General features: G+C 42.3%; 2 protein-coding genes across 3 annotated transcripts; one reads left to right on the plus strand and one right to left on the minus strand.

Moving 5' to 3' along the window:
- Positions 1-30071: 30071 nt before the first annotated feature.
- INPP5J (inositol polyphosphate-5-phosphatase J) lies at positions 30072-80310 on the plus strand. Of its 2 annotated transcripts, XR_016305834.1 has the most exons (14): positions 30072-30328; positions 38415-38962; positions 44822-44929; positions 45043-45151; positions 55850-55966; positions 62413-62588; positions 68762-68873; positions 71588-71697; positions 71787-71985; positions 74800-74937; positions 75015-75101; positions 75199-75303; positions 77189-78531; positions 78634-80310. XR_016305834.1 is itself a non-coding variant. In XM_089652206.1 (13 exons), the coding sequence occupies exons 1-13, from the start codon at positions 30272-30274 to the stop codon at positions 77672-77674; spliced, it is 2352 nt and encodes a 783-aa protein (XP_089508332.1). In that variant the 5' UTR covers positions 30072-30271; the 3' UTR covers positions 77675-80310. The 2 variants fall into 2 exon arrangements, 1 of the variants encoding a protein (XP_089508332.1); XM_089652206.1 differs by having other exon boundaries at positions 77189-80310.
- A 602-nt stretch (positions 80311-80912) lies between these two features.
- On the minus strand, positions 80913-96120 carry PLA2G3 (phospholipase A2 group III). Its single transcript, XM_089652207.1, has 4 exons — positions 95777-96120; positions 92666-92798; positions 84801-84935; positions 80913-84719 (listed from the first exon to the last, which is right to left on the minus strand). The coding sequence occupies exons 1-4, from the start codon at positions 95934-95936 to the stop codon at positions 84233-84235; spliced, it is 915 nt and encodes a 304-aa protein (XP_089508333.1). The 5' UTR covers positions 95937-96120; the 3' UTR covers positions 80913-84232.
- Positions 96121-135971: the final 39851 nt, after the last annotated feature.

A 135971-nucleotide genomic window follows, 5' to 3' on the forward strand; every position in this document is an offset into this window, starting at 1 on the left:
TGTCAGATGCTATAAAGATCATCAATCGGCTAGCCCTTCATCAATTAGAGACTGATTAAGTGGTGGGGCATCCTACAAACTATTTTACTCCGTTTCAATGGAAAGACATGAAAGAAAACTCATAGCGTAATTCTGCTAAAAAACATTTATTGATAGATGGTAATAAACTCACATAAAAAAAATGAAAGCATGCCAAACATCCACAGTAACCACGACAGTTATCGGTGTATCACATAAAGTGAGCGTCTCACCCAATGCTCCTCGCTGCTCGCGAGCGATACGTCACTTCCAGCGGGGAATGTGAGGTGGATATACATCGTGTGGCCATTCTGATGCATTTCGTCGCCTGACTTTATCAAAGGCTTCTTATGCATCAGAGTCGGGATGCACGACGGGCTGCACTCCTGATGAAGTCACATGATATGACGTAATGCGAAGGGTGATGTCAGGCCGCAAACCGGAAGTGCACGTGCCGCCATTTTGGATATGGGATTTCTGCACACTTCTTACAGCTAACACTGTATAGTGAGTTTTAACCCTGTATTGTCCCAGGAGGACACATTTTAATGTGAGTTTTACTAGATTAAATTAAATAAAGGCTGTTTTGAGTGGCAATATTACACTATATTGAGCATTTTTTGCACATGGATGTGGAGCAATCTGGAGATGTTTAAAAGTTCTGGCTAACGGTGGTGAAGATCTATGTACCAGTATACCCTCCCGGGTTAAAGGGGAAAGCGCAGTTTGACCTGTTATTACGTGTCAAACCTGGAGGTGAGCACAATAGAGTGTTGGAAGTGGATGAGCACTAAGGGGTGACACAGGAGCACCATACATGTGTATACAATAGTGTGTTACACTGGTCTATTTGAAGTACAGCAGATTTAAAGGGACGGTTCACTATTTTTTGAGACCACTTATAGTTGGTGTATTTGGATCACGATTTATGGGATATATACCACAAAAGTCCACATGCTGATATTCAATATTTAGATGGACAGTTCACTATTAAGGATAATTTATTTGTTATTTATGTGCACAATTCATTTAGAGCACCTGTTATGTGCAGTTTATGTATGTATTGATTAGAGGTTTGGTATAGCACACATTGATTTTCACAAGCACAGTCTTTTGTTTATTGTTAGCAGTATATTTTGTATATATATTGTTGCACTGCATTTTTCCATTTATTTATTTATGCTGTTTTAGAATTAGCTGTTATTTTATGCACCTATTTTCTTGTTGCTTTACTGTGCCTACATTTGATCTCAATTTATGAAAATATCAGTTCATTCTAAACTGTGTGTGATTAAAAAAAAATCTATATCTAAATCTAAATTATATGGTTGCACCCAGAGAGTTCTTCTGGCCAGAAGTCTAAGGTGGTGTCAGCAGGGGTTGGGATTCCAAAGCGGGCTCAGGAAAGACAGTGAACCTGAAAATTACTCAGTGGCCCTGAAGGGGATAGTGCTACAAAAGGGTAAAGAGTTTTGGGCAGAAGAGATAATACATAGGGGTTGATTTACTGAAGGCAAATAGACTGTTCACTTTGCAAGGAAATGTTCCCCAGAGCTTGGTGAAATGTGGAGAAATTTCACTTTGCAAAGAATACCCAAACACATGCACGCAAAAAAAAAAAAAAAAAATGTTTGCTTGTAGAGAATTAGATGATGGAAGTCAGCCTATTTGTCTTCAGCCAATACTCTGCCTCCTAATAATTGCTTAAAACCAAGCCCTAGTTGCTATTGCTGTCTGTGACCACACTGGGGAGAGTTAACCACTTGAGTACCAGCCTCTAATACCCCTCCATTAGCAGGCCATTTTCCAAATTTCTGTATTGTGATATGACTGAAAATTACTTGGTCATGCAACTCTGTACCTAAATTAATTGTATAACATTTTTCGCACAGAGCTTTATTTTTGTGGTATTTATCCACATTTTTATCAAATAACGGAAAAAGAATAAAAGTTAATATGCTGATTCCTCTACTTTTTGTTATAAAACATATCAAACATTATTGCCAGGATGGTACAAAATACCCAAAATGACCTCTTTTTGAAAAGTAGACACCCTAAAGCAGTGGTTCTCAACCTTTCTAATGCCGCGACCCCTTAATACAGTTCCTCATGTTGTGGTGACCCCCAACCATAAAATTATTTTCATTGCTACTTCATAACTGTAATTTTGCAGTGGGAGGAGTAGTGCCATGTCATTGGTGTCAGTGGAAGGAGTAGTGCCCCATCACTGATGTCAGTGGGATGAATAGTGCCCCATTGTTGGTATCAGTGGGAGGAATAGTGCCCCATCGTTGGTATCAGTGGGAGGAATAGTGCCCCATCACTGATGTCAGTGGGATGAATAGTGCCCCATCACTGGTGTCAGTGGGAGGAATAGTGCCCCATCACTGGTGTCAGCGGGAGGAATAGTGCCCCATCGTTGGTGTCAGTGGGAGGAATAGTGCCCCATCGTTGGTGTCAGTGGGAGGAATAGTGCCCCATCGTTGGTGTCAGTGGGAGGAATAGTGCCCCATCGTTGGTGTCAGTGGGAGGAATAGTGCCCCATCGTTGGTATCAGTGGGAGGAATAGTGCCCCATCGTTGGTGTCAGTGGGAGGAATAGTGCCCCATCGTTGGAGTCAGTGGGAGGAATAGTGCCCCATCATTGGTGTCAGTGGGAGGAATAGTGCCCCATCATTGGTGTCAGTGGGGGGAGTAGTGCCCCATCATTGGTGTCAGTGGGGGGAGTAGTGCCCCATCATTGGTGTCAGTGGGGGGAGTAGTGCTCCATCACTGGTGTCAGTGGGAGGAATAGTGCCACATCATTGGTGTCAGTGGGAGGAATAGTGCCCCATCATTGGTGTCAGTGGGGGGAGTAGTGCCCCATCATTGGTGTCAGTGGGGGGAGTAGTGCCCCATCATTGGTGTCAGTGGGAGGAATAGTGCCCCATCACTGGTGTCAGTGGGGGGAGTAGTGCCCCATCACTGGTGTCAGTGGGAGTAGTGCCCCATCACTGGTGTCAGTGGGAGGAATAGTGCCACATCATTGGTGTCAGTGGGAGGAATAGTGCCCCATCATTGGTGTCAGTGGAGGGAGTAGTGCCCCATCATTGGTGTCAGTGGGGGAGTAGTGCCCCATCATTGGTGTCAGTGGGAGGAATAGTGCCCCATCACTGGTGTCAGTGGGGGGAGTAGTGCCCCATCACTGGTGTCAGTGGGAGTAGTGCCCCATCACTGGTGTCAGTGGGAGGAATAGTGCCACATCATTGGTGTCAGTGGGAGGAATAGTGCCCCATCATTGGTGTCAGTGGGAGGAATAGTGCCCCATCATTGATGTCAGTGTGGTGGAGGGAGAATAGTGCCCCATCATTGGGGTCAGGGGGGGGGGAATAGTGCCCCATCGTTGGTGTCAGTGGGGGGAGGAATAGTGTATGAAAGGCTTTAATAGATTGAGAGATATATATAATTTATGATCCATGTGATCAATATGTATATCGGTAAATAATATTCAGCCTCTCCCTCATTGTTGACTCCAGCCGTCTGTTTTCTTTTAATTTTATTAAGACCAGCAGCTGTGCTAAGTATTTAGCCTCCCCCCCCTTGTTCTTTCCCATTAGAATAATTGCAGGTCATCCTCTTTTGCATAAATGGGTGGGTTCTTACCCACTATAATAGGATATTGAAATGCAGTTATCTCATTGGTCCTGACGAAGCTGAGTGAGATACGCCCATCGGCGAAACGCGTTGACGTCATACGTCAGTTACGTCACTTCCGGTCATGCGCACTAGGTGGAACGCACGCTGGTCCATGAGGAGGAAGCCATCTTCACATGCCATGAGGCAAGTGTGAGCAGCACAAGCGCCAAGAGGGGGCTGGAGCCCGCGGTATATCGGTGGATGTCAGCGGTGGCTCCCTGGTCTCTGTGGCCGTGTATGGCAATACCCATGAAGGACATTTCTTTTATTCTCATTTTCCACAGCACAGGTGGTGAGTGGATTGTTGCGGGACATTAGATATATGATCCTCTGTGATCTATATGATCTATATATCTTACTGAGTGTAAGCTCTGTCAGTGACTTCCCACATTATTTGTTTTACTACAGGATGGGGACATCATGGTGCTTTATGTAGGACACAAGATATAACACCATATATATTTCTACAAGCAGAAGATACCTTGGGATATGTCTTGTTGTTTTTTCTACAAAAGGTGGTGTGTAGTCCACAAATAGTGGTGAAGACACCATTTCAAGCAGAATGTTGCTATTTGCATCTTTTCTCCCATCCTGGGAATAACTGGGGCTTATTTTCATTCAAAAGCTCTGAGATACAGCTGTTCATATTACAGATGAATGGGCCCCAACCACGTGTGCTGGCACAGGAATGCATTGTATCATATATTGGACATTTATGTCTTTTTCCATACAGGCCCTAGGCCTATTGTTCTCTTCTTTACGCTTTTTGTGCTGCTGCCTTGCATACATGTGATATATACATATATCCATAGTATAATTTTTGGATTCCCTTATTGGGATTCACCAGAGTGATATTGTCATTTATTATATATTCAATATTATGGTATACTTATGGTACAATTTTTGGATACACCTCCCCATGGAAGTGTTCACCTATGTGCTTGCGCTGCAGAGGTATTAGACTCTTGAAGTCATTCTTTCTGTTGCACATGCATTTAGACCGGTCTTGATGTCATTTTATATGGTTTTAGGTCTGTGTGTTATTGTCTCATACTGAGGTGATGGTAAACCAGGGCATACGCCCATATGTCATATCTATATGTGTAATAAAGCATAATTTTTGGAAATTTTCTGAGTGTCACGTTCTATTCATTATGTAGCCGCTTTTCTGTGAATCTCTTTTCACAAACCCCTCTTTTTTGAACCCCATCGTTGGTGTCAGTGGGGGGAGGAATAGTGCCCCATCGTTGGTGTCAGTGGGGGGAGGAATAGTGCCCCATCGTTGGTGTCAGTGGGGGGAGGAATACTGCCCCATCGTTGTTGTCAGTGGGGGGAGGAAAAGGGCCCCATCGTTGGTGTCAGTGGGGGGAGGAATAGTGCCCCATCGTTGGTGTCAGCGGGGGGAGGAATAGTGCCCCATCGTTGGTGTCAGTGGGGGGAGGAATAGTGCCACATCGTTGGTGTCAGTGGGGGGAGGAATAGTGCCCCATCGTTGGTGTCAGTTGGGGGAGGAATAGTGCCCCATCGTTGGTGTCAGTGGGGGGAGGAATAGTGCCCCATCGTTGGTGTCAGTGGGGGGAGGAATAGTGCCCCATCGTTGGTGTCAGTGGGGGGAGGAATAGTGCCCCATCGTTGGTGTCAGCGGGGGGGAGGAATAGTGCCCCATCGTTGGTGTCAGCGGGGGGGAGGAATAGTGCCCCATCGTTGGTGTCAGTGGGGGGAGGAATAGTGCCACATCGTTGGTGTCAGTGGGGGGAGGAATAGTGCCCCATCGTTGGTGTCAGTGGGGGGAGGAATAGTGCCCCATCGTTGGTATTAGTGACACAAATGATGGGGCACTATTCCTCCCACTGACACCAATGATACTTACTTTGCTGAACCCTGCTCCAGCCTGGGCTCGCTCTCTCACTTACCTGTCAGCTGTCTTCCTTCTCTGGCCGCTCTCCTCTTCACTCGCTCCGGCACCTCCCTCGGTCTTCTTTGATGTACGCGCGCTGCCGCTCGGCTCCTCCTCTCCAAGCTCCACCTCCTCGCCGGTGATTGGCCGCCTGTGTGCCTCTCCTGAGCTACAGTTCCGGTGGCCAATGAGCGGCGAGGAGGCGGAGCTGCTGAGCGATCCCGGAGGTGTGGCCAGGTGACAGGAGCAGCGTATCATCCCGCCCACACATCGCCGGAGACAGCAGCGGTGTCTCGGTTCCTAAGACCATCGGAAATATGTGTTTTCCGATGGTCTTAGGCGACCCCTGGGAAATGGTCGTTCGACCCCCAAAGGGGTCGCGACCCCCAGGTTGAGAACCGCTGCCCTAAAGGGATCTAATATTTTGCCATCATTTTTTGTAAATGAAGAAACATGCTGATTTTGAGGGGATTAAAACATGGTTTGGTAATGGTGCTCTAGAGCAGCCTTTTTCAACCAGGGTGCCTTCGGGGGTTCTCATCAGCGGTGCCTTGGCAAAATGCCTAAAATCTGCCCCACACTGGTCAGAACACATTGGCGGTTGATCAAGCCTGCCTATTTTTGTTACACAGGTCCAAGACGTAGGTTTTTATTGTGTAGCATTACAACATTGGGCACATGCAGGCCAGCCACTGGCATCCCAACAGCCAGTGCACAGAATCCTTAATTGCCCTTACCCTGCCCCTCTCACAGTCAGCACTTGGGTCACATTAGGTTCCTGAGGAAGAGAAACCAAGGGAGAAGAGAAATGCTAGAATACTATGGACCAGAGTGCAAAGGTACACTGATCACCCATAGCATTATGATCACTGACAGATAAAGTGAATAACATTGATTATCCTATTACACTGGCAGGTGGGTGGGATATATTAGGTAGCTAATGAATGGATAAAATGTCCCAGAAGTTCATCTGTTAAAAGCAGAAAAAATGGGCAAGCATGAGGATTTATGTGACTTCTATAAGGGCCAAATTATAATGGCTAGATGACTTGGTCAGAGCATCTCTACACCTGAGCTCTTGTGGGATGTTCCCGGTCTGCAGTGAATCCAAAGAACAGAGGTATACTGCTCAGGCAAACAATCCAGATCAATCAAAGACAGGTGCAAGCTATGGCTCGCCACCATGCACGATGCAACACGAAGAAGGGTCAGCCACACACCTGAGGATTGATGAATATAGTGTATATTTATTGATCCATAGGACGCACAAAACAGCAGGACATGAATACAGGACCTGTTAATGCATTCCACACGATCTCGTGCTATATAATAATGTGGAAAGGACCTACCAAAGGTGGTCCAATGAAGGAAAATAAGTGAGAGGGTCATGGGCAGCAAATGCTCATTGATGCCAACCTATGTAATCCATCCATGGCTTGTTGTGTGTGTTAGCAGGTGCAGTTAGCCAGTATGGTACTAGGTGGCTTTGTCTCAAATAGTGTGGTAACTGGAAATTATGGTGTTAGGCCCCTTTTATAAAAAACTTTCCTCTTGTGATATAATGAGTTGAGTTAGTGACTATATAGATGTCAGGATGGGAGGAGCCGTAGACAGTTGGAGCATAGAAGCCAAACACCTCGCAGCCATGCTGATGTAGTCAACTACTGCCAAAGACCCTTAACAGGGCTGAAGCCCTGGGTGATGTAGTTCAACACCCAGTAGGACCAGCTGTAGTCACCCTGACTCCGTTATGGTCTGAAGTGGACTATGAGCAGGATGTAAAAGGCCTTTGTATAGGACATACAGAGAGACTGGAATACCACAGAAAAGCACCTTGTTAATCTTCGCAACATAAGTAGAATGCTGTGGATCTAGCATACAGGGAAATTGGTCTCAACACTGTTGTCTCCAAAGGAGATAGATAATTCAAAGTGAAGTTGGCTTACAAATTTGTGTTGGTGTTCTAACCAGGGGCGGACTGACCATTTGGAAACTCGGGCACTGCCCCAGGGCCCGGGGTCAGTAGGGGCCCCATGAGATGCCCCTGGTACCTTTTTCATAGGCTTTTTGAGTTTGGGCAAGGACACAGGGGCCCCATGATCCCCTATTGCCTGGGGGCCCCATGAGTTGTCAGTCCGCCCCTGGTTCTAACCCTAACGACTGCTACAGAATGTCTGCTCCTGTGTATGGCATTTGGCACTGAAGAGTTCTGCCAGTATGTCAATGTGATGGTAGTTGTCATTGCCATCTTTGAAAAGTACCAGTAGAGTGCAGAAAGTTAAATAGTGTGGATATTCCTTTATCCTTTAATATAAAGGCCTAAGGCCAGGGATGTTGTGAGCAGCCCAGGAGTTGGCCACAATATGGTGAAGGCTTTCATCATTACAAGCATTGGTTTCTTGTTCAAGAAGAAGCTGGTTGGGGGCTTTAGAAATATGGTGCCAACACACAGCCAATCTTATTCCCCCTCACATGTGAGTTGCTCACCTGGGGAGGAGATGACACCAGGATGCATTTTTGGATGAAGGCCAGCCAGGAGATGCAGTGTGATGCTTTGGGCAATGTTTTGCTGAGAAACCATGAGTCCTGCCATTCACGTGGATGTTACTTTGAAATTTATGCCTTGATGGGTCAGAGCTGTTTTTGCCAGCAAAAGGGAGACCTATTCAATATATGGTTGGTGGTCATAATGTTATGGCCGATTCTAATGTTGGGTGTCCTACGTATGTAGATGTAGTTGCATAGGCGTGATATTCCACTACTACATTTGTAAAACCCGCTATAAATACATTGAAAAATGCATTAAATATCCATTTAAAAAAATGTTTTTTTTGCACATAGTCGTCTATATAACAATTGGCTTCCAACAATCTGGGATTTCAGCGCTTGGATATCTTGTAGCTATTACAGTAAAGTGACAGACTTCATGGAGACTTCGCAGTACACAGAATTGCTGATCTAACATCATTTATGAAGCTGCAGCAGCACATTTAGAAGATTACTGCACGCATTGTCTCAGAGTCAGCTGCACTCATTGGCTATCTTGATGCAGGGAAAAGAAGGTAAAGTGGTTCCCCAGGATCAAGCGGGATGGCGTTTTGTGAGTACATCATGGAACACCTGCAAGTATGCAATGCAGAAGACAGATGTATGGCATACCTTCTCAGGGTAAAAGAACAGGTTTTGTCTTTGATAAGAGAAGGCAGCTATGAAAATCCTAATATAAGTGAGGTGAAAGATTGTAGACCATATCTGCCAAGAAAGGAGTTTAAAATTTATGATGGGCAAATATCAGATTGGGGCACATGTTCCCAGGTAAGCATTGTGGCTGCTAGCAGAGTTAACCACTTGCCCTTCGGAAGATTTACCCTCCATGACCAGGACATGTTTATACATATAGCGCTGAGCTACTTTAACTGACACAAATTAAATTTACATTATTTATATCAACAAATAGAGCTTTCTTTTGGTGGTATTTGATCACCACTGGGTTTTTTATTTTTTGCACTATAAACAAAAAACGACCGAAATTTAAGGAAAAAAAAAACAATATTTTTTACTTTTTGATATAAAACATATCCAATAAAAAAAAATAAAATGTCTTCATAAATTTAGGCCAAAAGGTATTCTGCTAATTATTTGGTAAAAAAAAATCCCAATAAGTGTATATTAATTGGTTTGCATAGATACTGGAATATGTTTTTTTTGGGGGGGTGATCAGCGACTTATAGTGGGACTGTACTAGGGGATATGCTGGTTTGTGCAGAGAATAAAGGTACCAGCAAATAATTGGAAATGATGACATGTACGTGTGACCCCCCTGCAGATACTTACTAAATTGTAGTAATTAGAATATCACTCTACTATTGCTATTATACATATCTCTATCCTAAAAACAATCTTTTTTTTTTGTATTTAGGATAATTTTTGTTGTATACGAAGATTGCTTTCATTGCCGTTTCTCCTTCCCGGTTATTTTCATATTTCTGATCATGCACAGTCTTGGTCACTTAATTTTATACAGATGAATACTACACTGACTGAACGTAAATTGTTAATTTGGTTATCATACGAGAAAAAACTTAGTCCTTGTCCCTTCAGATAAATGTGCATGAACTGTCATAATCGGCTCGAAAACTGTACTATCAGATTATTGGATGATTGCTCCAAAAGTGGTATTTTTCATCTGATATTCTCATCATGTGTATGAGGCTTTAAGTTAATTTACTAAAGCCAAATGTTTTCACTTCGCTAGAGCATTTTCCCCCAGCTTAGTAAATGAGGTGAAGCTATGAATAGATTATTGGATGATCACACAAAATGTTTTATTTTTCTTCCGATTTCCTCACCAATGTGTTCTAGGCATAAGGATTCGTGGTCACAGATTTTTACAGGACGTTGTTATACCTAAGTAAAATTTCCCAGTGCAAACTTACGCCCAGGGAGCCACACATGCAAAATAATTCTTTGCATCAGCATTTACCCGAGAATGTGTGTCTGATGTATTTTCTGAACACAAAACATCTGCATTTGGAAAATACATTGGACATCCATGTGTGGGTAAACGCTAATGTAAAGAAAGCGTGTGTCTTACTTGCCACGTTTGGGGTGCCAATACCAAAAAAAGGGCATTGTAAGGGCCACATGCATTTTTTGTGCGTTTCATAAAAGCATGCAAAAGCGTGCAATTTTGCACGCATTCATGAAATAAATCCGTGAGAATGCAGGGTAGTGCTACCCCCTTGAGAGCCGCTGGCTTTGGGTCCCCCTTATCCCTGCACAGCCAGGCAACATGCATTTTCCAACTTCTATTCAGAGTCAGTAACCAGTCCTTGGGCTTGTTTTTGTTGTTTTATTTGGGGGTAAACAACTTGGATAGGGTCTAGGGGTATATGGGATGCCCAACTTGCCTTGAAACCAATACTCTGAGAAGAAACGTCCTAAATTTTCTACAAAAATGTAGGTTCCTGGACTTTCTACTCCTTCTGGATTGGCATCAGTCTCCTAACAGATCACAGCCTCTGTGAGGAACACTTGGTCCCCTCTAAGTGAACCTCTTCAGACCCCAGCTAGAAACTGCCCATCCACCTGGCTATCTTTGAAGGGTATCCCGGAGCAAGAGATTCTGGAACAGACGTGAAGCACTGTCCCAGGGATAACTGGTTGTGTATAGCACCTAGCACTCTCTTCTGTAGGCCACGAGGGTGTAGAGGTACTCACACTGTCCTTGTGTCCAGTAGCTTTGGATAAACTGCTTTCAGGCTGTCCGATAGACTGGTTTCCTTCCAGGCTAACAAGCTGTCCTTCTTCAGTGGACTGCAAGGCAGTGGAGCTCCATCTGTCAATTTCTTTCTCCCATCCTTCCAACCTCCAGCCTGGAGACAGTTCCCTTCTAAATATGCAGATCAGCACTTTCTGGCCTCCATCTACTAGTTTCTAGACTCTTATCCAAGAACTAGAGGGATGTATTAGAGGCCTAATCTGTAGAGCCCTCCAGCCTGACTGCACATTGAACCCAGGCTTCTAACAAGACTCCAACTACACTACACAAGAGGGTGCTACAGAAGTTTGAGTGGGGATAGAATAAATGGGATAGCAGCTGCAGATCATTTTTTATTCAGCCTGTCTCTATTGATCTGGATATTAACCCCTTTACCTCCCATACCCTGCATATCTGTACAATAACTCCTTCATCTCTGTCCTGCCACTGTGTGTGAGCTTCGTCTCCTCCTACCTATACAATAATGTATCTAGTGCACAATGTTTTAGCCCCCTTAATACCAGCACATTTCTTCATTTACAAAAAATTATGTCAAAAAAATTAGATATTCAGGATTTTTAACCCCAAAGAGGGGTCATTTTGGGGTTTTTCACATAGTCCTGGCAAGTAAGAAAACCAGTGGTCATTAAGTACCAGCAAAAGAAAGCTCTGAACAAAAAGTGATGAGAGATGGCCATACACTGATATATATATATATATATATATATATATATATATATATAGTTGTGTGCAAAATGATAGCAGTGTGTTGAAAAAAGTGAATAAAGTTCAAAATCCTTCTAATAGCTTTTATCTCCATACACACAAATGCATTGGGAACACTACACATTCTATTCCAAATCAAAACATGAAGAAACATATATCAAATTTGTGTTGTTCCTCCAAAAAAAATTGAAGAAAAGTGAATATTAGACTGTTCAAAAAAATAGCAGTGTTTGTATTCTTTACAAACTCAAACATTCACTATATAAACTGAAAAATGTTTGAAGATTTTGCTTTCCTTTGAATCACTTCATTAATATTTAGTTGTATAAGCACTGTTTCTGAGAACTGCTGTACATCTGTGTTGCATGGAGTCAACCAACTTCTGGCACCTGTGAACAGGTATTCCAGCCCAGGATGATTGGACTACATTCCACAGTTCTTCTCTATTTCTTGGTTTTGCCTCAGAAACTGCATTTTTGATGTCACCCCACAAGTTTTCTATTGGATTAAGATCCGGGCATTGGGCTGGCCACTCCATAACGTCAATCTTGTTGGTCTGGAACCAAGATGTTGCACGTTTACTGGTGTGTTTGGGGTCGTTGTCTTGTTGGAACACCCATTTCAAGGGCATTTCCTCTTCAGCATAAGGCAGCATGACCTCTTCAAGTATTCTGATGTATTCAAACTGATCCATGATCCCTGGTATGCGATAAATAGGCCCAACGCTGTAGTATGAGAAACATCCCCATATCATGATGCTTGCGCAACCATGCTTCACTGTCTTCACAGTGTACTGTGGCTTGAATTCAGTGTTTGGGGGTCGTCTGACAAACTGTCTCCGGCCACTAGACCCAAAAAGAACAATCTTACTTTCATCAGTCCACAAAATGTTGCGCCATTTCTCTTTAGGCCAGTCAATGTGCTCTTTGGCAAATTGTAACCTCTTCAGCACACGTCTTTTTTTCAAAAGTGGGACTTTGCGGGGGCTTCTTGCAGATAGCTTGGCTTCACATAGGCATCTTCTAATTGTAACAGTACTCACAGGTAACTTTACACCTTCTTTGATCTTCCTGGAGCTGATTGTTGGCTGAGTCCTTGGCATTTTGGCTATTCTTCTGTCCATTCGAATGGTAGTTTTTCACTTTCTTCCACGTCTTTCAGGTTTTGATTGCCATTTCAAAGCATTTGTGATCATTTTAGCTGAGCAGCCTATCATTTTCTGTACTTCTTTATATATTTTCCCCTCTCCAATCATCTTTTTAATCAAGGTACGCTGTTCTTCTGAACAATGTCTGGAACGACCCATTTTCCTCAGAATTTCAGAGAGAAATGCACTGTAACCAGCATGTACACCATTTGCTGCCTTCCTTCCTTAAATAAGGGCAATTATTGCCACCTGTTATTCAAAAAATGAATAACCTCACTAATAGAACTCCACACTGCTATTATTTTGAACATGCCCCTTTCAATTCGTAATTCAATGACACAGAATCAGCAGCATGCATGTCATGACTGTTGGGTCTGTTGGATTTCTATTACTCTACTACACCTGCTAGTAAATTATTTGCCATGTAGAAATATCATTTCTACCAAAAACAGTGATTGATCAGGTTAGTGATGTCTGACTGCTATTATTTTTAACACAACTGTATATATATGTATATATATACTCTGAATTTGGAACTTGGTTGGGGTAGAGGAGGTACTGGGCTACTCTGGAATTTAGAACAAAAGTTGGAGGGCGCCCTCTCCTAGCAACTAGTCCTCCTTGAAAAACTTGAAAATACCCTTAGCAACAGCTCTTGGGAATTGGGCCACACTAGGCACCAAAGGATGGTCCCAGGCCAAGCAAACCTCAGTCTTAGTGCACCAGGGGTTAACAAACAGCATTTGCCCAAATTTCAGGTCTGTACTCACAAGTCATTGGGTGCTGGGTTGCCTCTTTCAGCCTCAGGCAAACAGCTAGGTAGTGGACTTCCCCAGACTGGATCCTAGGTGAAATACCCCTTCTAACTTGCAGTGTGTCCAAAGATAGGGCCCCAGCCTTAAAGTGTTACTAAACTCAGGACTCTGCATTCACTATATCTGGTCTCCCACAGTACACACAACATGGAAATGCAATTATTGTAGTAAATATAAACTGCTAAATTCCTTTTGTCACAGAGTGCCTGCTCCTCTTCAAACCCCCCCCCCCCCCCAGGCCAGACCCCACAGTCAGGACTCCTGCTGCTGTCCCTAGAAAGCTGACCGCTGTGAGGGCCCAGGCCTGCTGATCGCTGCTGTCCCTGGAAAGCTGACCGCTGTGAGGGCCCCTGTCTCAAGCTGACCTCTGCTGTCCCTGGAAAGTTGACCGCTGTGAGGGCCGCTGACCGCTGCTGTCCCTGGAAAGCTGACCGCTGTGAGGGCCCCTGTCTCAAGCTGGCCGCTGTGAGGGCCGCTGACCGCTGCTGTCCCTGGAGAGCTGACCGCTGTGAGAGCCCCTGTCTCAAGCTGGCCGCTGTGAGGCCTGCTGACCGCTTTTGTCCATGGAAAGCTGACTGTTGTGAGGGTCCCTGTCCACTGACCGCTGTGAGTGTGCCTACAAGCTGCCTGCTGCTGAGTGTCTGCAAGCCACCTCCCATGAGTGTCCCTACAAGCCGCCTGCTGCTGAGTATCTGAAAGCCTCCTCCCGTGAGTGTCCCTACAAGCCGCCTGCTGCTGAGTCTCTGCAAGCCTCCTCCCGTGAGTGTCCCTACAAGCCGCCTGCTGCTGAGTGTCTGCAAGCCTCCTCCCGTGAGTGTCCCTAGAAGCCATGAACTGCCCCTATTGTGTGCTCAGATTACCCTAGAAGCCATGAACTGCACCTATTGTGTGCTCAGATTACCCCGGCCATGAACTGCAGCCAAGGTCCCGTTGAGTCCCCGTGAGCCTGCTGTTGTCCCTAGAGAGCTGTGTGGGAGCTGTGCTGAGGTCAGACCCCGCAGCCAAGGTCCCGTTGAGTCCCCGTGAGCCTGCTGTTGTCCCTAGAGAGCTGTGTGGGAGCTGTGCTGAGGTCAGACCCCACAGCCAAGGTCCCGCTGAGTCCCCGTGAGCCTGATGTTGTCTCTAGAGAGCTGTGTGGGAGCTGTGCTGAGGTCAGACCCCACAGCCAAAGTCCCGCTGAGTCCCCGTGAGCCTGGTGTTGTCCCTAGAGAGCTGTGTGGGAGTCGTGCTGAGGTCAGATCCCACAGCCAAGGTCCCGCTGAGTCCCTGTGAGCCTGGTGTTGTCCCTAGAGAGCTGTGTGGGAGCTGTGCTGAGGTCAGACCCAACAGCCAAGGTCCTGTTGAGTCCCCGTGAGCCTGCTGTTGTCCCTAGAGAGCTGTGTGGGAGCTGTGCTGAGGTCAGACCCCACAGCCAAGGTCCCGCTGAGTCCCCGTGAGCCCGATGTTGTCCCTAGAGAGCTGTGTGGGAGTTGTGTTGAGGTCAGATCCCACAGCCAAGGTCCCGCTGAGTCCCCGTGAGCCTGATGTTGTCCCTAGAGAGCTGTGTGGGAGTCATGCTGAGGTCAGATCCCACAGCCAAGGTCCCGCTGAGTCCCTGTGAGCCTGGTGTTGTCCCTAGAGAGCTGTGTGGGAGCTGTGCTGAGGTCAGACCCAACAGCCAAGGTCCTGTTGAGTCCCCGTGAGCCTGCTGTTGTCCCTAGAGAGCTGTGTGGGAGCTGTGCTGAGGTCAGACCCCACAGCCAAGGTCCCGCTGAGTCCCCGTGAGCCCGATGTTGTCCCTAGAGAGCTGTGTGGGAGTTGTGTTGAGGTCAGATCCCACAGCCAAGGTCCCGCTGAGTCCCCGTGAGCCTGATGTTGTCCCTAGAGAGCTGTGTGGGAGCTGTGCTGAGGTCAGATCCCACAGCCAAAGTCCCGCTGAGTCCCCTTGAGCCTGCTGTTGTCCCTAGAAAGCTGTGTGGGAGTTGTGCTGAGGTCAGATCCCACAGCCAAGGTCCTGCTGAGTCCCCGTGAGCCTGCTTACCGTGAGTGTCCCTACAAGCTGCATGTTGCGGATTGCCATGAACTGCCCTGATTGAGTGCCTTCCATAGTTCAATAAAGCTTTGTGTGTTTACCATCTTCTTTGTGTGTTCTGTCCTGCCTACACTTCCGTCACACCTTTTCTCATCATGAGTTAGCGCAGTCTTGTAACTTCTATCAATGTCCAGCAGAGCACTGGTAAAAGCTTGTAGGAGGAGTTTTCATTCTCCCCTAATTGTCCTATGAGGCTGCATGACCTGTGACCCTCTGTCTGAACAGCGCTGATTGGCCCTGTACTGATCACATGCACTCTCCCAAGAAAAAAAAACTCTCTAGCAATACACACCAAACTGAGCATGTGCAGCTTGCCCCCTAAGCTCTGTTCTATCAGAAGATGGATTGGGGGCAGTGAAAGAAGGGGAGGATCAGAGAAGACAGCATCAAACTTACTTTTTACACAATACAGAGGATTAACCCCTCAGGTTCCATAGTGAGTATAACAAGCATGCTTTACTGCATATATAGACTGAATTTACTGTTGTGGGTTTAGTAACACTTTAAGGAAGCTGGGGACCTTGCTGAACTCCTGGTAAACGTGCAGAGTAGGGATGGGTGCTTCTGCTGGACCACAACCCCAGATTGCAGCAGCCCTAGACTATTTGTGTACTCTCTAGCTTCCTTCTGAGCACGCCATCTCAGGGATTGGGTATGCAACCTGTGGGACCCTGATCAACCCAAAGCAAATAACCTCCGCTTCACTGATTACAGAGGAGTACAGCAAACACTAAATTTTCCTACAGCCTAGCACCTACCTAGGACAATGCTACATGAAAAGGCTAAAACCTCTGCCAGTTTTTTTACCATATGTGGGGTTGATTCATTAAATGCAAATAGACTGTGCACTTAGCAAGTGCAATTACACCCTGTAAGTGCAGTTGCTCCAGAGCTTAGTAAATGAGTTGAAGCTTTACTTTGCAAAGAATACCCAATCACGTGCAGGAAAAATAAATAAAGAAGCATTTTTGCTGACAGAACAGCCCTCTGGAACTTGTATTTCTGAACAGCAGGACTTGTTATTTATGGCTCAATTCATGGTTAGAACTCTTAAATGGAACCTTGCACTAATTCTTTACCATCCATCAAGGACGTGTTAAATCTTCGCCTTTTCCTTCACTATCTTTGATGTGACCACCCTAAGGAACTACCATCCACCCGTTGACGCAACTTCACATCAGTTGGACTCCACCAAGCGCGCAAAAAGACATTATAGAACTTTTATAGGGGATAATGCTAATTATAACTGAGAATTCTCTTTATTTCACATCTAAACCTTGTCATCAAGCCCTGACGACTCACAGTGCGCTTTTTTGTTATTGATAGTCATTCCTGCACACTGGGGATTCAACAGTTCCCTCACATTGGAGGCAGTGGATTATTTCTGAGAGCAGGCCTGCTAATAGTCACTGTTGCTTCATTGTGAATGTCATTACCTTTGCTCACAATTGCCAAGAGTGATCATACTTGCTGTCTATATCAGTGTTATTTTGTTATTCTTGACTCACTTACCTCCAATTCCAATAAAAAAATTCAGTTTGGTATATACTACTCTGTGTGTGATTCATTTGGGTCACCGGAGCACGGTGCTGTCAGCAGAAATTGGGCTTTCAATGAGAGGTCCGGATTGACAGGGAACCCAAAAATGATTAAGCAACCATTAACCACTTCCCATCCGGCCCATGTAGATAAATGGCCGGACGGGAGCACCCCGCATCTATTGCCTGTGCATGCTCCCTGGAAGAGCGCGGCACCGCGATCGGTGCCCTCTGTGTCCAAATACAGATCGCTGTACAGGACTTCTGTGTGAGGTCCCGATTTATGTGATCACCGATTGGCCAATCAATGATCACATGATTAGTAGTAAACAAGATGTCACTTCCTGACATCATTGCTTACTACAGTACTTGTGAAATCTGTGAATGATCACAGAGGTCACATGGTGCAAGGCTATTCACAACAGCCTTGTACCATGTGACAAGCTGTGACCAATCACAGCTCTCACAGTATTTCTCAATGGCTGCAGGAATGCAGCCAGAGAGGAAGAGAAATGATTGCTTTTACAGCCTTTATGGGTGTAAAAGCAATCAGTGTAAAAAAAAAGAAAAAAAATCTTCATCACCCCCCACAAGTAGTACAGTGTCACTATGGTGACACTGTACTGCTAGGGTGACAGTATGTAAAAAAAACAAAACAAAACATAAATATAAAAAAAAAAAAAAAATTTAAAACATTTTTTGAAAAATTATAATTTTTGGTTGTACACTAATTTGGGTTATTTTTTTTTTACTAAAAATATAGATGAATACATTTTGGCCAAGATTTATTAAGAAAGACTATTTATTTGCAAAATTTTATAAGAAAAACACTTTTTTTTTCAAATTTTTGGACTATTTAATTTATATAGCAAAAAAATAAAAATCCCAGTGGTGAATAAATACCACCAAAATAATTTTTTTTCTGTCTCAAAAACAAATGCTGAAAAATTCATATAGGTACAACGTTGCATGACCAGGAAGGGGGTGAAAGTGTCCGGACTTGATTACTAGATGAACTATTCTACAACTTGAATAACCTAGTAGCACAATAACCTGATATTAGTCTACAGCAGAGGGTTCATGTTTTAAGAAGGAAGCAGCCAGTATTTATTGTTTTTTTGTAATATATCTTCTTAGAACACTGGCCTGATGTTGGCAGGTATAATTTGCAGCTAATGCTGGCTACTAGGAATATTCTATAACCAGCAGCTGCTTGGCAACCAGCTACTTGTTTCTAATTTTTCCACTAGAATTAATACCATGGTAAGCTAAGGACATATTTTGACCTATTTTCTACATGGTTTCCCTGGATCACATGCCTGTACCAAGACAGAGTGTGCTCTATATAAATCTGCTCTGATGAGCCCATCACAGCTGCTTTATAAGCAGGGAATCTCTAAAATGGATGGGCAGTCTGATAAACAAATCTGCATTAAACTGCTTAAAACATGTACTGATTAAAGGGATAGTTCACCTTTACCATAAACCACCTATACAGATAAGGGGTGTCTGTAGATAAAAACAAACTGTGCAGCTCTGACTAAAGTTGAATAATACCCTTACTATAGATGTAGGCCATTTACATCCCTCATGACCTGACTGGAATACCCTTAGGACATTGCTAAGTGAGGCCTAGTCTATACTGCTCACCTCCTCCATCACAGGAGTGAGCTCTTAGATGCTGAGCTCAGAGCTACTACATCATGGGAGAGAAAAATCATGTGAGGGGGTCTGAATCAGAGAAAAAGCTCACTCCTGTGATGGTGGGGATGAGCAGTAATGACTAGGCCTCATTTAGCAACGTCCTGGAAGTACTTAGCAACCGCCTGGGAGTATTCCAGTCAGGCTTCAAGAGGTACTGCACATAAATGTCCAACACCTATAGCAAGGACAATATTCAACTTTAGTCAGACACAGAGTATTTTTTTTATCCACAGACGACCCTTACCTGCATAGGCAGTTCTTTGGTAAAGGTGAACAATCGCTTTCATTTGGTCGTAAATGGTAATGGATATCTCCTGATTTGTTATTGTCAAAGGAAAACTGTCCCAAGATAGTAAGAAAAAAATCATTTTTTTTAATTTAGCTATATATTTCTTGCTACTGCTATAACCTACCACCAAAGAACGACTCAAAATAAATTCTTCTGCTCCTGACGATCACAGTGATACCACATATGTGTATGTTAGTTGTTGTTTGAACCCATAGTACAGCTCAGAAACAATATTGTGCATTTTTCTTTTTATCCTACCTACACTGACACTAACTGACACTGATACTAATCTAAGAAATAAAAAAAAATATACTGACCCACTGACCTTTTACCCTGATCTCGACTCAAACAATAACCCTGGCACTGACCTAGATCAAACCTTAATCTAGGTATTTTTAAAATGATTTTTTTTATATTATTTTAATTATAATTAATTAATTTATTTATTTATTTTTACACATTGTTGTCTTTTTTTTCTCTCTCTGCAAGGAGAGAGAGATACAATGTATCTCTCTGATCCATTCAGAGAGAGAAAACACCTGGAATCGGGGGTCCCGATTGTTAGTACGGAATCCGGGGCTCTCAGTGAGACCCCTGTCTCTGTGCTGGGAGCGCACCACGTGGTGCTCTCCCAGCACAAAGACAAATATGCAAATATATGGCCTCACAGAAAAAAACCCAGTTCAGTGGGCCCACATTTTTGCATATGCTCGATGCCAAGAGGTTAAAGCAGTAAAAACTCAAAAGCAAACATTTATTATATTGTAGCTTACCAATTCTTACATGTGATGGCTGCGTTAGTTTTTTTTTTAGGCTTTCTTTCTTCTTTTTTCATCTGGTGATCCAGCCAGTCTGTTTTTGAAGAAGCTCTCTACTGGCAGGGGTGCCTTCAATGATCAGCTTTTATTTATTCATGTAAAACCTTTATCCAAAAAGGAAACAACTGTTTTGTGTAACTGATTATAAAGTATTAGCTAGAGTTTGTCTTCAATTTCTGTATTTAAATCTGCTAGTACAGTTAACTCTATCCTTCCCTCCAGACTGACAGTACTGCTGTCCAAAGGTGCCCCCTGTGCTCCGTCATCCAGAGTGGAGGCACTCTAATACAGGAGGTGTGTTGCTGTCCAGATCGCCAGGTGAAAACAGCTGGAAAAAAGCCTAAGAAAAGAAATAAATGCAGCCACCGCATCTAATTATTGGTAAGCTGCAATATATTATATATTGTTTAAAATGTCCATTTAATAAGCATCTCACAATTTGTTTTATAGAAAATGGAGGTTCTATATACAGTATTGTGCTGATAAAGCTGCCAAAATCAGGCACAGACTCAGCTGTACAGTCTACAGTGCAATCTCTGGGAAGAAGATCTCCTACTCAAAACATTTACACCAAAAGAAAGTATAAAAATAAAAATGCACACAAAGCATTTTAAAAGCCAGACTGGACTTTTGGTTTTAATCAGCTAAATGCATTCCAGGTGCATCAAAATCCAATATCTACAACAGTCTTACAGTTCATTTTCTTTAGAGTAGAAAAGCCTGTCTCCTGCCAGCATATTGCAAAGCAGCGGTCCCTCTACAGAGGTCAGACACGCCACCTGCTGATTCTGAATTTTCCAATGAAGATGATTAATCTGACTTAGCTCAGCTGAGTCATAAGCAAACACATTCATCTGATTACCTGGCATATTTCAGAATACAGAAAAGGCTCCACACACTGGGTGTTTAATAATGATGGTAGCATTAGCTGTGTAAAGTCACATTCAAAATGCAAGTTTTTCAGCGCTTTTTAGCATTTTTTGCATCAGTTTTAGCTGCATTTTGCAGCGTTTTTCTGCATTTGCAGTTTTTAGCGATTTTAGTGTTTTTTTTACCCCCCCAAAATATTTTTTTTTATTAAAAAAATCCCAAAACGCCAGTTTGCCGCGTCTTGCAGCGTTTTACCGCATTTATCAGCGTTAGAGTGCTTTCACAGCTAAAAAACTTCTCTAGAAACCCACTAGTTCTGGGGGGTTTTCCCAGCCAAAAAACACTGATTACTGCCTATGTGTGCATGGACACAGGATAACATGCTGGGGAGTTTACTGGCTGTAGAAAAAATGCCAAGAGCCAAAAACAGCTGCTGTAAAAACATCCAGTCTGCATGAGGACTTAAAGTGGTGTGCTAGCATTTGTTACACTTTTAATGCAGTCGTTTTTGCATTTCATTTCTAAACTTTGATTTGATTTTAAAGAAGTGTAACTAAAGGCAAAACTTTTTTTTTTCAGTTTTGGATATAATGGAGAGGGATTAGAACACTTGTCAGTCTTTTATTTCTGTCTGTGTCCCTGTTAGGAAGATTTACCTTCTCTATTTGTTCTGTTTACCATTATATTTAAAAAATGAAAGAAAATCCAAAATTTTGGGTTGTCTCCAAAACAGCAATAGAGGAGAAATCTTCCAGTGGGGACAATAGTTCTTGTGACACAACCAGGGATTTCCACACTTTGAAGGGATTTCCACTCATGTCCTGTTTTGGCTATAGGACAAGAAGTAAAGGGAAATCTCCCCAATTGGGACAATTGCAAAAAAAAGCTGACAGATGTTTTAATCCTATTTTACACTATTTAGAATGAAAATGGCTTTTAGTTCTACTTTAGAGGAACTGAAAATAAAATAAATGAACTCTGTATCCATAAAATACTTTTCTATAGTTATTCATCAAATGAGAGGGCGCTGTTACCTGGATTTCATGGGGAGAAGGTTGCTCAACTGTATACATTTTCAGATTTAACCGCTTTCCTGCCGCTCTATTGCAGAAATACTGCTAAAGGACGGCAGGGCTGTGCAATATCACGTATATATACGTGACTTTTCATTCCCGGGTAGGGGGCACGTGCCCTACCCACGCCACCACTGGCGGCCTGAGCTGTCGATCACTGGGTTCTGGTTGGTGATTCCTCTCCGCCACCCAGATGTCAGTATCACTGACGGGGGAGAGGTCTGTATGTAAGCAATACAAATCTCTTCTTTGTCAGCTCCTGCACACTTATTTGTAGTGCTCTGCATAGCAGACCCATACAAAGCAGCGTGCTTACAGAGTAAAGCACACACACAGCACACAGTAAAACACACACACACACACAGCACAGTTAACCCTTTGATCGCCCCAAATGTTAACCCCTTCCTGCCCAGTGTCATAAGTACAGTGTCAGTGCACTGATCACTGTATTACTGTCACTGGGGATGTCAGTGACAGTTAGTCAGTTCCCCCACCAGTGATAGAATGCCTGCTGCAGTCTCGCTATAAGTCACTGATTGCCACCATTACTAGTATAAAAAAAAAAACAATTCCAGTATATATAATGCCATATACAAACGCTACAACTTTCACGTAAACCAATTAATTTACATGTATTAGGATTTTTTAGCAAAGACCTGTAGCAGAATATATTTTGGCCTAAATTTATGACGAAATTTGATTTTTTAAAAACTTTTTTACTGGACATGTTTAATAGGAAAAAAGTCAAAAATATATTTTTTTCTCAAAATTGGCGGTCTTTTTTTGTTTATAGCTAAAAAAATAAAAACCGCACAGGTGATCAAATACCACCAAAAGAAAACTTCATTCGTGGGAAAAAAAGGACGTAAATTTAATTTGGGTGCAGCATTGCATGACTGCACAATTGTCAGTTAAAGTAACACACCCTATCACAAAAAATGGCCTGGTCAGGAAGGGGGGTAAATCCTCTGGAGGGCAAGTGGTGACCCATGTCATCTTTTTGTCTGTTCCATCTAACAGTATTGGGCATAGTGACTGTTATAAGCCCTTTAGTCTCCCGCTCTCATGTCACAGCACTCTTCACACACACACACCAGATGGAGGAGGGGATGGTGCCAATAGCAGTGGCACAGCAAAATTAATTTAATATTTGCAGTATGCAATGAAATAGTACTAATAGCTGTACCTATTGCCCGGGCGCCCCATGAGTTGTCAGTCCGGCCCTGCTCCTCACCTTCCAAAAACATGCTGGTAGGTTAATTGGATCCTGTCTAAATTGGTCCAAGTATGTGTATGTATGAATGTAAGTTAGGGACCTTAGATTGTACGCCCCTTGAGGGTTAGGGACTGATGTGATTGTACAATATATATGTAAAGTGCTGCGTAAATTGATGGCACTATATAAGTACCTAAAATAAATAATAAAAATAAATAAATTACATCCTAAACTGATGTGTGATGACCTCCTGAGCTGATCATTCATGTGTGATGTCCTGCAGAGCTGACTCTTAATGTGTGGTGAGCATCTTAGCTGTCCATTATGTGCAATAAGCACCTGGGTTGACCCTTCTCTGTGATGTCCATCTGAGCTGACCCTTTATGTGTGATGAATGCCTAAGTTGATCCATTTTGTGTGCTGACCTCCTGAGCTGAACCTTCATGTGTGATGAGCACTGGAGCTGACCACTTATGTGTGATGACCTTCTAAACTGACACTTTATGTGTGGTGAGCACCTGAGCTGACCCTAACGTGTTATGATTTCCTGAGCAGGTTCTTGATATGTGACCAGTGTCTGAGCAGACCCTTCATGTCTGAAGACATCCTGAATTGATCCTTTATGTGTTACAAGCTCCTGAGATAACCTTTCATGTGTGATTAGCTTCTGAGATGGCCTTTCATGTGTGATGATCTCCTGAGCTAACCCTTAATGTGTGATAACCTCTTGAGTTGACCCTTTCATGTGTGATGCCATCCTGAGCTGACCCTTAATGTGTAATGATCTCCTGAACTGACCCTTCATGTGTAATGACCTCCTGAACTTACCATTCATGTGCAATAACCTTTTGTGCTGACCCTTCTGATCAGTGTCTGAGCAGACCATTCATGTGTGAAGACATCCTGAACTGTTCTTTTATGTGTGATGATCTCCTGAGCTGATCCTTCATGTGTGATGTCCTCTTGAGATAACCCTTCATATGTAATGACCTCCAGAGCTTACCCTTCATGTGTAATGACCTCCTGAGTTGACCCTTTAAGCATAATGACCTCCTTAACTTACCATTCATGTGTAACAACCTTTTGAGCTGACCCTTGTGATCAGTGTCTAAGCAGACCCTTCATGTGTGAAGACAACCTGAACTGATCTTTTATGTGTGACGAGTGAGCGGCTGAGCTGACCCTTCATGTGTGAAGAGTGGCTGAGCTGACCCTTTCACTATGATCTCCTGAGCTGATCCTTCATGTGTGATGCCCTCTTGAGCTGACCCTTCATGTGTAATGACCTCCTGAGCTTTACCCTTCATATGTAATGACCTCCTGAGTTGACCCTTCATGCGTAATGACCTCCTGAACTTAACATTCATGTGTAATAACCTCCTGAGCTGACCCTTAATGTGTGACAGCCTTCTGAGCAAATATTTCATGTGTGATGAGATCCTGAACAGGCCCTTGATATGTGATAACTGCCTGCGTCTGATGGGATGCAGTCCCTGTCCTGTCGAAAAATTTTCACCTGGCTAAGTTAATAATTTAAAGTGACTTTTGTTGAGCTAGGTGATGTTTGCAGGAACACAGCTGAAATTCATTCCATCTATGGGAAAATTAAAGCCTGTCTCCCAGGAAAGCACATCTCCCAAACTGCAAAGAGTTATATAATCGTTTATGTCTAGGTACTGAAAAAAGCGGTTTTACTCACCTGATCTTCTGCTTCCCCGGCAGCTGTTGCTCTCCTCTTCTCTGCTATGCTCCAGCAGTGGACTGCCCCTTGGTATTTTCACGTTCAAAGCAGGGCTATGAGCAGGGCGATGGAGTCAGAGGGCGTGCGACTGCTGGACCATGGGAAAGAAGAGGCTGTGGCTACTGGTCTTACAGCCTAGAGCAGGGGTGCTCAACCGTTTGAAGAACAAGGGCCATTTAAGTGATTTGGTAACCAGAATGTCCTGAATGCCCCTTTCTTTTAACACAATAATGAGCATTTTCCTCTTACAGCTCCCTGAAGGAGGGAGATGAGGAGAAGCCAGCTTTCAGCAGTTGCAGAAGTATAGTGGATAGGATCGGTTTCTGTATATGCCATCCCTCCTGTCCAAGAGTAAAACAGAATGTGACAGGGAAACCACATGGGCCCCCTGGAGCATGGGGCGGGGTCACCATTGCGACCCCTGACGCTACACCTGTGGATGGGTGGGATGTGGTAAAAACATGTCTCAGCTATGGGGTTTTACTGCCCCCCAAACCACAAATATAAACAAGCCCTTATTGTCTTAAGCCCCCTATGAGGCTGATTTTACAACGATGCACTGCGGTTTACCTGTAGCACGGATGCAGCATAGTGCACCTGTGGTATTCCTGTGGGTTAGCTGAGCTTTTCCATAGACTTCTATTATATCTTGCGGGTGTGGTGCACGTTCTGAAAGTAATGGTGTAAACCTCCTGCGCTCTTAACTCAATTATGTGTAAATACTAATAAATAAATTCAATAGTGAATAAAGCTTCTAACTAAAGGAAGCTGCTGGCATCTAATCATATACCTTAAGACAGATAAATAACCAGAAGTAAATAATGTAGCACTACCTAAATTATTATAAATGAATAATAAATACAAATATGTGAACAGGATCAAAACCATGCAAACATAAGTGTTGAATACACAAATAAATAATTCAAGTGAAACTAAACCAAGTGTATAAAGTGAACCGATCCACTAGGGATCCAATGTGAACAAAGTGAACCGATCCACTACGGGATCCAATGTGATAACAATAACTTGTTGTGTACAAACAAAAAAACAATAAACAATGAAAAAATAAAAAGACGGTGTAAAGTGAACTGATCCACTCAGGGATCCAATGTGATAACCAGAAAGTGACAACTTCAACCAATACTGTGTTGAAATTATTAATAGTCCCTGGGGAAGTCACGTGATAAACATGATGCAACGCGTAGCAATGTGGTGACGCGTTTCTGGCGTGGACGCCATCTTGCTACACCAAACCCATGCAAGTACACCCATAGCACGAGGTTTAAATGCTTGTTTACTGCTGTGAAAATGTGAGTCAGAAATTGGGACATTTTTATCACTTTTATATTAATTAAAGAGGTTTTACACTATGGGAGATTCTTTTTATGTCTTTCAATGAGAATTGGCTATAACATATCTATATTTACCTGGAGAGGATCCCACCACCGTAAACGCATATTACTGAAGGGAACATCGTCGCTGGGAGAGGTTTTCATCTGCAGAAGAGTCTCTTTACATGGAAGATCTTGTTTGGTGATCCTACAGGTGTTTTGACCCATGCGGGGCGTGGCAAGGAGGTGAGGGGGCATTTCAGCTGTCTTTGGATATCTTCGTTGTTACACACATCCACTTTTCACCTTCACGTTTGCCTGAGCTATTGGATTGCTTGGTGTTTACGCACCAGTTTGGACTTTTTATTTTTTATTATGCGTTTATATTCAATTTATATTTACACAATTCTTATTAGGTTTTGCACCTTGTGATTTTTTTCTCTTCTGTGTTTTCCATTATTTGTCACTTGGTATTTTTTTATTAGGTTTTACACTATTTATGCTTGTCATTAGATCTTTTATTAGAGCTTTATCCTTCATCACTTTCCAATTTATGGGCGAGTGATGTTTCGTATGTAATATTGGGGTTTTGTGTGATATTAAGGGGTTTCCCTTGACACCTTTGTTGTCCTCTCGTTCTTTAGTCCCATTTGGAGAGTGTTCATCTTTAGTCCCATTTGGACTATTATTAATTTCAACACAGTATTGGTTGAAGTTGTCACTTTCTGGTTATCACATTGGATCTCTGAGTGGATCAGTTCACTTTACACTGTCTTTTTATTTTTTCATCGTTTATTGATTTTTTGTTTGTACACAAGTTATTGTTATCACATTGGATCCCTGAGTGGATCACTTCACTTTACACCGTCTTTTTATTTTTTCATTGTTTATTGGTTTTTTGTTTGTACACAAGTTATTGTTATCACATTGGATCCCGTAGTGGATCGGTTCACTTTGTTCACAATGGATCCTTAGTGGATTGGTTCACTTTATACACTTGGTTTAGTTTCACTTGAATTATTTATTTGTGTGTTCAACACTTATGTTTGCATGGTTTTGATCCTGTTCACATATTTGTATTTATTGTTCATTTATAATAATTTAGGTAGTGCTACATCATTTACTTCGGGTTATTTATCTGTCATAACGTTCTGAAAGTGCACCAAACCTGCAGGATATAATAATAATTATTATTACAGTATTTATATAGCACTGTCAATTTAGGTAGCACTATATTGTACATTCACATCAGTCCCTGCCCCCAAGGAGCTTACAATCTAATGTCCCAACAATTCATACATGCTAGGGCCAATTTAGACAAGATCCCTGCTTTGAGGTCGATGGCCATATCAGAGGGTTCTGAGGGCCACAAGTTAAGCACCCTGACCTAGAGGGAGACTGCTGAAACAAGGGCATTAGGTGAGTAAAACTGCTTTCTTGGGAACAACCAGCATTAAACCTTTGCAGTGTGAGGGCAGGATTTTTGTTTTCCCCAAATTTCAGCTTTGAAGATCTAGCCCAGGGGTGCCCAACCTGTGGCCCTTGCAGCACTCTTGTTCTGATGTGGCCCTCGGCCTACAACCAGGGAAGAGCAAGTTTGGAGTCGGCAACCCATAGATCGAGACCTGGGCTTGCCGACCCGCCTTCTCAGAGTATTGGAGTGCGTCGAGTCGGCTCCAGCAGTGGAGGAAGCAGGCGGCCGTGGAGAGAGCAGGAGCAACATAAGCAGATGCTTCCTCTGTAGCTCCGGTTCCTGTCCCACGTAGAGTGATACCGAGTGCACTTCACCTGGGACCTCTCTAGCAGCCTGGAGAGCAATGCCAGCAGAAGCTGGAAGAGGAAAAAAAGCTCAGTGTATTAAACAACACATACTCTGTGCTTTTGCATTGGGAATATTTAAGGTTATGCACTTAGGGGCTAAGAATATGCATGCATCATACATACTAGGGGAGTACAACTGGGGGAATCAATGGTGGTGAAGTATCTGGGGGTTCTGGTAGATCACAAGCTTAATAATGGCATGCAATGCCAAGCTGCGGTTTCTAAACTGAGCAAAATCCTCTCTTGTATTAAAAGAGGTATAGACTCCAGAGAGAGAGATATCATATTACCCCGGTACAAATCATTAGTAACACCTCATCTGGAATATGCAGTTCAGTTTTGGGCACCAATTCACAAAAAGAACATTGGGGAAGTGGAGAAAGTACAGAACAGGGCAACCAAACTGATACAAGGCATGGAGGAGCTCAGCTGTGAGGAAAGATTAGAGGAACTGAATTTATTCTCTCTTGAGAAGAGAAGATTAAGGGGGGATATGATCAACATGTATAAATACATCAGTGGTTCATATAGTAAACTCGGTGTAGAGCTATTCACCCTGAGGTCATCACAGAGGACAAGGGGCACTCTTTACGTCTCCAGGAAAAGAAATTTAATCTCCAAACATGGAAAGGTTTCTTCACAGTGAGAGCTGTGAAAATGTGGAATAGACTCCCTCAAGAGTTGGTTCTGGCCAGCTCAGTGGATTGCTTCAAAAAAGGCCTGGATTGTTTCTTAGATACACAGAATATAACTGGATACTAACATTTATAGGTAAAGTTGATCCAGGGAATATCTAATTGCCTCTCGGGGGATCAGGAAATATTTTATTTCCCTGCAGGAGCAAATTGGGTCATGCTTTGCTGTTTTTTTTTTTTTTGCCTTCCTCTGGATGAACTGTGGATATAGGATTATAACTTTTTTTTTTTTTTATGGTTGAACTGGATGGATTTTTTTTCTTTTTTCAGCCAGACTAACTATGTAACTATATTTACACCTATTAAAGGGTTAACAACTATTAGGCTGCTTACACACTGATCCTCAGGTGCAGCGCAGTACATCTGTGGCTTTCCCGCGGGTCAGTGACACTGAGCCATAGACTTTTATTATATCCTGTGTGTTTTCAGAAAGTGCACCACACCCACAAGATATAATATATATGGCAAAGCGCAGCTAATCTGCAGGAAAGCTGCAGTAAAATGCAGTACATCAGTGTGAAGGCAGCCTTATAGAGGGGTCAGGGCAGTAAGGGCTTGTTTACATCTGCAGTTGGATGGGCGGTAAAACCCTATAGTTGAGATGTTTTTAACCACACCCCCAACCACTGGTATAGCGTCCAGGATCACAAAGGAAACACACCCCATACTTCGGGGGCCCGTATGGCCTGCCTGTCACATTCTGTTTTACACTTGGACAGGAAGGGTGGCGGGTACGACATATACAGGGACTGATCTTCTCCATTTTCCTCCTGCAGACTCTGAAATCCATCTTCTCCTCCTCAGCCGAAGAGTAAGCACCTCTGAACTAGCCTATTTACAAAGGGTAGGCTAGATCCTGTGCCATGATGTGACTTAATGATTTAAAGGAGAGAAACCTAGGAGCTGCTATTGCTGGTTTCATTTTGAAAATGCTAACTGCTTGGCTGTCATACTGATCAGATGACTTTCATATGTACAGTGACTGAGCTGCAGCTAATGAAGTCAGATCTCTGGTGGGCACACAGATCCCAGGCTTGTGACTTATACAGTACTGAAACGTTGGATCAGCATGGCAGCCAGGAAACTAGCATTCACAAGAGAAGCCATCGATGACAGCCTCCAGTTCAGTGAACCATGATGACAGCCCAGAGCTGACCCTGAACTGACAAGGTCACCACACTAGGAGTCTTGGGTAGGGCGATGTAAGGGCTTCCTCCTGTGCTGCCAGTCTCCACCCCTCCTCTTCCACCTAGTGGGCATCGCCTTCCCTGGCCAGGTGAGCGCCCAGGCTGCCTACATTTAACCCCTGCCCCGCTGGCTCCATGTCCTACCTACGATCTGACAAATACAGGCTGGAGACGGAAGAGAAGTGCTGGAATTCATGATTAGTTAGCCTGCACTGGGCGCATGTCACTCCCTCCCCCTCTAGAAGGCCAGGCATCGAGGCGCATACTTCCCCAAGGCTGCATGTCCCTTTAATGCTGCTGCAGGTTGACATCGTGACGTCACCCCCAGTGAGGGGCTGCCAGGGAGGAGGGAAGGGGAGAGCAGCATCTGCTGAGCAGCGATGGCAGAGCACAGGGAGCGAGGGAGGACACACAGGGCGCACGATGGAGCCGCACAGGTACCTGGCACCCCTCCCCGATCACCTGATGACAGCTCTCCTCTGCACACAGCCAGATGACAGGCTGGATCATGTGTACTGCTGGACTCATCACACTGATATGTCTGCCTACACAGCAGCGCTTCCCTCCTTCTATTACATGTACACAGTCAGGATCAGGCAGAACATCTGGGGACGGGAAAGTCGCTGATAATGGCAGCTTCTAGAATTGGCAGGATAGCCTTGGTCTGTTCCATGTGTATAGTCTAGAACTGGCAGGATAGCCTTGGTGTATTACATGTGTATATTCTAGAATTGGCAGGATAGCCTTGGTATGTTCCATGTGTATATTCTAGAATTGGCAGGATAGCCTTGGTCTGTTCCATGTGTATATTCTAGAATTGGCAGGATAGCCTTGGTCTGTTACATGTGTATATTCTAGAATTGGCAGGATAGCCTTGGTCTGTTCCATGTGTATATTCTAGAATTGGCAGGATAGCCTTGGTCTGTTACATGTGTATAGTCTAGAACTGGCAGGATAGCCTTGGTGTATTACATGTGTATATTCTAGAATTGGCAGGATAGCCTTGGTCTGTTCCATGTGTATATTCTAGAATTGGCAGGATAGCCTTGGTCTGTTACATGTGTATATTCTAGAATTGGCAGGATAGCCTTGGTCTGTTCCATGTGTATATTCTAGAATTGGCAGGATAGCCTTGGTATGTTCCATGTGTATATTCTAGAATTGTCAGGATAGCCTTGGTCTGTTACATGTGTATAGTCTAGAACTGGCAGGATAGCCTTGGTGTATTACATGTGTATATTCTAGAATTGGCAGGATAGCCTTGGTATGTTCCATGTGTATATTCTAGAATTGGCAGGATAGCCTTGGTCTGTTCCATGTGTATATTCTAGAATTGGCAGGATAGCCTTGGTCTGTTACATGTGTATAGTCTAGAACTGGCAGGATAGCCTTGGTGTATTACATGTGTATATTCTAGAATTGGCAGGATAGCCTTGGTATGTTCCATGTGTATATTCTAGAATTGGCAGGATAGCCTTGGTCTGTTCCATGTGTATATTCTAGAATTGGCAGGATAGCCTTGGTATGTTCCATGTGTATATTCTAGAATTGGCAGGATAGCCTTGGTCTGTTCCATGTGTATATTCTAGAATTGGCAGGATAGCCTTGGTCTGTTCCATGTGTATATTGTAGAATTGGCAGGATAGCCTTGGTCTATTACATGTGTATATTCTAGAATTGGCAGGATAGCCTTGGTCTGTTCCATGTGTATATTCTAGAACTGGCAGGATAGCCTTGGTCTGTTACATGTGTATATTCTAGAATTGGCAGGATAGCCTTGGTCTGTTATATGTGTATATTCTAGAATTGGCAGGATTGCCTTGGTCTGTTACATGTGTGTATTCTGGAATTGGCAGGACAGCCTTGGTCTATTATATGTGGATATTCTAGAATTGGCAGGATAGCCTTGGTCTATTACATGTGTATATTCTAGAATTGACAGGATTGCCTTGGTCTATTACAAGTGTATATTCTAGAATTGGCAGATAGCCTTGGTCTATTACATGTGGATATTCTAGAATTGGCAGGATAGCCTTGGTCTATTACATGTGGATATTCTAGAATTTGCAGGATAGCCTTGGTTTATTACATGGCTATATTCTAGAATTGGCAGGATAGCCTTGGTCTATTACATGTGTATATTCTAGAATTGACAGGATAGCCTTGGTCTATTACATGTGTATATTCTAGAATTGGCAGGATAGCCTTAGTCTATTACATGTGGATATTCTAGAATTGGCATGATAGCCTTGGTCTATTACATGTGTATATTCTAGAATTGACAGGATAGCCTTGGTCTATTATATGTGTATATTCTAGAATTGGCAGGATAGCCTTGGTCTGTTACATGTGTATATTCTGCAACTGGCAGGCTAGTGTAAGTGCATGACATCTGTTTATTCTGGAACTGGCAGGCTAACATTGGTGCTTTACATGTGCATATTTTGGAGCTAGTAGACTAGCCTTAGTACATAACATCTGTATATTTTGGGAGGGGAACTGTTATGCTCACCCTGGTGTATTTCATGTCTATAATCTGGACATGGTAGGCTAGTCTTGGTCTATTACATATGTATATCCTTGGACTAGAAGGCTGGTCTTGGTGTATTGAATTTGTAGATTCTGGATGTGGTAGGCTAGCCTTCAAGCTTGGTGTATTCGATGTGTATATCTTTGAAGGAGTAGGCTAGCCTTGTTGTATTGAATTTGTATATTCTGGATCTGGTAGGCTAGTCTTCAAGCCTTGGTGTATTCTATGTGTATATCTATGAGGGAGTAGGCTAGCCTTGTTGTATTGAATTTGTATATTCTGGATCTGGTAGGCTAGCCTTCAAGCCTTGTTGTATTCTATGTGTATATCTATGAAGGAGTAGGCTAGCCTTGGTGTATTGAATTTGTAGATTCTGGATCTGGTAGGCTAGCCTTCAAGCCTTGGTGTATTCTATGTGTATATCTATGAAGGAGTAGGCTAGCCTTGGTGTATTGAATTTGTAGATTCTGGATCTGGTAGGCTAGCCTTCAAGCCTTGGTGTATTCTATGTGTATATCTATGAAGGAGTAGGCTAGCCTTGGTGTATTGAATTTGTAGATTCTGGATCTGGTAGGCTAGCCTTCAAGCCTTGGTGTATTCTATGTGTATATCTATGAAGGAGTAGGCTAGCCTTGTTGTATTGAATTTGTATATTCTGGATGTGGTAGGCTAGCCATCAAGCCTTGGTGTATTCTATGTGTATATCTACGAAGGAGTAGGCTAGCCTTGTTGTATTGAATTTGTAGATTCTGGATCTGGTAGGCTAGCCATCAAGCCTTGGTGTATTATTTGTGTATATCTTTGAAGGAGTAGGCTAGCCTTGTTGTATTGAATTTGTAGATTCTGGATCTGGTAGGCTAGCCATCAAGCCTTGGTGTATTATTTGTGTATATCTTTGAAGGAGTAGGCTAGCCTTGTTGTATTGAATTTGTATATTCTGGATCTGGTAGGCTAGCCATCAAGCCGTGGTGTATTCTATGTGTATATCTATGAAGGAGTAGGCTAGCCTTGTTGTATTGAATTTGTATATTCTGGATCTGGTAGGCTAGCCATCAAGCCGTGGTGTATTCTATGTGTATATCTATGAAGGAGTAGGCTAGCCTTGGTGTTTTACATCTGTACATTCTGGAATATACATCCTGGAAAAGAACAATGTAAGTATAAAAGGATAAAGGGTTTGTTTGACAGCAAAGCAGTGATAGAAGAGAACAGAGGAGAAAGAATGACAATATGGTTTGTTCTGCTGGCTGGAGATCTGAATGCTCTTGCCTGCCCAGCAGTACTACAGGGATTTGTGATACAAATGGGTTAAATAATAATCATAAGACACCATTGTAGCAGTTTGTTCAGAGGGATCCTTAACCTATCCAAGGTCAGCTGTGATTTAGTGTGTATACATATGTATCTCTTTTCTCTCCCAGTGGCCAATAGCTGTGTCTGGATATATCTGCCATGCACTGCTCTCCTTCTCCTTATGTAGTGAGGCCAGCTCATACCAGAGTGATAAATGAACAGAAAGTTTATGTTTATTTTTAGAAGGCTTTTTTCTTGAGGACAAATTGGATTTAGATAAGGACGAGTGTCCTGCTGTGGTGTGCCCTCTGCTGTATGATGGGTACATGGCAAAGCAGATTGGAATACTGGCTGTTGAGATAAAACAACAGTTTTTCCTTTGGAGTTTGGCTGATTATACAAACACACCTCTTCTCCAGTAAATACATGTCGAATATTCACCCCAATGTTGCTGAGCACCCTGTAGATGTTTTTGTTTCCTACAAAAAAAGATAATTTTTCCAACTTTTTCAGAAAAACAAACTCTCTCTCTACATATACAAATGTTTGCAAAGGAAGTCGGTACAGAAAGTGCCATTGTTGACCTTGTTTAAAAGTGGCAACTATCTTTCTATCATACTGATCTACTACTTTAATTCTGTGTTAGATACTGACCCAGAACAAGTGTGCACATCAGGAATTCTAACTTCACTTGCAGCATGCTTGCTTGAGGTCAAAGACTCAAAAGTATTACAATCACATGATTAGCATGATAGCCAAGAATCTAGAATAAGGACATGCAGACATAGAACAAGAACTCTATCTGACTTATTAAAGCGGAGCTCCACCCAAAAGGGTAAGTTCCGCTTTAACCCCTTCACGCCTAAGGGTAAAACAAATCTAAGTGCCTAAGCACAATTCTGCAACGTTGACATGTGTTAGTAAAGCCGTACATATCATCACAACTACTTTGTACATCCAGGTGGATTATACCTTGTTTTTTTCAGGACAAATTGGGCTTTCATTTGGTGGTAAATGGTAATGGATAGCTCCTACTGTTTTTTATTATCAAAGGAAAACTGGCCCAAAATAGTGAAAAAAAAAATCTTTTTTTTAAATTTAGCTGTGTGTTTCTTGTTACGACCATAACCTACCTCCATAGAACAACCCAAAATAAATTCTCCAGCTATTGACGATAGCAGCGAATCCATATATGTGTATGTTATTTGTTGTTTGTACCTGTAGTACAGCCCATAAACAATAGTGTTTTTGTCTTTTTTTTTTACCTAAAACACACTGACACTGACATTAATGCTAACTGACACTGATATCATTTTTTTTTAAATCCTGACCTTTGACCATGGCCTTTGACCTTGACTTTTGACCCTGACCCAAACACTAACCCTGGCACTGAACTAGATCAAACCTTGATCTAGGTATTTTTCTTTATTTTTTATTTTATTTTTTAATATTTATTTATCTTCCTTTTTTTTTTAACAAACATTTTTTTTAACTATGTCAGGAGTTAGAGAGATACAATGTATCTCTCTTCTCCATTCATAGAGAGATAAAAAACAAGGGGGCCGGGTTGCACAGTGACTGATCAGTGCGATAGCCAATCAGAGGCTATCACAGCGATCACATGACCCGGAATCGGGAGTCCCGGGTCTCGATCGTTAGAACGGGACCTGGGGCTCTCAGTGATACCGCTACCTCTGTGCTGGGAGTGCGCCAAGCGGCGTGCTCCCAGCACAAAGACAGGTATGCAAATATGTGGCCCCCCGGAAAAAAGCCCAGTTCTCTGAGCCTGCATATTTGTGTGCCGTCGGCGTCAAGGGGTTAAGGACTGCTCCCCATTAAGGATTGGCACCTTTGGGGGGCGGGGGGGGAGCGGGTACCTGTCAAATTCGGGTACCCGCTCCCCCTAGGCAATTGGAAGCGGAAGGTGTCCTCTCTCCCTGTAGTCTTTGGGGACATGTGACAGGTCCCAGAAGACTGCAGGACCATTCATGAAGTGCAGCGCTACTCGCGCATGCGCAGTGGGTACCCAGCTGTGAAGCCGCATGCTGTCACAGCCGGGTGCCCACACTGAAGATGCCTGCCTCCTGGAATCCAGAATAGCCGATGAAATGGGCTGCAGGGGACACATCGCGGGACCGAGGGACAGGTAAGTGGCTGTTTTTTAAAAGTCAGCAGCTACAGTTTTTGTAGCTGCTGACTTTTATTTTTTAACAGGAGTGGAACTCCGCTTTAAGTTTACTAAAACAACCCATAATCAAAGAAATGCAGACATCAAATCTTATTTGTTGTATTTTTGCAGTACAGATAGCTATGTTTATTTTTTATATTAGCTCTTTATATATGCAGTGTTTTTTTTTTTTCAATTCAAAATCAATAAATATTGCACAGAATGGCCCCTTTCAGACAGGCTGTACAATCAGCTCCTCCTGTATATTTTTCAGGTGGACCTGATCAGAGGTTTGACATAAGGCTACATTCACACTGGTGATTTAGGCCAGAGTGAAGTGTAGCAGCGGGAAACTTCTGATTGGCTAGGTGCTGTCGCCAGCCCCATTCACTAAAAATGACAGTTGACCAGTGGCCACGGGTATTCACATCTGTTCGCACAGCCAGCGATGATCACTGCTGGATGCATACAAATTGTGTCCAGCAATGATCAATGCAGGTAGGCGCTAGCTGTGCAGAGACCTGCAAATAGCTGCAGCTACCAGCTATCTGTCAATATAGTGGCTGTACCTATCCAATCAGAGCCACAGGAGGAATCAGAAGTTTTCTGCCGCTACAACTCCCACCGGCCTAGATCACTGTTGTGAATATAGCCTCAGTCTGTAGGCAGGCAATTGTAAACAGACAGATGTCCATTTACATCCAACTACCTCCCAATCTGGGAAAAAAATTGAAAAGGTCTACATTCTTCTACTAAATGTGACAGTTCGAAGGCAGTCTGATATAAACAGACCAAGTTATTTTAATTCCAGCCATCCATGGATCAAACATAGGTCTTAAATTACAGAAAAAACTGAATAGACATGGATGTCACAAAAGTGACATCTGTCCTGGTGTGCTCCAGATATATGTTCACAAATCCCATTCTGATCAAAATGGTCGGTGCCCACGTGAGGCCATAAGCAATTACAAACTAGGAACTAATAAAATCAACTTGTTTCAGTCAATTAATTTTTCTATGCGATCATGTGACTGTAAAGCCTTGGCACTCCAGCGTATTCCTCTCTTTCTTTTGCATCTGGTGGGGCAGGAACTCTTCTCTTGGCCAACAGCCCCGCGACAACCCTGGAAGCTATGGACACCAGTGGGATGACATCACAGCTACAGGGGATTCATCATTTTGGTGCAGGTTTTGGACCCTCCACAGTACAGAGATGTGCCAAAATTTTCAGCCACGTGACAGTATAGGAAACAGAAAAAAAAGTATTAGGGAAGCATTTTTTTTAAATGTACACAGGGAGGATCACAGCAGGTGGAAGCAGCATTTAACTGGTAAGTTAGGCATCATGCACATAGGTGTAGTACAGCATGCATATCACAAGACTGACTGTACAATGATACAATTTTTTTGGCAGTTAAAACAGTACAAACAGATATTTTATCTGTGTATTTTGCTGTTTATCTGGAGTTCCATCTTGGCTTCCAGTGACAGTTGAATAGGTGGACAGGTGGATAGGTGGATATAAGCACATGGATATATTTTGGAAAACTTGGACAATAATGTGTTGTAGATATGGCAATCCAGAAAATGTATTTAATTAGACTTGATTTGCATTAAAGTGATACTAAAGGTTCACTGTTTAAAAAAATAAAAAACATGTCATACTTACCTGGTCTGTGCAATGGCTTTGCACAGAGCAGCCCCAATCCTCCTCTTCTTGGGTCCCTCGCCAGAGCTTCTGACTCCTCTAACCTGCTGAGTGTTCCCAGAGCAAACTGCTTGCTCTGGGGGTTCTCATGCATGCTTGCTCCAGAGCTTCATCTAGGTGACTCCCGAGCCGCCCCCAGCTCCCTCCTCACTGACTGTGATTGATAGCAGCAAGAGGCAATGACTTCTGCTGTTTCTCAGCCAATGAGGAAAGAGAGATCTGGGAGAGTGGCTAATCTCATGCTCAGCACTGTCTCAAGATTGGGCTCAGGTGAGTATAAGGGGGGCTGAGAAGGGAGCTGCACACTGAAGGTTTTTTACCATGATGCATAGAACGCATCAAGGTAAAAAACCTTTAGCTTTTAGAACAATTTTAAAGATGAAGGGGTCTAAAATAGTTCCATCATCTCTAATTTAGAACTTGATAATATAATATTATTTTATTAGGGAAGAATGCACTGTGAAAATATATGAGAAATATGAGCAAATCATGCAGCTTTCTATGCGGTCACTCAGAAGGGGGGGGACCTGGAGTGCCAGCGGGGGACCCTAGAAGAGGAGAATCGGGGCTGCTCTGTGGAAAACCATTGTACAGAGTATGTAAGCATGACATGTATGTTATTTTAAAAAATTACCTTTACAATCACTTCAAAGGAGTTCTATGGTCACAGTATGCAGTTTCATGTTATAACATTGGTAATATCAATGCACAGGTAAATACTGGCCCAATGAGTGAAATCAGCATATGCATTTCTAGAGAAATATAGTATATACACATATGGTAAAATGTCCATAACTACATTTTTTGTGTGTTTGTTCTCTAAAGATGGATACTCAGCGCGTTTTTGTGGCTCCCCCCTCACCAGTGTTATCTCCCAGGCCTCTTGCTCCGACCTCTCCTCGACTCAGTCCAGCAGGATCTGGTAGGTCCCAGCCTGAAGGATCTAGCGGATCACAGACACCAACTTCTGCCCCACAACACTCTGTCCGTCCCTTAGCACCCGTTGGTGCTTCTGCGCCTGATCGATCTCAACCCGAAGGATCTTTGAGACTCCACCCTGTGGGTTCTCTGTTCAGTTCTAAAGATGAGTCTGGCAGATCTCAGCCAGAGGGGTCATGTCCAGGTCTTCTGTCTCCAACAAGCCACTACAGACCCCTATCTCCTGCACCATCCTCACCCCGCCACTCTCCAGCCCCGAGCCCCAGAGGATCACCACAGCCAAGTAGATCCCACCTTCCCAAGCGTCCAGACAGACTTCAGGAACCAATTATACGACCTAATAGTATTCATCCACCACAAGATGAAACCGACAAATCACCTTTCAATGGGACCATTGGGTGGAATGAACAGAACAAAGCAGGAGATGATTTCAGGTAACAATTTGTTCATCCAAATCTATTAACACAGAACTTACAGTACAGCTCCCAATACTGCCATAACACAGAATGGTATAAAAACACTTTACATGCTTTAATGCTTTAATGTCAAACCAATCATAACCTAAACATCACCTTTCTTGAGTTATAATCAACTCTATTTATAGAACAGCAGTAGTCCTACTACAAAATGTTTCAAAATGCCAGGACAATGTAGCTTGTACAAAATGTGTGAAAAATATGCTAAGAGATATTCAGTTTGAGCTAATAAAATATAAAAAGACATTTACTGCAAGACATTAGTGTAGATAAGTGCGGTTGTAGTTTAGACTAATTACACCAAGACTAGATAATAGCTAAAATACTATAAAGCTTATTGTTGGACAACAAATACTGTGCTTTATTGAGCAAACAAAGTAATTTCACATGCAAAGTGTTTCCTAATTACTGCTGAACTCTTGACAGATACAACAAATCAACAAATGAACCTACTACTCTTCAGTTCCAGAATTTACCAGTAAAGTAACAAAGTTCCAAATGGGCTAGAACACAGACACTGGTTTCTCAAACTTCAGTGGACTATATACACTTGATTCTCATCCAAAAAAATCTAAAAAAGCCTTTCATTGAAAAAAAAAAAAAAAAAAATTATATATATATATATATATATATATATATATATATATATATATATATATTATTTGAGAACTACATCTGTCTTTATTTCCTATAAACAAATTGTAAGATGCAGTGGACAAAAAATCCCTCTTAACACTTTGTCCATCCCACTTTCCCTGTACGCCACAGGTCTACTTTGATCATATACTCACCGGCCACTTTATTAGGTACATCTTGCTGGAATCAGGTTGGACACCCTTTTGCCTTCAGAACTGCCTTAATTCTTCATGGTATAGATTCAACAAGGTGTTGGAAACATTCCTGAGAGATTTTGGTCCATATTGACATGAGTTTCTGTTGCCTTTCTGTCATCTCGAACCAGTCTGCCCATTCTCTTCTGACCTCTGACATCAACAAGGCATTTTCATCCACACCAATGCTGGCCACTGGATATTTTCTCTTTTTTGAACCATTCTCTGTAAGCCCTAGAGATGGTTGTGTGTGAAAATCCCAGTAGATCATCAGTTTTTGAAATACTCAGACCAGCCCGTCTGGAACCAACAACCATGTCACATTGAAAGTCACCTAAATCCCCTTTCTTCCCCATTCTGATGCTCGATTTGAATTTCAGCAAGTCTTCTTCACCACGTCTACATGCCTAAATGCATTGACATGTGAGATGCTGCCATGTGATTGGCTGATTAGCAATTTGTGTTACCAAGCAATTGAACAGGTGTACCTAATAAAGTGGCTGGTGAGTGTATATATATGTATCCTAAGTTTAAAAAAAAATGGCTCCTTATTGAAAGGGCTGGTTTTATGGTAACACACAATATTGTTTGATGCTGAATGTGATGAAAAATACAGGTAACTGCAAACCATTTTTAAAGATACTGCTAAAAAATATATCCTATAATATTGAATAATACCATTAATCCAGTGTTCAGAGCATCTAATACAGAAGGCTTAAAAGGAGCAATGACAGTTCCTTAGTTATGTAGCAATTGCTGCAGTGTACATTTGCAATGAAATAATACAATCTTTCATGTGATATTCAGATAAAGAGTATTATCAAATGGAGTATTGCATGCTTCCGGATATTGAAACCCTTTGTAAAGATGAGTGGCTGATAATATCACTGGTCTGACAACTGTAGTCAAAAGCTGAACCCGAAGCTGAATATGGAGATGAAATATATATAAAGGAGCAGTTTTATTTGCTAAAGGATTTGCATTTCTGTCCATCCAATCCTGGTATTTACAAAGATCTGCCACAAAGTACAGCCTTGTCTAACAGGGCAAGTAAATTGTTTTTCTCTGCAGTTTCAGTTAAGTAAAGCTGGCCATAAACATAAGATCGTTCATTCATTTTTACACAGCACTATCTAGCAGGGCAGCAGAATAATTCTATGCATTTGCAGTTAAGCAAAGCTTGCCATACATGTAGGATTTTTCATCCCATTACCCGATTTATGCTAAACAGTGTGCATGGAGGAATATCCCTGTGCTAGTTTTTTTTAATCTGACAGCCACTGACACCCGCAACTGTCAGAATGCCCAAACAGTGACTGCAGCTGATTGGCCGCAGTCATTGTTCGGCCAACTTCTTTCCACCTGGGTCCTTCAATTCCCTAGTTGAATTTGTTAAGCTAGAAGGTGTCAGTGTGGTAACCCATGGTTCATATTTCAGCTGCTTCACTGAAGGTGGCCACAATTCAAGCCATGTATGTCCAGCTTAACACTCACAGGTCTTGTCCTCCCCAACATGTAACCAGACAGTAAAAGGAGAAGCAGCATACTGATGAGATTATCTCTCTGTCACTTTGCTTTCTCTTCCTATTAGTGTGTCCCTTGTTAGCACATGAGCACCAAAGGCCAGCCTTATGCTTCCCTGTCCTACTTCTCTCTTTTCCAGTCTGAGCTCTGCTGTACAAGGGATTACAAAAAGCTGATACTAAGTCAAATAAATAGGAGTACAGTCCTACAGCTAAAGAGAAATAATTATTTGATCCCCTGCAGATTTTGTAAGTTTGCCCCTTACACAGAAATGAAGGGTCTATAATTTTTATCATATGTGTATTTTAAATGACAGAGACAGAATATCAACCAAAAAAGAAAAAACACACGATACAAAAGTTATAAATTGAGTTGCAGTTCAGCGAGTAAAATAAGTATTTGATCCCCAAGCAAAACATGACTTTGTACTTGGTGGAGAAATCCTTGTTGGCAAGCACAGAGGTAAGATCTTTCTTGTAGTTGGTTACCAGGTTTGCAGACATCTCAGGAGGGATTTTGGTCCACTCTTCTTTACAGATCTTCTCTAAATCCTTAAGGTTTCTTGGCTGTCACTTGGCAACTTGAAGTTTCAGCTCCCTCCATAAATTTTCTGTAGGATTAAGGTCTGGAGACTGGCTAGGCCACTCCATGTACTTAATGTGCTTCTTCTTGAGCCACTCCTTTGTTGCCTTGGTGATATGTTTTTGGTCATTGTCATGCTTGAAGACCCATCCATGACCCATCTTAGGTGTTCTGGCTGAGGGAAGAAGGTTCTTATTCAAGATTTTACAATACATGGCCCCATCCTTTGGCCCCTGAATGTGGCAAAAGTTGGCCTGAACCTTTAGCAGAGGAGCTGCCCAAAAGTATAATGTTTTCACCTCCGTGCTTGACTGTAGGTGTACTTAGAGTCTTATTCAGCATTTTCTTCCTCAAAAACGGCGAGTCTAGTTAATGCCAAAGAGCTCAATTTTGACCTCATCTGACCACAGCACTTTCTCTCAGTCCTTCTCTGAATCATTTAGATATTCATTGGAAAACTTCAGATGGGCATGTACATGTGCCTTCTTGAGGGGGACCTTGCAGGCACTGCAGTATTTAAATCCATGGCTGCGTATTGTGTTACCAGTGGTTTGTTTGGTGACTGTGGTCTCAACTGCCTCAACATCATTTACAAGCTCCTCCCATGGTGTAGTTCTGGACTGATCCCTCACTTTTCTCATGATCATCCTTACCCCAAGAGGCAAAATCTTGCATGGAGCTCCAGACCGAGGGCGATTGATGGTTATTTTGTATTTCTTCCATTTGCAAATAATTGCTCCAGCAGTTGTCTCCTTCTCACCAAGCTTATTGCTGATGGTCTTGTAGCCCTGTCCAGCCTTGTGTAGGTCTATATTCTTGTCCCTGATGTCCTTTGACAGCTCTTTAGCTCTTTCCCATGGTGGTGAGGTTTGAATGGAAGAAAGAGATTCTGTGGACAAGTGTCTTTTAAACACATAATGAGTTGTTAGGACAGGACTAATCTATGTACCACATGAGCACATAGCCAGTCTGTGGGAGCCAGAATTATTGTTGGTTGGTAGGGGATCAAATACTTTTTTTACTCACTGAACTGCAACTCAATTCATAAGATATGTATGCTGTGTTTTTTCTGCAAATTTTGGCTGATATTCTTTCTCTATCACTTAAAATACACCTATGATTAAAATTACAGACCCTTCATTTCTTTGTAAGTGGGCAAATTTACAAAATCTGCAGGGGACCAAATAATTATTTTCCCCACTGTATATAGCTCAGTTGGACAAATCGCCTGCTTGGCTATTGGATGCAGCCAATGCCCATCGATTTGTTTAGTCGAAGGCAGATGGGGGCCATCAGGGTCACCCAAGAAGCAAATGTTGATTGGTTCATCACCAAATGGTTGAAATATGCACAGTGTTCAGCTGTATAGCAGTGTGCAGAGAGCTTGCAGATAATGCCATCTGTGCCCGATCATGGACAGAATATCAGTATGCAAACAAACCTGCCACAACTGCCCCTCATGACTTGCATTTTTTTATTTTGTGAAAGGACTGCTACTCTTTCTTTTGACATGGTTAGTTTCTTAGTTACCTGTGGTGATTTTCTTCCTTGAATCTTGGTGTGATTTGTGTATTTATTCCAGATCTGTGCAGTAATCCAGTGTGAAACTTTACCACTGTACAGGAGCTTCCTGTAATAAGACTGCTCATTGCCTCTCTCTCTCCTTGTGCAGGGTAACTGGTCTTGTGTCTGCCCCCTCCTGTAGTTTTATGCAGGCAGCCTGTGGTGGGTGGAGCCTGTTGGGCCCCTCCCACAGCTCTGCTCGCTTCCCAAGGATATGTACAGCACAGTGATGATGTCACTGCTATGTGTAACAAGTGTGATCTTCGACTTTAAAGTGGTAGTAAACTTTGCTTTTGAACTTATACCTACAGGTTAAACTATAATAAGGCTTACCTGTAGATAAACTGAATATCTCCTAAACTTGCGGTGTTTAGGAGATTTCACACTGGATGCAGACGGTAGTGTCACTGGCGCATGCACTCTGAAGGGACGACAGACCTGTGCTATCCCTTCAGAGCTCTGTGCCGTAAACCGAGACTCCCGTGTGCATGCGCAGAAGTGATGTCATTTCGGCTTAGCCATTCAAAGGACCACAGCCAGCAAACTTGGAAGAAAGACTGGGGAAAGATGGAAGCTAACCACTGGAGGGGATTTATGAGGCATACTAGCACATTATGCCATTGCCTTGAAGGGGATTTTTTTTGGAAAGGTCACAGTTTACTACCGCTTTAACAGTCAATTCTGTTGTGGTGAGGGAGTAGTAGACAGGTTCTGACTGCCTTTATTGTGTGCAGGGTAAATGGTAGGTTGTGAAGCACTTGGACATGCAATTGTAACTGTTGAGCAACTGAATTTTTCTTTCTGCTCAAGAGATACCTGAGTGAATAGCAGGACAGATAAGTGGTGGCCATACAATTATGATATATTGGTAGAGAAGGTCTTCAAAATCTGCTTGTTTGTCTACCTCTAGTGTCTATCTGGTCTTAAGCCCCATACACACGATGAGAATATCAGACGAATGATCGCCTTTTTTTTTTTTCTTTTGCATGTTAGTCTCACATTGAAATTGAGGAGGTCACTAAACTTAACACAATTCTTCAATGACAGAAAAATTTGGAAGTAATGTATTGTATTTGTATTGTAGTTTCGAGCAAAAACTGTACTAATTAATTGAAAATGGTATGATCTGCTATCATATGAGAAAAATATGTTTGCTTGTTCCTTTTAGACAAAAGCTGTGTACTAACGATCAGATTATGGTATGATCGCTTTGAAAACGGTATTTTTTATATGATTTTCTGATCCTACATACTAGGCTTTAGCTGAGCAATACTGTGCCCAGTCTGCTGATTATCTTATCTTCTGTCTCCTTTCCTAGGATATATGTTATTACTTGGAATGTTGGATGTGCTGTGCCACCTACAGACCTCACCTCCTTGCTCTGCCTTAATGCTGGAGATGGCAAGACCGATATGTTTGTTATAGGGTGAGATGTATATTTGTGTTCCTCTATTCGTGATTATGGCAGCGGATAAATAAAATATAATTGGTGATATAATTGGTGCCATATATAACTCTTCCTTTATTGTCTTTCCATAGGTTACAGGAGGTCAACTCCATGATCAATAAGCGTCTGAAAGATGCGCTCTTTTCGGATCAGTGGAGCGAGGTGTTTATGGATGTGCTGAGTCCATTTAGCTATGTGCTGGTGAGCGTTAGGCCAAGCTTGTGTGTACCACAATCTATCGTCAGCTTTCTGTTTACATGTCTCTGACATCTCACTGTGCATTCAGGTCATCCTCTGTGTATATGGATGTGCTTTACCACAAATTGATTTGTTGGCTTTTGTATAGATTTTCTCCTCTCCTGCTGAAGATTGTTCCACACTCTTAATGATTGCTCTAGATAAATACCTGTCCACTGCCATTCCTCATGCTTGGTACATACAGTACACTTTCATTATATTATATCACAGATGATTAATTGATCATTTGTATTTGAAATTATTGCCCAGATCTTAGTTAGTTTTATCTAACCTGTTAATATGTTGACTCTTTAAAGAACTGTGCACAAATTTGGAGGATGCTATTGCTGTGTATGCTGCTTTCCTGGCATTCATTCTCATCCATTGGCTTAGTTACTTTCTGAGACACAGAACTGAACTGAAACACCCAAATGCATATGAGGAGTTCTGATTCTCTTCTCTGCTTGCTTGCTTCAGATCAAAGGCTCCAAAAATGTTAGAGACAGTCAGGCAACTAGCAATGGCAGCTACCATATTTCTCTCAGCACGTTTTTATTAAATATAGTCTTTGGGAAGCCAACTCTTGAGAGGCCTCCTCCACACATAAATAATATTTTGGTTATGTCATTTTGACACCAATGGGTCGCATAGTATACATTAAACGATGAACTAGGAACTACAGGTACTGGAATGGCTTTATGGTTTTTTTAGACATCTTGCAGATGTGGGGGGTTTAACCCCCTGGCCCATATCTAAAACAGAAATATCAGGTTTAGGTGGCATTGACATTTAATTAAACTTTGCATAGAAGAGTATTCAGTATATTGCATGCATGTTTTTATACAGGATAGGTAGGGTGAACAGAAGTTACAGAAGAATTTTGGATATCCAGTAATCAGACCTCTTTTTAATTCCACTGCATATGACTGGATGGTAACATGGGTTTACTGCCCTTCACTTCATGTGTAAATGAGTAAATTGCCCCCACCCACCACTCACTCCATTATGTCAAGGGTGAACTCCAAGAAAGCCACTAAATAGACAGTTCAAATATAATATCTAATCTGCTAGAATATTTGTAGTTGATCTTGTGATTCTGATATCCCATCCAAACAGCATAGCTATGTTGGTGAAGTTATTACCTCTATAACAATTAAAGCTGAACTCCAGAATTATTTTGAAACGTATCCTTTCAGTGGACCCCTATTCCCCACACATACACACACTGCAAGGAATATGCGTGTTAAGTCTAGTGGTAGAAGAATGACCTATAATACTTACCTAATCCCTCGCTCCAGCAGGCTTAGGGTACATTCACACGGGCATCCAGCAGCAATTACCGCAGGCCACGAATAGTTGCGGCAACCAGCCATTAAAGTGTAGGAGCTTGGTGGCCACAGCTAGCTGCTTACAGGTGTCAGCAGATGCCTGTCGCTGCCATTCACATCTCCCATGCAAATGTAGTCTTAGGGTGCTATCCTGTTCTCTCCGACACTTCAGGTTTTTAGTGGGCTCTTGCTGTCCGCAGCATGATGACATTAGATTGCAACCTCAGCTGGGGCGCCTAAGAGAAGAGGATTCAGGGAAAATGACTGCACAAGAATAAGGTAAATACTACAGGTTATTCCTCTACAATGGACTTAAGAAGTACTTAATTGGTACAGTGCAGGGGGACCAACTGCAAGAGTAAGTTTTTTTAAAAATCCTGAAGTTCAGCTTTAAGCAATATAGCTTAGTCAAAACCTGGCACAGCATGCAGTTAGACAATGAAGGAGCAGCAGCAGACTGTTGAGGCCTCTTTTTGCTCTCCCCTCCTGTACACTTTAACAGTGTTCAGCACTGTTTAAAGTGATAGAATCCTGAATAAATCAGAGGATTGCGACCCAGGAAGGAGCCTGACCATGGTTTAGAGCGGGAGCTCGATGTGAGGGCTCCCAAGCACCTCCAGTGTCCACCCGAGAAGGGGAGAGATGTGCGGGAAGCCCTGGAGAGACTAGCCGGGGAGAGGGGGGGCTTGTCTGGCGAGATGCGTGGACCGAGGACCTCCAGGAGTGGCGGCCATTGCGGCGGGTCTTCCTGTGCTCTCGGCCCGGCGCTGTGTGTTCCCTCGGAGCTCAGTGGACACTGGGCAATCAGGTGATCTGCTGCAAGGGAGCGCTGGGAGGCAGAGGAGCCGGCTGGCGTTTCTTGGAGCAAGGGAGATGCTGGCATTCTTCCTCCTGCACACAGGACCGTGGCAGCTGGGGCTGGGTGAATCCCCCCTGCAATCCACTCATTGTGTGAGGGGAATGTCGAGTGCAATGTTCCCCAGAAGAGAGTACCTGGAGCTGCCTCACCCCTCACTTGGAGTAAAGGAAGAGATGTCCTAAAGTGCGGGAAAGTCTCTCAAAGAAGTTCAATCTCTAGAAACCAGAGATCTCACATGAGGGAGAAGTATTCCTGTTTCGTGTGCGGGACATTTTCTTCATATAAGTCCTATTTTTATACTGTATATACCAGTGATAATACAAGAGGGAGCAGCCAAACCCTTGTTCAGAGTGCGGGAAATGTTTTTCACAGAAGTCCAGCCTGCATATATAACAGAGACCTCACATGAGGAAGATGCTATATCCCTGTTCCAAGTGCGGGAAATGTTTTTTCAGACAAAACTAGACTTTACATATATCAGAGATCTAACACAGGTGAAAAGCCATATGTCTGTCCTGTGTGCGGGAAATACTTTTCAGTGAAGCCCAGTCTTCACACACATCAGAGATCTTACACGGAGGAGAAGTTGTATATCTGTTCGGAGTGCAGGAAATTTTTTTCAGAGAAGCCCTTTTCTTTATATATGACAGAGATCTCATACGGGGGAAAAGCCATATTGAGTGAGAGCGGCAAAAGTACTGAGATTAATATATTGCATGGGAACTGAACTGTATGTATTGAACTATGTGTTTAAACCGAGGAGGGGTTCACCCAGGGGGTCTTAGAGGAAAATCAGTAGGAGGACAATGTAAAACAGATAAAGACCTAGAGGAAGAGGACCTGGGTAGATGAGTTCGGGAGTGGGGGGGGGGGGGAGAAAAAAAGAAAAGAACCGAGAGGGGGATACCCATGGAAGACAACAAATTTTGACATCAAATAAAAAATAGACCCTCCCCCCCCAAAACCAGAACTGCGGAAAATTAAAATAGTCCCTGACAGCATGAAAAACAAAGTATCAAAGGGAGGAGGGCCTAAGGCTTCCCAAACAGGGTCAATTAAAAAATATATACCCTCACAGGAGAAACAGACTCCAGAGAGACAACAGGGAATAAATGTAAGAGGTGAGGGAAAACGGTGGGGAATGTTCCAGACTATCCCAGGGAATAGCTAACAGTAGTCAACATATGGAAGAAGAAGTGGATATGGATAAAGTAGAAGAACAAGAGGAGAGCTCACAGATGCCTACTAAAGCAGAAATAGCAGAAATGTTTAAAGGACTCGAAAGAAGATCCCTAAAACAGGAACTGGCGAAATTACACAAAGACCTGGGGCAAATATTATCAAGGGTGAAGGAGACGGAAGAAAAACTAGATAAACATGCCCAAATTATACAGAAATTAGAAAAACGCGCGATGGAAATGAGAAAAGAACAAAGAAATCTGTTATATAAATTGGAAGACCAGGAGAATAGGGATAGGAGATGCAATCTAAGGATACAAGGCTTTCCAGAGATCTCCCAAGGAGAAGATTTGACGGGAATAATAACGAGAATGCTGAATACTATAATGGATAGAACAATAACAGAGCCTCTCAAAATGGAGGGAGTATATAGAATAGGAAAACACATACAAGAAGATTGAAAGGAAAAGCCAAGAGATGTAATAGTGCAATTCCATAATTTTTGGGATAAAGAAGAGCTTTGGAAGAAGATAAAAGGAAGAGCAATAATAAAATATGGAGAAATAAATATACAGATCTTTGCTGATTTAGCAGCGGAAACATTAATAAGAAGGAGAACTTTGAAACCGTTATTGGAACTGATGAGAAAACAGAATGTTCGATATAGCTGGGGGTTTCCAGCGTATTTGATCGGATGGAGAAATGGATGTTCAGCAAGACTGAGATTCCCCGAAAATCTGAGAGACTTTTGTGAGAGACTTGATATACAGAAAATAAATATCCCTGGTTGGGAGGAAGAAGGAGAAATGTGGGCTATGGAAAATGAGGGGAGGCAGGTAACTCTAAGGAGAAATAGAGAGTAGAAATAGTAAAGAGGAATAAGATGGGAGGGAGGAGGGGGTTTCTCTCTTTTTTTTTTCCCCTCTCTCTCCCTCCATTTCTGCCTTTCTCTTATGATCTTTGAAGTTTACTAGAGTATGGCAGGACACGGAGGATGAGACATGCTTATTGGGGAAAAGTTCATGGTCAGAGCTTCACCTTAAAAGCTTAATCAAAGGTGGGGTTAGGACCACAAATGATTCATAGGCAAAATGTAAGCTCAAAGGGAGATGGGGGGGCGGCGGGGGGAGAGGAGTGGGAGCGAGGAGGGGTGGAGGAGGGTAGGTGGGTGGGAGGAGGAAGGTATGGGGAGGGGATAGGTAGTTTAAGACTCTGCGTAATAGTGGGAGAAACATCAGTCTAGAGAAATCCTAGAGATCAAAGGGGAAGATGTGGAGGAAAGAGGAAGAGAGAAGAGATGGGGAAGATAGAGGTGTGGAGAGGAGAAGAATGGAAGAGATTCACTTTGTGACTTATAATGTTAAAGGGTTAAATAGCCCTGGGAAGAGATTTGGGGTTTTTAAAGAAATTCAACATAGATTTTCTTCAGTGGTTTTTTTACAGGAGACACATTTGGTGCAAAAATCAAATGTGAAATTAAATTCCAGATATTATCCAATGTGGTTTTATGCAGATTCCCCAATTAAACGTGTCAAGGGAGTGGCAATAGGTTTTGCGAAAAATATAAGGTTTAAGCTGGAAGACAGATTGTTAGATCCGGAAGGGAGATTTCTGTTTCTGAAGGGAAAATTACAGGAAATAGACTGTACATTAGCAAATATTTATTGCCCGAATAAGAAACCTGAGGTATTCCTAAAAAATATTCTGAGGAAGTTAATGGATTTCAAAAAAGGCAATTTAATTGTGGCAGGTGATTTCAATCTCTGCATGGATCCCCAGATGGATATGACGTCCCCTGTGCAGAGAGATGGTAGTAGGTCTCTGAAATCCTTGAAAAAAATGATATACCAATGTCAATGTAGATAAATGGAGAATTAAGCACATGAAGACAGACTATACATTTTATTTTCATGCACAAGAGATGTATTCAAGACTGGATTATATATTGCTGGACCATCGACTTATGGAGTCTCTGGTCAAAGTAAAAATAGAAGTGATGTCAATATCGTACCATGCCCCTGTCACAATGCAATTATTATGGGGAAATGAGCAGATCGGGGGGGGGGGAATTATGGAGGTTTAATGAGACACTTCTCCAGGATTCAGAGGTGGATCAAAGAATTAAAAAAGAAATAGAGCAATTTTTTGAGGAAAATTATTCTGGGGAAGTGTCTGTAGCAACAGTGTGGGAGGCTCATAAGGCCTATATTAGAGGAATCCTGATAGCGATTGGAGCAAAAAAGAAGAGGGAAAGAAGAGAAAAAATAAACACCCTTCTTAGTGAACTCTGTGAGTTAGAGCAGATACATAAACATAAAGTAGCAAAAGAGATTATGCAGAGGGTAATAAATAAAAGAGAAGAACTAAATACATTTCTGGAAGAAGATAAGAGAATGATAAGTGAGAGATACAGATGGGGAGATAGGCCAGGAAAGTATTTAATGAGGGCTCAGAGAAAAAAAAAATCTAGGAACTATATAGAGAAAATAAGAGACTACAAAAAAGAATTAATGTACTCAACTAAAGATATAGCTAAAGTGTTTAACCGCTAGCTACCGGGCACTTATACCCCCTTCCTGCCCAGGCCAATTTCCAGCTTTCAGCGCTGTCACACTTTGAATGACAATTGCGCGGTCATACAACACTGTACCCATATGAAATTTTTATCATTTTTTTGTGACAGATAGAGCTTTATTTTATTGGTATTTAATCACCTCAGGGTTTTTTATTCTTTCTTAAACAAACCAAAAACCACTGAAAATTTTGGAAAAAAATTTTTTTTCTTAGTTTTTGTTATAAAATGTTGTAAATAAGTGATTTTTCTCCTTTACTGATGTGTGCTAATGAGGCTGCAGTGGTGGGCACTGATAGGCTGCACTGATGGACACTGATAGGTGGCTCTGATGGGCACTGATGAGGAGGCACTGGTAGGTGGCACTGAAGGGTATTGACAGGCATCACTGATGGGCACTGAAAGGCAGCACTGATACATGGCACTGATTTAAGACACTGATAGGCAGCACTGACTGGCACTGATAGGCGGCACTGACTGGCACTGATAGGCGGCACTGACTGGCACTGATAGGCAGCACTGATAGGTGGCACTGATTGGCAGTGATAGGTGGCACTGATGGGTGACACTGAAAGGCAGCTCAGATGGGCACTGATATGTGGCATTGATGTGCACTGCTAGACACTGATATGTGGCATTGATGTGGCACTGATGGGCACTGGCACGAGGCACTGATGAGCACTGGCACAAGGCACTGATGGACACTGACAGGTGGCACTTCTGGGGCCACACTGATCATCAGTGCCCTGATGATCAGTGTACATGTCCCCTCCATGGAAAGCTGATTACCGGCTCTCCTCTCCTCTAGAGCTGTCAGCGTGACAGCTCGTGAGGAGAGAAATGCTGATAACCGGCATTTCCCTGTTTACATGTGATCAGCTGTGATTGGACACAGCTGATCACATGACCGAGCCGACATCTTCTGCTCTTTCCGTGATCGGTGATCTGCTGTGTCCGAGGGACACAGCGTACCGCCGTTCGCCACGCTGCGCGCTCCCTGAGCCGCGCATGCACGGTGAGAATGGGAGGACGTCATATGACGTCCTTCCAGAACAAGAGAACCACCTTGTGCCCGTCATTGGACTATATGGCGGGCGGGAGGTGGTTAAAGAATATTATATTAAGCTATATAATATTATCCCCCACAGCTCCATAAGTAAAGATGAAGTAGGAAAAATAGAAAAAAGACAGACATACTTAAAAAAGGCAGGATTACCAAGTGAGGAGCAATTAAAATCCCTAGAATCAGCTATAACGCAGGAGGAAATACACTTAGCATTAAAGAGCACTATAGCTGGGAAAAGTCCTGGACCTGATGGATACACAGTGAGATATTATAAAAAATATAAAGAATTATTAGTACCTAAACTGAGGATATATATGAATGCATTGGGATGAGAGATGGAAATGAGGAGGGAATCCCTACAAGCCCATGTAGTTCTCATACATAAGGAAGGTAAAGATGATACTCACTGTTCAAGTTACAAACCGATTTCCTTATTAAACACAGATACCAAACTATATGCAAAAGTTCTGGCAACCAGGTTGAAAGCCCTAATGTCGGAATGGATACACATAGACCAAGTAGGCTTTGTCCCAGGGAGAGAGGGTAGAGATAACGGACTGAGATCTCTGTTTCTCATACAAAAAAGTAGGAAAGAGAAAATCCCTGCGGTGGTACTCTATCGATGCTGAAAAGGCATTTGATAGAGTAGACTGGGGATATATGTTGGATACATTGGAAGTACTGGGGATGGGACCTAGAATGAGAGAGTGGATAAGGAAGTTATATAGTCAACCCTCTGCAGCAATCATGGTTAATGGGGAATTGTCAGAGTATTTTGGGATGCAGAACGGAACTAGACAGGGATGCCCTTTGTCTCCATTGCTATATGTTTTATCATTGGAATCTCTTTTGGCTACAATAAGGAATAATATAGATATAAAAGGAATTTGAATAGGAGATACGGAGCATAAGGTGGCAGCTTATGCAGATGACATGCTGTTCTATGTGGGAAACCCAAGGATAACATTGCCAAATTTAATGAAATCACTGAAAGAATATGGGGAGATGACAAATTTAAAAATTAACCCAACAAAAACAGAAATTTTAACATAAATCTTCCAAATAGAGAGAAAAATAGGTTACAGGAGGAATTTCCCTTTGGAGAGAAAAAGAATTGAAATATCTAGGAATAAAATTAACTGTATCCTCCAAGAACTTGTATAAATTAAATGATATCCCATTGTTAAATGAGATCAGGGATGAACTAAGGAAATTAGGAGGGGGAACCCCGTCATGGATAGGTTGTATAAATTTGATAAAAATGGTGATTGTACCAAAAATATTATATACATTTCAAATGATACCAGTTAAACTACCAGAAGTATACTTCAATTAAAAAAATGTTGAGATTTGTTTGGAGGAATAAAAAACCGAGAATAAGCCAGGAAATTTTATGTAGAAATAAAGAGAAAGGAAGATTGGGAGTCCCAGATTTAAAAAGATATTATAACTCGGTAATAATGGCGTGAATTTTTGACCAGACATACTGTATAATGCAGAGGGGAAAAGCTGGGTTAAAATAGAAAATATACTAAGTAATACTAAATTAAGTGGAATTGTACAGTTACCTCCACAATACAGAGGATTAGCAGACAGTACAAGTTTGTTCACATTTAATGTTTTAAAAGTTTGAGATGTTTTACACAAACAGATGGGATGGGAATTTAAGTCATTGTTAATGCCCTTAAAGTCCAGAGAGTTTTTCCCCCCGGGTAAAGAAGGTTTTACAGGGAAGCGGATTAAGAAGGAAGATGCACAATTAAGGGATATAATGGTGGGGGAGGAAATAGGATCACTTAAGGAATTGGAAAAAAAAGGAGAAGTTTTTACGAGAATGGATGAGTGGCGTTATTTTCAATTGAAACACTTTATAGGAAAGCTTCCAAAGCCTTTAAGAATAAGAGTATTGGAATCCTTTTGTGCACTAATTAGGTACACAGCGAGATGGGAAACACGGAACCTCTAAAATATATAAGATTCTCACTGAAATAAACACAGATATAAGTCCTCCATATATACAAAAATGGGAAAGAGAAATAGGAGTAACAATAGATGCGGAAAAACAGAGGAAAACGTATAGAATAATCCACGGAAATATAAATATGCAAGAGGTAGAAATTAATTATAAGTGTTTGGCAAGATGGTATATCACACCGAGTGTGGCACACAGATTGAGTGGAGATAATTCACCTTTATGTTGGCGTGGATGTGGAGGTAGAGGCACAATGTATCACATATGGTGGGAGTGTTCTAAAATGCAAGAGTATTGGGGGAAAATAGTAAGCTTGATTCAGAAAATGACAGAGGTTGATATTCTAGTAGACCCAGAGATTTGCCTTTTTCATAGTACTAAGCTTTCAGTTAAAAAATACAAAGAATCTGGTTTATTGTACTTTTTGAATGCAGCAAAGGGACTGATACCCAAGTATTGGAGGAGACAGGAGGTGCCGAAAATAAAAGACTGGGTGGATAGGGTGGATCAAATATGTAAATTGGAGGAACTTTATCATTTGAATGAAGATAAGATGGAGAGTCACCATACAAGATGGAACAAATGGGAGGAATTCAGAAAGTCAAGGCTAGCTTTAGAGGTTATGGGGGATTAACATAGAATAATATGGAAACATATTTTGTTCTTCTTTTATAGGCATTACGATCTCCAGAAATGAACAGGAAAATACAGAGCAGAAGGGGTCAGGAATTGGATGGGAGGGGGATTTGGGTGGTATATAGGTAGAGGGAGGGGGAAAGGGATGAAATGATAAATATTTTGATGATATGCTAAGGTTTTAATGAGTATATTTGTATAACTTGTTTATCTGAAAAATGAATAAATATTTAAATAAAAAAAAAAAACAGAAGATTGCTTGACAATGGATCCCAGGAGGTGAATTGCAACATTCATTCAGTTACTTACAGTAGTTCTATGTAAAAATACATGAATACAAAATTGGATCAGATTACATCTTTTTATGTCTTCTTTGTCTTCAGCTTTATAGCAGAACTCCTGCTGTTTTCCTACCTTCACTGAACATGTCATCCATTTTCTGGTTCCTCTGAAATAGCCTATTCATCTTCAAATCAAACCATTAATTCTCTTTGGTTTCCTGTTTGTAAGACCTGTGGCTGCTATGCCTCCTACTCCCCCAGCCACTGGCCTTGGTACATCCCTTCTGTAGTTTTTTCTCCAGGAAGCAGTGCTGTAATTCAGCCCCATTTGCAGTGGTGGGCAGACCAGGACTCTCAGACAAATTCAGCATGTACAAGCCCAGTGTACCCACCCACATTCACTACAATTCCTTGTGGCTGATGGGAACTGTAGTTTCCTTTTGCTGCAGAGAGAGAGGAGAGGATATGATGTAATTCCTGCTGTTACACCTCTTCCTTGGCAGAGCAGATGCTGTTCTCTTTTGAATTACAGAGATGAGGTCATGAAAATTCAATTAGACTTTCCTCCTAGATGCTAACTTTCAAAATGTTATTAACGGCTTAGTGTTTTTTGTAGGGGGGTGTATGAATGGGTGATTTTTTTTGCATATCCTGGAGTTTCTTCTTTAAGAAATATAGTTTACTTACTTTTATGTAGAAATGCAATTTAACACATTTTCTAACCTGTCATTAGTCTTGTCAGTTCTGTCAATAGTCTTATGTTTCTTAGGTCAGCTCGGTTAGGATGCAGGGTGTCCTGTTGTTGGTGTTTGCCAAGTATTTTCACTTGCCCTTTCTGCGGGATGTACAGACTGACTGCACTAGAACTGGCCTTGGAGGTTATTGGGTAAGCACAACAACTATAGTAATGGACATTAAAGCTTTTGTATAAGAAAGTAGTAACATTACATCACTTGGTATTTGCATGCATTAGCTTAGCTTTAAAGATTAAACACACTTTATTCCAAGTATATACGATTTCCTCGTCTACAGATACCAATGTAATTACACAGTTACATTTTTTCAGAGGATGTACATACTATATGCTCATTGCTGTTGTTGTAAGATATATAAATCCCTGGCATTCTGTAAGCTGTTATCCGGTTACACATTAAACTCCTGGCCTTGTAAACTTTTCAGTTTCCTAGTGCAAACCTAACAGGATCAGCTTTAGCAGATAAAGAAAACCTGTTACCAACCTGGGCAATTTATACTGGGCATAAAAGAATACACAAGGCGAGCTTGGTGCCACTGTTTTCCACATCCCATCCTTCTCATTGTTCTTTTTATCAATGATCAATAACAGGTTATTAGAGGAAAAATGTAGTTATGCATATAACGTTTTGCTTCTGTCTCTTGATCAAACTGGTGGTTTTTGATAAAGACAGTCTTATGCTTATGCATTTATTTCATCATATGCTTAGTTTGCAATTGCCCAAGTTTGAGTAGGTTTACTTAGTGATATTAAACCCAAAATGAAAAATGTAACATTTTGCAGCTTGCCAGCCATTGGATGTGGTGGCTGCATCAGTTTTCTTTTTTAGTCTTTTCCCCCTCTGATTTCACCTGGTGATCTGGCCAGTAACATACCTCCTGTATTAGGGTGCCTCCAGTCTGGATGAAATAGCACAGGGGGCACAGCAGACATTGGTTAGGGAATGTTAGATTTAAATACACTAGTAAATTTAATACAAACTCTACCTAATACTTTATAAACAGTTACTGCAAACAGTTTTTTTTCCTTTTGGGATAAAGGTTTTACATGAATAAATAAGAACTGGCCATTGTAAGCTCCCCTGCTAGTGATAAATTGTTTATCTAATCTCTGTAACTGATACATTCTGCTGGAGAGCTTGTTCTTTTGAAAAACAGCAAACTTACTGGCCAGATCACAAGATGAAACCAGAAGAAAGAAAATCTAAAAAAATTAAACTAATGCAGGAATAATGTCTAAGAATTGGTAAGCTGCACTATAATACATGTTTGTTTTTGGGTTTAATACCACTTTAACATCACCACACACTTAACAATCGGATTGGGTAATCTTTGTTCAAGCTCCATGAGATTTAGAGGTTAATTTACTAAGGTCAAATAGAATGTCTACTTTGCTATGACATTTAACCCTAGCTTAGTAAATGAGGTGAAGCTCTGCTGACTTCCATTCAATCATTTGGAAGATTTTTTTTTTCCTTGCATGCGAATTGGTGTTCTTTTCAGAGTAAATTTACACCTCATATACAAAACTAGAGAAAAATTATCTTGTAAAGTAAACATCCTATTTGCTTTAATGCCTAGTACACACGATTAGATAATCGGACGACTTATCGTTCGCTTTTTCTTGTATGCTACTCTCTATCGAATTTAACATTGCCACTAAACGTATGATATTTCTCGTACAGTCTAGTAAAAACTTTGTGTGTAGCAATGTATGAGAAGTGATGTCATGAACGTGTGACCCCTGTGTCTGCCACACCTTTTGGCTATTTCCATTCGGATGTGTCGTGGCATATTCGGCTATTGCTCCACGCAAGTTCATTTGTTTTCATCACAGATTTTCGTTCACTGTCATTTTAAATGGAGAACTTGACAGAAGGAATGCAGGACCCAGCACTTCCAATTACCATCTTGGGAATATAGGCTATCACAAAAGTTCTTAAAAAGAAGAAGCAAAAAAGGAGGACATGGTGCAAGCAGTAGCTGCGTGATCGTCAGAAGTACTCTCATATGTCTCTTCTGAAAGAGTTGCAGGAGAACAACCCAGATGACTTTCGTAATTATCTACAGATGAATGATGACTGTTTCCAATACTTACTGCAAGCTGTAACACCGTTCATCAGCAAAAAAGACACACCACTGCGGGAATCTATAAATCCTGAACAAAGGCTAATCGTCTGGCAACAGGGAGAAGCCTTCAAGACCTTAAATTTTCAACAGGCATTTCCCCACAAGCACTTAGACAAATAAAACCGGATACATGCAAGGCTGTCATTGAGGTATTAAAGGAAGAATATATTAAGGTAGAGTACTTAGTAAAATGTATTGTTACCATAAAGCACTATGTCAATCCCTTTTTGTGGTCCTAATAGCCTGTTTCTTTTCTTTTAGTTTCCCAGCAATCCACAGGAGTGGAAGGAAGTTGGCAACAATTTCCAACAACATTGGAACTTCCCTAATTGTGGTGGAGCCGTTGATGGCAATCATATACGTATTGCACCATCTCCAAAATCAGGCTCCTTCTATTACAATTATAAAGGCTTTTTAGCATTGTAATGTTTGCCATAGTGGATGCAAACTATAGGTTCCTATATTTAGATATTGGGAAGAATGGGTGGAACTCGGATTGAAGTATCATAGAACAAACAGAATTCTACAAGCACCTCAAGAATGGGACCCTCAACTTACCATCCTCTGATGAAACCTTTGAAGGAAAGAACTTTGTCTTTGTTGCATCTGCTCTCAGTGAACATGCCATGAAACCATTCCCCATGAGAAATCTCACAAGACACCAGGAGATCTTTAATTACAGGTTGTCCTGTATAAGTGGCATATTGGGCGGCTGCCATTTTGGTGTAGCCGCCCAATCAAAACATCTGTGACCCTATATATATAGCCCGGAAATGGTGGTATGTCTCTTCCTGAAGACGCTGCCAGGTGACATGTATGCAGAAGCGTGATCCTTTCACTTCTGGGTCCTACATGACGTCATGTCCTGCTCGCTTACACAAGGCTTGGAACGCATGCCGGAAAAAAACCATGTTGTTTCAACATTGGCTGTACAGACTGATGCCGGGGTACAGGCACTATACAATGTGAGTGTGAACCATGGTTCCTAATAAATATTACATTTAGAACACATTTCATGGATATTCATTTCTTATTATAAGTTCCTCTGAGAGCTACTACTGAGAGAAGGGGAACCTGTAGACCCACCGCATGAGAGCGTACAGTTGGGAATCTACTTGTCATTTGATCATCTTAGTGATATTTGACCATCCAGTATGGGGGTCAACACCTTCTGGTGAGTGGGAAATTAATTTATTACTCACAAGTGGTGGAGAAGAATCTACTGGATCGTTGTGACACCCTCCTATAAGACTCTCATCCATTCACATTTTCTGGACTTTTATCATATCCTATATAAGATACACTGTTAAATGTGGTGTTGGGCAAGCACTATATATATAATTATATTTCAGCTTTCATGTTTTATGACACATGTATATGTTGAAATCATATTGAGCAAGCGCCTGTCTATTTATGGTTTTGGAATTTAGAGTGTGTATTCACTTAATAGGGACAGCTGCCACAACTGCCTTTTGGCAGAACTTGTAGCTTCATCATAGTACAATAACCCATACCAGGTTTCACAGGAGCCACAATATTGTTTTCTTGATTTATGTCCCGTGCACGCAGGGTTATGGAAAATGCCTTAGTTTCCGACTGTTTCTGTCAACCATCAGTCTTGCATTGTACAAGATCGACTCAATTGCACTTTGATGTTGTGTCCTTCACAACTATCTCCAGAGAAATGCTCAGGGGTACATGACATTAGTGCCCTTTGAAAGAGACACAGATACTCAAGCATCAATTCCTGGGAGTATTTTTCATGGAGAGGATCGCATGGAGGTACTCACTACCCTAAACAGTGGACATCCCAGGCTTCCCACACGAAACGCCCGGCAATGCAGACTGGATTATATGGAATATTTTGTTGGCATGGGATCAGTACCCTGGCAGGATGTCATTTAAAGATCACTTGACTGAATTCCCCCAAAAATATGTTCAACTACTATTGTCAGGCATTTTACTGTTTAGTGTTTAATAAATGATTGCGATGTGTTTTTGCACTAAAATTGTCTTCACCAAATTTGTTGATTCCTAGCTGTTTAGTTCTGTTGTGAGCGGAAAGTATGCAGGAAATGGGCAGAAAAGCAAAGATTGCAAAATACTAAACAAAAGACTATGCAAATTCAAATATACTATCTTGAAGACATGAATAAGAAGCTGGCCCCTTTAATTACATACTTTGATTGTAGTATGCCAAAAAACTATTAGGCTACCCATAGCTGGCTTTCAATGCACTCCAGTAATCACAATGTGTTTCCAAAAAAATTTGGGATGCCCCCTCCCAGAAAAAAAAAAAAGTTGCACATGTTATGATCACAAAAGAGTTTTATGAAGCACATAAGAATTGTAAACCAGGCATAAGATTTACTGCACAGAAAATTTGTAGAAGGCAAAAAATAAACTTTCAAAATACTGAAGTTCTTCTCAATTGCTCAACATGTTACACATTTTGGTTCTTCCAGTTATTTAACCAAAGTCTTGTTAGAAATATATGTCAGAATTGTGCATTTGAATTATTCCGGAAATTTACAGCATCCTTTTAGACACACATGAGAAATTCCTCAAAATATGGACCCCATGGATGAAGTTTGCCCATCCTGCTATGTTAACAGCCATTTATACTACGCTATAAACACTGAAAGCCAGGTCCCAGGCTCTTGTACCTTCGATGTCCTCTTCTCTCTTCTCCTTTCCTTCTTTTCTTCTTAATTGATAGGTTCCTCTGTAGGGACAATTTACGATTTGTTCATATGCATTTTGTGTTGTTTCTTGTATAATGCATTTTATACATTAATGTCTTAATTTACCAACACCTGATTCTTCAATGAGGGCGTATGGCTCTTTGTTGTTCGATGTAATATGGTCAAAGACCATTTTGACACACCATAAGCTATGTTTTGTTTACAATTTTTGTATATGATGTACAACCGCTTTAGATTGTAAACTATTATATTGAAATATGTCAGCGGTTACAACGTATATCTGAAACTTTTTTCAATAAAAATTTATTGAAAGGAAATTATTCAGGAAAGTTTCAGAAACAGCAATATGTACACTATTGTACACCTTAAGGTAATGACATCCCAAAATAATATGATAATTTGTTTCAGTTAAATTGAAGAGTCATTTGTTATATACAAGAAAACATGAAATATCAGAGATTGTCAAAATTGGAATTACTAACATGCATCAATTTTTATTAAGTTTAACTAACATTATATAATAAATACAATAATACCACTTTCATGAAAAATGTAGATAAATATATAACTACTGTAATATTATCAGTCAGTTGGTTGGTGGGAAACATTTTGATAGCCTGAAAATGATTTGATTGTCGTATGTTGCAGCATTGTCGCGGGTAATAAACATTGTTTACGATCCTCTATTTTCTTCTGGGTTATTTATGTGTTTCCAATCATGCGTTTTCTTGGTCTCATGATTTTTCATGGACGTCTACTGTACTGGTTAAATGACAGTCGTTCGCTCTGCTATCATCCAAGAAAATGTTTTGTGTTTGTCCCTTCAGATATTGTTGGATGAAAGCTGTGTACTAATAATCAGATTATCATACGATCGCTACGAAAATTATTATTATCATCCGATTATCTGATTGTGTGTATGGGCCATAAGGAACTCAGCCTCTTAATCTCATGGAGCTTGCATAATGGAGCAACCCCTTAAGTTGGGTACACACTGAGACTGGCTTCTGTAGAACAGAAAGCTGTACACACAGGCAGAAAGTTGGCCGGTTCCTGTTGAACTGACAGATTTTGGCCAATTTTCGGCCCATGTGTACAAAGCTTTAGTGTAAGTGCCCACTCATACAATCCATTAAATCTTTACCCAATCAAGCAGGCTACTGCACTACCTGTATCTTGGTAAACCTAAAGGAGATTATACAAACAGGTTGTAGAATGTGTTTTGCTTTAGTTCATTTAAGAAGTGTGAAACCTTGAAATCCATTACCAACTAATGTAGAGGTGCTGTATTTTATGTAGCAGACTGCGTGTAATTTGAGCTTTCGCTGCAGTACCTGAGAGAGGAAATGACCCAGCTGGCAGTTCTAGAATATTACAGATGGCTGCATTTCAAATGAGAAAAGTAACTTTGATAGCATTACAGTTCAGAATGAATTACATAGCAGTTCTAAAAGCCGTATACATTTCTAAAAAAAAAATGAGTTGCACTGTGGGGGTTGATTTACTAAAGGCAGATAGGCTATTCAATTTGCAAATGTTGTAGTTTGCAAAAATAAAAAAAAACCTGTATTTTTTCTGGCATATGATTGGATGATGGAAGTCAGCACAGCCTCTCACATTTACTAAGCTAAGCTTATTTGCCTTTAATAAACCATCCTCTTTTATTCATAATTAGTCATAGTTTGTTAATACTTTGGACCCAGCACTGTTATATTTATAGCCAGATTCTTTGTTTCTTTTTTAGGGTAACAAAGGTGGAGTCAGCACTCGATTGTCCTTGTTTGGTCACATGGTGTGTTTCCTGAACTGCCATTTGCCAGCTCACATGGAGAACTCAGATCAACGTGTGGATAATTTTGAGAGCATCCTTCAGCTTCAGCAGTTCCAGGGGCCCCTGGCTAATGGTGTGCTGGACCATGAGTATGTTCCTTCTCCAAGACATACAGATCAACACATAACATTTACTCTTCAGGATAATAATTTCACATTTCACTATTGTTCAGTAAGAGATTTATAAAGTGGAAACTAGATAGAGAGCTAGAATTTCATCATACATTATGATTTTTTTTGTGTAAAACTCCTATGATGTTAATTTATGTATATATATATATATATATATATATATATATATATATATATATCCTCTAGACACAAACGCCAGTAGCCAGCTAACACTAATAAGTGCTTCACGCTTTAAAAATCAATTTTATGTGCTTCACTGTTATGCCTTATTACCATACAAAATGAACAGAACTAAGTGCTGGGATCCAGAGTCCTGCTGCTCACACATTTTATATGTCCTACACATTAAAACAATGGGGTTTATTTACTAAAGCTGGAAACTGCAAAATCAGGCTCACTTCTGCATAGAAACCAATCAGCCTCTAACCTCAGCTTGTTCTATTAAGCTTCGGCAATAAAACCTGGAGGGTGATTGGTTTCTATGCAGAAATGGGCCTGATTATGCACTCTTCAGCTTTAGTAAATAAACCCCTATATCTTTAACTACTTCTGCGCCACCCTATAGCAGAAATACTGCTACAGGGCGGCACGGGTGCGCAAAACCACCTATATATACCCTACCCACGCGGCCATTCCCGATCTTGGCTGTCAATCACCGGATCCTGGCTGGTGATTCCCCGCCAGCACCTGGCAATCTCTGAGGATTTCCGACAGGGTAGAGACCTGTATGTAAACAATACAGATCTCTCTCCTGTCAGCTCCTGCACACTGCTTTGTATGGCTCTGCATAGCAGAGGCATACAAAGCAGTGTGCTTACAGTGAAAAACACACACAGCCCACATAGAAAACAGCACACAGTTAATCCTTTGATCACCCCACATGTTAACCCCTTCCTGCCCAGTGCCATTAGTACAGTGTCAGTGATTTTTATTAGCACTGATCACTGTATTGGTGTCAGTGTCATTGGGGATGTCAGTTCCTCCCAGTGTCAGAATGCCCGCCGCAGTCCCGCTATAAATCGCTGATCACCACCATTACTAGTAAAAAAACAAATTCCAGTATGTATGCCATAATTTGTAAATGCTATAACTTTCACGTAAACCAATTAGTTTACATGTATGGGATTTTTTTAGCAAAGACATGTAGCAGAATACAATTTGGCCTAAATTTATTGCGAAATTTGATTTTTTAAATTTTTTTTAGCAAAAAGTCAAAAATATAGTTTTTTTCAAAATTGTCAGTCTTTTTTTGTTTATAGCGTAAAAAATGCACAGGCGATCAAATACCACCAAAAGAAAGCTCTATTTGTGGGAAAAAAGGATGTAAATTTAATTTGGGTGCAGTGTTGCATGACCACGCAATTGTCAGTTAAAGTAATGCAGCGCCGTATCGCAAAAAATGGCCTGGTCAAGAAGGGGGTTAAATCCTCTGGAGGGCAAGTAGTTAAGGAAAAATTTTACTTTTGCCACTCACCTTTTCTCTAATTCTTGCAGTCCTTTTAGGACTGTTCTGGGATCACAAGTGCCTGGACAGTTACTATTTCCTCCTATATCTTCTTGAAATCATCTGCAGATACTGGGCTCTCTGCACACAAGGCTGTATAAATGAATTCATTACCAGCATCTCTTTAAATGTGCATGGTCGCTGAAGTTGCTCACAGTTTGCTGACATACATGAGCAGGGAGCATGCATATTTAAAGGGATGTTGGAGATTCTTTCTATCCCACTGGAAAACAGTGGAGGATTCTTTCATCAGGATATTTATTTGTGTAAATCTCTTCAGATACTTTTCTGTGCATTTGATATACTGTGTATATGTATATATATATATATATATATATATATATATATATATATATATATACACACACACACGCACTCTATATTTGGAGCTATAGTATTGCAGTGTGAAAATTATTATTTTGGGGCTGTTTGCTTTAAATCAGCCAGATGAGAGAAGCAACATAATGGTTCATTTTCATTTCTATCACAAAGGTCGAAGGTGCTCTTATTATATAATCTATACAGTTTGGTTAAGGTGTCTGATTTGCATTTACATATTGGAGCTTGTATATATAACATTATGTAATGGCACCTGCTCTGTACAACATTTTATCATCTCCATATATCTTTTATATAAATCAGTTTGATGTAACGTTTCATAGTGCTTTATGCTATTATTTCTTCAGAATTCAAAGTGTTACTTGACATAGAAGCATATCCATCACATAGTTTGAAATGCTATTTTTGCAGAGAAGATGGTCTTGTTTTCACATGCAAATCAGCAGACTTAGAGCAGGTTAGGGAAATGAGCTAAGTAGAGTGGAAAGAACACTGACTCAGTGTCATAAATCTATTCAAAGGTATTCAAATACTCACATATACTCAAATACTTGCATATACGCTCTGGACGGAGAGGGACAAACTGATCTGTTGATATTAATGTCAGACAGCTATATGCACAGCTGAAAAAGAATATCTGGAAAAAATTTTAACCTACTAAAATGTTTGTAATTGTGATCAGCTATTGTCTTGATTCACACGACTTACCACACTGCTTAACCAGAATGGTGACCCCACAGTTCACCTTCCCTTCTCACCTGCCAAATTGGAGTATGAAAATTGTTAATGGTATTTACAAAGCATTAGCAGCTATTTAGAGTGAACCTATCCGGTTCTAAAACATTTGTAAGTTAACAACAGTGCTGATGCAGTGTGTGAGTTTTTAGACTGACCCATGTATCCTGCTGGCCTCTTAGATCTTTGGATCCACATATGATTTCAACTGTGGTCAAGTCAAGACAAAACTGTGCCTCTTCCAGTATTATTATTATTATACAGGATTTATATAGCGCCAACAGTTTGCGCAGCACTTTACAGTATAAGGCAGGCAGTACAATTACAATACATTTCAATACAGAAGGAATGTGAGGGCCCTGCTCGTGGAGCTTACAATCTAAAGGAAGGGGGAAATGATACAAAAGGTGATAGCTGCTGGGGATGATTCAAGTACAGTTCTCAGGTGGAGGTGGGGTAGGCTTCCCTGAAGAAGTGCGTTTTCAAAGATCGCCTAATGCCAGACAGGGTGGGGGCTGACCGGACATGCTGTGGTAGGGAGTACCAGAGGATGGGAGAGGCTCTGGAGAAGTCCTGGAGGCGAGCGTGGGAGTAGGTGATGAGGGAGCTAGAGAGGAAGATATCATGGGAGGAGCGGAGTGGGCGATTTGGCCGATATCTGTGGATGAGGTCGGTGATGTAGCTAGGGGCAGTGCTGTGGATGGCTTTGTAAGCTGTGGTTAGTATTTTGAATTTTATACGTTGGGTTAGTGGAAGCCAGTGAAGGGATTGGCAGAGAGGGGCAGCAGTCGCTGATCGGTTGGTAAGGTATATGAGTCTAGCAGCAGCATTCATAATAGACTGAAGGGGGGATAGCCTGTGTAATGATAGACCAGTGAGGAGGGAGTTGCAGTAATCGAGGCGTGATATAACCAAGGCGTGAATAAGTTGTTTTGTGGTGTCATTGGTCAGGAAGGGGCGGATTTTGGAAATGTTCCGGAGGTTGAGGCGGCAGGATTTAGCCAGTGAGTGGATGTGGGGCTCAAAGGAGAGGTCAGAGTCTAGGATTACGCCTAGCACCCTGGCATGAGGGGAAGGACCAATGGTTGTGCTGTTGATCTTAATGGTAAAGTCGTGAGTGGGGGATCACGGAGGAGGAAATATTACAAGCTCAGTTTTTGAAAGATTGAGTTTGAGGTAGTGATGTGACATCCATGCTGATATGTTGCTTAGTAGATTTGTGATACGTGAGGAGATTGAGGGGGTGAGCTGGGGAGTGGAGAGATAGATTTGGGTGTCATCAGCATAGAGGTGGTATTGGAAGCCATGGGAGGTTTTCAGTTGGCCCAGGGAGGAGGTATAGAGAGAGAAAAGGAGGGGTCCAAGAACAGAACCTTGGGGTACCCCAACAGAAAGGGGAAGAGTAGCGGAGGAGGAGAAGTTGTATGTGACACTGAAAGTGCGCTGAGAAAGGTAAGAGGAGAACCAGGAGAGAGCAGAGTCACGGAGGCCGATGGAGTGGAGTTTACTGAGGAGGAGCAGGTGGTCGACTGTGTCAAAGGCAGCAGAAAGGTCAATTAGTATGAGTATGGAGTAGTGGCCATTGGTTTTAGCAGTTAGTAGGTCATTAGTGAGTTTTAGTAGGGCAGTTTCTGTGGAATGTTGTGGGCGGAAGCCAGACTGTCGGGGATCAAGAAGGTTGTTGTTGGTGAGGTAGCAGCTCATACGGTTGTGAACAAGGCGTTCGAGAAGCTTGGAGGCAAACAGGAGCAGGGAGATGGGTCTTAAGTTATTCAAACAGGTGGGGTCCAGTGAGGGTTTTTTGAGAATGGGGGTAACCAGTGCATGTTTGAGAGGGGAGGGAAAGGTGCCCATGGAGAGTGAGAGGTTGAAGATGTGGGTTAGAGAGTTTAGGATAGAGCAGGAAGGAGGCTGCAACAGTCGTGAGGGGACAGGATCCAGAAGACAGGTGGTGAAGTGGGCCTTGGAAAGGAGATCGGTAACTTCCATGGAGGTAACAGGGTCGAAGGAGGAGAGTGTTGAGTTTGGTATTGGGCCTGGTATGTTGGTTAGAGGAGGAAGCTTGACACTGGAGATCTCATCACGAATTGTGTCGATCTTCTTGAAGTGACTGGCAATCTCCTGTGCAGTAAGTAAGTTGGTGGGTGGAGGCAGTGGGGGGTGGAGTAAGGAATTAAGGGTAGAGAAGAGTTGACGAGGATTGGATGAGAGGGTCTTGATGAGAGTGTTATAGTAGGTTTGCTTAGCAGCGTGGAGGCTGGAGTTGCATTTAAGAAGACCGGATTTGTAGAGGGTAAAGTCTTTCAGGGATTTTTTTTTACGCCATGCTCGCTCAAGAGTGCGGCTGCATCTCTTAAGACTTCTGGTGACATCTGTTTGCCAGGGTTGAGACAGACGAGGCCTGGTTCTGCGTGTAGAAAGAACAGCAAAAGCGTCCAGGCAGGGTGATAGATAGTTGTTGTAGGCAGATGTGGCCAGCTCTGGGCAGGACAGGGGTGCAATTTCATCATAGAGGCGCTCAGTAGCGGAGTGAAGAAGGTCAGGGCTGAGGTGATGGAGATTTCTACAGGTGACGGTTTGCAGGTTAGAGGCATGGGGGGTAGGAGGCAGGGAGAGTGTGAAGCTGATAAAGTTGTGGTCAGAGACAGGAAAAGGGGTGTTAGAGAGGTTACAGGGAGTGCATAGGTGGGTGAATACAAGGTCAAGGATGTTGCCATTGCAGTGGGTGTTGGATTGTGACCACTGTGTTAGGTTAAAAGAGGAAGTTAGGTTGAGTAGTTGAGAGGTGGCAGAGGTGTGAACATTGACTGGGATGTTAAAGTCACCGAGGATGATGGCAGGCACCTCAGAGGAGAGAAAGTACGGTAGCCATGCTGAAAAGTCATCGAGAAAGCATGAAATAAGGGACAGGCTGGCATTCCTTGCGCAAAGTACGCATTACGGCGTTAAGTATCTGGCTATTAAACCCTACCTGTGACATTCAAATGCCAGAGCCTCTATTGCCTCTTAAACCTACCACACAAGTTACAATTTGATTGCACAATCTATCACCTTTAGATCTACCAAACACTATGCCTGATTGGATACAAATTGATTGATTAGATTAGGGAGGTGCTCATATTACACCGTTTTGGTAAATCCAAAGTTGATTGTACAAAGATTGTATGGCCAGATTGTAACTTGGTATGTATGGTGACCCCTGTATTCTTGCATTTAACAATTCAGTGAACAGGATTGGGGCTAGGGTTGATCTTGGCTCAGTGCAGACCCCATGTACAGCTTGTGGCCTAGGATACAGGGCAGCAACAAAGGGACACAGGGACTGATTTGTAAACAACATATTTAAGAGGTGTCTGTCTTTCAGCTTCATTTTTACCTTAGACATTTTAGGCCAGATTATTTTCATTCATTTCATGCATTATTTTAATTTTAATTTACGTTTACATGGTGAATAGTATATTATGCTTTTGCATTGGCACATATGTAGTGCCTTTTGTTTCTGTCCATTGGATTGTTCCTTCTAATATTAATGTAGATCGGTATTTATTTTCAGTTTAATCTTCTGGTTTGGGGACCTGAATTTTCGAGTTGATGATCTGGACTTGCATTTTGTAAAGTCTGCCATTCAAGGCAACAAGCTGTCTCTGCTCTGGGAAAAGGATCAGGTGAGATGGCATGTGGACACGTAAATACTGTACTAAATGGTATTCAAGCAAGAGTGAATCTACTGCCAAGAAAGCATTTGTAGCAGATAAAGCTGAACTCTATGCCAAATGCTAAATATACAGATAAAATAAATATACTGTATTACCCTTAGTTCCCACTAGTGCAGTTTTGTGGGCCACGGCATGGCAGCCCATTCATTTAAATGGACTGCCGTGCCTCGCAAAACGCAGGGAAAAGGTTCCTGCACCCTTCCAGATATTGCAGCCTGCCTGCAGGTCCTGCGTTTTGTGGGCAGGTGGTTGCAGCTGCGGGATGAAGTGCAGGTCCCGAAGCAGCTTCCACCCGCACTAGTGTGAACCAAGCCTCAGAACTGGTTTTCCTGCTAAAGGATTTGTCATTCTGTTCAGTCAGTCTTATGATCCAGGCACCGCTGTCAGACTAAATTGCAGCTGAACGATAGAAGGGGGTCCAGGAACTAATGCAGTCTTTTTTTTCTGTCTTTGTCCACATTGATTAGATTTTCTATTACTTTCTATCCCGCTGTTGACACCAGGACAAGAAATAAGAGGGCATAGATGTCACTGGTAAAAGAAGACAGCTAGAATAATTCAAACCTGACAGCAGTAAAAACCCAACAGGAGTTCTAATCCTTCCCAACTTAAAAAAAACTTTGGATGAACATACACTTTAATCGTTTTGCAATGGGGCCCATCAAACATAGTTACAGCTCTGACAGTACTTGTTCAAAAAACATAGCCTACTCATTTGTATGGCACATACAGTATATACTATATATGAGTTTGTGTGTGTGTGTCTGAAACCTGGATAATATACATTTATTATTTACATTTAATATAAATTTATTAAACTATGTTTCTCAAAGGATAAGTTCATCGTTTAACAAAAAATAATAAATGCACATTTTTTTGCAGGAAAAAAGATGTACGTTTATTATTTTCTGTTTATGGATCCTCTAAGGCATTGCACCAGCAATCAGCAGATTGCTGGTGCCATGCAAGTATCTCCCTGAACAGTCAGTTTATCTGTTTGCCCGTACATCCCATATGAGCAAGGAGATACTACTGACAGGAAGGCTCAGTGAACTACCATGGCACTGTGGAGCACCATGGTAGTTCATTGAAAACTACAAGCCAACAGCCAAAGGCTGCCAGGACTTGTAGTTTTTCCATTCACAGGATGCTGTGAATGAATGATGCAACCGGGTGGGCATAGCCCCGCATGGCCACATGTTTTTTTAAATTGTGACAGCTAGCAAGGGGGATGCAGGGGCCGGTGAGACCGTAACATGTTACATGTTACACCCTGAATATGGGTGTAACATGTACAAAAGGTGAACTTATCCTTTAACAATATACTAGGATCATTAACCACTTCCTGTCTATGTGCTATATACTATATATACAGCCTCAGGAGCACGTGGATGCAGCTGTCTCACCAGGGAACTTGGGATCACTTTAGGCAATCAAGCCAGCTTCCCACAAAGGAGATGGAGGAATATACATTCCTCCATCTCATCTGTGACAAATAAAGCTGGGAGCAATGAAGATTTCATCACTTCCAGTTTTGGTGCTGTGTCTCCTTGGCCTGTACAGCCAGGAAAGCAGCGGATCAAACAGATTTCTGAGAGAAAGGATCATGGGTCTAATACACCCCCAGATCTCTCCTTAAAGAGTACCTGTCACTGCCAAAGCAATCACAAGGGGTTGTGTTTCATCTCTTGTGACAGCAAGAATGTTCCAATTTTTTTTTTAAAGTGTAAAATAAAATTAATTAAAAAAAATAAAATGTAAAGCACCCCCATCCCCATGTGCAAATGTTAATGTGCACATAGATCCCACACACATGTAAACAGTGATTGCACCACATATGTGAGGTATTGCCGCACTTCTCAGTGTGAGAGCTCACATTTCACTCTAAACTTGTAACCTGTGGGTCACAGGAGTGCACTTAGTTCTTCACTCCTATGACCCATACTGTGACATCACTGAGCCGGTCCAAACTCTGGAGGGATCCCGACTTTAATTTTAGGATCCACCCAGATGACTGACCAGCAGTTGGTTCAGCCTCTCAGCGTGCCGCCGTGAGACTGAGCCAGTCACTCCTACCCCCTCCACAGCCCTGCGTTCCTGACTGAATGAGAGAGCCTGACTGACAGTCATTGCTCTCTGAAGACCGAGAACCAAGCAATAAGTGGTTCAGTGATTGCGCTGTTCTCAGTCTTAGAGACGATGGGGGAAAGCTGTAGCATCGAATTGATGCTGCATCCATCTAGGTGGTTTTTTTTTTTTTGCATTCTCATACTTCTCTTTTAAGTATCGTAGTTTGTCGCTATTTCACAGGCTTGCACAATTTTAAATATTGACATGCTTGATATCGGTTTACTCAAAGCAACATCATCTTTTATATTTTAGGAAAAATTGGGTATTATATTGTGTACACTACAATTCATTTTAGGTGTATTTTTTTCTGAAAATTTGCATCTGATAATCGGCTCCGCCAACATCATGTGACATAAAAAATCTGCAACAGCCACAATTCTATTCTCCAGGGCCTCTGCTTTCGGTAAAAAATATAATGTTTGGGGATTCTAAATAATTTTTCTAGCAAATAAAACAAAATGCTGATTTTAACATGCATGTGAAAAATGACAGCAAGTGGTTAATATTTGATTTACTGCTTATTTTCTTTCCAGCTAAACATGGCTAAATGCTATGAGCCCGTGCTCTCAGGATTTATGGAAGGGCCTCTGACCTTCCCTCCCACCTACAAATATGATGTGGGGACCAATACATATGACACTAGGTAAGATGGTGGTGTTAGAACATGTTAATGTATCCTAATCATATCAATCTTTAAGTACTCTTCTTCTTGTTTGTATATTTCCTCCTCAGCTCTAAAAAGAGGAAGCCTGCATGGACTGATCGCATCTTATGGAAAATGAAAAATCCTCTCTCCCAGAATGCTTCAGGGAAGGCAGACATGAGCAGCTCAATGTCTTCAGAACTTTCCATGACGCTTCTCAGCTATGGGTGCCATATGCATTATACAGAGAGTGACCACAAGCCAGTGTCTGCTATTTTCTCTTTGAAGGTTCATTTTGTTTTACAAGACTTTCTAAATAATGGCTGGCTTCCATGTAGGAGTGTATAATATTTCTACTTTGTCAGTGACTGTGTAGAAAGCTAGTGCTGGGAATAGAAACCATTTATTCTACCTACTGATCTATTAACCATTCTTCATTATTATCAGTAGAATATAGCCAAGTGACATCCAGTAGAACGTCTGGAGCAAACAGTTTAGGTTCTTTGACCACTTGCCCTCCTGAGGATTTACCCCCCTTCCTGACCAGGCCTCTTTTTGCTACTCAGCGCTGCACTAATTCAACTGATAATTGCGCGGTCATGCAATGCTGCACTCAAATGAAATTTACGTCCTTTTTTTCACACAAATAGAGCTTTCTTTCGGTGGTATTTGATCACCTGTGCGCTTTTTATTTTTCGTGCTATAAACAAAAAAAGACCAAAACTTTTGAAGAAAAACGATATTTTTTACTTTCAGCTATAAAAAATATATAGTAAACTCAAAGTTAATTATAAATTTAGGCCAAAATGTATTCTGCTACATGTTTTTGGTAAAAAAAATCCCAATAAGTGTATATTGATTGCTTTGTGTGAAAGTTATAACGTCTACAAACTATGGTATAGATACTGCAATTTACGCCATTGTTTTGCTATACAGCGCTGCGCTAGTTTAACGAACAATTGCGCGGTCATGCAATACGGTACATAAATTAAATTTACATCCTTTTTTCCCACAAATTGAGCTTTCTTTCGGTGGTATGTGATCGCCTGTGCGTTTTTTATTTTTTGCGCTATAAAAAAAAAGGCTGACAATTTTGAGAAAAAAAAATATTTTGGACTTTTTGCTATAAAACATGTCCAGTAAAATAAATTTAAAAATCAAGTTTAATCATAAATTTCTGCCAAAATGTATTCTGCGACATGTCTTTGCTTTAAAAAAATCCCAATACGTGTAAATTAATTGGTTTCCGTGAAAGTTATAGCGTCTACAAATGGCGGGAAAGATACTGGGATTTTTTTTTTATTATACTAATAATGGCGGTGATCCGCAACTTATGGTGGTGATCAGCGATTTATGACAGTGATCAGCGACTTATGGCGGGACTGCGGCGGACATTTTGACACTGGGGGGGAACTGACTTGGGGTCACTGACATCCCCAGTGACACCAATACAGTGATCAGTGCAAAAAAAAACCACTGACACTGTACTAATGGCACTGGGGAGGAAGGGGTTAACTTTTATTAGGTAATGAAAGGGTTAACTGTGTGAGGGGAATGTTTTACTAGGGGGCGGGGGTGTGTACTTCACAGGAACAGGCTGATCCCCAGAGATAAAGTCTTCTCTCAGGTTCAGTGTGCTCTGAACTGACAGATGGCAGAGCTGAAATGTAAACACTGCAGCTGTGCTATCTGTCAGTGATTACTTGTAATCGCCAGCACCTGGCGGGAAACGACCCGCCGGGAGCCGGTGATGGACACCCGCTGCCGTGATCGACAGGACGGGTAGGGCGGGCACGCGCCTCGCGAGCGCCCCCTACCTGTTTTGCAGTGACGTTAAAAGACGGCGCTGTGCGTACAGGGGCCGCCCTGCCGCAGTAAAAACAGTGCGGCGAGTCGGCAAGCGGTTAATTACCTTTAGTTTATTTTGGATGTCTTGCCCAAAGAAATGGAAGTAGTATGAACAGCAGATCTGAAAACAGTATATACCAGGAGTCTCCAAACTTTCTAAACAAAGGACCAGTTTATTGTCCTTCAAACTTTAGGAGGGGACCGGACAGTGGCCAGCAGGAGTGGATATTTTACTGGTATCAGTGGCAGTAAACATCGCCATATTCAGTATTAGGGGAGAGTATTAGTGCCCCATCACTGGTGTCATTGGGAAGAATACTGTCCCATTACTGGTGTCATTGGGGAAATGGTGACCTATTTTGTTGGTATCAGTTGGCAGAATAGTGTGTCTTATCAGTGTAAGGAATAGTGCCCAAAGGCCCGGATAAAGGCAAGCAAAGGGCCACATCCGGCCCCAGGGCCGCAGTTTGTAGATCACTGGTATATACATTAACAAAGTTGTATCCAGTTAACTGTCAAACTACAAAATATTGCAAATATATGGGGAGTGAGGTTGTGTATGTAGAAATATCAGCGACTATTAAAGCAACTGAGTTAATCAGGAGTTTATGATAGAGTGGTAAGTGACATTAAAGCAGAACTAAACCTAATGATTTAAAGTGGAAATGAATTCAGTGATATAAAAAGCGGAAACTAAACCATCCTATCGTTTTCAGCCAAAGAAGCTGCCATCTTACGCTCTGTTTGATCTGCAACTACCATGGTGCTGCACATGTGATCAGTTATGACACCAGCCACTTGATGGTTTGACAGTTTAGTTGAGGGCACAAGCCAATGTGACAGTTACATTTCCAGCACGTTGGGAATGTAACAGTTTTTTTAAACTGTTAAATTGAGGGGTTTAGTTCCACTTTAACAGTTTCAGAAACAGTTACATTCCAAGCATGCCAAGAATGTAACTGCCACAGTTGCTTGAACTCTCAATCAAACTGTCAAATCATCATATGGCTGGTGTCATAACTGATCACAAGTGCAGCACTATGGCAGTTGCAGATCAAACAGAGGCTAAGATGGCAGCTTCCATGGCTGAAAAGGATAGGAGGGTTTAGTTCCACTTTAAATCTCTTTTAAATTGCCTTTTATATCAATAGATCATATGTTGAATTTGACAGCTGTAATTATGTTGTTTCACAAAAGACGCTAGAGAAACTTGAATCAGTTATTACTCTATAACATGTTTGTATTTATTTTCAGTTTTCTACTTCTCTCGTTGCCCCACTGGTACATATCTGGGTACGTGATGAATGGCTACAGCCTGCAGATGCCCATGTGACTTATCGGTGGTCTCCTGTATACATGAAGAGTTCCTGGGACTGGATTGGACTATATAAGGTAAGAAATGCGGAAGTGTTGATACTGTCACAAGTTCTTTATCTCCATTGCTATACTTCTTGATGTGTTATCTGTAGGTTGGATTCCGACATCATAAAGATTACGTGTCCTATGTGTGGGTGAAGACTGACGATGACAACGATGGAGGAAGACACCAGTACCAGGTTCTAAGATTATGTTTTCATAAAGCTGAGCTTTGGATAAGATACACATGCATTATGTGTGGCATAGGTGCATATCTTTATATCTGTTGTATCCTAGGTAATGTTCAGTGAAGAATCTCTTCCCAAAGGCACCGGTGAATATCTGCTTGGTTATTACAGCAACAATATGAGCACTTTAATTGGGGTTACTGAGCCCTTTCAGGTATGTACCTACCCTTCATACTAGAAAGTACAGTAAATTTTCAATGAGCTCATATTTTGAGGTATTATTTCAATGTTAGCCTTAAAGAGACCCTTTCACCTTTTCCTTGCAAAACAAAGTAATGGTGACACTGCAAAGGGCATTTCCTGACCCCCTAACTATTCGTTCACACATGTGGCTATTATTGCTGCCTCTCAGAAAAGGGGTGACTTTTCAGAGGAGGTTTGACAGGCAGTAAGGAGGCAAAGTGTTGCCTCCTTAGTGCCTGTTTTATATCTAAAAATGCTGACATGCATACATTGTACGTGGTTTCAGGGAGGTTGTGGCACCATCCCATTCACTTGAAAGTGGTACCAAGCACCCAATGTGACACACTAATAAAGTGATTGTAAATGCTTGTTTTTTTTTAAATAACACTAAGGTTTATACTTACAGTATTTGCTCTGTGCAATACAATTGCACAGAGTGGCCCCAGACCTCCACTTCTGGGGTTCCCCGCCGGTGTTTCTGGCTCCTTCCCTCTGCTGAGTGCCCCCATAGAAAGCTGCTTTTCATGCTGGCATTTGTGCAGGCTTGCTCCTGAGCCTTGCTGTATGCATCTATTGACACAGACAGTGCAGCTCGTTCCTGCCTCCCGCGCCCTCATCACTGGCTTTTATTGACAGCAACAGGAGCCAATGGCTTCATCTACCTCATCAAAGCCAGAGAGACCAGAAAGTGAGGGGAAAGAAGAGCTGCAGACATGCACAGTGTTGGATCTAATGAGGGCTCAGATAAGTAAAAGGTGGGTGAGGGGAAATACTGATGTCTAAACATTTTTTACTGTAATGCAAGGAATGCATAAAGGTAAAAAATATTTAGGCTTTATAACCACTTTCATTTTTCCCACAGCATGTGTACAGCCCTGAGCAGGCTGCATTTCTGTGTTTTAGTTGGGCGGATGGGAGTTTTAAAACTGCAGCCTCACCACCTGCTTTTGCCTCCCATGTAAAAGAGCCCTGAGGCTGGTTTCACACTGATGCGGTGCGGAATTCGCAGCGTTTTCTGTGCGAATTCCGCACCGCATCAGAATTGCACAGTGTTCATGCGAACCGCTGCGGGTGTGTATGTTAACAACACCCGAAATCGGTCCCCAAAACTTGGTGCGATGTGCAGAATCGTATTGCATAGGTGTGAATACCCATGCGATCCGATTCTGGTGCAGACCCAAAAAAGCATCCTGCACCTTTTTGGTGCGGTGCGATTGGAGCCATACATAATGTATGGCTCCAGTTGCACCGCACACAAATCATGTATGATTTGCACAGGAATGCAGTACGGCTCCTGTGTGAATCAATGTGCCGCACCGCATTAGTGTCAACCTAGCCTCCTACTCACTTTACCACCTTACTTCCCTTGCAGTTTCTTGTTATCCTGCAGCTGGTGCTGAAATCGGCTGTGTCGGTGACCAAGGAGAGCGATGTCGTCCCAGCCTGTACATGTGACAGATCTCAGGTCTAGTGATTGGCTGCTAGGCTAAGTCAACATTATCAGCAGGTCACATGCTCCTCTATACTTGGAAGTACCAGGTATTCTGGCTGGATGTGGAGGAGCAAGGAGCTGCAAGGTAGTGCAGGTAAGGTGAGTATAAGTGGCTAGATCAGGGGATGCCCATTGCAGATTTTTGTACCCTGCATGGGCGAGGTGAGATTGTATCTTCAAAGTAATTATGATATGACTTTCATATTTTACATTCATGTTCTTTTTTGCTTTTGTTACAGTACTAAATGTAGACATTTGTAGGTTAGGCACAAGATGCATGGACATTTTTTTGTGCCGTGGTATAAATGGGATTCTCTTGCACTGGTAAAGCCTTGTGTATTTGTTTTTCTCACTCTCTTTCCAGATCTGTCTGCCAGGTGCTGAAGTAAGCTCATCCTGTGACAGCTCTGACTCCAGTTCAGAAGATGATAATAGCACTCATGTCCTACTCCGACTAAAATCCCGAAGCCCCAGCCCAGCCAGTGCTCGTTCCCCACGGAGCAGAAGTCCAGCTCTTACACGTCTGCATGACCTTATTATTCCTGGTTCCTCTAGACAGAAGAGCCGCAGTCCGTCTCCACGTAGAGCTAAGAGTCCCAAACAAGAGCGGTCACAAAGGTCTAGGTCTAGGGATCCGACCCGGGAATCCCTAGGTAATAAAATCCACAGTCCTTATGTGCCACTTTCTGCTGCTGTGCCCACCGTGAGACCAGAAGCTGTGGGACAAGGCTTCAGTGCACAAGGGACAATGCCAGTCTCTCCTGTAGGGAATCCCAGCTGGCCAGCTGCTGCTGCTCCACAGCCCAAAGACTCACACAGTCAAACTCAGAGCCAACAGAAAGCAAAGTAGAGATCTATGCACTAGGTTATCTGACCGTTAGACAGCAAAGCAGAAATATGTTTAGAACATATTATAGTATATGTGATGTCACTATATTTAAAATCCAAGCTGTGATAATGTCCTAGAATTTTCAAAGTCACCAGTAGGTGTCAGTATAGGTATCTGCAAAATAAAAGAGTAGCATGACTGTGGCCTGAACACAAGAGATCTAATAGATTCCTCTATCCACACTAAGGGCTCATGTACACAGGGCGTTTGGAGAACACTTCTGAACGCTGGAAATTGACAGCAGGAAAATGCAGGTTAAACAACGTCCGTTTTGCCGCGTTTGCATACCGCGTTTATGCGCATTTGCGTTTAGAAGCATATTTTAAAGATAAGCAAAGGAGAACCTCCCAAATGCCCAGAATGCACTGAAAAGTGGTAAATTATTAACTATTTCAGACTGTTTCAGAGAGATACAGAGGGCAGAAGCAGAAACAGCAGTATGTGAGATAATTAGGTGTGAGAGTTCAATAACATTTCTTTTGTTTCCAAAGGTAGGAAAGGTGTCTGGTGGAGGGAGTCATTAAGGTCATCTGGCAGGGGGTCTTCATGAGGAATTTGAGGTGTGAATGGTCATTAACATTTCTTTTGTTTCCAAGGGTGGGAAAGGTGTCTGGTGGAGTGAGTCATTAAGGTCACCTGGCAGGGGGTCTTCATGAGGAATTTGAGGTGTGAATGGTCATTACCATTTCTTTTGTTTCCAAGGGTGGGATAGGTGTCTGGTGGAGTGAGTCATTAAGGTCACCTGGCAGGGGGTCTTCATGAGGAATTTGAGGTGTGAATGGTCATTAACATTTCTTTTGTTTCCAAGGGTGGGAAAGGTGTCTGGTGGAGTGAGTCATTAAGGTCACCTGGCAGGGGGTCTTCATGAGGAATTTGAGGTGTGAATGGTCATTACCATTTCGTTTCCAAGGGTGGGAAAGGTGTCTGGTGGAGTGAGTCATTAAGGTCACCTGGCAGGGGGTCTTCATGAGGAATTTGAGGTGTGAATGGTCATTACCATTTCTTTTGTTTCCAAGGGTGGGATAGGTGTCTGGTGGAGTGAGTCATTAAGGTCACCTGGCAGGGGGTCTTCATGAGGAATTTGAGGTGTGAATGGTCATTAACATATCTTTTGTTTCCAAGGGTGGTAAAGGTGTCTGGTGGAGTGAGTCATTAAGGTCACCTTGCAGGGGGTCTTCATGAGGAGTTTGAGGTGTGAATGGTCATTAACATTTCTTTTGTTTCCAAGGGTGGGAAAGGTGCCTGGTGGAGTGAGTCATTAAGGTCATCTGGCAGGGGGTCTTCATCAGGAATTTGAGGTTTGAATGGTCTTTAACATATCTTTTGTTTCCAAGGGTGGGAGAGGTCTGAGGTGTGAATTGGTCATTACAATGTGTGACAAGCTTGGTAGGAACATCCTGTGTTCAGTGTTTTGTCCATCTGAGTACCTTGAAAATGCTCTGCATGCATTTTTCATGATGAAAAAAGGATCTGGACAGCATCAGGAACTGGAAGAGTTAAAAAAAAATTGGCATACACTTATAAACGCAATTTGCCGTGTTTAGCCTCGTTTACAAGCGTTTGCATTTGAAATTTTGATAAAATCGACATCTGAATGCAAGTTTGTTGCGTTCAAAAAAACGACTGTAAACTCAACTGCCTGTAAACGATCGTAAATGAAGATGTGTACATGGACACATAGGAAAACATTAGGGAGAGTTCAGGGGCTGCTGAGAAAATTGCTGAACAGCTCCTAAACGTGAGTTTATCAGCTGCAGTGTACATGAGCCCGTAACAATGTGAATGGACAAATCTTTCCTGCCAGCTATTGCATTCTGTCAGCTGGCTACAGCAGCTTTCAGAATACCCCAGCCACTGGATCTGATTGGATGCAGATGCTGTTTGGCCAACAATATTCCTCCCACCTCCTTCAGTTGAGTGTTGTGGACAGGAGCACCCATGGCCCAAGTTTCATCTGATTATGCATAAACTGGAAACATTTGAGCCGTGTATGGGCAGCCTGTAGAGGGGACAAACTTGGTGATTTTTTTATTCTTATATTTGACACAAGAAGCTAAGATAGAGCTAAATCTTACATTTCAAGGGGGGGGGGGGGGGGGTACTATATAACATAAGCATTAAATGGAGTTGCACTGAAAGTGGGTTTATAACTGGATAATAAATTCTATGAATTCAATTGAGAAATGTAAATGAAATATTCTATGATTAATGGTATATTGTAGCTCGTTTTTTGGCCATTGTGCATCTGGATATAATATGTGACATTTCAATATCAATTACGACATAGCTTACAGCTTCACTTTAGGCAGGACCCAAATCACACTGAAACTTCAATTAAATGTTTAGTCAAAGTATTTAAAGCTCCATCATTACCACTCTTTATTTACTAAATTATTTGCTAAATTAAACAAATTGGCATAGTGTTGGATTGTGTGAAGACGATTTATTTTTATGTCAGGAATGTTTTGGTGGTTGTATGCATATTACACCACCAGGAAAGAGAATGCTTTTTTTGTTCTCAAATGTGTTTTGCACTAAATGTTTTGTTATATTGTGTCATGCAGAAGAATGGATAAAATAGTTTTCTTGTGACTGGATATCCTGGCCTTCATGTAAACAAACAGTAGAACTAAATTAATTTTCATCAGGAAAATACTGAATTATGGCCACTAGATGGAGCTGATGATCATAGTAAATAAATAGGTATTTGCTATGGTTGCTATCGCCATCTAGTGGCCAAATGAATAACATTCAACCTGCAGTGAAAACAGCCTAATAACATTCGATTTTGCACACAGTCACACTGAATGAATGTACCTGCAGGATAGGTAGCTCCAGGGGTGGACTGACCATTTGGACACTCGGGCACTGCCCGAGGGCCCGGGGTCAGTAGGGGGCCCCATGAGATGCCCCTGGTACCTTTCATAGGCTTTTTTGGGTGTGGTTTGAGTGTGGGTGAGGACACAGGGGCCCCATGATCCCCTATTGCTCGAGGGCCCCATGAGTTGTCAGTCCGCCCCTGGGTAGCTCTTTTTAGAAAATCGTACAAAGTTTTCGAAGAGAGTAATGAACATTAATTCATTGCATACATTTATGCTTTGGTTTTTTTTTTACTTTTCTGCCCTATAGAATTTAGAGATACATATGGCATCAAGTCAGTATTGCTGAAACAAAATATTTCCATTTATAAATATGACTATATACTTCAGTATGTATTTATTGGTACAACTTATATACATGTATTTATTTATAGAGCTTATATACAAAGAGAGCCTATCATACATATTTACATAAAATTATTATATTTTACCACTACAAATAAAGTACTGTTTCCATATATACATTTACACTTTTTTGGTTCACTAGCAACATTTTCCAGGTGACCTGTCCTTCTAAACATTCACGATCTGTGCTTTATTGCTGAAGTCTCTTCTATAATGTGTCTATCCCAAAACTGCCTCCACTTCCATAATTCGTAAAGTCTGATATACTGTAAACATGCCTACACTTCTTCATACATCTATGCTTACAAGTGAATACTGCATTGACATATTTCTAAAGTTTTGCTTTCTCTTTGAGATAAAACAGTACTGTAATATATGAGTATAGAAAGGGTCTGTGTTATCCAGGTAACCATTGGGATTCTTCCTTTTATGTTCTAACCTGAACTAAAAGAGTTACAGCTTGACTCTGTTTGCTGTGGGTAGCACAGACATGGGTTCCATACAAACTTTTCATACTCAGTTTTTAGAAGAAGAGAAAATGGGAATTAAATAAATCATGTATGACAGATTTCCAGTGGTAGGTCCCTTTAGAACTTTCTGCACCTAATTCTTGCAAGCATTTGCATCTGTTTCAGTACAACTGGATTACCTGTATATGGAGGGTTTTTTATATATTTTTTTTTTTGTTGGTTGAACTAGACGGACTTGTGTTTTTTTTTTCAACCTGACAATCTACGTGACTGTGTAATACTGACATATTCAATAAATTCAGGCACTTTGTACTTCCATCACTTTAAGAACCTGTCACTATGGCAGCAACAGATTTCTACTACTGCCAGTTCATAGATTGTGAAACTGGCTGTAGTTAAGACCAACTTTCTAAGGCCTGGTTTACACTAGAGTTTGGGGGGCAGTAAAATGACATGGTTGAGTTGTGGCTTTACCACCTCCCATCCGCTCCCCCTTTAACTGTAAAGGCAGCATAGTGGTGTGTACATATGTGCAGCAGAAATTATACGCTAAGCATGATCCAGTCAACTGAATGGGGGTGCCTGTGAACGTGTTGAAGCGCACTGCTGTTGGGTTCAAGGGGTTAAAGCAGGCAGTGATGAGGAGATAGAATACCTCCTCACCGTTTGTTAATTTTCTCTGAAGAGTGATCCAAATGTGAATTGCTTTTCAGAGTACAATACCAGTGTAAACTAGCCCTAAGACTAATGCCAGTGCTCAGAGTGGGGCATGTATGTGCTGCAAAGCTGTCATAAGTGTAACAACTTTCTGTACAGCGCTCTATCCCTGGCTCTATTCAACTTGAAGATGAGAAATTCCCCAGCCCGAAGCTGGATGTAAACATGAGGACCTGGGATTCTAGTGATGTCATTACCCAAAAATAGTAATGCCCATATTTGGGAAATATTGAGTCACAAGGGATTGACCGTGGATGGCAGTGAGCAGATCTGAAAGCCGCTATTGGATTGAATAGTGGCTATGGATTTGTTCACTGGTATGCATTGTTATTTAAAAGTAAGGTGGACCTGATGGGGAATTAGTCTCTCTGTTCCCCATTATGCTTCACCTACTCCACTACAAAACTCCTTGGCCATATTCCGGTCAGTATTACAGGTGCAGTGGCCAGTGAGGGAACACACCGAGGAAGAGGTGTCCAGTGTGGACATTCTGATATCAGTGCTGGCCTCCAACCCATTCCTGTGCCTGTATCTGACTGGTATATGAATCTGGCACAAGCACAGACAATTCTATGATACTGTTTAATCATTTCCCCCATTACAGTGATACTGAATTAAAAAAAAAAAGAGTAGCTTAACTTAAACTGAATGTAGAAAGGTGAGTGTAGTGTATACATATCATGTATCTCCATGACCTGTGCCTGCATCTTCTGCATGGGTGTTGGCCAAGCTGTAGAGGTCCATATCTGACAACTGACCATTGAAGCTGTAGAGGTGGAATGGAACTTAGGGATATTTAGGGTTAATACTGTGCACTCGGCACTCGTCTGCCAAATTTCTGCACTGCTATGTCATCGCTATGAAACAGCAGTTGCCTTACCATTAAAGTCTGTGCAGAGTGAGCACAGCGTGGTGTCAGTGGTGTGCGCGACAGGAGTGTGGAGTGCACATCTATCCATTCTTCTTATTGAATTGTGTTTAATGCCTAACTGAACCCATGTTTTTTATTACTGTGATCAAGGCAGGTGACCTAAAAATGTCACCTGATTCCAGCTCTCCAATCAATAACACTCTGAATCCTTGAGTTCAGTGGAGTACAAAAGTAGGCATCAGATTGCTGGAGATCCATACCGTATGAGAGCATTGGTTTGGATCTGATGTGTGCTGCCAGCACAGGGGGCAGCTTGGTCTGCATCTCTAGAACAATAAAAAAAGACAGGTCTGATATATGCTTTACATGTTAGACAGCCTGACTTGAATCCCTGTAATACAATTGTGGGCTTACAGTATTACTAAACCCAGAACCCTGCATTCACTATATCTGGTCTCCCACAGTACACACAACATGGAAATGCAATTATCTTAGTAAATATAAACTTATAAATACCTTTTCTTATCAGCTGTATATAGCAGTCTTGTGACTTCTATCAGTGTCCAGCCCAGCACTAGGTAAAAAAAGAGCAATACACACCAAACTGAGCATGTGCAAAATGCCTACAGTTCAGTCTGTCTTAGCAAGAGATAAGAAGTGGTCGCTTAAACAAGGGGAGGAACAGAGCAATCAGGATCAAATGGCCTTCTTACACAATGCAGAAGATTAACCCCTTAGGTTCCACAGTGAGTATAACAAGCATGCTTTACTGCATATACAGACTGATTTTACTGTTGTGGGTTTAGTAACATGTTAACTGGGCTTTAAAGAGAAAATATTTGGAAACATTTCCTAACCAAAGTCATTATATGACAGTTGACATCAAGATTCTGGAACATGCCCACTATTTTTATGAGGCCATGGGGTTGATGTATTGAGGGTAAAGAGGCTGTTTACTTGGTAAGGGAAGTTGTACTTTGCAGGAGAATTAGCCCCAGAGCTTAGTGCATGCGGTGATATGTAACTTTTGAAAGAATACCCAATCACATGCTAGGAAAATTTAAAAAAGCATTTTTGCTTGATTGGATGTTGAATGTCAGCAGAACTTCACCTCATTCTCTAAGTTCTGGGGAAAATCCCCTTTGCATAGTGCAACTTCCCTTTAAAAGTGAATCGCTCATATGCCTTTCAGTCAGAAAAAAACATATTGTTTATAGCACCACGGTCATCAGCACATTTATCTTTCCTGGCTTCTGGTTGTTTCTTCTGTCAGTGAGTTCAATTGTGTCTTAATAAACGGTATCTTTGAACCTAAGAAGGTGCTATTTTGTGCCTTAGTTGTCCTTCTGTGCCTCTCTCTAGTCCATTGTCTTCTCTTTCGGAAACTATGTTTGTCAGATTGATGAGAAAAGAGCGATCGTTTCATTTCAGTTTCCTCGGAATTCCTTCTGCCATCCAATGTGATTCCTCCACGGCTTATTAAAGATTCCTTTGTCTGTGCCCTCTGTAGTTTCTTCAGCAGTTTTCTCTTACTTTTAACAGTGTTCATAGATGATAATGAGAGCAAGGAAGCTTTAAGTTTGCCTTTATGTGAAGGAGAACCATGTGGAGGTCTAACCCTCTGAGGGAAGGGAGTAGGAGTCTGCTTGTCTTCAGCGTTACTGTAGTTGAACACTGTGGGAGCGTGAAGTTCGGCTTTTGGTGATGAGCCATTTCTTTTACAGCTAGAAATGAAAATACAAATTGTGATGTGATGTAATGTACTGTGCCATGGTATTACACAAGAGTGTATGACGCACACTTACCCTCCCCACCAGTGCCATTCCACACATTGCTCTGTCTCTCTCAGGGTGAAGCATGGCATTTCTAAGATGTTGAAGAACATGATGCCTACCAGAGTGGACATTGTGTCATTGACCTTAAGTAGGCACTGTCTGAACCTACAAAGGAAAGGAATAAATCATAAAGGGAAAATTGTCATGTGTTATATGTCAATTTGAATAACAAACATATATATTCAGTGAAAAAAAACAATGGAAAACATCAGATTAAAATCCTCAAGAAAAAATAACTGATCCACCACATAGGCTTCATGCACATAGGCCTCCTATGTTTGATGCAAGAGAAATTGGTCTGTTAAAGCAGGGCTTGAACTTTCCACTTGCCTGCTCGCCAATGGCGAGTGGAAAGTATGGTGGGGGCGAGTGTGTCCCCCAGGGCCGTCTTGCTGAGCAGGCTCGGAGCACAGGCCGCATCTGTCATTGGCACTGGGAGCCGTCAGACTGCTCAATAGCTGAGCACAGTGAAAGTCACGGAAGGAGTGTGTGCTGTGCTCTCTGCCTCCCCCTAGAGTGCAGTACCTGGATCTGTGAGTGAACTATGAAGTGCTGCAACTTTTTATGGGGGGGGGGGGGTGTACGTGAACATGTGTTTGTCTGTGTCTGCATGTACAATTGTACATGTGTGTATGTACCTGTGTGTATCTGTACGTTTCTGCGTATATGTACATGTATGTGTTTGTGTACATGTGTCTGTGTGTGTGTACGTGTGTCTGTGTGTGCATGTACATGTGTCTGTGTATGTATGTACATGTGTCTGTGCATGTGTATTTCTGTGTATGTACATGTATCTGTGTGTATGCGTGTCTGTACATGCCTGTGTGTGTATACATGTGTTTGTATGTGTGTGTGTGTGTGTTCATGTGTCTCTGTGCGTGTGTGTACATGTTTCTGTGTGTATGTACATGTCTGTGTGTGTGTACATGTGTCTCCGTGCGTGTGTGTACATGTTTGTGTGTGTATGTACGTGTATGTACATGTCTGTGTGTGTGTACAGGTGTCTCTGTTTGTGTGTGTTTGTTGGTGGCTACTAACTCTAAGGCCTGGCTAGTAGCTCAGGACTTGAAATTTTAAGCCCTGTGTTAAAGCATAAGTCAATTTTATATTTTCCAGATTCATTTCTCCTGCCTTCAATGAACATGCTTTGACAAGAGTGTACATGCATTTAGCTACATAAAACCAGGTCAAACAGTTCTTGAGCACACACATTTTTTGTTAATGTAACTGTAGCTAGAGTGAACGCTGCTGATCATCTAGCGTGCATTCAGCCACACAAAAGCATGACATGCTTCCAGACACGTTTAGAAAACAGCTGGACACAGGGTGGACTGACCATTTGGAAACTCGGGCACTGCCCGGGGGCCCAGGGTCAGTAGGGGGCCCCATGAGATTCCCCTGGTACCTTTTTCATAGGCTTTTTTGAGTTTGGGCAAGGACACAGGGGCCCCATGATCCCCTATTGCCCGTGGGCCCCATGAGTTGTCAGTCCGCCCCTGGCTGGACATATGCACTTTGATACCTAAGTGCATTAGGCCTAAAGTATCAGTTTTCCAATCAAACTGCACCTAAGTGAAACAAGACAAGGTACAAGAGGTTTGAAAAGACATCATTGTACAGATAAAGGATGAAACTGTCTGCACCTTTTAGTAAAATCTGCAAAAATACCCTAATCATTAAAAGTATAACTAAAGGCAAAACATTTTTTTTTAGTTTTGGATAGAGTGGAGAGGGATTAGAACACCTGTTGGGTTTTTATTGCCCCCGTTAAAGAGATTCACCCTCTCTATTTGTCCTGTTTACCATTATCAATGAAAGTGAAAGTAAAAGTTGTTATCTCACACCAGTTCCTATTTCTAGATTCATTCCCCTCTGTGTTTTCGACTCTGGACAGGAGGCTATAATGACCTCCGTGAAAAAAAGGGGGGGGATATCCTCCTGCGCTTAATATGGGTAGGACCCTATCTACTAGCTGCAATCACTCAAACTCAACCAACAAGTCAAAAATACCGTGCATTAAAATAGTGAAGCGCTCCCAAATTATCTAAAAAAATTATTCAATAAGTGAAGAATAACATAGACACTTCTCATAAATACCCATATACTATTAACTCTTAATAGATCTGTGATAAAAAATACCAAAATATACAATTCATAATATATGCCCAAATAACAGTGATAAAACCAATTGACATGATACTACTAATTCATAATAATGTGACAAATCGTGATACTTGTGACACAACTGAATATCAAAAAAAAGGTATATATAGTGATACTACGATAGGTAAATACATATATCTGTGGTGAATCCTATAACAAATTAGAAAAAATTGCTTCTTAAATCCAAAAATATATAAATAAATAAATAAATAAACTCAGTGTTTCAAAAAAACTCAAATAATCCATGCAAAAAAATTGTGAAACACTCTGTGATCTTCACTTCTAGTGCTCAAGAAAGGAATCCTCCAACGGCAGAAATGCCTGCTCACCTCCCCTCCTCGACCCACACAGGGCCAAAAGGCAAAAAAGGCTCTCCTTAAAGGCAATCCTTTCCTCCAGGCACCTCAGGCAGGAACCTCAGGACTTCCACTCCACCTCCTCTCACCACGTCATATAGGGCACAAACAAAAACTTCCCATAGTATAACACCGTTTTATTGTGAATAATAAAGCATAACAAACTTTCCAACTCACATGGTAACTTTGGATACAGCGCTTTTTCACCTCACATCATGGGTGTACTCTCATGCAGGGAGGGAAACCAATATGGCCGCTGCGTCCGGACAAAAACGTCCCCACGTGACCGGAAGTGACGTAATAACGTGCTGGGAATGGCGTTCCGACGCGTTGCGGTGACTTCCTGATGAAGTCACGACGCACGTGACGCAACGCGTCGGAACGCCATTCCCAGCACGTTATTACGTCACTTCCGGTCACGTGGGGACGTTTTTGTCCGGACGCAGCGGCCATATTGGTTTCCCTCCCTGCATGAGAGTACACCCATGATGTGAGGTGAAAAAGCGCTGTATCCAAAGTTACCATGTGAGTTGGAAAGTTTGTTATGCTTTATTATTCACAATAAAACGGTGTTATACTATGGGAAGTTTTTGTTTGTGCCCTATATGACGTGGTGAGAGGAGGTGGAGTGGAAGTCCTGAGGTTCCTGCCTGAGGTGCCTGGAGGAAAGGATTGCCTTTAAGGAGAGCCTTTTTTGCCTTTTGGCCCTGTGTGGGTCGAGGAGGGGAGGTGAGCAGGCATTTCTGCCGTTGGAGGATTCCTTTCTTGAGCACTAGAAGTGAAGATCACAGAGTGTTTCACAATTTTTTTGCATGGATTATTTGAGTTTTTTTGAAACACTGAGTTTATTTATTTATTTATTTATATATTTTTGGATTTAAGAAGCAATTTTTTCTAATTTGTTATAGGATTCACCACAGATATATGTATTTACCTATCGTAGTATCACTATATATACCTTTTTTTTGATATTCAGTTGTGTCACAAGTATCACGATTTGTCACATTATTATGAATTAGTAGTATCATGTCAATTGGTTTTATCACTGTTATTTGGGCATATATTATGAATTGTATATTTTGGTATTTTTTATCACAGATCTATTATGAGTTAATAGTATATGGGTATTTATGAGAAGTGTCTATGTTATTCTTCACTTATTGAATAATTTTTTTAGATAATTTGGGAGCGCTTCACTATTTTAATGCACGGTATTAATGACCTCCGTGACCATGCCTTGTGGGAGGGGCGAAAAGCGTTGAGGTTATTTCCAGTTCAGACCTTGACGTGTGATGTCACGCTGGTGCGGTGTTCCACGGCCATCTTTAATGTGGGGAGAATAAGTCTATTTCTCCACTGCTGCCAATTCATCTCAGCTTATGCTGCTTGATTGTATTATACAAGTGCCAGATGGCTTTTTAGCCTGCCTAAGAAGTTATTTTATTCTAAAAAAGGCTTGTTTTATACTTTTGAAATGTGAGTGCAATAGGGGCATCACTTATTAAATAGTTGCATACAGTATTATGCTATTTGGTTGTCCTTTCTTTTGCATTTTCATCCATCCACGAGCGAGAGTTTGGAGGATACTATGGAGGGATCACCAGCGGTTGCTTGGGAGGCTTTTATGTCTATTTAAGCTGGTTACAAATGTATTCAATGTGAGTGTAATGAGGAACATTGGATCTGTTTTTGGAGTTCTATGCAGTATCACACTATTGGTATTTTACTTTTTTTTTTTCATTTTCATCGATTTAAGAGAGATTTAAGAGAGATCTTGCTGGAGGGGATATTCAAGAATTGTCATAGTGGGACACATTTGTAGAGACTACACCCCACCTATAAGCCTGTTTTGATTCTCAAGCCATATCAACTTGGGAATCCACTTTATTTGGTGAGTGTGGGCGAAATCAATTATCACTGATGATGTGAGCATGCTGGAAATTTATGAATATTTTTTCAGCACTGTTTTCTTTCTATATTGGAGCACTGGACTTTTATTTGGGACTTTTTGGACTATCATATATATATATTTTTCTAATTTTGTATGATCTTTTTTGCGCTGTGTTTTATTATGTTAAAAAATGTTTTGCCTTTATTTATACAATAGGTTTGATATCCCCGGGGATGTATGTGACATGGCAAATTATTTTTCAATGCAGGAAGATTGCTCAAAAAAGTGGAAATTGCAGTTCAAGATTTCTAAATGTAAAATAATGCACCTAGGAAAAAAGAATCCCTTGCAAGAGTACAACATTGGGGGTACAGTGTAGGTCAGCACTTCAGAGGAAAAGGATCTGTGGGTTCTTATTTCAGATGATTGCAAAATGAGCAAACAGTGTGATCAGGCAGTGGGGAAAGTAGATAGAATTCTAGGATGCATCACTAGAGGGGTCACCAGCAGGAGGAAGGAGGTCTTGATTGCCCTATATAGATCTTTAGTTAAGACCTCATTTAGAATACTGTGTCCAGTTCTGGAGACATCACTTACAAAAATATATTGCTAAGATAGAACGAGTCCAGAGATGGGTGACAAAAATGGTGAAAGGTCTTGGGGATAAAACATATCAAGAACTTCAGGAACTTAACATTTACAGTCTGGAGGAAAGAAGGGAAACTGGAGACATGATTGAAACCTTTAAATACATCAAGGGGGTGAATAAGGTTCAGGAGGACAGTATTTTCAACACAAAACCAAAATCAAGAACACGGGGACATGACCTTTAACTAACTGGAGGAAAGTTCAAAACTAATCTCAGAAAGTACTATTTTACTGAAAGAGTAGTTGATGCTTGGAATAAACTTCCAGCAGAGGTAGTGAATCAGTCAACAGTAAATAGCGTCAAACATGCTTGGGACAAGCATAGATTTATACTCAGACAATAAAGTAAAAAAACAAACAAAAAAACACCCCCCCTCCCCCCCAAAAAAAACGGGCAGACTAGATGGACCACTCAGTCTTTTTCTGCTGTCACTTTTCTATGTTTCTATACATTAAATTAAAGTATAAAGTTGTACTTTTTAGCTGAAGTTAAGAAAAAAATCATTTTGGGACATTCAGTATAATAATTTATTTCTAATGATGTGTATCTTACATTCTTCTGGCTTCTGATTACTGTGATGCTGGACCTCCCTCATATCTGTGAACTTCTGGTGCTGCTCAAGTTGTTAGGAGCTGCTGCGACTGTGATGGATCACAACGCTCATCTACCCCTTGACCATTCACAAGACTCCTAGTATTCTCCCAGAATGCAATGCTTTCTGTGAATGGGTAGGGGAGATCTTCTCATCCTTCTGTCCCTCCTCCATTCACAGAATGCATTGCAGACATGGAATATTGCAGTAACCAGAAGCCAGCACAATATGGGATACACATCTTTAGAGGTACATTACTACACTAACTTTGTATGCCCAAAAAATGTTTTTACTAAATTTCAGTTTAAGTCATGTTCAGTCTTACACTAAAACATGGTAGGGAATGTAAGTCTTGCTGTAATGTAATATAGACTGCTGAAATCAGTACAATACAGTATATAAAAGCAGGAAAAATCCCACTTTATATTTTTACGTAAGTGCTGCTATTGGAGGTGCAAGAGTTAATGGGGGTGGATTTACTAAAGGCAAATAGGACTGTGCACTCTGCAAGTGCAGTTGCACTAATTTTCCCCAGAGCTTAGTGAATGTGATGGAACTTCACTTTGTAAAGAATACCCAATCAGGTGCAAGGAAAATTGAAAAAAAACCCCACAAAACAGCATTTTTGCTTGCACATGATTGAATGATGGAAATCAGCAGAGCTTCACCTTCAATCAGTGCAACTGCCTTTGCAAAGTGCACAGTCTATTTGTCTTTAACCACTTGCTGTCCGGCCACTGTTTATAAACGGCAGGACGGTGGCACTCCAGGGGCGGGTTGGCGATCATAAACGGCACCCGCCATTATGGACTGTGCGCACTCCCTGGGAGCGCGCAGCATCGCGATCCGGTACCCGCTGTGTCCTCCGGACACAGTGGAACACCGATCGTCATGCGGGACCTCTGTGCGAGGTCCCAATCATGTGATCACTGATTGGCCAGTCAGTGATCACATCCAGAGTAGTAAGCAAAATGTCACTTCTGACATCATTGCTTACTACATGTGAAATCTGTGAATGATCACAGAGGTAACATGGTACAAGGCTATTCACAACAGCCTTGTACCATGTGACAGCTCACACAGTAATTCTCAATGGCTGCAAGAAGCAGCCAGAGAGGAGAAATTATTGCTTTTACAGCCTTTATGTGTGTAAAAGCAATCAGTGTGTAAAAAAAAAAAAATCTTCATCACCCCGCACAAGTAGTACAGTGTCACCATGGTGACACTGTACTGCTAGGGTGACAGTATGTAGAAAAAACCCCATAAATAATAATATAAAAAATTAAAATAAAAATGTAAAAACAAATGTTTAAAAATTATAAGTTTTCTTTATAAACTAATTTGGGTTATTTTTTTTATTTTTTTTACTAAAAAGATAACTGAATACATTTTGGCCAAGATTTATGATGAAATATTATTTATTTGCAAAATTTTATAAGAAAAACACTTTTTTTCAAAATTTTTGGACTTTTAAATTTATATAGCAAAAAAAAATAAAAATCCCAGTGGTGAATAAATACCACCAAAATAAAGCTTTATCTGTCTCAAAAAAATGCTAACAAATTCATATGGGTACAGTGTTGCATGACTGCGCAATTGTCATTCAAAGTGTGATAGCGCTGAAAGCTGAAAATTGGCCTGGGCAGGAAGGGGGTAAAAGTGTCCGGACTAGAAGTGGTTAATAAATCAACCCCAATGAGTCTTGCTTATGCATATTGAGACTCATTTGCCCCATCAGGTATGTGAAGTGTGATAAGCGACTGTACTGTGTGTACACATTGCTGTATTATATTGAATATGACCGTTTGTACTGTATGTGCAGAAAACAATGGCTTTTATTTAGCAAAGGACATGATTTTGCACAGTAATGAGTCATGTAAAAACCTGATCTGGAAATGACAGGTGACAGACAGATAAAGGGCATCAAAGCAGAGATGATGAGATTTGATTATTCTGTGTAGAATCTGACACCCGTGTGATCCGGTTAATGTTTGATGTAACCTACTCTTTGCTGAGAGTCAATGCTAATAAGAAATGAGTCATGTGTGCTCACATTTATATTATTTCATAACAAAGATAAAAGGTTTTTCTGATGAGCACTTTACTCCTATACCCACATTGTGCTTGTAAAGCTATTACTGTATTCCTATGAGTGTAACACAAGAGAGTTCATGTCTCACTCACCTCTGATCACAGTCACAGTGGGATACCGTGTGCAGTTTGTAATTTCGGATGCCATACTGAAATTCAAATGATTGGATTTGTGGAAAGCAATGGTCATGTTCTCTGCAGCAAAGATCCACTCCACTAAACAGTCCTAAACAAAAAAGAGTAATTAGTTCACAAGGTTGTATTTGAATATCTTTATTTTAATAAAGAGACATGGAAAAGGGAGCCACTGCAGATAAAGGGGGGTTGGATAGTGAAGAATTCACAGTCGGTAGTACAGTGTCAGAGAAAGCGGAATAATATAGGAGTGGGACAGTGAGAATAAGAGGGTACAGTATGCAGCATAAAGGAAAATGAGCCACAGTGGAGGAGTGGGGTATTCAGGGCACAGCCTGCAGCCTTGAGAAAGGAAAAAGAGCCATGGTGGAGGGTGGAGTATTCAGGGTGCGGCCTGCAGCATAGAGACAGGAAAAAGAGCTGCAGTGAAGGAGTGGGGTATTCAAGGTAAAGCCTAAAGACAGGTAAAACACGGTCACAGTGGAGCAGGGGAAACAGAGCCACAGTGGAGGAGTGGGGTATTCAGGGCACAGCCTGTAGCCTAGAGACAGGGTAGGCAGAGCCACAGTGGAGAAGTGGGGTATTCAGGGCACAACCTGCAGCCTAGAGACAGGGAAAGCAGAGCCACAGTGGAGGAGTGGAGTATTCAGAGCGCAACCTGCAGCATAGAGACAGGTAAAAGAGCCACAGTGGAGGAGTGGGGTATTCAGGGCACAGCCTGCAGCATAGAGACAGGAAAAGGATCCACAGTGGAGGAGTGGGGTATTCAGGGCACAGCCTGTAGCCTGGGGTATTCAGGGCACAACCTGCAGCAAAGAGACAGGGAAAGGATCCACAGTGGCGGAGTGGGGTATTCAGGGCACAGCCTGCAGCATAGAGACAGGGAAAGCAGAGCCACAGTGGAGGAGTGGAGTATTCAGGGCACAGCCTGCAGCCTAGAGACAGGGAAAGCAGAGCCACAGTGGAGGAGTGGAGTATTCGGGCACAGCCTGCAGCCTAGAGACAGGGAAAGCAGAGCCACAGTGGAGGAGTGGAGTATTCAGGGCACAGCCTGCAGCCTAGAGACAGGGAAAGGATCCACAGTGGAGGAGTGGGGTATTCAGGGCACAGCCTGCAGCATAGAGACAGGGAAAGCAGAGCCACAGTGGAGGAGTGGAGTATTCAGGGCACAGCCTGCAGCCTAGAGACAGGGAAAGCAGAGCCACAGTGGAGGAGTGGAGTATTCAGGGCACAGCCTGCAGCCTAGAGACAGGGAAAGCAGAGCCACAGTGGAGGAGTGTAGTATTCAGGGCACAGCCTGCAGCATAGAGACAGGGAAAGCAGAGCCACAGTGGAGGAGTGGGGTATTCAGGGCACAACCTGCAGCATAGAGACAGGGAAAGGATCCACAGTGGAGGAGTGGGGTATTCAGGGCACAGCCTGCAGCATAGAGACAGGGAAAGCAGAGCCACAGTGGAGGAGTGGGGTATTCAGGGCACAACCTGCAGCCTAGAGACAGGGAAAGGATCCACAGTGGAGGAGTGGGGTATTCAGGGCACAGCCTGCAGCATAGAGACAGGGAAAGCAGAGCCACAGTGGAGGAGTGGAGTATTCAGGGCACAGCCTGCAGCCTAGAGACAGGGAAAGCAGAGCCACAGTGGAGGAGTGGAGTATTCAGGGCACAGCCTGCAGCCTAGAGACAGGGAAAGCAGAGCCACAGTGGAGGAGTGGAGTATTTAGGGCACAGCCTGCAGTATAGAGACAGGAAAAGGAATCACAGTGAAGGAGTGGATGATGAGAGTGAGAGGGCACCACCTGTAGCATAAAGACGGAAAAAGGTGCCACAGTGGGGAAGCAAAATGGAGAAAATAAGGCAGAGAGACAGACACACTGATCAGCAGGAGAAGGAACCACAGTTGAGGGGTGGAATATTGTGGATAAAAGGGGCATAGCCTGCAGCACAGAGACGGGGAGAAGTAGCCACAGTAAATGGAGCAATCATATTAAGAGTGCATAGCATAGAGACAGGGAGAGAAAGAGCCACAGTGCAGGAGTGGAACAGTAAGCTGGAAACCACATAACTTGGATTGGAACTTTGCAGAGCCAGATGGCAAAAAATCTGCAATGGAAAAGCGGTACAGCGCACATAGCAGCACATAACCTTCAGTACAGAGGTGGAAGATGAGAGCCGCATTGATGGAATGAAATAGAGAGGGTGACACCACACCATCTACATCAGTGATTAGGGCAGAAGGCCAGAGGCACACTGAAGAGCACAGCACACAGCCAAGTAGAGAAGCAGTCAGAGTGAAGGAGTGTGAAACCTACAGAAGAGAAGGGGAGTGGATTACTGAGGAGGAGAGCGGAGAGGTACTTGCTACCTAGGGATGGAAATCTGAATGCATGCCAGAATTCTCAAGTATTGCTACTAGAAAATGGGCAATGCCAATCTCTCTTTACAGGACAGGATGTGTGAAGACATTTGCTACTAAGCTAGCCTTGATGAGCAGCATAGGGACAGGGAAAGCAGAGCCACAGTGGAGGAGTGGAGTATTCAGAGCACAGCCTGCAGCATAGAGACAGAGAAAGCAGAGCCACAGTGGAGGAGTGGAGTATTCAGGGCACAGCCTCCAGCATAGAGACAGGGAAAGCAGAGCCACAGTGGAGGAGTGGAATATTCAGGGCACAGCCTGTAGCCTAGAGACAGGGAAAGCAGAGCCACAGTGGAGGAGTGGAGTATTCAGGGCACAGCCTGCAGCCTAGAGACAGGGAAAGCAGAGCCACAGTGGAGGAGTGGAGTATTCAGGGCAAGGCCTGAAGACAGGAAAAACAGGGTCACAGTGGAGGAATGGAGTATTCAGGGCACAGCCTCACGGCGGTGGGAGACATACAACTCATATAAGGAAAGGATCATTTTCACCTTTAAATACCCAGACTAATTCAGGGTCAGTGAAGCAGCAATGTCCCTCTAACTTGATTCAGTTTTAGACATAAACAAAGATTTTAGTAAACACAGTTCATCTAATAAATCAGCCTCTGAAAGAGTTTTAGTGTCTGTTGCTATACCCATCTTTGGTGTATCCATCTCACCTAGGTTGGTGAAGTTTGCGGCAGTGCTCCCGACTCCACACCACAGTGTTCCAGGCATAATCCAGCTCCGTCTATGTCGAATGTGCTTATTCTCTCCATTCACGTGGATGAAAGCAGCTGGGTAAAGCACTGCTACAAACACAAACGTGCCCCTCCACATCTTTAGATCCAGCCAAATGACACAGCAAATCTGCAGACCTGCTTACACCGCAGATATCAGTGCCTTTACCAAATCAACAGGGATTTTGAGATCTGGCACGTGTCCTATAAGGGAGTTACTAGAAAAAGTTAGCTACAGATCATGCAGCAGAGCATACACACATGCAGCTTTAGAAATCTGACGGAATTCCTGCCTTTCATCTGTCAGGAGGCAGAGTTCCAGCTGATGCTTTTATAGTCTCTAATAGATGAGGTGATCTGTGATAATCTCTGCTATGACACACCTACTCACGTTTACCTTCAGCATCTTTATTACCTGCAGGTCCCTTCCTGGATGATGTACGTTCTCCTAACAATGACCTTATGCTGATATGGTATGATGATGCATACAAGGACATACAAGAAACACTCAGATATTCTATCTAGAATGTTCCTATAATATAATGCCACATCATGAAAATACTACAACCCAGCCCTATACAGCTTTCCATGTTTCATATATTGTAAGAAAAACCCTCTGCACGCTTGTAGCTGTGCTGTAAACCTTTCAGTTAAAGTGTTACTAAACCCTGGACCCTGCATTCACTATATCTGGTCTCCCACAGGACACAGAACATGGAAATGAAATTATTTTAGTAAAAATAAACTGCTAAATACCTTTTCTCCTCAGCAGTTAGAGCAGTCTTCTGACTTCGATCAGTGTCCAGCAGAGCACTGGTTAAAGCTTGTAGGAGGAGTTTTCATTCTCCCCTGATTGTCCTATAAGGCTGCAGGACCCCTGACCTCTGTCTGGACAGTGCTGATTGCGCCGATCCCAAGAAAAATAAAAACCCTCTAGCAATATACACCAAACTGAGCATGTGCAGCTTGCCCCCAAGGCTTACAAGCTCTGAGGAAAGGGATTCGCCCCCGAAACGCATCAGCAACCCGACCGCACTGACAGTCGGACACCCTGCCCATTGTTGTGGCCATCTCCGTTGTCATACAAAGCGTTATATACATGCTACGTTTGTGAGTATGTTTTTGTCTTTTATGCATTTTGAATAAACCGTGAATAATGCACTAGGTGTTTGCACCACCTGTTTGCTCTTTTCTTGTCCCCAAGGCTTTGTTCTATCAGGAAATGAGTTAGGGACAGTAGAAGAAGGGAAGGATCAGAGAAGACAGGATTAAACATCCCTTTTATACATTGTGGATAATTAACCCTTAGGTTCCACAGTGACTATAACAAGCATACTTTACTGCATATACAGAATGATTTTACTGTTGTGGGTTTAGTAACACTTTAATTGTAGTTAAGGTCAGAATGTAAAATCAGTTATTCATTTCCACATTGTATTTAATTTCTTTTTTTAAAAAAGAGAGGGTAAAATCCAAAGCCAAATGAGGGAAAAAGCACTATCCAAATATCAGCAGTCTTACTGATATAGATTGGGAGGAACTGTGTCCCATTGTTGGTGTCATTGGGAAGAATTGTGCCCCTTCAAAGGGCACATCTGGCCCCAAGGCTGCAGTTTGGAGACTACTTCTATTGAAGAAACAAGTGCCAACTGATCGACTTGTATTTTGTCTTTACTGGGATAATTACCCCTTGGGGAACTATTTCACCCACATATACCAACAATGGGGCATAATTCCTCCCCACTGAAGGAGCACTACTGTTTCCTGTTTATGTCCTAGCTGGTGACAGAGCTTTTGGATGGGATCTACTGTGTGATCTCAACATACACTTTTGTTTTTTAGAACATCAGCATTGTAATACCAATACAAAACAACAGCTATGTTTGACAATCCAATCTAATCTTACTTGAAGGTTCTCCTCTGCCGTGATGAGTTCAGCCTGTCTGCTGGCCATCTCTTTCCACACCTTCCTGGATTCCCTGCATGTATTACAGATTCTCCTCTGCTGTTCACTTTCAGTTTCTAGGGACTACATATCCCATGGTACCTTGCTGCCTGCAAGCAGTGATTCCATTACTTACTCCACCTCCTGTAACTCCTCCTCTCAGCACCTCTGTGAAGGCAGGCTCTGTGAAATGTGTGACACAGCAGTGCCTACTCACAGGGCATAGTGATTACCTGTCACAGAATTCAAGAAAGTAAATGTGTGGGGATCTTCACAAAGTAAATTAACAAACTTCATAGTCATTCAGATTAATAGGAGTTAACTGGAAATAATTAAAATACAATGTGGGAATACAAATATATTTTGCTACAGCAGCTGCTTATGTTATAACTGAGACCTCTAAAATTCCATAAGCTGTTAATTGTTTTATAAATAGCAGGAATACCGAAGAAGTCATCTAGCGTATTTACAGCCAATTTGTTTCCTGCAAATCTGCAATGCACAACAAAATGAGAGAAGTTTGAAGACAGAGCATCTGTAACTTGTTGAGTTGTTTATCTGTATATGTCCTTAAAGAAGTCCTAAAGCTTAAAGTAGAACTCTGGGCAAAAACTTCTTTACATACCAGTGGTTGCTATACCGCCTATTCCCCCAACCACTGGTCTTGGCACATCTCTTCTGTAGTTCTTTCTCCAGGAAGCAGTGACATAATTAAGCCCCACTTGCAGTAGTGGGCGGACCGAGACTCTAAGACATATTCAACATGTATAGGTCTAGTGTACCCGCCAACATTCACTAAAATTCCTTGCGGTTGATGGGAAGTGTAGCTTCCTTTTACTACAGAGAGAGAGGATAGGATATGATGTAATCCCTGCTGTTACACCTCTTCCTTGGCAGAGCCATGAAAATTCAATTAGACTTTTCTCCTTTGTGGACTGATGAACGTAAGATTGTTCTTTTTGGGTCTAGTGGCCGGAGACAGTTTGTCAGACGACCCCCAAACACTGAATTCAAGCCACAGTACACTGTGAAGACAGTGAAGCATGGTTGCGCAAGCATCATGTTATGGGGATGTTTCTCATACTACGGTGTTGGGCCTATTTATCGCATACCAGGGATCATGGATCAGTTTGAATACATCAGAATACTTGAAGAGGTCATGCTGCCTTATGCTGAAGAGGAAATGCCCTTGAAATGGTTGCTCCAACAAGACAACGACCCCAAACACACCAGTAAACGTGCAACATCTTGGTTCCAGACCAACAAGATTGACGTTATGGAGTGGCCAGCCCAATTCCCGGATCTTAATCCAATAGAAAACTTGTGGGGTGACACCAAAAATGCAGTTTCTGAGTCAAAACCAAGAAATAGAGAAGAACTGTGGAATGTAGTCCAATCATCCTGGGCTGGAATACCTGTTCACAGGTGCCAGAAGTTGGTTGACTCCATGCAACACAGATGTACAGCAGTTCTCAGAAACAGTGCTTATACAACTAAATATTCATTAAGTGATTCAAAGGAAAGCAAAATCTTCAAACATTTTTCAGTTTATATAGTGAATGTTTGAGTTTGTAAAGAAGAATACAAACACTGCTATTTTTTTGAACAGTCTAATATTCACTTTTCTTCAATTTTGTTTAGAGGAACAACACAAATTGTATATATTTTTCTTCATGCTTTGATTTGGAATAGAATGTGTAGTGTTCCCAATGCATTTGTGTGTATGGAAATAAAAGCTATTAGAAGGATTTTGAGCTTTATTCACTTTTTTCACCACACTGCTATTATTTTGAACACAACTGTATATTGTGCCATCTCTGGTGCTCCATTTCCCCATCCCATCAATATGCAAAGACATTTTTCAATAAAATGTTTCCTTTTGAATTACATAACATATTTTAGACCCAGTCATTACTGGGTCTCTGTGCTTCTCTATTCAATGCAGACAAGTTCTGGCTGGTGTGAGGGGTTGACGGTGTCCTGTACATACGGTAGCTTCTTTAAAATATTACTGAAAATTATTACAAGAGCCCTCAGCCTTGCTGTAAGCAGTGCGCTGGCTCCTAGGAGGAACTATGCCATAATCGATATAACTTCACGGACAGGTGTCAGTCTGGAGGAGATGGCAGGCCACTCTAGATAACACTCACATGTGAAACTAAACCTCCATAATTGATCAAACTAAAATCCAACAAACACAAGGCATAGGCCAGGAACAGTCAGGCTGGGGAAGCCAAAATCAGATGAAGCTGGATGTCATCCAGCCATGAAATGACATGGGCTCTCTCTGCTGCTTCTAATGCGCACTGCAAAAGCTCACAGTGTGCATTCAAATCAAAGTAAGTAACGTCAGTATGTATAAGGCCCCTTTCACATGGGCTGGATTCTGTTCTGATCAGTAAGTGAACATCTCACAGATCTCCTGCTGATCGGAGCAGAGCAAATGGATGACACATATGTTTCTGCTCACTTTCTACAGAATGGACACGGACAGAGCCTGCTCTGCTGTATGGACTGATGAGTGTAAATGGACTCTGCTGTCCGTTTGCACCCAACTACCCTCCAATCTGATCTGCCTAAACAAAAGTGGACAGATCCCCTTCTGCTCTTTTTTTAGCAGGCCTGATCGGACCTGAGGTAGGCAGGTGTAACCAGACACATGTTTTTTACACCTGCCTGTCCATAGGAATGCACCAACCTCCTGATCAGGTCTGCCTGAAAAACTGCCAGATGGACCTGATCGGAAAGGTGCCTTACTGTGCAAGTCTAAGTTAAGAATGGGGATAGGCTTTAAAAAATATGTTACTCCAACAATTCATATTCCTGATATGTGCCTGATGTACCATGTACATGTATCATACGTATCCCATTCTCTTTGTATTGCTTCCTTTGTGTGAAATCCCTGGTATTTCTGCCAGTCCCCCTGCTTCCCTGTTTCAAACTGACCACACCAGTAATAGAAGCACATCTATCCCAGTGTGGTCATTTTTGGGGCTGTGAGCACAACTATTCACTGGGAAGATTAGTGTGCTGCTGTTTCTCCTTTTCCAGCTTTGTAAGCCCCTTATGCAGCTGAGAGGTCAGGTCACTTATAAAAAAAAAAAAGGAAATATAAAAAAAAAGGTATTTATAATGTATATATATAGTATACAATATTGCATTGCAGTTTTAGGTGTGTTTTGATTGGTTATTTTCTTATTTGGCACGCATAAGACAAAATAGATGTGCCCAGAGGAACATCTTATGACAAGACTTAGCCTTGGTTCACATTTATGCGGTGCAGGAAAGACAGGGAATCCTGTGCATATCCTGCACCACATTGAAATCACACTGTGTTCACGCGATCTGATGGGGGTGTCAATGTTAAATTAATGACACCCCAGAACAGGTCGCAAAACACAGTGCGATTGTCTGAAATGGATCGCATGGGTTTGAACACTCATGCAATCCAATTCTGGTGTGGCAAAAAAGCATACCTGCACCTTTTTCATGTGGGTGTCATGCGATTTGAGAACATACAAAATGTATGGGCTCAAATCGCACTGCAAAGAATCGTATTTTATTTGAATAGGGATGCAGTGCGATTCCTATCTGAATCATAATCAGTATCCCGCACTGCACAAACGTGAACCCAGGTTTAAAGAAACAGCTTTTCAGTTCATACATGGGCCAAATATATACTATATTGCCAAAAGTATTGGGACATCCCTCCAAATCATTGGATGCAGGTTTTCCAATCACCTCCATGGCCACAGGTGTATAAAATCAAGCACCTAGGCATGCAGACTGCTTCTACAAACATTTGTGAAAGAATGGGTCGTTCTCAGGAGCTCCGTGAATTCAAGCGTGGTACCGTGATAGGTTGCCACGTGCAATAAGTCCATCCATGAAATTTCCTTGCTACTAAATATTCCACGGTCATCTGTTAGTGGTATTATAACAAAGTGGAAGCAACTGGGAACAGCAACTCAGCCACGAAGTGGTAGGCCATGTAAAATGACAGAGCAGGGTCAGCGTATGCTGAGTCAATAGCTAAGGACCTCCAAACTTTATGTGGCCTTCAGATTAGCACAACAACAGTGCGTAGAGAGCTTCATGGAATGGGTTTACGTGGCCGAGCAACTGCATCCAAGCCTTACACCCTATAACGTGAGGTTGTTATTCAGGGGTTGGGATTGGCCCCTTAGTTCCAGTGAAGGGAACACTTAAGGCATAAGCTTACCAAGACATTTTGGACAATTTCATGCTCCCAACTTTGTGGGAAGAGTTTGGGGATGGACCCTTCCTGTTCCAACATGACTATGCACCAGTGCACAAATCAAGCTCCATAAAGATATGGAGAAGAAAGTTTGGGGTGGATGAACTTGACTGGCCTGTACAGAATCCTGACCTCAACCCAATAGAACACCTTTGGGATGAAATTATAGTGGAGACTGCCAGGCAGGACTTCTTTTCCGACATCAGTGCCTGACCTCACAAATGCGCTGACATTCCCATACATTCCCATAGACACACTCCTAATCCTTTGTGGACAGCCTTCCCAGAAAGGTTGAAGCTGTTATAGCTGTAAAGGGTAGGCCAACTCTGTATTGAACCCTACGGACTAAGACTGGGATGCCATTAAAGTTCATGTGCGTGTAAAGGAAGGCATCCCAATAACTTTGGCAATATAGTGTATTTGAACAGTAAAGCACATACAGTTGTGGCCAAAATTATTCAACCCCCAATGCTGTAAAGGGGTTTAGGGACTATAGTGTACATTTGGAATTGTATTCAGAATCAAATCCTACAAGGACGTTGTAACTACCCAAATGCAACTAAAATGACATCAATTGTTTATGTAATACAGTAGTAAATGGTTCTTATGTGGTTTCTTCATTGCCACAATTATTCAACCCCTTAAAGACTACCACTCTGAAGAACAGAGGTTCATACAGGTGCTTTCCATCAGGTATTGAAAACACCTGTGGATGTCACCGAGCAGCAATCAAGCATAATAAGCACCAATTAGGCAGCTTTAAAATGACTGTGATACTCAGCTCCTTCTAGACATTTACTGGTGTGGTTACAAACATGGTGAAGGCAAGAGAATGGTCCAGGAAGACAAGAGAAGAGGTGATTTCTCTTCACAGGAAGGGCAATGGCTATAAGAAGATTGCAAAGATGTTAAACATACCAAGAGACACCTTAGGAAGCATCATTCGCAAATTCAAGGCAAAGGGCACTGTTGAAACGCTACCTGGTCGTGGCAGAAAGAAGATGCTGACTTCGACTGCTGTGCGCTACCTGAAGCGTAGAGTGGAGAGAAGTCCCCGTGTGACTGCTGAGGAACTGAGAAAAGATTTGTCAGATGTGGGTACAGAAGTTTCAGCCCAGACAATAAGACGCACACTGCGTAATGAAGGCCTCCGTGCCAGAACTCCCAGGCGTACCCCCTTGCTGTCTCCAAAGAATAAGAAGAGTCGACTGCAGTATGCCAAAAGCCATGTGGACAAACCACAAAAGTTGTGGGATAGTGTTCTGTGGACTGATGAAACAAAATTAGAACTGTTTGGGCCCATGGATCAACGCTATGTTTGGAGGAGGAAGAACAAGGCCTATGATGAAAAGAACACCTTGCCTACTGTGAAGCATGGTGGAGGGTCAATCATGCTTTGGGGCTGTTTTGCTTCTGCAGGTACAGGGAAGCTTCAGCGTGTGCAAGGTACCATGAATTCTCTTCAGTACCAGGAGATATTGGATGGAAACGTGATGCAGTCCGTCACACACCTGAGGCTTGGGAGACGTTGGACCTTTCAACAGGACAATGATCCCAAGCATACCTCCAAGTCCACTAGAGCATGGTTGCAGAGGAAAGGCTGGAACATTTTGGAGTGGCCATCGCAGTCACCAGACTTAAATCCGATTGAGAACCTCTGGTGGGACTTAAAGAAAGCAGTTGCAGTGCGCAAGCCTAAGAATGTGACTGAACTGGAGGCCTTTGCCCATGAAGAATGGGCGAAGATACCCGTAGATCGCTGCAAGACACTTGTGTCAAGCTATGCTTCACGTTTAAAAGCTGTTATAACTGTAAAAGGATGCTGTACTAAGTACTAAGATTGAATGTCACTTGGGGGTTGAATAAAACTGATAATGCTGTGAGCACAGAAAAGACATTTGTGGTTATTTCATTATAACTGTTATGTTATATTTGTCTGACCTACAAGTGCCTCTTTAATGTAAATGTAAGCAAGATGACTGAATGATCAAAAGCAATGTCAAACTGGCCAAAACACTCAATTTCAGTGGGGGTTGAATAATTTTGGCCACAACTGTATTACATTGGTAGTTTCATTGCTGGTGACAGCTGGCAACAACTTGCCAGCATCAGAAAAGTTCAATCACCAACTTCTCTGGTGTCACTTTCTTGTTGTGCAAACCAACAAGATGTTGTCCTATCATTCCTCCCTTGCCAAAGATTCTGCAGCGTTTCGGCCAGTGTAATTCTGTAGCGTTTCGGCCAGCATGGAAGTGACATCCATAAAGTAAAGTGATAGCTACCCCTTGGTGACACCACAATAATGACACTAATGTGATATGGGCCTAAAGGTACAGTATTTTCTTCATCTAAACCTGAAGGTTATAAATTAGGTCAACTTGGTTGCTATGCACAGCACAAGCAATTTTTCAATTTGTTCCTCAGAGCTCTGAGGAAGGGGGTACATCCCTAAAACGCGCCAGTCTGCCTACATCACCATCAGTCGGGATTTCTGCTACCACGTTGGGTGAGCATCGCTGGATTTACATGCACTATTTATTTTGTCGTTTGTGAGTATGTAATTGGCTCTTTATTTATTTATTTCAATAAATCTTGGGTAATGCGCTAGGCGTTTGTGCCCCCTGTATGCTTTTTTTTCTCTCCTGCATTGACAACACTGCTTGACATTTCAAGGCAACAGAGTCAGGGTGCACAGGAAGTTATGAGCTCAACAGATTTGCCTCAAGTTTAGTGGGTTTATTGAACAGGTAAAACAAAATGGATAGGAAAGTATTCAGATGCTAAAGAGTGTGTAAACCCAACATTTCATATTCCTGATATGTGCCTGCTCTATTATGTCCATGTATACAAAAGCATCCTTTTCTCTTTGTATTTCTTTCTTTTTGTGAAATCCCTGGTGCTCTTGCCAGTCCCTCTGCTTTTCTATTAACCATTAGCCGCCCGGTGAATAGCCGTTTGGCGGCCGGCAAAATGCTTTAGATTTCCGGGTGGACGCCATATGGCGCACTCCCAGGCATGCGCAGTTTGCGCGCTTGCAAAGTCGCGCAGCGGCGCGAACTGTCACCGGCCGTGTACCTCGGACACGGCCAATGACAGATCTGAGTACCGACCCCGTTGCCGGTACCATGTGACCTGCTGTGACCAATCACAGCAGGTCACATGACAGTTGTATACAATGGATGGCTTCATTCATGCCATCCATTGTATACTAGTGTCTAGCTGTGAATGGTCACAGCGATCACATGCACATGTCATGTGATTAGCTGTGGCCAAATCACAGCTAAGCACAAAAAAAAAGTAATTCTTTGCTATAAGCAAATTATGTAAAAAAAAAAAAATACTGATCACTTCCCCAAAGTAGTACAATAATACTATGGCCATAGTGAAATATGAAAAAAAATCTTAAAAAAAATAAAAAAAATGTATTCAAAATTAAAAATAATAAAAATAATAAAAAAAATATATATAATTTTTTTTTCATACTGTCACCAGTCAGTGTCCCTGATCACCGCCATGCCAGTTATATGATGACGCTGTACTGCACTGATGACAGTATGTAAAAATAAATTAGTGAAAATAATTTTTTCAATTTTTTCATTTTCTGAAAAATTATGACAAAAAAAATACAACTTCAAAAAACTCGCCATGCCTCTTATGAAGTACGTTGGACTGTCTACTTTGCAAAAAGTGGTCATTTGGGGGATATCTGTACTATTCTGACATTCTTGGACCTCAAGAAATGAGATTGGCCGTCATAGTTTGTGAACTCTATAACTTTCCTACAAACTAAAAAATACATCCTAATTTGGGTTATTTTCACCAAAGACATGTAGCAGAATACAACTTGGCATAAATTTATGAAGAACAATTATTTATTTGCAAACTTTTATAACAAAAACAAAGAAAAACATGTTTTGTTTTCAAAATTTTCGGTCTTTTTTGTTAATTTAGCAAAAAATAAAAACCCCAGCAGTGATTAAATACTACCAAAAGAAAGCTCTAGTTGTGTGAAGAAAATGATAAAATTTTAGTTTGGGTACAATGTTGTATGACCGTGCAATTGTCATTCAAAGTGTTAGAGTGCTGAAACCTGAATAATGGCCTGGGCAGGAAGGGGTAAAAGGGCCCAGTATGGAAATGGTTAAAAACTGACCACACTAAGCAAGAGATCACAGCATGGTCAGTTTTCTAGCTGTGCTGAGAACTCACCCTTCTGTCCTCCAATGATCAGAGATGACCTGACATGCCCCCCCCCCCCCTGCACAGCCATTCCCTGTGAAGACCTGTGTGCTGCTGTTTCTCTTTCCTCAGCTCTTATGAAGCCGAGAACAGAGGGAATGTCATCACTTATAAAAACGGGGAAAAATGTTTATAATTTTTTTTATATCTATACAAAAATGTTTTTCCTTTTATTTCTATTTTATTGTTTTATAAGGTGAAGGTTTACATATACTTTAAACATGTTTTCAGTGAAACACATGTCCCACAAAAAAGGGTTTACTCAAAATGAATGAAATTGGACTAATAATTAATAGCTCTACAATCTTTTTTCTGTTTATTTACATCCTCGGATGATGGGCAGGAGGGATCACACTAGAACACATGTCTCTGTGCGACCTCTGGCCCCTCTGACACGCAGACACACTTTATGATAGTCCACTCAAGGTTCATAGTTTGTTATGACGGAGCACACAGGTACAAGTTCAGCAGGACCTGAAGGAAATTTCTTATGTCATGTGTCATATACTCATTCTTAAAGTGAAACTTTGTTCAGAAAATTAAGTTTAGTTATTTCACTTCAGGGTGGCCCCTTTTGCAGGTACAGCTATGCAAAACATTAAAAATAAGTGCCTATACTGTGTAGGATCCAGTAATACACTGTCTCACCCTGCTCTGCACATGCTCAGTTGCTCTCCATTTTTAGGTATTTTTTTAGAGGCCAATCTGCTGACAGCATTAAAGCAGAAATAAACTCTGCTATATTTACAGCCAAGGAAGCTGCTTCTGTTTGATCTGAAACTGTCATGGTGCTGCAAGTGTGATCAGTTATGACTCCAAACATTTGATTGTTTGACAGTTTGGTTGAGGACAAAAGCAAATGTGACAGTTAGCAATCCCGGCATTCCAGGAGCATAATTACTTTTTGAAACCATTAAATTGAAGGGTTTCATTCTGCTTTATGATTTATTGATGTCCAGGGGCTCTGGGCTTCAGCAAAATGGCCACCTCCAGCAATAAGAAACAGGAGCAATGCTGGAGGCAATTTATAGCACACACTATTTTTGGTTGCATAATGTTTAATATGGAATGTATGTTTCTTGCTAAAGAACATTAATTATTATCAAGTTGTCATGGGGAAAGTTCCGCTTTAAAGGGAACCTGATGTAATAGATATATGAAAGCAGTAATTGCTGGCTTGTTTGTAATGACGATTAAGCTGTCATCCTTCACTTTTTCCCTATCATTACTACCTAGTAAGTCAGTGACTGAGAGTTAGCAAGCAGCCAATGAAACCTAAAATGTTCATATTGCAAATATGTTCCATGTCAGGTGACCTACTCGATAGTGTGCACTGGATTTCTTGCACATGCTTGCAAGTGTAATTTTTGCTGTGAATGTGCATTTTTTTGTTTTTAAATTTTTGACATTCAAACATGCAATAGGGAATACATAATCAATCAACTGAAACATTGTCCTGCATACTGGAGCATTTCTATAGCCAAAGCATACATCAGCCATATTCATTATTTGCAGTTGGTTCATCCTTTCTTGTATTAAAAGAGGTATAGACTCCAGAGAGAGATATATAATTTTACCCCTCTACAAATCATTAGTAATACCTCATCTGGAATATGCAGTTCAGTTTTGGGCACCAATTCACAAAAAGAACATTGGGGAACTGGAGAAAGTACAGAGAAGGGCAACCAAACTGATACGAGGCATGGAGGAGCTCAGCTATGAGGAAAGATTAGAGGAACTGAATGTATTCTCTCTTGAGAAGAGGAGATTAAGGGGGGATATGATCAATATGTATAAATACATCAGTGGTTCATATAGTGAACTCGGTGTAGAGTTATTCACCCTGAGGTCATCACAGAGGATAAGGGGGCACTCTATGTCTGGAGGAAAAGAGATTTGATCTTCAAACACGGAAAGGTTTCTTCACAGTGAGAGCTGTGAAAATGTGGAATAGACTCCCTCAAGAGTTGGTTCTGGCCAGCTCAGTAGATTGCTTTAAAAAAGGTCTGGATTCTTTCTTGGATACACAGAATATAACTGGATACTAACATTTATAGGTAAAGTTGATCCAGGGAATATCCGATTGCCTCTCGGGGGGGATCAGGAAGGAATTTTTTTCCCTGCAGGAGCAAATTAAATCATGCTTTGCTGTTTTTTTTGCCTTCCTCTGGATCAACTGTGAGTATAGGATTATAAAAAAAAATTTTTAATGGTTGAAGTGAATGGACTTTTGTCTTTTTTCAGCCAGACTAACTATGTAACTATCCTCACATTTTGCTCTTATTTTTAACCATGCTTACATTTTAAATACCTGACTGATGAATTTCCTAATTCCATCTCCCTTAGTGAAATTCCCATTCCCATTCCAAATTCCCAAACACACAGACTGCTCAACATGGGCATAAATTGTCACAGCAGTCCTTTAGTTATCCACAAAGCAATTAACAGTCCTAATTCTCAATAACCAAAACTAAACATACCAAATAAATAACATAATGACTGTTGATTATGAGAAGGGGTCTTTGATGTGGCCCACCGGCTTGAGGACAGCATCAGAATGTACTATTTCTACTGTACCAAGGGACTAAGGCACTGTTAAAGAACTGGAACCAATAGGGAAGCTCCATATTACCTGATGGGCAACCCGCTTAGTAACCATTTTACCTTTTGACTGACCACCAAAGACCTTCTAACCCACCAAGCTGCTATGATGATCAACCAAAGCTTTTTTGACCATACTTCTCATGTGGGTAACAGGAGTGCACATATTTCTGCACTCCTGTGACCTAGATTCAGCCAACAGCAGGCTAAAGTCTGCTGATGTCACAGGACCGGTTCTTGCTGTGGAAGGATCCTGATTGTTTTGTCAAGATGCATCCAAATTCCTGAATGGCAGCTGAATCAGCCTCCCAGCATGCCGCTGAAAGCTTGAGCCAGCTGCTAACACCCCCCCCCCCCCCACAACCCAGCACTCCAGGGAGCACTGGAGGGGCAGAGCAGAGAGCCACAGATTGACAGTCACCGCTCTGTGCTCAGCAAAGACCAAGAACTGAGCAATCAGCAGTCATGTGATCTCTCTGTTCTCAGTCTTAGTGCTGACAAGGGACAGCTGCAGCATGGGAATAATGCTGCAGTCACATGTGTAAATTATATATATAAAATAATAATGAGGCAAGTTTGTTTTGCATGTTAGCAATTGTGTCAGTTTTGATTGGCAAATGCACAAGGAAACATGTTTGGAAAAACCTAACCAAAGTAAAACTAAGCCCTACTTAAAATGAAAGTCATTTCAAATTCCTTATGTTCCTCATGTTGGGGATTAGATAAAATGAGTATGTTATTGGTGACTTTATTTTCCATTAGTAGGACTTTGTTGCTGTTAAAAAACAAAATTCAAAGGGATCTTCACAGTGGATATAAAGAGTGAAAAGCCTTCAAACTGTCACATATCCTCAAAGTCCGCACTAAGCTCAGTGGATGTGACACATTAAATAGGAAGATTTAAAAGGCCTGGAGTGAAAGTAAAGAACATAAATACATTCAGATTTAATTGCGGTTGGCTTGGTGCAACAGAAGAAAGTAGATTGTGCTCTCCCTGCTCTGTACCACTGTCATAGCCTGCAGCTGTACGGACCATCCTACACTTCAGCTAATACAGCAACAGACTTTCAACAGGTATCACAATTTGTTCATTTACTGTTACATGGCAAAGTGGCATTGAATTGAGATTTGCAGCAGGGATACCCTTCTGGTTTGAAACCACAGAAAAATTGTATTATATCAAAGTATCATTTTGAATTGCGGCACATGTTGGTATTGATTTCTGAAAACTAGAGAATGAAATGACAGGAGTAAATGCTAAAACCATTTTAATACCAACTTTATCCAATAATTCGCAGGGCTCTTGTAATGGTCATTCTAGCACCCTAGGGTTCTATTATGGTGTATTTATTAAAATAAATTATACCATGCTTTGCATTTTAATTTTATTGTTTTAATTTTTAAGCAGTATTATATTATTATTATTATACAGGATTTATATAGCGCCAACAGTTTGCGCAGCGCTTTACAAAATGAAGGTAGACATTACAGTTACTATACAATTTGGTACAAGAGGAAACTGAGGGCCCTGTTCGTTAGAGCTTACAATCTAGGAGATGCTTTCATTTTAGTTTGAAAAGGAGACATTTGGCCACATTCACTGCACTTGTTCTAGTCCAGCAATGTGCTTGTTCATGACTGTACAGACATTCTATTTGTAGAGATGACAAGTGAAGATTTAATAGTTACCAGTGTTGTGGTTCTTGTTGCTCATAGTACTGAAATTTTCCCTTTTTGCACTTTGCACAGAAAGCAGCTTTCAGAACTTCGGGGTATTTCAGAACTTGGGGTATTTTTATTAAAGATTTACTGGGCAATTTACCAGTAATTTTTTTATCCAAATACTTTTAAGATTCAGTTGGATTCACTCATCAACTTCTAAAGGCATTCACATTATTTATTATGCAGTAAAAACATAGGTGACAAAAAAAATGATTTTTAGGTGCTACTTAATGTGTTACTAAACCCACAACAATAAAATCAGTCTGTATATGCAGTAAAGCATGCTTGTTATACTCATTGTAGAACCTAAGGGGTTAATTCTCTGTATTGTGTAAAAATGCTGTTTGATCCTGACGTTTCTGATCCTCCCCTTCTTCCAGTGCTTCCCTCTTATCTCCTGATAAGACATATCGTGTGGAGTCACTCTGCTCATGCTCTATTTAGTGTGTATTGCTAGAGAGGTTTTTTTTGCTTGGGAGAGTGCATGTGATCAGCACAGGGCCAATCATCACTGCCCAGACAGAGGTCAGGGGTTCTGCATCCTCCTAGAGAAAACTTCTCCAACAAGCTTTAACCAGTGCTCTGCTGGACACTGATAGAAGTCAGAAGACTGCACTAATTGCTGATGAGAAAAGGTATTTAGCAGTTTATATTTCCTAAAATAATTGCATTTCCATGTTCTGTGTATTGTTGGAGACCAGATATAGTGAATACAGGGTCCTGGGTTTAGTAACACTTTAAGTACAGTTTTTAGGTAGAAGTGGGGTAGGCTTTCCTGAATAAATAGGTTTTCAAGGATCACCTTAAGGAAAACAGGGTAGGAGCTGATCGAACATATTGGGGTAGGGAGTTCCAGAAGATGGGAGAGATTCTGGAAAAGTCCTGGAGGTAGCAACAAGGGAGCTAGGGAGCAAGATATATTGGGAGAAGCAGAGAGGATGAATTGGGTGATATCTGCAGATGAGGTTCTTTATTTAGCTCATCAAGGGTTTAATTAACTGAATTTGCCTTATAGGGATTATAAATTGCAGTTTGACCTAGGAGTGTAACCCTATTATTAAACTACAAAAAAAAATTGCATGCAGGATAAGCTCCTCTCCATATAATGAACTTTTGTGGGATGTTAGTCATGCTATCTACAGCCTGGATATAGCTTCATCTCAAAGCAAAATATCAGATGTTGATGAGAAAAGTTTGAATCGGAGAATCAAATTTTGAGCCTGGTTTAACCATGGCATTCAGTAAAATATCCAACGACTTTCCCTTGTTAGGATTAGTTGATACCAGTCACAACTTCTGAGGGTCCTGATATACAGGTTAAACTCGAAAAATTAGAATATCGTGCCAAAGTTCATTTATTTCAGTAATGCAACTTAAAAGGTGAAACAAATATATGAGATAGACTCATTACATGCAAAGCAAGATAGTTCAAGCCGTGATTTGTCATAATTGTGATGATTATGGCTTACAGCTCATGAAAACCCCAAATCCACAATCTCTGAAAATGAGAATATTGTGAAAAGGTGCAATATTCTAGGCTCAAAGTGTCCCACTCTAATCAGCTAATTAAGCCATTATACCTGCAAAGGGTTCCTGAGCCTTTGAATGGTCTCTCAGTCTGGTTCAGTAGGAATCACAATCATGGGAAAGACTGCTGACCTGACAGTTGTGCAGAAAACATCATTGACACCCTCCATAAGGAGGGAAAGCCTCAAAAGGTAATTGCAAAAGAAGTTGGATGTTCCCAAAAAGCTGTATCAAAGCACATTAATAGAAAGTTATGTGGAAGGGAAAAGTGTGGAAGAAAAAGGTGCACAAGCAGCAGGGATGACCGCAGCCTGGAGAGGAATGTCAGGAAAAGGCCATTCAAAAGTGTTGGGGACTTTCAAAAGGAGTGGACTGAGGCTGGAGTCAGTGCATCAAGAGCCACCACACACAGACGGATCCTGGACATGGGCTTCAAATGTCGTATTCCTCTTGTCAAGCCGCTCCTGAACAACAAACAACGTCAGAAGCGTCTTACCTGGGCTAAAGAAAAACAGACCTGGTCTGTTGCTCAGTGGTCCAAAGTCCTCTTTTCTGATGAGAGCAACCTTTGCATCTCATTTGGAAACCAAGGACCCAGAGTATGGAGGAAGAATGGAGAGGCACACACTGCAAGATGCTTGAAGCCCAGTGTGAAGTTTCCACAGTCTGTGTTGATTTGGGGAGCCATGCCATCTGCTAGTGTTGGTCCACTGTCTACCAGGAAATTTTGGAGCACTTCATGCTTCCTTCCACAGACGAGCTTTATGGGGATGCTGACTTCATTTTCCAGCAGGACTTGGCACCTGCCCACACTGCCAAAAGCACCAAAACCTGGTTCAATGACTGTGGGATTACTGTGCTTGATTGGCCAGCAAACTCGCCTGACCTGAACCCCATAGAGAATCTATGGGGCATTGCCAAGAGAAAGATGAGAGACATGAGACCGAACAATGCAGAAGAGCTGAAGGCCGCTATTGAAGCATCCTGGTCTTCCATAACACCTCAGCAGTGCCACAGGTAGATGGCTTCCATGCCACGCCGCATTGAGGCAGTAATTGCTGCAAAAGGGGCCCAAACCAAGTACTGAGTACATATGCATGCTTATACTTTTCAGAGGTCCGATATTGTTCTATGTACAATCCTTGTTTTATTGATTGCATGTAATATTCTAATTTTCTGAGATTGTGGATTTGGGGTTTTCATGAGCTGTAAGCCATAATCATCACAATTATGACAAATCACGACTTGAACTATCTTGCTTTGCATGTAATGAGTCTATCTTATATATTAGTTTCACCTTTTAAGTTGCATTACTGAAATAAATGAACTTTGGCACGATATTCTAATTTTTCGAGTTTCACCTATACATGAGCTAGTGCCGCAAAATTATTCAGTGGTGTCAAAAGTCTGCTGTCCCATCTGCTCCTACGGCAAACAACTCAAAGTTCTCAGTGGAACACAGGGGCAGTGAAATCACTGCACCTGTAGTCTTTTAATACTAAAACTGAAGGTTTAGGTATAGACCTGTGGCTGGAGAAATAGTCTGCAGGAGCCAGAGCATTACATCCACGATCCACTGATTGCAAAGCCTTGCAGGCTCAACTGCAAAAAAATAATAAATGTCCATTTTTTTTATTAATATGGATTTATTTATTTTTCAAAATTGGAGCTAGTAAGCACAATTCAATCCTTTCTCTCAGCTGGAAAAAACAAAGATTCTTGAATAATGAGCAGTGTTGGAACTCCAGGGTCAAAGGCCTGGTAGCTGTTACAAGCTTTTCTCTTTTTTTTTGCTGCATCCATTAATGACATAGAAAATTACTTCTACTGTCAATGCGGTAATCATAGTATCTGAAGGAAGACAGTCTGCTTTGGTATTTTATTCTTCCAGTGCAATGTGGATGAATAAAGGGGATGATCTGGTTGCACTGAGCAACATAGGCTGTTGAAACACTTCAATAAAAGAAGCCCAGATGTGTTGCCCACATACAGCCGTGGCCAAAAGTTTTGAGAATGACACAAATATTAACCACTTTAGCACTGCCCCATAGCAAAAATACTGCTACACGGCAGCAGCTGTGCGCAAAATCACACATATATATATATACAGTATATATACGTGATTTTGCATTCCCAGGTAGGGGACACGCGCAAGGCGGCCCGTCCGGTGATTACTCATCAGCACCCAGTGATTGCTGAGAATCTCCGATGGGGAAAGGGGTTGGGGGGAGAACTGTTAATAAACAAAACAGTTCTCCCCCCTGTCAGCTCCAGCACATGGCTTTGCATGGCTGATCACCGCCATTAATAGTAAAAATAAAAAAAAGCCCAGTATATATTTTGTAAACGCTATAACTTTCACGTAAAAATGCACAGGCGATCAATTACCATCAAAAGAAAGGTCTATTCATGGGAGAAAAAGGACGTACATTTAATTGCTGTCAATCAACTTCTGAGTCACATCCTGACTGATGGACTCAGTCACTATTCTCACTATTCTGCATGTCACAAAAGTTATACAGTTATGATATGCAGAATAGTGGTAATAGTCTGGTGGGGTGGGGTGGTAAATAATGAAGTATTAAATTTAAAAAAATTTAAAAAAATTGTGTAAAACTTTCCCAAATCATTACAGCTGGAAAACTTGACAGAGTGGAGAGCAGATAAGCTGCCCAGCAGCCTATGGAATGTATGTTTTAGATAATGTCTAAGGGTTTGGTTGTCCTCCTGAGCTAATAATTAAACCCATTTGTAAGGATATCATTAAAGTATATGCACAGTCAAAGCTTCTTAAGTTTTTGATAGAGTGGGGAAGGGTTAGTCAGGCCATTCATAAACCAGTTTTCTTGGTTGAAGGAAAGAAAACTGCTTGATTCCCCTATCAATACTGACTGTCAATCAAGCAATTTTCTGCCCTTCCCTCCTGCAGAACTATTGTATTCTGACAGCAGGAGGTTTCCCAGCCATCAGAATACAATGATCACTGCTTGTGGCTACAGCCATTGGTACAAAATCATATGAAAAAAACCCCAGACAATCTGGTTGTACTGAAGTTGACCAATAAATTGGGTAAATTGGGCAAGTTGGTCCAATCGGGCCGGTTCAGTAGTTCCTGCTGAAACAGTCAAATTTAAATTTGTCTATGGCCGGCTTTGGAACTACTGTTAGTTTTTAATGCTATCAGGGGCTTCATTATTAAGGCTGTCCTGTCACTTCCTGTTCTGGTGAGTGCACTTTCACCCAACAGGAAGTGAGGGTAAATCTCCAACAGAAAAAAGACATGAAAACACTGTTTTATTAAAGTAGGAGTAGATTAGAACTGCCATATTTTATTCAGTATCCCTGTTGCAGATTTTCTCTGACTCCTGTATGATACAAACATTGTCAACAGGACAGAAAAAATTTTAATCTCTTAATAGAGCTTTGCATAGCAGTAAAAACCCAAAAGGGGTTCTAATCCTTCCTCACTCTGTCCAGCATTAAACAACAATACACAGACACTTTAACTGAGAAGTTTGGGGTTCCAAAAAAAAAAAACCCCAAACATACATACTTACCTCTATGCTGCAGCATTGGTCCAATGCTGCAGTATCCCTTGCTGGGTCAAAGTCAGTAAACAAAGCAATCACATGACTGCTGATCACTCAGTTCTCGATCTGCTCAGAGCTTTTGCTTTGTCTGCGTTCACCTCATTTATGTACAAACAAGATCCAAGGCCCTGAGGAAGTGTTTTTTCCTCGAAACGTGCCGCCCATTTAATACTAGGTTCTTTTTTTTTTTTTTTTTTTAATTTAAATATTTATTAATTTTTCATGTTATTACAAAAATTCCACAAGAAGAGACACAATACATATAAATAATCCATACATTTCTACTTTGCCCCTTCTATTTTACCTCTTTTCTTTCCCTACCCTCCCAGCCCACCTTTACCCCCCTTCCCCCCTCCCTCCCCTCTGCAAGATCTCCAATCTCTCAAGGCCCAATAACTTTAAATAACTTCCTAGTTTAAAGTTTTCTATATTTCTCTTTCAATCCTGATTTTTCCCATTTTTCCCATCGCGAATAGTATAGATCCAACCTGTCTTCCTGAATATAATAAGATTTTTCCATTCTACTAATCTGGTTTACCCTATTGATCCAATCCTCCTCCGTCGGCACCTCCGTCTTCCACCAAAACTTGGGAATCAACCCTTTTGCAGCACTTAAGTAGTACCATACGCCTGATTCTTTATATTTATTTACGGTTGTCTCAACATTATGTAGGAGACACATGGTTGGGTCAAGCCCTATGTCATTTCCAGTTATTATTTCTATTGATTTAACTATTATCTTCCAAAAAACCTGAATTTTTGGACATTGCCACCATATATGAAACGCCGTGCCCTCCTCCCCACATCCTCTCCAACACATTTTTGAATTCTCCCCCCTCATCCTGTGTTCAGTGCTCGGTGTAATATGCCATCGTGTCAGACATTTATAATTAATCTCAACGTCTCTCATACTAACACTCTCATGAACCAATCTAAATATCTTATTCTGTTGATCTTCATCTATCACCACCTCCATATCTCTTTCCCAATTTGTTATAAAAATTAACTTTGTGTCTGTGTCTAATTCTGTGAGTATTCTATAAATTTTTGTAACACCATGTTTCCCATCTCTACGTGTTTCTAATAGCCTTTCAAACATATTCCACTCCTTTTTTAATCTCAAGGGCTTTGGGAGATTTCCAATAAAACATTTTAATTGGTGATATTTCCACTCATCTATTTTAGTAAACATATCTCCTCCCCTCTCTTTTAATTCTTTAAATGTTCTCAATTCCCCCTCTACCAATACGTCTCTCAGTTGGATATCTTCCTTTTTAAACCATCTCCCTGATATCTCATCTTTTCCTGGAGGGAAGAACTCCGTGTTTGCAAGAGGCATTAATATAGAGTTAAATTCCCATTTCATGTGTTTGTGTAAATTATCCCATGTCCTTAAAACGTTTAAAGTGAAGGTGCTTGTGCTTTCTTTAATTCTTCTAAAATGTGCTGGAACCCATATCATCTTACTCAAATTAATTCCACTCAGTTCATTTTCTATTTTTACCCAACCTTTCCCCTTGTGGTTAAAAGTCCAATCATAGATTCTTGCTAAAATTACTGCTTTGTAATATCTCTTGACATCAGGTAGTCCCATCCCCCCTTTCTCTTTAGTCCTACTCAGTGTTTCATATGATATTCTTGGTTTTTTATTCCTCCATATATATCTTGTTATCATTCGTCTCATTATCTTAAAAAATGCCTCTGGGAGTTTTATTGGAATCATTTGAAATCTATAGAGTATTTTAGGTATAATTACCATTTTAACTAGATTTATACGTCCTAACCATGATGGATTTCCTCCTTCTAATCTTTTTAGTTCGTCCTTAATCTCATTTATCAGGGAAATATAGTTTAATCTATATAGTTGTTTATATGAGGTAGCAAGTTTTATTCCTAGGTATTTTATATCTTTTTCTCTCCATATAAAGGGGAATTCTTTTTGTAGCTTTTCTTTTTCGCTCTTTGGTATATTGATGTTCAAAATCTCTGTTTTTGTTGGGTTAATTTTTAAATTTGATAGTTCACCATATTCCTTCAGGGTCTTCATTATACTTGGTAGTGTTATTCGGGGGTTGCCTACATAAAACAATAGATCGTCCGCAAAGGCCGCTACTTTATGTTCTATATTTTCTATCTGGATTCCCTTTACCGCTCCGCTATTCCTTATTATTGATAACAGGGGTTCCAATGTCAAAACGTACAGCAAGGGGGACAATGGACAGCCTTGTCTTGTTCCATTGGACATCCCAATGGATTCCGACCTCTCCCCATTTACCGTGATGATTGCAGTGGGCTCCCTATATAATTTACCTATCCACTCACGCATTCTCTCTCCAATCCCCAACACTTCCAAGTTGTCCATCATAAAGCCCCAGTCCACTCTATCAAACGCCTTTTCGGCATCAATTGACAAGAGCACCACCGGGGCTTTTCCTTTTCTACTTTTCTGGATAAGCATCAAAGTTCTCAACCCATTGTCTCTACCCTCTCTCCCCGGGACGAACCCCATCTGATCTCCATGGATCCATTCGGGCATTAGATCTTTTAGCCTGTTTGCCAAGACCTTTGCGTACAACTTGGTATCAGTGTTTAATAATGAAATTGGTCTATAACTAGAGCACTGAGAGGGATCTTTTCCCTCCTTATGAATAAGAACGACATGGGCCTGAAGGGATTCCCTCCCCCCCTCCATCCCCCCTCCCAAGTCATTCATATACTTCTTTAACTTTGGTATCAGTACTTCACAAAATTTTTTATAGTACTTAACTGTATAACCATCCGGGCCTGGGCTTTTCCCTCCCCCTGTACTTCTTAATGCTACTTCTATTTCTTCCTGGGAAATTTCCGCATCTAAGGAATTCAATTGTGCTTCACTAAGCTTTGGCAATCCAGCATTTTTTAAATATATCTTCCTTTTTTCGTTAATACCTTCTCTAGTTTCTTTTGGTGAACCTTGATGACTGATGTTATACAACTTTCTATAATACTCCATGAATACTTTAATGATTTCTTTAGTTGAGTGGACTAACTCCCCCTTAGGGCTTTTTATCTTTTCTATATAATTCCTGTTTTTCTTTTTATTCAGGGCTCTCATTAAATATTTTCCTGGTCTATCTCCCCATCTATATCTTTCACTTAATACTTTGTTATATACCCTTCTCCTCTCCTCTTCCATCAATCTCTCTAATTCGTCTTTTTTATCCATTAACTTCTGTCTTGTTTCTATTGTTATTTTCTTCTTATGTATCTGCTCCAAATCCAGGATTTCCTTTAAGAGTCCACTAACCCTCTCTCTTCTTTCTTTTTTCTTCCTTGCTCCCATCGCAATCAAAATTCCTCTTATATATACCTTATGACTTTCCCATACTGTAGCTGTCGTTACTTCCTCTGTCTCATTCTCCTTGAAAAATACCTTTATCTCTTCCCTGATCTTCTGCACAATATCTTCATCCAAGAGAAGAGCCTCGTTTAACCTCCATCCTAAACCTCCCGTCCACCTTTTTCCCCATCCTATTTTCATTATGACAGGGGCATGATCCGAGAAAGTTCTTGTCTCTATTTCTATTTTAACCAGCATTTCAATGAGTTGATGATCTATTAGAATGTAATCCAGTCTCGAGTATATCTCATGTGCATTAGAGAAGAAGGTATAGTCTCTGTCTTTCATATGCATCATTCTCCAGGTGTCCACCAGTTGGTACTCATGGATCACCTTCTTCAAAGCTCTCAGAGACCTACCCCCCTCTCTCCGCACAAGGGAGGTTGCATCCTTTTGTGGGTCCATACAAAAATTAAAATCTCCTGCTATTATCAAACGCCCTTTTTTAAAATCTATCAATTTTTTCAACAAACCCTTCAAAAAGATCTCCGGTTTCTTGTTGGGGCAATATATATTGGCTAGTGTACACTCAATTCCCTGTAGTTTACCTTTCAAGAACAGGAATCTCCCCTCTGGGTCAGTCTTTCTATCTTCCAACTCAAATCTCATATTCTTTGCCAATCCTATTGCCACCCCCTTTGCTCTTTTAATTGGAGAGTCAGCATAATACCATGTTGGATAATATTTGGATTTTAATTTCACATTTGATTCTATCTCAAAATGTGTCTCCTGTAAAAATACCACATACGTTGCCCTGTGGTGTAACTCTTTAAACAACTTAAATCTTTTCCCAGGACAGTTCAGCCCATTCACATTATATGTTATAAACTGTATTTCTTCCATCCTTCTTGATTCTGTCTATCTCTCTTCTGATTCGTCTCTTCCTATAAGGCCCCCCTACTATCTTGCAGCATATCAACCCAACCTCCCCTCCCTCGGCTCCCTCCCGCCCAACCCCCATCTCCCACCCCCCACCCTCTCTTCTTTTTCCCCTACCCATTTTTAGGCTTATAAACTGCCTACAAATCATTTGTGGATCTGATTCCACCTTTTGATTTAAAATTTAGGGCGTAAGCTCCGCCCATGTACGGCTCACCTCTCCTCCGACCCCCCCCAGGTCCCCTCTCTCTATCAGCCAGGCTCAGGAAGTATCATTACTTCTCTCCTAACCGGGGCTTCCCGGAGGACCTCAACTTTCGGGAGGGAGGGACCAGGGGCGAGAGAGAGAGAGAAAAAAAAACAAAAAAAACAAAACATATTTTCTACTTAATTCTCCCTCCCTTCCCTCCCCGGCCCCAGAGCCTCCCCCCCCCCTTCCCCTGACCCGCTGCCAGTCCTCTTTTCTTGTGTTCTCTATATCTCCTTTATCCTCTTCTTCCCACCCAGCAATCTCCATTCTTTGCAAGTCCAGTCTATCACAAAAATCCCTTAGTTCCTCCAGGAATCTCAAATAAGCTGTGACCCCATTTTTCCAGCCAATTAGAGTTGCTGAGGTACCCCATCTATACTGCACATTCTGTTTTCTCATTTGCTCTAGCAGGGGTCTCAGGGATCTCCTTCTCCTTAGGGTCTCTGCTGTTAAGTCCGCATAAATTTGGATAGTCCAATCTCCATACTTAATTGATGATCTTCCCTTAGTTTTCTTCCAAATCTCGTCTTTGGCCCCAAATTTTTGGAACTGGACAATTATGTCTCTCGGCCTGTCCTTCTCAGTAGCCTGTTTGAACTTTCCTATTCTGAACACTCCGTCTAACTTGATCCCACCTGTATCAGGTCTGTCTCTTATGGAGTTCAGAATTTTTTTAACTAGATCATATAGCGTTTCGCCTCTTGCAGTCTCTGGGATTCCTCGTACTCTAAGATTACACCTTCTTTCTTTATTTTCTTGAGCTTCCATCCTATAGGTCAATTTTTTCTGAGAGGTTACCAAATGGGTTATTTTTTTCCTTAGATTATCTATGTTTTGGGCCTGGATTTTGACTTTCTCCTCTGATTCTTCCATTCTTGTTAGCAGATGCCCTAAATCCTTTCGTATAGCTGTCAGTTCATGTTTTATCATTTTTTCCAAATTTTGAAACATTTCTATCATCTCCTTCTTATTTGGTACTTGTAGTTCACCATCAGATTCTTTTTTTCCCGAGCCATCTACTATTTGTTGGCTACAACTGCTATTCATGCCCAATGATAATCTAGGACTGCTTCCTAGACTAATGTCCATTTCCCCTTTTGCGCTTGCGCCTTGGGCCCTTTCTGGCGTAATATTTCCATATGATGAAAATTTCTTTATTGTTCCTGTTTGGGACCCTTTGAGCCCTGCTCCCTTGGAACCTTTATTCTTCATATTCTCAAGATGGGATTTTACTGCTTCTTTATGATTTATGGACCAGACAGGCTTGCTGTTTTTCCTATGTGTTTTTACTCTCCTAAAACACCTGGGCCTCCTCTCTTCTTCTCTTCCAACCCCTGGGAATCCTCCCCTCTCCTCTTTCACCCCTTGGTCTCCTGTGTCTCTCAAGGGTCCACAACACAATAAGCCCCCAGCAGCACTCACTCACCCTTCCCAGGTCGGTGGCTCCAGGTTTGTGGCTCCAGGCTTATGTGGAGGGCCTTCACTGCTGCACAGTCCTGGAGGGGGGATTCCTCTGGGTTTCCAGTACTTTATTTCATTTTGATTCGTCCCAGGGAAGCAGGATGGATCTCTTGATATTCATGGGTCTCCCTGACCCAGGATCAGACAGTCAGCCAGGGGGTGCTTGCAACAGTGGACCAACGGCTCCCTGTCACATCAGGAAGCCGTCCGGCCGCCTCTTTCCCCCAGTGATGCTCCGCGGCAGGTCACGTGCTCAGCAGCGTCTCCTCTCCTCTCAGCCGCACGGATCTCCCACTCATACCGCGCCGGGGGATCCGGCGTGACCCTGCAGCCTCAGATCAGCTCCCATCTCCGGCTCACCGGGTTCACCTTCCACCCCGTCCAGACTCCGGTGAGTCTACTCCTCTTGAGGGTAACTGGGTGGGTCGGGGAGCGGGACCCAGCAAGGAGCTAGAGCCGCTCGCTCCCCACAGCCGCCATGTTCAGGCTCCTCCCCCTCTAATACTAGGTTCTTTTGAACAGATATATGGTTATTGTCAGGGCTCCCGGGTGTAACCAGAGGTATGTGACTGACGCAGGGAAACGCAGGCTTCAGAGATGTTATAAACAATGTAATTTATTAACACTAACCATACAAACATAAACGCAGTGCAATACTAAAACATAACACAGTGCAAACAAACCAACCAACCACCCACAGATAACAGTACATACAATGCAAGCGTCGTCAGGCAGGCCGGGTCAATATCAGTCGGGCCGGTAGGTACAGGGGGAGCAAGCGGAGAATGGTCGGGGTCACAGGCCAGGTTCAGCAGGTAGCGGGCAGCGTGGTACAGAGGGTCAGGCAGAGGAGAATGGTCAGACAAGCCAGGGATCAGAGCAAGGTCAGCAGAGAATCAGACAGGAACAGAGAGCAGGAACAGGATACAGGGCCCAAGAGAAACACAACACCAAGGCAGAGTCTGCAGGTCTGAATGTCCCTTAAATACACCAGTATAATTAGTTCCAGGTGTTTGACTGGCTGCAAGGTTGAGTCTCTGATTGCTGGGAGCACCCGCTGGCCAGCCCTGGTACTGCAGCTCATAAGGCAGCTGAGTCCCACTATTGCTGGCCAGTCCATTCCTGACAGTACCCCCCCCTCAAGGAGCAGCCTCAGGACGCTCCAAACAGTCCTAGCTGGGCAAAATGTTCCACCACCCGGGTCTGGTAACTGGCGGGATATCAAAGACTGGCACACCGGGCAGGACTCCGGGCAGCAGCACACCGGGCAGAGGCACATCGGGCAGGACTCCGGGCAGAGGCACATCGGGCTGGACTCCGGGCAGAGGCACATCGGGCTGGACTCCGGGCAGAGGCACATCGGGCAGACGCACATCGGGCATAGGCACATCGGGCAGGACTCCGGGCAGAGGCACATCAGGCAGGACTCCGGGCAGAGGAACATCGGGCAGGACTCCGGGCAGAGGCACATCGGGCAGGACTCCGGGCAGAGGCACATCGGGCAGGACTCCGGGCAGAGGCACATCGGGCAGAGGCACACCGGGCAGAGGCACACCGGGCAGAGGCACATCGGGCTGGACTCCGGGCAGAGGCACATCGGGCAGGGCTCCGGGCAGAGGCACATCGGGCCGGACTCCGGGCAGAGGCACATCGGGCCGGACTCCGGGCAGAGGCACATCGGGCCGGACTCCGGGCAGAGGCACATCGGGCCGGACTCTGGGCAGAGGCACATCGGATTACCAGGCGAAGCAGCAGGCAGCGGGCCACCAGGCGGAGCAGCAGGCACCGGGCCCCCGGGCGGGGTGACCGGCATCGGGTCCCCAGGCGGGGCGACCGGCATCGGGCCCCCAGGCGGAGCAGCGGGCGCCAGGCCCCCAGGCGGGGCGACGGGCGTCAGGCCCCCAGGCGGGGCGACGGGCGTCGGGCCCCCAGGCGGGGCGGCGGGCGCCGGGCCCCCAGGCGGAGCGGCGGGCGTCGGGCCCCCAGGCGGGGCGACGGGCGTCGGGCCCCCAGGCGGAGCGGCGGGCGCCGGGCCCCCAGGAGGGGGGAGGGGTGACAGGCGTCGGGCCCCCAGGCGGGGCAACAGGCATCGGGCCCCCAGGCGGGGCAACAGGCATCGGGCCCCCAGGCGGAGCGGCGGGCGCGGACCCCCAGGCGGAGCGACAGGTCTCGGGCCCTCAGGCGGAGCGGCGGGCGCCGGACCCCCAGATGGAGCGACAGGTCTCGGGCCCTCAGGCGGAGCGGCGGGCGCCGGACCCCCAAGTGGAGCGACAGGTCTCAGGCCCTCAGGCGGAGTGGCGGGCGCCGGACCCCCAGGTGGAGCGACAGGTCTCGGGCCCTCAGGCGGAGCGGCGGGCGCCGGGCCCCCAGGCGGAGCGACAGGTCTCGGGCCCCCAGGCGGAGCGACAGGTCTCGGGCCCTCAGGCGGAGCGGCGGGCGCCGGACCCCCAGACGGAGCGACAGGTCTCGGGCCCTCAGGCGGAGCGGCGGGCGCCGGACCCCCAGGCGGAGCGACAGGTCTCGGGCCCTCAGGCGGAGCAGCGGGCGCCGGACCCCCAGACGGAGCGACAGGTCTCGGGCCCCCAGGCGAAGCGGCGGGCACCGAGTCACCAGGCACGACAGTGTGCTCCGAGTCAACTGGCATGACCGCTGGCACTGGGTCAGACATTGGATCGTCTGGCTGGACAGCGGGCATCGGGTCACCAGGCATCAGGTCATTTGGTTCGACAGCGGGCACCGCGTCATCTGGCAAGGCAGTGGGCTCTGAGTCAACTGGTATGACCGCGGGCACTGGGTCAGACATTGGATCGTCTGACTGGACAGCGGGCATCGGGTCACCAGGCATCAAGTCATTTGGCTCGACAGCGAGCACCGCGTCATCTGGCAAGGCAGTGGGCTCCGAGTCAACTGGCATGACCGCGGGCACTGGGGCAGACATTGAATCGTCTGGCTGGACAGCGGGCATCGGGTCACCAGGCATCAGGTCATTTGGCTCGACAGCGGGCACCGCGTCATCTGGCAAGGCAGTGGGCTCCGAGTCAACAGGCACGACAGTGGGCACCGGGTCATCAGGTACCGGATTGTCTGGCTCGACAGCGGGCATCGGGTCAGCAGGTATGACAGCGGGCACTGGGTCACCAGGCATCAGGTCATTTGGCTTGCCAGCGGGCACCGCGTCATCTGGCAAGGCAGTGGGCACCGGGTCACCAGGCATTGGATCGTCTGGCTCGACAGCGGGCATCGGGTCACCAGGTATGACAGCGGGCACTGGGTCACCAGGCATCAGGTCATTTGGCTTGCCAGCGGGCATCGCGTCATCTGGCAAGGCAGTGGGCACCGGGTCACCAGGCATTGGATCGTCTGGCTCGACAGCAGGCATCGGGTCACCAGGTATGACAGCGGGCACTGGGTCACCAGGCATCAGGTCATCTGGCAAGGCAGTGGGCACCGAGTCACCAGATACGACAGCGGGCTCTGAGTCAATTGGCACGACAGCGGGCACCGGATCAGGTACCGGATCATCTGGATCAACAGCGGGCATCGAGTCAACTGGCCTAATAGAATCGTCAGGCTGGATCAGTTCATCATGCTGGGTAGAGGGATCAGGCTGAATGCCGGCGTCCGGCTGAGTAGAGGCTTCAGGCCGAGTAGAGGCTTCAGGCCGAGTAGAGGCTTCAGGCCGAGTAGAGGCTTCAGGCCGAGTAGAGGCATCAGGCCGAGTAGAGGCATCAGGCCGAGTAGAGGCTTCAGGCCGAGTAGAGGCTTCAGGCCGAGAAAAGGCATCAGGCTGCGTACAGGCATCAGGCTGCGTACAGGCATCAGGCTGAGTAGAGGATTCAGGCTGAGTAGAGGCTTCAGGCTGAACCACGGAAGGCAGGTTCACCGGTTTGGATACTGGCAGGATGGTATTGGTTGGAAAGAATTTTCGCTTTTTTCTGGTTTTAACTACTGGAGCACTGCAAGTAAACGCAGGTCTGCAAACGAATGGAGCAGCTGGAGACAGAGAAGAACTGGAGGATGGAACAGGGGAGGGAACAGTTGCTACAGAGGGCTTTTTTACAGGGTTAAAGGCAGGATAGGTGCAGCGAGTGGGAACAGGGTACTGACATGCGGTAGATAGCAGGGCAGGAGGAGCTGTTGGGAATGCAGGAATAGAGCTTTGAGGAAATAGATTAGACAGGTGGGAGGATGACAACTGAGCCACCCACAATGTGAACTTCAGACTTAAGTTGGTTATACAATAATCACAATTTGGCATGGTCAGCAAGTACTGGTGCATTCCAATCAGTGTGTTGCTGTCCTTGCTTGACAGAATACAATTGTTTGATCGGCTTCTGTCAAAGGAATGTGCTGGAAAACATTTGGTGATCAGCAGCTGCAGCGGCTAATAGGAGTACTCTGACAGCGGCCAGTCCTGCTGTTAGAAAACATTGGGGTTGATTTACTAAAGACAAATAGACTGTGCACTTTTGCAAAGTGCAGTTGCACTCAGCAAGAGCAGTTGCACCAGAGTTTAGTAAATGAGCATAAGCTCTGCTGACTTCCATCATCCAGTCACATGCAAGGAAAAAGGCTGTTCTTTTTTTCTTTGCACATGATTGGGTATTCTTTGCAAAGTGAAGCTGTACCTCATTTACTAAGCTCTGGAGCAACTGCTCCAACTGCACTGTGCAAAGTGCAAGGTCTATTTGGCTTTAGCAAATCAACCCCATTGTCCTGGCAGAGGGGATACACATGAGGTAGACTTTGTAATCTGTTCGTTTTTTTTTTCATTCAGCCCACTGGCTGAGCGAAAAAAAAAAAAAACTAACCATGTATAGCCAGCTTTAAAACTATCCAAGCAAATTTTGGTCAGCTCCTGATGAGCTGGATGACATTCACTACATTAGTGTACCTATTGGCCCCCTGCCCAACATTTTTCATTTGAAAAGTCAGAGAAGCTGGGTGGAAATGTATTGGCAAGACAGTGGCTGCAACCAATCAGAAGCCACTGGTGCCGGATGTCAGAATACATTAGCCAGCACTGTAGATTCGTCTATCCATGCTGTATTGCGTGAATAGAAGAAACTGTCGGATTTTTTTTTTTTTGTTCGGCCTGCAATGCATTGCCAGCTTTAGTTGGTTTCTTCTTGGAGTGCAGTGATTTCATTCTGCCTGTAGATGATGCTATCTGATTACACAAGCACTTATAACCGTAGTCTTTGACTAACTAAAAGAACTAATATAATACGATCATAGTAGGGGCTAAACTGGGTGATTTTATTATTTCTATATTTTATATCTTCTTGTCATTCACTCCAAAAGCAGTGTATAGTAATTACAGTGATTGAAGGTAAAATCCTTTGAAGCATAGGGTCTTGCACTTTTGGGTATAACGTTAAACAAGCACTACTCCAATAAAAGCAATACATTTTAACAGGGTAATAGTGGTCCAGCTGTTTCATTTTGTCAAGGCATTCACAAGAAAATATTTGTGTTCTTTGTTCTATCATACATTATACATTGTGTAAAAACAATTTGGCGCATAAAAAAATACCCAGCTGCAAGCAAATTGTAAAGAAATCATTCCCAACATAAAATATAAAATGTGCTGTACAATTCCACACCTGGCTATAGTGTATAAAAAATGACTGTATAAATACATCAATCACATACATGTATCATAAAGTAAAATTGAGTAAATCTCAAAACTGTGCAAAATGTGCTATAAAGTCCAGAATGCTAATTCCAGAGTGTTGACACAAAAGTGCAAGTTATATAAAAAGTCACTACGTGTAATCACACATGGACAACAGTCCACCAAAGTTCTCTTCAAATCTTGTGAAAAGATGAGCAAGAGAAAAGCCTCCACTGTGAAGTCTCGGCCTCTTGAACTGCTCACAGCAATCTCTCCTCTCCTTGTCAGATTAATCCCAGCAGAGTATCAAGAATCCCGATAAAGGGGAATAAAGTTTATACTCAAATAAAAAATAAGATTGGCATAGTGCTCACCATATCATATTTTTTATAACAGAAATAAAATATAGTACACTCTCACTCTCTTTAAATAACAAACACTGTGGTCAGTGCGAGTGGATATCTCCAATACAGCCTCACACAGGTCAACCACTGTCACCACAACAGCACTGTCTTCGGAATCACCATCCTCCGAACAAGCCACGCCCTATGTGTTCATTGTGCTGACATCATCAGGGGCATACATAATATGCAGCTGTACTTCTTTTTGTCTGTGCTTGTACTTGCATTTTACATTCTGAACCAGGGGCGGACTGACAACTCATGGGGCCCCCGGGCAATGGGGGATCATGGGGCCCCTGTATCCTTGCCCAAACTCAAAAAAGCCTATGAAAAAGGTACCAGGCAGGGGCGGACTGACAACTCATGTAGCCCCCGAGCAATAGGGGATCATGGGGCCCCTGTGTCCTTGCCCAAACTCAAAAAAGCCTATGAAAAAGGTACCAGGGGCATCTCATGGGGCCCCCTACTGACCCCGGGCCCTCGGGCAGTGCCCAAGTTTCCAAATGGTCAGTCCGCCCCTGTTCTGTACTATATATTGTGTGATTTAGGGCATGTGAAAGCTCCCCTTTGAGACCCCAAGGTCTGTCATTGCCAGGCTGTTTAAAGCCACCATCTATAATACAGGTATTCTTCATAAAGAAATGACTACAGATCAGCTAAATAACTGTCAAGAAAGCTGCCTAAAAATATTATCACAAGTAACAGCACAACATGATAGAACTTTGCAAGCATGTAATAAGTAGATATAGTCACAGAAACATGTTGGATAGATTACTTCAATTCCTTGATATGGTATTGTTTTAATGAAGATTTTTTTTTTTAATTTAGTCTTCATTTGGCTTTTATCAAAACATATACAAATAAAAGACATGCACATATTCAATTCTACAGCCAAGAGATACCAAACAAGAGATATCATTAATGTGGTCTTGAGTATTGGAGAAGTAAGTACCTTAATTTCTCAGGGCACTCTGAAGCATAAAAGAAACGGCACAGAGGCCGAAATCAGGGAAGGAAAATAGAGAATAAGGGCTCCACGAAAAAAAAAGAGCTCGAAGATGGGACAGTAACAGAGGTGAAGATATAGATATGGGTCTGTGCCAGTGCCCAACAAAGAATGCAAGTGTACAATCCAAACGCACATGTTCCTGCATTAAAAATGGCTGTGTGTATAAGTGGGTGCTGCAGCGTCCGTCGGCTGGAACTGAACAGAATCAGCAAGGGAGAATGTCATCAGCTCACCGAGGATCACCAATAGTCCAAAACTTTTAATGAATGATCACATAGTAACAGCAAGGCAATGTTTCGGAGTCTCGCAGGGCCCCTTCATCAGTCATGTCACATGCCTGATGAAGGGGCCTTGCGAGACTCCGAAACATTGCCTTGCTGTAACTATGTGATTGTTCATTAAAACTTTTGGACCCATATTGGTGATCCTCGGTGTGCTGGTGACATTTTCCCCTCCAGTGCCCAACAAAGACCACAATCACTACACAGGTGCAAGCCTGAAACCAAAGCTCCAACTTGAGAAACTAGCACAGTGGGCTATTCAAGCAACCTACGTGAGGGGTTTCGATACACCTCGAGTCAAGCTAGTTTTTTCATAAATCAGTGTTTTTTTTTAAAGTCATCTATTTTTTTAAGTCAACTCTATAGGAGGTGAGGTAGTGGGATTATACTTTTGGCTACATTAAGCAGATATGGTGTAAATGATTGCTTGTATAGGTGCATTGGTTTGCCTGAATAATGGAATGAAAAGATTTAAGGGTCAAAGGTGAGAGGTATTCCCTGAATATATTTTGCTACTGATGCCCAGAAGATTTGTATAACCAGGCAGGGCCACCATATGTGGTTGAATGAGCCAAGCAACCTGCAACTCTGCCAACACCGAAGAGAAAGTGATGTAACCTTGTTTGGGTATAATAACAATTAGATAAGCGTTTATTATTTACTTCTGCATTATTTGAAAATATTGAGGAAGCATGAGACAACTGCAAAATTACTTCTTTCTGGTCATCTGAAAGCTGGTGGTCCAACTCAGTTTCCCACTGAGCATGATATTATGGGTATGCTGGAGTTTGTAAAGGCACTTTGTACAAACAGTAAAGACATTTAGCAGGAGTTTAACTAGATGAAAGTGATGCCTTTGAAGTCATGGATGGATTGTGGTTTGGGGTAGAATTGATAAAGTGTTGCAGCTGAGGGTATCTCCAAAAATCTAGAGGATACTGAGAGGCAGACCCTCAAATTTCTGGTTTAAACTTTGAATCAGATAATATGCAATTAAGTAGTAGAAGGTGGACAGTTGACCGTGTTGCAAATGTTTTGTCGTGGAGAAGAAAATAAGGGTGTCCTAGCAAAGAGCTAAGAGGGGAATTATTAATGAAGATTTTTGACATTTTAATATTCATGTGCAGACATACGGTACTTTGTTCATAGTTTGTGTTCTTTTAGAATAAAACTGTTGTGTGTGTGTGTGTAATATATAGCGGTGCAGTAGGAATGGTATCTTAAAGAGTAACTGCAAATTTGTTTGAAAAAAAAAACTATTCCACTCTGGGTGAGCTATGTACATTGCAGGGTTTTAACAAATTTGTTGCAGATTCCTACCTTTGTTATTCTGAAGAAATAGATATTTGTTTGTCTGAGTGTGCAAAATTAATGTGAATAGGAGTAATTATATATATCAATTATCTGTTACCCTTGAGTTCTAATAGGGAAAGTGGCAAGGTCTGCATCTCTTTAGATGTGATTTCCCTTTGGGAGAATTTCAACAAAAATGGCATTTTTGTTGCTGGGGATGCCCAAAATCTGATTTGCATTACTACAAACTTCTGGGGAAATCAGTAAGCCAATCAAAGAAGCAGGAAATTACATTTCTGGGGGGTGTTCTTTTTTTTAAATTTTATCTTTTCTTAGATTTTCTGTCATTATACAACTCCACATTATGTCCAACAATTCATAAATTCCACGTTAATTAAACCTATTCCGTTCGCCTCCCACCCTTGTGCCCCCCTCCCCCCCTTACTCCCCATCCACATTCCATATTCTTTCCTTGTCGTCCTAAATTTTTTTGTCTATATCCATATCCCTTTTCTTCTACTTCCTCTCTCTCTTTCCTTCATCTGGAACCCCATAGCTAATCAGATCTCCGACTTTGAGAGGTTTATCTGAAGATTTGATAACTCTCCATATTGTTTTAGTAATCTCATTAAGTTTGCTAGTGATAATGTGGGATTCACCATATAGAACAACAGATCATCTGCGTAAGCTGCTACCTTATGTTCTGCTTCGCCTATCTTAATTCCTTTTACATCTACACTCTTTCTGACCATCGCTAGTAAAGGTTCCAGGGATATTACAAATAACAAAGGAGAAAGTGGACATCCCTGTCTTGTACCATTATACATTTTAAGAAACCATGAAAGGGACCCGTTAACCTTTCCAGTAGCTGATGGGCCGTTGTAAAGCCCTTTTATGCACTTTAACATTTGGGCCCTAATCCCAGAACCTCTAACGTGTCCATCATAAATCCACAATCTACCCTATCAAAAACTTTTTCAGCATCAATCGACAAATTTATTGTCGGCAGCTTCTCTCTCTTTGCTTTTTGTAAGAGAAATAGTGATCTCAGACCATTGTCCATCCCTTCTCTGCCATCTGGGTGGTGTTCTGTGCCCCATCTGTGTATGGAAGGTCTCCAGGCAGCCATATTGCATTGCATTTTACAGAAAATTAAATAGTTTCAGATTGAAAAGGAACAGTCATTTTAATAGCATTCACTTTCAGTATGACTTGTGTTGCAATTGTTTATGCTATATATTTATATATTTTGTATTTGCTAAATTACTTAGTTGCACTCCAAGTCAATGGCATAAAAAAAGTAATTAGTTGCTCCTTCAGTTTTATGTGGCAGCTTCTCAGCTGAATCTCAGTTTGCAGTGTTTCTGCAGATTGCAGAGGGAGTTTATCATACTGCAATAAACACTTCTCAAACACACCCAGAGGAGTCAACGAGTTCATTATGTATTCTAAAGAGATCGTAAATAACTTAATATAATTTCATTGTCTCATTTATTTATCTTGATTTTCTATTAAAAATGTTTTATGAAACAACCACTTAAAAAACTGAAATTAAATTATAAATACATTTTACAAATTGCATTTCCTCAGATCGTGGAAAAAATAGTCTAAAAGAAGATGTGACATCGTTACAAGATTACTACAGGTATGAGCGACCTAAATTGATGGACAGAGACAGATCCAGAGAGGTGGAAGATAGTTGAAGTGTTACTAAACCCACAACAGTAAAATCAGTCTGTATATGCAGTAAATCATGCTTGTTATACTTATCCTCTGCATTGTGTAAAAACACTGTTTGATCCTGACTTCTTTGATCCTCCCCTTCTTCCAGTGTCCCCCTCTTATCTCCTGATAAGACATATCGTGAAGAGTCACTCTGCACATGCTCAGTTTGGTGTGTATTGCTAGTGAGGTTTGTTTTTTTTTTTGCATGTGATCAGCTCAGGGCCAATCAGCACTGTCCAGACAGAGGGCAGGGGTCCTGCATCCTCCTACAGCAGAAAGAAAACTCCTCCTACAAGCATTAACATGTCCTCGGCTGGACACTGGTAGAAGACACAAGACTGCTCTAACTGCTGATGAGAAAAGGTATTTAGCAGTTTATATTTACTAAAATAATTGCATTTCCATGTTGTGTGTACTGTGGGAGACCAGATATAGTGAATGCAGGGTCCTGGGTTTAGTAACCATTTAACTGAAATAGGAGATGTATATAATGTTTTGTCAACTACACCTCCAGCCTAATGCCCGGTACACAAGGGCTGAATATCGGCTAAAATCAGCCGATATAGTAGAAACTGGACAACTTTTGGTCCATGATCTCATGACCGGTTTCTGTCAAACAGGCATGCTAGAAGACCAACATCCGGTTGGCATGCGATCAGTGCTCACAGCCAATAGCTTGGGCAGTCCCCCTGTCAGAACACAACAACACAGAGGGGGAGATCACTGTACTAACATTGCTTGTGTTAGTACAGCGATCTGTCCATTTTTTTTTCGTTCAGCTCGCTGGGTTGAATGAAAAAACGTATAGTGTGTACCAGCAGGCATTAAGAGTAGCCCAAAGGCCCATCAGAAGTTCTCCCTAAAAGCAGACACTACACAATGACTGCTATATTCTTTATGGGCCAAACTTGTTCCTCTCTGAATAAGCACTTCTACAAGTCAAAATAAATGCGGGATGGGGATGAGATTAATTGCGTACTATGGGGGCGCTGCATTCAATGTTGCTGGAAAAAAATTTGTTAGAAAGGTCACAGGACTTTATTAGCACCCCATGGGTGCTACAACAATCTTATATAAAAAATAGACATTTATGGAACAACCATCTTTTAAACAACAGGACATAATAAAATGTACATATACACCCATATAACAGGAAGGAGAAATCCCATATCACTTAATATTCAGTAACACTCAATTACCAATGTCACTGTGTATATTACATGGGGAGTTCCACTTTCCTTGTCCTCAACATGTTTCATGGAATCCCTCTTCCTCAGGAGGAATTTTAACATCTGAATATATACAAAATAGACAAAATTACTAACATAGAGTATAATACCCAATATATAACAAGAAATATTTTTCCATCAGCTTAAGCTGATGGAAAAATATTTCTAAGAGCAGGGTTGTGCTGAGGGCAGATGCTGCCTGAAGTGGCCATTTTTCGTAATTTGTGGCCCCTACCCCATGACAAAGATGGCCATCACAGGCAGTGGTTGCACAGGCATCCAGTTCACTGATGCTGAGCTTGTGAAAAGTACAGGTTCAGTGTCACTGAGCAGAGTTTACTGCCTGACCACTGTGTCTGTTGTACAGTCAGTGGCTGGCAGCACTGTGCTCAGTGACACTGAACCTATAAATTTCACAGGCTTAGCATCACTGAAGAAGCTCGACTAGGTGACAGGTGCAGCTGCTGGGCAGGGAGCTCAAAAAAGCTGGACACTCCAGCTGCAGTGCTGCCCCCTACTGTGCTTCTATTAGTGCCACCTGTGGGAGGTGCCTCAGTTGGGCAACATGGACCTAGCTAAGAGTATACTCTGGCTGAGTGACAGTGTGTGGTCAACGGCTGCTTGTACATGCACCACTATATACACGCACACACACACTATATTGCCAAAAGTATTGGGATGCCTGCCTTTACACGCACATGAACTTTAATGGCATCCCAGTCTTAGTCCGTAGGGTTCAATGTTGAGTTGGCCCACCCTTTGCAGGTTTAACAGCTTCAACTCTTCTGGGAAGGTTGCCTACAAGGTTTAGGAGTGTGTCTATGAGAAAGTTTAAAAAAGAGCAAACAGGAGGCGCACACCCCTAGTGCATTATCCAAGGTTTATTATAGTATAAAAGGGGATGAAAACATACTCACAAACATAGCATAAATGCAAAGCTTAGTAGAAGCTTAGTAGAACGGTGGAGATGGCCATAGCAATGGCAGGGTGTCCAACTGTCAGTGTGGTTGACTAGCTGACGCGTTTCAGGGACGAGTCCCTTTCCTCAGAACTGGTCGGTTACATTTATGTTATGTTTGTGAGTATGTTTTCATCTCCTTTTATACTATAATAAACCTTGGATAATGCACTAGGGGTGTGCGCCTCCTGTTTGCTCTTTTTTCAGTTGTTGATTTCCCTATCTGAGGAGGGCAGCATCTCCAAAAGGCTACCCATAGGCAAATGTGGTCCTGGTTCCCTTGGCTTTCCTTTGGAATTTGATCCCTGGGGCACTGGAGAGTTTATTCTGCTATGAGAAAGTTTGACCGTTCTTCCAGAAGCACATTTGTGAGGTCAGGCACTGATGTCGGATGAGAAGGCCTGGCTCACAGTCTCCACACTAATTCCTCCCAAAGGTGCTCTATCGGGTTGAGGTCAGAATTCTGTGCAGGCCAGTCAAGTTCCTCCACCCCAAACTCGCTCATCCATGTCTTTATGGACCTTGCTTTGTGCACTGGTGCGTAGTCATGTTGGAACAGGAAGGGGCCATCCCCAAACTGGAACTGCTTGAAAGCTGAAAGGCTTAGCAAACACAATTCACAATTCTCTCCTTCTGATTTACTTAGCCTAATTTCTGTTGTTGTATTTTATTTGAACTATTTTCTCTTATTCATAATGGATCTTAATAATCTATGTATTCAATTAAATTGGTAGTAAATTATTTTTCTGTCATCTGTCTAATTCCATATTTATTGTCTTAATGGTTAGAACTTCTGCCTTGCAGCAGTGGGATCCCTGTTTCCAATCTTGGTCAGCACACTATCTGCATGGAGTTTGCATGGTCTCCCTATACTTGTGTGGGCTTCCTCCCACACTCCTAAGACTTGCTGATAGATCAATTGACTCTAGTATGTGTGTGCATTTGTGTATATATGTGAGATATGGACTTTAGACTTTAAACTCCTTGAGGGCAGGGACTGATGTGAAGGTTCTGAAACAAAGATAAACAAAATCCAAGAAACACTAGGGTCGATCACCGAGTCTAACCCATCAGCATAAGACTACTTTCACACTGATCCACCACAAAAACACAGCAAAAACGCATAGGCATTTTTACCGCTGTTTTGCTGCGCTTTCGGAGCATTTTCTAAAGGACATGCGACTTAAAAACTGCACCAAAAACGATTCTCAGAGGCATTTTTGAGGCGCTTTTCAAGCTTTTTTAGGCGTTTTCCATTGATTTCAATGAGAAGAGGCGTTTTTGGGGTGTTTTTTTTAACTCACCAAACATGCCCCAAAGATGTTGCAAGCAGGAGTTTTTACCCTGCACAGCAAGCGCAACACCTCAGTGTGAAAACATACATAGATATACATTCACATACATAGGGAAGCATTTTTCTTGAGCTTTTCAGATGCTTTTTTTTAACACAAAAATGCTTCAAAAACTCCTCAGTGTGAAAGTAACCTAAGTATCATTATTTTAAAAAAAAAGTGGCAGTTATTTTCAAGCAAGTCTAATGAAATTTAAAAATGATAGTCACGCAGCTTAAAAAAAAAAGTAGCTAAGGATGGTGGTAGGGTTCATTCACACCGTACCTGCATGAAAACTGATGGAAACTGACGTGCAGATTTCACTTGCAGACACGTCAGTTTCCATCAGTTTTCATGAGTTACATGTTGAAGATTCCTGCACAGAAAAAAATCTGCACATGATACTAGTGTTGTGGTGTGAACAGAACACATAGAGGACA

Source organism: Staurois parvus, unplaced genomic scaffold (genome assembly GCF_062004578.1).
Source record: "Staurois parvus isolate SC_StPar_1 unplaced genomic scaffold, SC_StPar_1.0 ptg000673l, whole genome shotgun sequence".
Classification (NCBI taxonomy): Eukaryota; Metazoa; Chordata; class Amphibia; order Anura; family Ranidae; genus Staurois; species Staurois parvus.

What these genes read in the sequence shown, in the direction of transcription:
- INPP5J (XM_089652206.1), top strand. Translation starts at nt 30,272, where the DNA reads ATGGCAGAGCACAGGGAGCGAGGGAGGACACACAGGGCGCACGATGGA. An exon ending in GTCCATTTAGCTATGTGCTG is followed by an intron (nt 45,152 to 55,849) that starts GTGAGCGTTAGG and finishes TATGTTTCTTAG; the next exon opens with GTCAGCTCGGTTAGGATGCA. An exon ending in GGGTTACTGAGCCCTTTCAG is followed by an intron (nt 75,304 to 77,188) that starts GTATGTACCTAC and finishes CTCTCTTTCCAG; the next exon opens with ATCTGTCTGCCAGGTGCTGA.
- PLA2G3 (XM_089652207.1), bottom strand. Translation starts at nt 95,936, where the DNA reads ATGTGGAGGGGCACGTTTGTGTTTGTAGCAGTGCTTTACCCAGCTGCT. An exon ending in CGCAAACTTCACCAACCTAG is followed by an intron (nt 92,799 to 95,776) that starts GTGAGATGGATA and finishes TTTTTTGTTTAG; the next exon opens with GACTGTTTAGTGGAGTGGAT. An exon ending in GAATGGCACTGGTGGGGAGG is followed by an intron (nt 84,720 to 84,800) that starts GTAAGTGTGCGT and finishes TTTCATTTCTAG; the next exon opens with CTGTAAAAGAAATGGCTCAT.